The sequence below is a fragment of the Dama dama genome, chromosome 5 (genome assembly GCF_033118175.1).
Source record: "Dama dama isolate Ldn47 chromosome 5, ASM3311817v1, whole genome shotgun sequence".
In the NCBI taxonomy this organism is placed as follows: domain Eukaryota; kingdom Metazoa; phylum Chordata; class Mammalia; order Artiodactyla; family Cervidae; genus Dama; species Dama dama.
In genome coordinates this window covers 103999955-104135885 of record NC_083685.1, presented here as the reverse complement: position 1 = coordinate 104135885, position 135931 = coordinate 103999955, and the positions used below count along the sequence as shown (strand labels likewise).

The 135931-nt window shown below is 54.6% G+C and overlaps 8 protein-coding genes and 1 non-coding gene across 18 annotated transcripts in view; 6 read left to right on the top strand and 3 right to left on the bottom strand.

Annotated features, from left to right (window-relative positions):
* ALKBH5 (alkB homolog 5, RNA demethylase) overlaps positions 1–12636 on the top strand; it is a 17418-nt gene extending 4782 nt beyond the window's left edge. The window contains exons 2-4 of the mRNA XM_061143653.1: positions 3414–3494; positions 10117–10272; positions 11001–12636. Coding sequence (XP_060999636.1) covers positions 3414–3494; positions 10117–10272; positions 11001–11178 — 415 coding nt within the window. The 3' untranslated portion in view covers positions 11179–12636. The remainder of the gene's footprint in view (positions 1–3413; positions 3495–10116; positions 10273–11000) is intronic.
* Positions 12637–21244: 8608 nt separating this feature from the next.
* LLGL1 (LLGL scribble cell polarity complex component 1) lies at positions 21245–36174 on the top strand. 6 transcript variants are annotated; one of them, XM_061143650.1, is made up of 23 exons: positions 21245–21385; positions 24554–24651; positions 26457–26538; positions 26629–26759; positions 27796–27951; positions 28052–28214; positions 28292–28427; positions 28717–28771; positions 28862–29016; positions 29098–29321; positions 29481–29548; positions 30504–30657; positions 30740–30844; positions 31220–31512; positions 31650–31794; positions 31870–32023; positions 33358–33653; positions 34057–34321; positions 34403–34517; positions 34727–34830; positions 35020–35140; positions 35286–35372; positions 35607–36174. In XM_061143650.1, the coding sequence occupies exons 1-22, from the start codon at positions 21305–21307 to the stop codon at positions 35362–35364; spliced, it is 3180 nt and encodes a 1059-aa protein (XP_060999633.1). In that variant the 5' UTR covers positions 21245–21304; the 3' UTR covers positions 35365–35372; positions 35607–36174. The 6 variants fall into 6 exon arrangements, with proteins under 6 accessions (XP_060999633.1, XP_060999629.1, XP_060999631.1 ...); XM_061143646.1 differs by having other exon boundaries at positions 34721–34830; XM_061143648.1 differs by having other exon boundaries at positions 27793–27951; positions 28295–28427; positions 34721–34830.
* Positions 36122–48031, bottom strand: FLII (FLII actin remodeling protein). Of its 2 annotated transcripts, none has more exons than XM_061143642.1 (30): positions 47886–48031; positions 46297–46407; positions 45885–45956; positions 44723–44803; positions 44320–44405; positions 44076–44237; positions 43819–43922; positions 43404–43579; positions 43161–43318; positions 42520–42604; positions 42030–42177; positions 41741–41877; positions 41382–41594; positions 41067–41246; positions 40384–40466; positions 40216–40290; positions 39918–40001; positions 39642–39813; positions 39044–39148; positions 38764–38955; positions 38309–38497; positions 38093–38232; positions 37779–38010; positions 37502–37656; positions 37348–37408; positions 37141–37269; positions 36919–37025; positions 36720–36825; positions 36560–36625; positions 36122–36477 (listed from the first exon to the last, which is right to left on the bottom strand). In XM_061143642.1, exons 1-30 carry the CDS (start codon positions 47946–47948, stop codon positions 36343–36345), a joined length of 3807 nt encoding a protein of 1268 aa, XP_060999625.1. In that variant the 5' UTR covers positions 47949–48031; the 3' UTR covers positions 36122–36342. The 2 variants fall into 2 exon arrangements, with proteins under 2 accessions (XP_060999625.1, XP_060999626.1); XM_061143643.1 differs by lacking the exon at positions 47886–48031 and adding an exon at positions 47497–47517.
* Positions 48032–48378: 347 nt separating this feature from the next.
* MIEF2 (mitochondrial elongation factor 2) lies at positions 48379–52861 on the top strand. The gene is made up of 4 exons (XM_061143652.1): positions 48379–48750; positions 50279–50436; positions 50596–50776; positions 51166–52861. Exons 2-4 carry the CDS (start codon positions 50290–50292, stop codon positions 52218–52220), a joined length of 1383 nt encoding a protein of 460 aa, XP_060999635.1. The 5' UTR covers positions 48379–48750; positions 50279–50289; the 3' UTR covers positions 52221–52861.
* Positions 52862–55348: 2487 nt separating this feature from the next.
* TOP3A (DNA topoisomerase III alpha) lies at positions 55349–75107 on the bottom strand. Its single transcript, XM_061143651.1, has 19 exons — positions 74798–75107; positions 69049–69108; positions 67951–68024; positions 67049–67124; positions 66235–66343; positions 65584–65727; positions 65312–65482; positions 65055–65155; positions 64577–64651; positions 63410–63492; positions 62680–62887; positions 61648–61833; positions 61438–61567; positions 60389–60502; positions 60142–60307; positions 59367–59507; positions 58659–58781; positions 57423–58111; positions 55349–56385 (listed from the first exon to the last, which is right to left on the bottom strand). Exons 1-19 carry the CDS (start codon positions 74975–74977, stop codon positions 56207–56209), a joined length of 3009 nt encoding a protein of 1002 aa, XP_060999634.1. The 5' UTR covers positions 74978–75107; the 3' UTR covers positions 55349–56206.
* Positions 75108–75250: 143 nt separating this feature from the next.
* On the top strand, positions 75251–84199 carry SMCR8 (SMCR8-C9orf72 complex subunit). The gene is made up of 2 exons (XM_061143640.1): positions 75251–78090; positions 80352–84199. Exons 1-2 carry the CDS (start codon positions 75731–75733, stop codon positions 80803–80805), a joined length of 2814 nt encoding a protein of 937 aa, XP_060999623.1. The 5' UTR covers positions 75251–75730; the 3' UTR covers positions 80806–84199.
* On the bottom strand, positions 84100–98883 carry SHMT1 (serine hydroxymethyltransferase 1). The gene is made up of 12 exons (XM_061143641.1): positions 98727–98883; positions 92940–93054; positions 91930–92075; positions 90310–90425; positions 89844–90004; positions 89380–89461; positions 88770–88982; positions 87685–87801; positions 86738–86860; positions 85755–85871; positions 85179–85289; positions 84100–84968 (listed from the first exon to the last, which is right to left on the bottom strand). The coding sequence occupies exons 2-12, from the start codon at positions 93033–93035 to the stop codon at positions 84796–84798; spliced, it is 1455 nt and encodes a 484-aa protein (XP_060999624.1). The 5' UTR covers positions 93036–93054; positions 98727–98883; the 3' UTR covers positions 84100–84795.
* A 24055-nt stretch (positions 98884–122938) lies between these two features.
* LOC133058018 (U6 spliceosomal RNA) lies at positions 122939–123045 on the top strand. The gene has a single exon (XR_009693144.1). It is a non-coding gene; the product is annotated as a U6 spliceosomal RNA (small nuclear RNA).
* Positions 123046–135119: 12074 nt separating this feature from the next.
* PRPSAP2 (phosphoribosyl pyrophosphate synthetase associated protein 2) overlaps positions 135120–135931 on the top strand; it is a 20367-nt gene continuing 19555 nt past the window's right edge. The window contains exon 1 of one of the 4 annotated variants that reach the window (XM_061143639.1): positions 135120–135266. The gene's annotated coding sequence lies outside the window, so the exon portion shown is untranslated. The remainder of the gene's footprint in view (positions 135267–135931) is intronic. The other 3 variants (XM_061143637.1, XM_061143635.1, XM_061143636.1) reach the window with 3 other exon arrangements.

The window sequence follows — 135931 nt, the reverse complement described above, 5'->3', positions numbered from 1 at the left end:
TTGACATCCTAGAGCTGTTATGGAAGATTGACTCTCTTTCACACCACTGAAGCTTGAGGTTTTGGTGGAGTGTCTGAAGATGAGCTGCTTCTGTGCTCAGCTATGTTCTATTTATACCTTGATGTGTACAGAATTGGGACTTGGAGCGGGTTGACTGCTTTCGTTCTGGGTTCAGAAAGCCCCAGGACTGCTTCATCGTACTGGCTGTGTGTCTTCTAGGGGGTTCACATGTGGTTATAACTTGAGCATGAGCTCACAGGTCTGCTCCTGTGCCCAGGAGGCCGGCCTGCTGCCCATCCCTTCCCCCTGCCCCAAGCCTCAGGGGGTTCTTCTAGACGTCTCACAGGTGAGGCAGGTTCATGAGGACTGCCAAAACAGCTAGCCCCCATTGGAGGGAGGCTGTCATCAGGCAGTCCCTCCATCTCTGGTTCTGTCTGCCCTGGGCAAAACACATAGGAGATGGGGAATGGCAGCCTCCTTGGAACTGTGCCTTAATAATTCTGTGTGCAGGGCTGTTCCCTTGAGGAGAGGTATGCAGTCCTGCACAGTCTTCCAGACTCCTCCTTTGACCTGCACCTAATCCTCTGAGGACGGACTGACTTACCGCAGTCTCTGAGTCTCCAAAGCAATAGAAACGTTGAGCTCAACACAGATATCATTTAGAATCTGCTGCATGTAGAGATGTGGAAGGCCTTTGCAGAGCTTTGTCTTGTAGGGAAGACAGTTGCCACAGGCTGAACAGTAGTAGTCAAGAGATTTGGGTGAGCGGTTTGGGGAAACCCAGCCTAGAGAGTTGAGCAGAGCTTCCCAAGGGAGGAGAGGCTCTTGAAGAATCACTCTAAGGTGCAGCGTGGTGGGTGGCAGCCAGGCTCTGGCTCTGTGTGCTGGCGTGCACTGGTCACTGCTGCGTAGAGAGGGCCGTGAGGGGCCCTGTCCAGGCGCATACCATCCCGAGGTGCTTTCTCCTCTCCCTTGCCCGTGAAAACAAAAGGGCGGGAGGTGCCAGCACTTTTCTTCATGCCAAGGGTAGGACTGGACCCAGGGCATATTAAATTTCAAGTTGGCGGAATGGGACTTTCAAACAGTTTCTCTTGTAGCAGATAGGTTCCTTGGCAGTGAATAACCTTCTGTGGTCTCTGCTGAAATTCAGACTGAAGAGCTTCCATAGATCAGGACTTTGAGCCTCCCACTTCCAGTGCAGCCTGATACTGAGGAGGGGTCAGTAGGTTGTGTCATAGCTGCCAGAAGTTCTGAAAAACCACTGCTAGTGAGCTGTTGAGGTGGAGTCTGTGCAGTCCCACCTCTGTCGTAGTTCTGAGGTTGGGCTGGGTGGCAGGAACCTGGCCTGGCTTGCTCTTCTTTCTGAAGCCTTTGGGAGGTGGGGACAGGTAAAATTTGATCAGCTTCTGTGTTATGGAATGCAATTCCTTGTTGAAAATGAGAAGTCGGGGCCCTTGGCAGCTCCTGTAGCCAAGTCAGACAGGTTAGTAACACTAACCTGTTAACACAGGTTAGGTCTTCCTGTTAGCACAAGGAAGGTTGCCTGCAGCCTGTACTGCAGATCTTGGCCATAGAGATGTGCCTTGGATTGCTTTTGGGAAAGTCCTGGATTTACATGGGACTGTCTCACAGACTGTACCTGTGCTTCCGCAAAGTGGAGTGACAGGAGAGTACAGGATGAGGTCTAGAGCTCCCAGCTCTGGGAGTGGGCCCAGGAGGCCTCTGCTGCAGGCAGAGCCTGGATCTAGGTGGTCCAGGGTCCCTGGCTTGTGTCAGCTGTTTGGTAAATGTGGGCGCCAGACACCCCACATTGTCTAACTGAATTCTCACAGTCATCCTGCTGGTGGGCCTCCCACTACTCCTCTCCAGGGTGCCAACCAGGAATACCTAGGACATAATTCTGCTGGATGAGAGGAGGCACTGACCTCTTTTTAAAATCTTATCATGAGTCACCACTAAGGAGTCATAAGTCACAGAACACAACCACACCAGCACCTGAGAACCTACTGCTGTCCCTGCACATAGAGGCACTGAGGGTTCAACCCAGCATGCAGCTCAACTGAGGTGACAGAGCTCAGGTTCTTCTTGGGTCTCTTCAGCTTCTCCATCCTGTGTGGCATTTCTCTCTGGGCCTCCAGATATTAATAGGTGTTATTTGAGAGAATGTTCTTTGGTCAGTGCTCAGTTAAACGAAGTCAGCAGATTCTTTTTGTGGTAGTAATTCTCAGATCCTTTAACGTACCAATGCTTTTTTAAACTCATCAGTGTTTTCAGATTGATTTGACTGTGGATACTTGTCTGTAGTTTCTTGTGGGACTGTTATTTACAGAGAAAATTGAAAAACTGGCTGAGGAGCAGCTCAGAGGGGAAAATTCCTGACATAAGGGTCCTTTCCTCTGCCTTCCATATGGCTTCATATCAGATCTTCGTATCAGGCGTGGTTATTTCTTGGACTTCATTTGCTCTTGCATCCAGTTCTTGCCCAAGTGGGAGTAACCTGGCCATTTTCAGAAGTCCTTCAGAGGCCTGCTGTGTTTCTGACAGCTGAGAAGGAACTGACTGGCTGCTGAACACAGGATGGTGGGGGGCAGCCAGGGGCCCCTGAGTAGGAGGAGGCGGCCTGGGGCTGGGTGTCTTTCTGGGTGTGGCGCTCCCTGTGCCACACCAACCTCCCAGTTGGGTAACTCGGGGTGGGGGTGCCTTTTGGCTGCTAGGCCCCCAGTGAGGGCCTGTGCTCAGGGAGCCGAGTTTGCTTCTAGAGTTCCAAGTTGGAGAGACATTAGCTGTGAAGAGGACAGCCATCTACCCACACTCACTGGTCTGAGCAGTTTTTAAAAATCATGTAGCTTGATGAAAATAAATAGATACTTGAGTGTGATGGGAATTCTTAAAACATTCCAAACACAGCTGTCATCAAGATTTTGGATCCCCTAAAAAGAAGGCTATGGAAAGCTTTTTTTCCAAGTAGACAAATTCTCTTTTTGCCGTAGTTCTCTCTGGTGACTCAGTGCTGTCAGCGTCTGTTTTGGTCTCCTCTGCCAGCCCAGGGGTAGGGTGGGGGGAGGGGATGTGGTTCTTCTCCCCATGGTCTAGCCTGAGTCACTCTGCCTGCCTCCAAAGCCACTCAAGGTGTGCCCTCTTGGGGGCCCTTTGAAAGGTCTTCTTGCTTGTGCAAGGAGATGTTCTTCTGGGCTTCTGCCTCAAGACCTACCTTTACCTCATCCCAGGTTTCCCCTTAATGATTTCTGGGTAGAAATATCATGAAACTTAACACGTTATATCCTTCCATGTAGATCTTTGGACCTCTTAAGTAAGGGGGCGGAGGGTGGCCTTAAGACCAGGACCCTATTTCTGCCCCCTCACCCCTGGGATCTTTGGTTGTCCATCCATGCTCACGTGCTGTTTCTTTTCAGTGGATATGCTGCTGATGAAATCACCCACTGCATCCGGCCTCAGGACATCAAGGAGCGCAGAGCGGTCATCATCCTCAGGAAGTGAGTGCCCTGTTGTCTGGCTCCCTCTCTCGTTAGCCTTCAGTGTGAGGGCTGAGCAAAAGCACACACTCCCAGGGTTTCTGACCTGGATCTTGAGACAGGGTTTGGGAGTATTCCTCCAGACCCGGCCTCTCCCACCTCTTCCTTTCCCTTCATCATTGTTCCGATCTGTTGCGTGTGCGTCTCACTGAATATTTTTAGGTGTGCCTCAGCAGCTTGCTGTAAAGTTGCCTGGGTTTTCACTTCTGTGAGGAGCAGGGAGTGAGAGGTGGGGATGAAGGTAAGTGGCTGGCCGTGTGTTCAGCAGGTGCGTGCCTTGTGGCTGTCCCTCCTCTTTGGCCGGGGGTCAGGGAAGCAATGACCAATGTGGCCAATCCTGGCATTTCCAGCACTTTTATGTGTGTGTGCTCAAGCGGTGCTTGGACTGAGCCGTGCAGACACTGGGTCAAGACAGTCCTCCCTGGATGGAGGATTGGTGGTGTCTTGAGAGGCTGGCTGATTGCTCAAGTTGTGTGGAAATCAATGAGCAGGGCGGGGCCAGTGCCTAGACCCAGGCTGGAACAGAATGTCCTATAACTTGCCTTATTTTTTAGAACAGATTTAGATTTACAGAGCCATGCAGACAGCAGAGCGCACCCTATCCCCTCCTGGTAATGTCTCACGTCAGTGTGGCACGTTTATCACGGTCGGGAGACCAGTAATGACCTGGACGATTAACTCAGGTGCATCCTTTATTCACATGTCCCGGTTCCTTCTCACGTCCTCTTCTGTCCCAGAAGGACATTTGGTGGTCATGTCACTTCTGTGTCACGCCTGCTGTGATACCTTTTCAGACTTGGCCTTACTCGTAATAACACTGACCTTATTCGTGGTAACACTGACCGGCCAGGTATATGGCAGAAGGCCCTCAGCTGGGGAGTATGCAATGTTGCCTCATGGTCACGCTAGTTGTGGGTTTGGTGAGGAGGCCACAGAGGGGCAGTGCCCTTCTTGTCACATTACGTCCCGGGCACAGGGCCTTCCATTGTCCACACTGACCTCAAGCACCTGGCTAAGGTGGCGTTGTCGGGTTTCTGCCTCTAGAGTCACTGCTGCCCCCTGTCCATGCTGTCCTCTCAGCAAAGACGTTGCTATGGGTGGCCCACACGTGAGGAGTAGGGGGTGAGTGCCACCTCCTTGAAGGCCATTTGGGATCTTCTGCGGGAGATTGTTCTGTTCCCTTTGTTTACTTCTTTGTTCTTTTGTTTCATGACGACAGCATGGACTTGTGGTATCTATTCTATGCTCAACTTGTTTCTGCTTTGGCCATTGGGAGCTCTTTCTTTTTTAAAGTACATCCTCACTTTCTGGCCTACCATCTTTCTGACTTCAGTTTATAACTTCACTGTCTTGGCCCTTTGGGTCCAGAACTCCAGAGTATTGTGATGGTGACGTCTTTTTGGCATGGCTCTGCCACTTTGCCAAATCAGAACATTGAGTCTATCATCTGTAGAATGGAGTTGTGGACAGTTCTGTGGTGCAGGCAGAGCACTGGGGGCACCAAGGGGAGCACCAGACAGCGGCCAGCATGGCAGCCTCTCTCCTCTGGCCTAAGGATATTCCCAGAATCCATCGGAAGAAGGTTTTTCATCTGTCTTTATGCTTGCGTTTCCTGTGGTTCCCAGCATATTCCAGAATCCATGACCTGAAAGTGAGGCAGCTGAATGTCGCTCCTCTCTGGCTTTCCTCCCAGTGATTTCTTGTCAGATGTGCCTGGGACCTCCAAGAGCAGCTGGAGATAGGTTTGGCCTGGGAACCGGGGGTGGAGGGGAATAGAACCAACATGATGCCTCCTGTTGTCCCTCCCAGCTCCACATGATAAGCCTGTCCAGGGAGATCTTCACTGGAGGTGCAGGTGAAAATGGCCAGAGTCCGAGTCATCCTTCCTCGTGTGGTGGCCCCCGTACCTGGCTGCCCAAGCTGTGTGCTCCTTGGTGGACTAGGAATCTGCACTCTTTGACCAGCTGAGCCCTTGCCAGTGTTCTGACCTTGGAGAATGGCTGTTGTGGGTTGACCTTCTGACCTGAGTGGGCCCAGGAGCCAGCCAGGGACTGGGCTGGAGGACAGAAGCACAGACCTTGGAAAGGGGGTGGAAAGGGGTGGTGGATGTGCGGGGCTGCTGAGGTGTGCAATGCCCAGCTGTAAGCATCCACCCTGGGGAGCAGAGAAGAGGCAGGGCCGCACTGTCCCCTGCTGAGTGAGTCAGCTCCTCTCGGTGTCTTCCCTGTTGTCTGCTCCTCGTTGCCATTAAAGGACCGGCAGCTCCAAGGATGGCCTGTGAGCTGATGTCCCAGGCTCTTGGAGCAGTGACCACTGTTGGGAATACTTTCTCTTCGAACATGTTCACCTTCTGATCCACAGCCACCCCACTCCCCACCCAAATGACCCGTGTCTACACACTGAAAGTTGGTTACTCTAGCTGTCCTTCAGGACTCAAAGGTCAGCCATTTTGATACTGGGAAAGCAAAGGAGGCTGGGAGAGCCCTGGTCATCTGGGCCCTGGCACTGAGGTGGTCCAGAGGAGGACAGCTCTGGCCAGTGAGGAGCAGCACCAGGTGGAAAAGTACAAGCTGGCGACCTGATGGAGAGGGGAGCATCCTGGCTTAGGCACTGCCAGGGGTCACAGATGTGGCCTTGGTGGATGTCCTTGAGTGAGGCCCCCTTGGGTGGGCTCAGCCCCACCCTGTTCCCTGTAGGTAGGTGGGGGAACCAGCCCTGCCTTCTCTTGGGTTCGGATAAAGATCACATAAGCTGCTGAGAGTTGGCCTGAGGGCTCTGTCACCACTTCAGGCTGGTCAGCACTGGGGTAGTCTTTCTAAAGGCCTCATGGGGGAGATGGGCAGGCGGTGGCCAGGTGCTTTCTGGTTCAGCAAAACACAGCTCCTTTGCAGGTGAGTGATGCTGAGTCTTCACATAGGACGTGTTGTCGTAGTTTCTTGCCTGGAGGCCGGAACTGACCTTAGGAGAGCCTCCCTGAGTGCGTTCCTCAGGCTGCAGTTCAGTGTTGTAATGTGTTGGGATCACAACCAGTAAATAGCTGAGTTCGGCCTTGGACCCTGGTTTCCTGGTGCTGACTCTTGTGGCCGGCGGTGGTTTGCACAGTGGAGCACCCTGAGCCCCACCCTGGGGTGGGTGCTGTGAGTCGAGAGCCCCGAGCCTCACATAGAGAAGGGCTTTCTTGCCTCTGTTGTACCAGTAGAGAACTGGGAGCTGAGAGTATTTTAAGTGGCAAGGGGACTACCCTCCAGGATGTGGGGTGAGGTCGCAGCTGCGGGTCAGTCAGCCCCTCAGTGCCCCCAGCCTCCTGGCATGTTGCTGTCTCCTGGCCTGCCCAGTGCAGGTCTCCCAACTGATGGGTTGGGGTTGTGGTAAGGACGCTGTGCTCAAGTCAGGTGCAGCGGGAGGAGGAAGAGCCCAGGTGCGGGGAGGCCTGTGTCTTGAGGGAGGGGGGCAGGAAGCCCTTAACAGGGCTTCAGCTGGGGGATCCCTGCGCGCGCATCATCTGGGCCCTGTGGTGTGGCTGGGCTCTGTGGAGCCCTGCCTCCTGGGCCTCTGGCTTAAGCTCGTGTGGTGTGGCGTGGTGGTAGCCAGGCTGCATGACTGGAGGAAGCTGCCCTCAGGGCCCGGTGGTTCTGTAGGCTTGGGTCTGGGGGGCAGTCTGCTGGAAGCCCAGGACCATGTATGTGCTTGGGCTGCCTCTCTCTTTGGGGAACTGCTTAGGTATTCTTCTGGCCCCCTGACCACAGTAGGCTGCTGCACCTGTCTGAGGACTGCTGGTGGTCCTGCTAGGGGAGGGACAGGGCATGGACTAAATCTGATGCTTAGAGCGGCCAGGGCACTTGAAGAGGAGGAGTACTCAGACGCACCTGCCTCGCTACCCCAGTCTCCTTGCTCCCTTGAAAAGGCCAGGCTTTGTGGCACAGGGGCGCTTGGTGGGGGTGGGGCCAGAAGTCACAGGTGGTTGGCAGTGGGGCCTGAAGAGCAGGCTGCTTCCCCGTCTCTAAGAAGTGGTGATCCGCCTCCAGGGACTGCTCTCAGCTCTGCCACAGTGAGGAGGGCCCACCTGGGCCTCAGGGGGCACCAGGGATAGCAGCTGTGGACTGAGTCCACACTGGGTCTCTGATTTTGCATTCTTCCCTAATCTGAGGGCAGTGCCTGGGACAGTCAGCCCTCTCCCTTCCTCTCAGGTCGTGTGTTAACATATTCTATTAATGTTTGGCCATACTCCCTTGGTTGTGGCTTCCCCCGTACCTACACCCAATTTATGCTTTGTCCTGGGAACTCTCCTGACGTACCTGGGGTGCCTTGCTGTGACCCCTGGACATTGACTCAGATCTTTAAGGAGGGTCTTTGTTTCTGCTACCACTGGAGGAGACCAGACCCTAGACCAGACTGCTAGAACCGGGCTTCCTGCCTCCAAGCTTGTGGCTCTGTCCACTGGACCCCGGCCTGTGCCCTGACCTTGGCTGCCCTTTAAGGGGGTGGGCTCTGAAGGTGCACTGCTGGTGGGTTCTGGGCTGGGGGTCTGGCTCTAGCCTGGCTTCCTGCAGCGTGGTGGATGTTCCTCCATCGGTTGTGAGATGTATTTGTCATAGCCCCTAGGGAGTGTCAGGAGCCCTTCAGGGCCCCAAGCTCATAGATCCCCAGAGTGGGTAGGGAGACTGACTCCTGGTAGAGCCGCCTCTGATCACCCCCTCCCCATGGGCTGATGTGACGGTGGTGGAGTGCGGGTGTAGGAAGCTGCGCTTTTCTCTTCTCCTTCACTCAGGCAGCTAGAGAGAGACAGAGCTGGCCTGTGGCCCTGACTGGTGTCCACTCAGCTGGTCCCACCTATCTCCCCACAGCCCCAGTGGTCGTGGGCCCATGGTGACGGCCCCCCACTGTTCAGGCCGCCACCGTAGTCACAGCAGCTCAGGGAGGGTGGGGTCCACAGGCTCAGTGAGCGCCAGCCCTGCCTGCGTGGCGGGGTGTGCCTTCTAGCCCCAGAGGTGTGGGCCAGACTCTTCTCTGGCCGTCCGCGCTCACCTGACGAAACTACCCTGTGGTCCTGGGCCCTCAGTCCTGCCCACACAGGCTTTCCTGCCCGCGTGTGTGCTCCCAGCTCCAGCGTGGCAGTGTAGGGGCACGTGTCTTAGAGTTAGCGGTGATTCTGGTTCCCACCCTCAGGTCAGGGGTGCCCAGCACCACTTCTTCCCAGTGCCCCTGACCTTGAAGGAGGTGGCTTGTCTTGGGTCTCTGGACCCTGAGAACTGAGAGAAGCCTTTGCTCAGAAGGGGTGGGATGTGCCTAGCTTGACTCTGAGGGCAGCCTCAGGGCTGCATCTTTCTCTTGCTACCAGGTCCTGTCGCCCGAGGGTCCCCAGAGGGGAGGCTGAGACTGGTGGGCCAGTCAGTGCAGCCAGGCCCCTCTAGCTTCTCCATCTAAGAGGCCAGAGCAAAGGGACGGGGACACGGGCCCTGCCTGCCTTTCCACCAGTTTGGGTCTGATGATATCAGAATACTGGTGCCCTGCTGCAAAGGCGTCCCCTGCTGGCCGCCAGAGAGTTACCCCAGCCCAGGTTTGGAGCCCTGTGGCTCCTGCTTGTCAGTCCTGGAGTCTCACCTAGACTAGCACTCTCTCAGGACTTCTAGGACACATGACTTCCTTCCTCACTGACCCAGTTTTTTGTGAGGACTGGATGCAGTTGTTCCAAGAACCCAAGGCAGCTCTCACGTTCCCCTCTGCTCTCTTCCCCCAGTGTTCTCAGGAGGCTGTCCTTTGAGCCCTGCCTGGCCACAGCACCTTCTTCTTCAGGACCCAGTTGTCTTTTGTGTCCAGCAGCCCATGGCAAAGGTGCCTTCAGGGCCTCCTGCCAGCTGCGCCCCTGGCTTCTCTTGCCACCTGATTTGCTGGCTGTCTCTGATCACGCAAAAGACCTCGGGCTTCTCGGAGGCTTCCCACACCAGCTTCCTCCTGGCCTGGCATCATAAAGAACTCTGATCGCTGTCCTAGGCTACCCCCTACCCACCTTCTCCATCCTTTCTTCTGCGTCCTTGACTAGGCACTGTGTTCCAGGGCTCCGTGGGGGCTTTGCCTTCAGAAGCCCTCTGGCCTTGGCTTGGCGAGTGTTCAGGAACCAGCAGAGGCTACCAGGTGGCTGTGGTGGGACCAGAGCCAAGCGTGAATGTGGAGGTGGGCCTGGGCCTCCTTGGGCTCTGCTTCTGTTCCCCTCCAGCCCTTCCACACGCTGGACCTGGGGACCTTCCTTTCGGGTCTCCAGGCAGGGGTAGGCATGTCTGGGAGTGTGGAGCCCACCAGTGGGGCCCTCAGTCCTCTGGCAGGTGCAGCTCACGTCCCCAGAGGGTCTCTAGGTCTGAGGGGGGTGAGGTGGGGCCGCCCCGTCTGGCTGAGAGAGCCTTGGGGTCCTTCCCCTGGGGCAGCAGGGTCTTTGCAAGTCAGCCGGACCAGTCGCTAGTTGACCCACAAGGAGACCGGAGCACAGAACAAAGAGTGCTGGCCTCACCTAGCCTGGCCAGAGTTGGTCTGATGGGGCCATGCCCTCCCCAGAGGCCCGCGGGTGACCCCATGTGTGTTTCCTTTGCAGGACAAGATTAGATGCACCCCGATTGGAAACCAAGTCCCTGAGCAGCTCCGTGCTGCCACCCAGCTATGCCTCAGATCGTCTGTCGGGAAACAACAGGGACCCTGCTCCGAAACCCAAGCGGTCCCACCGCAAGGCAGACCCCGATGCTGCCCACAGGTACTCAGCTGTGGTCCCTCAATGCAGGCCAGCAGAGCGGTGCCACCGCCTGACTGCAGAGTGAGATGGGTGGGCGGTCGGGTAGGTGGTTTGGAGCCTGCCATCGCCCACTTTTTCAGAGCCTTCTGTCTGCTTTGCTGCAGTTGATGGCGTTTTCAGCTAAGCCCTGACTACCTTCCTGTGGGGGTGCTGCAGGCCTCCCCTTGCTCAGGACACACTGAGGTGCTCCTGTGGGTTCTTTGGGAGTTCAAGGGGAAGTGAGGGACTTGGAAGTTTGCAGAGTAGGGTTCTGAGGAAGCTGTTCACGCCGAGACTGGAGGATGGGATGGTATGTGGGAAGGGCAGTTTGGTCAGAAGGTGTCATGTAGGCTGAAATCCCAAGACAGGAAGAGCTTGGTAGCTCTTCGGGTAGTGGGGCTGGTGAGCAGAGAGGGAGAGTGGGCGTTGAGAAGGACTGAGAAGCCAGGGAGGCAGCAGGACCGGGCAGGGTCTCAAGGCTGCGATAGGAAGGCCACCTTGTGTCTGGCGACCTTGGCAATGTCCTGGGGTACAGACTCAGAACCCAGCAGACCTCACAGGGTGATTGGGGAATGTCTCAGAAACCGGGTTTGGGGGCACCGGCACCTCGTGGGACCAGGACATGGGGCAGTGCTTCTGCCAGTGCTCCCCCCACAGAGAACCAGCCAGCTGGGGTGGCTGGGTAATGCCTCCCCCACACTTCCCCACAGGCCTCGGATTCTGGAGATGGATAAGGAGGAGAACCGGCGGTCTGTGCTGTTGCCCGCACACCGGCGGGGGGGCCGCTTCAGCTCCGAGAACTACCGGCGCAAGTCCTACGAGCCTGGGGAGGACTGCTCGGAGGCGGCGGGCAGCCCCGCCCGCAAGGTGAAGATGCGGCGGCACTAAAGCCAGCGCCTCCGGACTCCGTGACCCTCACTAGCTGCCCCTCCTTCTGTTCTGTTCTGAGGGTTTTTTCCTCCCCCCACCCCCACTTTTTTTTTTTTTTGATTCTATTTTTTTCCCCTTGGTTTGTTGCCTGTTAAGGCTGAAGAATGGGATTGGCCAGGACCTGGTTCTCTTGTTCTGGGTTTCCTCCTGGATGGAAAGGCTGCTGGCATCTGTAGGCACAGAAGCGCACACTGGAGGGGCCAGTAGAGGTGTGGAGGGCTGTGTCATGCTGGGTTATTTAAAAGCAGCGAAATGTTTTGGTTAAGAAAATTCTTGTTTTGCTTTAAATGTAAATCTTCTCAGTGTTGTAAATGAAGTTCAGTCTCCTCCCCCTCCTCCCACCTATGTCTGCACTGGGGTGAGGTCCTGCTGGTTCTGCAGGGGGCCTGCTGCCCTCCCACCGCTCACCTGCTCTCCAGGCCCAGCAGCTCAGGTGGATACCCCTCCTGCAGTGGGGGGATGACAAGCAGAAGCCTGGACGGTGTCAGCCCCTGCTGCCCTAGAGCTGTTACTGGCTGAAACCTCGGGCTTCCTGCACGCCCTCTGGCCTGCTCTGCCCACAGGTTCCTGGCTGCCAAGGAAGCGGCTGCAGTGGTCTTGACCTCTTGCTGGGAGCCCACCTCTTTGCTGGTCGCTCCTTTCAAGCATATGCGTGCGACTGTATGGAATAGTTATAGACTTGCCATGTTGGGCAGTTTTAGGAGTTGTTTCTAGCTGGAGGGATTGGTGTCCTTCCAGGTCTAGCATTTGGGGTATGGAAAATTGTTGTGGTGTGTGGTAGGGTTTTGTTTTCTTTTGTTCTGAGTTTTCATTTTTTTCCTTTGGCCTCCTGGCTTTTTCCTTTCCTTTTCTTTTCTCATCCGTCGACCAGCGTGGGCCTTCTCCCTGTGTCATCCCTGTAGGAAGGGCCCTCCTGCAGCATGCATCCAGGGCCAGAGGTTGGGCCTGCAGATGGAGCGGGAGCCTCCTCCACCTCGGGCATCAGACCTGGGGAAGGGGCTTTTAAAAAATAATAACAAAAGGGGAAAATGAAGTTTTTGGCAGTTTCCACCCACTCATCTTTGAGGGCTTCAAGGTTTTGCTGATCGCGGTTCCTTAGGAATGTCTCCTTGCCAGCAGGCCTAAGACCCAGGCCTACTGAGAGCAGAGCCCCTCCCAGTCCCCAGGCTGCCCCATCCAGGGGCTGGTCCAAGAGGAGGCTGCAGAGAGCTGGGCAGCCACCATCAAGATGCCCCTTTTGGGGCCAGAACTCCTTTGCCAGCGTGGATTCCTCAAGTTGGGACTTCGTAACTAAAGCAGTTGCAGTTTTATTTTTTTTACAGCTTTTTTCCCAAAAATGATTTGTAGTTGTGTGTGCAGCACTTTGCCCTGATATGTGTGCTCTACAATAAAAACCAAATCTAATATATTTTGAAACAGTTGTCTGATGCTGTTGTAAGAGAGGATTTGCCTTTCTTCTTTAATCCCTTTGTTCTGCCCTGAAGTGGGTGGGAGGGCAGAGTCCCTTGCCCACCAGGGCTCCAGAGGAGGTGAGCAGTTGCTGACCCAGGGCTGAGGACCGGCTCACCCACTGTCTTTCTCGAATTGCAGTGAGGATGGACTTTGTAACCCATGTGTCCAGATGCCTGTCGTGGGCACCATGGGCCCACAGGAGCCAGCATCCTGCACTGCTGAGTTGCAGATGCCTGTCTTTTGGAGTGATCAGAGAGACTGCAGGCCAGTGGAGGAGGAATAGCATGAGCACAGGCAGGGAGAGCCTGGCCTTTGTAGCAAACGCTCTAGTAGTTTTGAGCGCTCACTGTGGCCCCATGGTGAGCACAGCCCTTCAAGCCCCTGCTTTCAGGGTGAGCGTGTAGAGCTGAGGATGCAGATGCTGGGGCCCAGGGACTTCTAGTCCCTTCAGATCCTGGACCTGGTTTCCAGGTTCTGGCCAGGGCTTTGGTCTAGTCTCCCTCACTCACTCGCAGTGCCCAGAGTCACTCTGCTTGGCTGAATTCTTGCTGTGAAAACCTGGCAAGCCACTTAGTTCCTCATTTAACAGGGAGAGGAGAGTCTATAGGGAGTGAGTGAGTGGCCAGGGCTCAGGCCTGCAGATTGGTGACAGGATGTGAAGTGAAGGTGGGGTCAGCAGTGCTTCCTTGTGGTCTGTGGCCAGTTGAGCCTGCAGGGGTAGCCACTGGGCTGGGCAGATGGGCCCTGGCCGCCCCTGAAAGGAACTCTGGAGCTGAGAGGAAAGGTCATCCAGCCCACCTGGTAGGGGCGGCTCCCCGACTCTGCCCAGGCCTGACTGGGGTCACAGGATGGGTGCTTGTGTGGAGGACTGCGAGGGACTCCCCACTGCCACTGCAACAAAGCCAGACCGGGGTCCTTCCCAGTCCCTGAGTAGTGAGGCCCTTTGCCTTGCAGGACTGAGGGATGAGGCCGGAGAATGGGGTGTCCCGCCCTGCTGTGTCTCTGGCTCTGGTTTCTGTCCGTGTGCAGTGGTTCCATGGCACGCCGTCTCTGAGACTCCCCAGGCAGGTGTGGGGGCGTATATCCGATTCCCTGAATCGGGCTGTCCCTAGCCCTCTGCTGGCGCACCAGTGTCTGGGCCACGTGCCAATTCCCATCTCTGCCCCTGCCCAACCCTGCATACAGTAGGTGCTCTGACAACATCTGACTCCAGCCCCTCCCATCTGGGCAGCCCATCCCATTCCCACAATCCTGTTGTGTGGTGGGGGAAACTGAGGCCTGAAGTCACATCCAGTCACTCAGAAAACATCTGCGTGTCTGACTGCTTGAGGGTATGAGATCATCTGGTGTGTGTCACATACATGTGAGGTTTCTGTAGGTCATGCCGATAGGTGTGTAGCACCTACATTACCAATAATAGAGTACACAGCACTCGTAAGCTGTTGAACCAGTTTTTCACAGGATGCTTGTATTTGCTGTTGCAGAATTCTTACATTTGGAGCTCACCCATGGTAATTCAGCCACAATATGGTGAATGGAGTTGTACCCTATTTGCCTGCATTGCTTTCCTGTGGCTGCAGGAACAAACGGCCACAAACCTGGTGGCTTAAAACAACAGACATTGATTTCCTCACAGTTTGGAGGTCAGAAACCCAAAATCACTACCCCTGGACTAGACTCTGCGCATTCAGATTCAGCTGTTTATGCCTCCGTGGCCACATGGCCACCTCCTCTTCTGTGTCCCACACCTCTTCTGCCTCTGCCTCTCCCTCAGAGCCCATCTGAATAACCAAAAATAATCTCCCCATGTAAAGAGCTGTAATCACATCTGCAAAGTTAAAAGAAATGTAATACAATTTGCATTCTGGGGATTAAGGTCTGATAACCTTATGGGGGCCATTGTTCAGCCTGCTACACCTCTCTTCCCAATAAGTATGTCACTAAATTTGAAACATGATCTATGACCTCTCATCATTGAACAAACTTATTTGGGTTGAAATGTTTCAGTCTCAACACTACTTTCCAATTTAATCTGCATCAGTACCTTCTTCATTTAAGTCTTAAGCTTAAATTTGTGCTGTTTAACATGGCAGCCACTGGACAGCCCGGCTGAAATGTGGCTAGTTTGAACTGAGAGGAACTTGAAATGTCACATATACACCAGAATCTGAAGAGTTGGTGCAAAAAAAGGATGTAAAAAAATCATTAGTTACTTTCTACTGATTACATTGAAATGATAGTATTTTGGACTCACCTGGGTTAAATAAAATATGCTATTTAATTTTAACCTGTTACTGTTTTAAGTCTGGCTGCTAGGGAATTTAAAATTACATATGTGGCTTGCATTGTGTTTCTATTGAATGGCACTGGTCTAGACAAGGAAAACCAGCCTGACTGGTGGTGGTCTGTTTCTGTGGTGTAACAGTGAAAGTCCCTCAGCCATGTCTTTGCAACCCCATGGACTATACAGTCCACGGAATCCTCCAGGCCAGAATACTGGAGTGGGTAGCCTATCCCTTCTCCAGGAGATCTTCCCGACCCAGGAATCGAACCCAGGTCTCCTACATTGCAGGTGGATTCAAACCAGTTGAGCCACCAGGGGGGTGCTCAAGAAGAGTGGGTAGACTATCCCTTCTCCGGGGGATCTTCCCAACCCAGGAATCTTCCAGGAATCTCCCAGGGTCTCCTGCATGGCAGGGGGAATCTGCCAGCTGAGCCACCAGTACTCCCTTCTAGCGGACTTCCAGCTGTCAACGGGGTGGCTGTGCACATTACTACAGTGTTCCCATCACACAGATGCGGTTAGTGAAGGAAGGGCAGCAGAGGAGGAAAATTAAGTAAGAAAGGAAGCACTTGGTTCTGATCTTTACCTTTGTTTTTAACTTTTAAGTAACAGCTTTGTTTGACAACTGACTCACAAAAATTCCCAAAACGTAACAATAGGCTGTTGGGAGCAGCTTCCCATGGGAGGGTTTTGAGCAGAGGAGCACTTGGGCAGATACAGGGTCCTGCGGGCTGCAGGGCTGAGTGGTAAGTAGCAGGCGCGGATTAAGAGATTTCAGAGTCTGGGGCCCTCCAACTGGGTGCCCCCAGGCGCACTTCCCCTGGTGCCCACAGAGTGGCAGCAGAGCCCCAGTGTTGGTGCCTCAAGTGGGTGGGGGGGGGGGGGAGGGGCAGCCCTCCCTTGGTGTAGAAGGGGAGCTGAGGCCCCAAGGGAAGGACAAGGGCTCCCTGCTGCTGCTCCCTGGCTCAGCCAAGGTCCCAGGGGGTGGGTATGCAGAGTGGCCCAAGGGCTTGTGGGTCAGGGCTATGCCAGCTCCATGGACCTCCAGAGAGTTCTGTGTGACCCAGTGCTGCCACTCCAGGCTGGGACCCAGACCCAACTCCCTAACTCCCACCCTCTCTAGACTCATTGTGATTGAGTCCCTTTATGATCTACCTCATTTATTTCTCATCTCAACCTCTGATATATCTCACTTGGGGCCCAGGCTCAAATCCTGACATTGCCATGTACTAGCTGTGTGACTCTGGGCAGAGTACTTAACCTCTCTGATCTTGGCTTCTTTCTATGTAAAACAGGCATAGGATGAAAAGAATGACTATGGTGCCTGACACAGATCAAGTGTTCAGTGTTAATAAATGGTAGCAGTTAACATTGGCCCCCATCTTGCAGATGAGTAAACTGAGGCCCAGAAAGATGAAGTGGCAGAGCAGGATTAGAACTTGGAGCCACAGAGACAAAGCACAGAACTCCACCTTCCAACAGGTCTGTGACAGGCCCCTGGAACCTCAAACCTGACACTCCTATAGGGAGAGGGCAGGTACACCCAAATCCCCCAGGTCCTATGACCCAGCTGAGCCGACAAAAGCACAGGGCAGACCTGGCTCAGGGCCAGTGTCAGGGCTGGAGGGAGCCCTGGGCTGGAGGTCCGAAGACCCTTGTGTGGTCCCCTACATGACCTTGGGGGGGTCACTCCCCTGTAAAAGGAGGACAGGCTGGGTCTGCCCCCACCTCCCCTGCCAGGCCTTCCTTCCCTGGGGCCCCCGCACACTGCTCACCCTCTGTGGGCTGACGGGCCCAGAGCCGCTGCTCCTCCCCTATCCGGGCTCAAACCCACCATAAAGGATGAGGGCTACCCCAGCTTGGGCTCCCAGCACTCTCAGTCAGCCCTCCAACCCCGATAGAACCCTCATCATCTACCTCCGGCCCCGCCTGCCCGCCCCACCCCCAGCCCAGATTCCACTCCTGGAATCCTGGGGCCTGGCAGGCCCCTGGGGGAGCCGCCAGGAAGAAGCTGCTTGTGTGGTTTGGGCAGCGGAGGAGGGTCGCGGCCTCAGCTGGGATCTGGGCCAGCTCCTGGAAGGCAGCCCGCCTCCCGCAGCCAGGCTCTCCAGACCTTCCTCCCATCCTGGGCCGCCCCTGTTCGGCCTCCCTGGGGGGCTTTCTCACCACCCCTTCTCCCTGCCGTCCCTCAGCAGGTGGCCTTGGACCTTAGCTTCCATTTCCTGTCTGTAAAGAGGGTTGTCCTTGTGCCTACCTCCAGTGTCACCGCAAAGATCCGAGCAGATAAAGCACAAATGCAGAATCTATTGGGGTGCCTGCTTCTGAGGACATCCTGGATGCACGCCAGCCTGGCTCTGGGACACCCCTACTCTCCCCACATCCATCAACCACCAAGTCCTATGACCTTTGACTCCCAGTGTGGGTTATTATTATTTGCATTTTATCTTTTTAATGCAACATTTCAACCACACTGAAAAATACTTAAGAGAAGCCACATTACCACCCACATGTGTTAACAGTTTTGTCATACTTGCTTTCTGACATTCTAAGATTAATTCATATATTATTTTTTAAATGTGTTGAGTATCTGCTGCGTGCCAGGCACTGTTCTAGGCACTGGGGACACAGCTTCAAAACCAAGCCCTCATGGAGCTTATTCTTAAACTAGGAGACAAATAATATATATAGACTGTGGGTAAGAAGAGGCAGGCAGAGAGGAACAGGCTGGGGAAGCATTGGAAATCTAGAGGCCTTGGTGGCGTGAGGCAGGGAGTGGGTTCCTTGAACAAGTGTCATCAAGTCAGGACTGAGAGGAGAAAAGTAAAGTGAAAGTCACTCAGTCATGTCCAACTCTTTGCAGCCCCATGGACTGTAGTCTGCCTGGTTTCTCTGTCCATGGAATTCTCCAGGCAAGAATACTGGAGTGAGTTGCCATTCCCTTCTGGGGATCTTCCCAATGCAGGACTAGAACCCAAGTGTCTTACACTGCAGGCATGTTCTTTACCATCTGAGCCACCAGGGAAGACTAAAAGGAGGGGAGGGATTTGGCAAAGCATCTCAGGCAAGGAAACAGCAAGTGCAGGGCCCCTGAGGAAGAAGCGTGCCTGGTACCTGTGAAGACTGGAGAGGCGGCCAGTTCTGAGCTGGCTCACCAGGGACAGATCCTGCCCAGCCTTGGGCTCCACTCCTGCTTAAATCATCTCATTGAGTCCTTAATGCATTTTACAGATGGGGAAACTGATGGCCATGTAAGATGGCTTACCAGAGGGTACTCAGTGAGCAAGGGTATGTCTTGGGATCTGAAGTCAGACCTGGGTCCCACCTCAGAGCTGGGCGGGGCCCTGGGATGGCCGAGGAGGAGGAGGAGGATGTAGGGAGAGGCCACCCCACCCAGGAAATGCCGGGAAGTCCCAGCCCATCCCTGGCCTGAGGCTGACCTGAGGCTGGGAGGCTGCAGGGCAGACCAGCTTTCCCTTCCGGTGCTGACTCAGGCACCCTCCTGCTCCCCCACCTCCAGAACAGGTATGGGGGTCATCCGAGGTCAAGAAGACCCTGTGTGCATGCCCTTGCCTGGGCTCCCCTGAGTCTGCTTCCTGCTCTGAGCAGGCTTGGCCCTGCTGCCCCAGGGCAACCGTGGTGATCACAGGCTGGGCCCAGGCTCTTGGGGTAGGGGAGGCACAAGCAGTCCTTGGTGCCCAGACCTGCCCTGTGCCTCTCCTAACCCTGCCCCATGTCTCACTTTACCCATTTTAACCTCTTTCAACCTGATCGGATGGGGCCAAGCTGGGGCCTCAGAGTCATCTGGTAAAGGGCTATTTTAAAGTCCAGACTCGGGCACTACTCCACAGGCATTCACACAGGTGTCGGGGAGCTCTGGCACTCTGGGAACCCCTGCTTGCCTGGGGCCCTCCTCTCTCTCCCTCCTGCCTTCTCTACTGTTGAACTGCCCCTCTCCAGGACACCTACCCCGGGTCAGATGCCTTTTCTGGCCTCCCAACACCCCCAGGCATCCCCAATATAGCACAGCAAACTCCAGGTTGCTGTGGTCTCCAGTCAGTTCTGTGTCCCTCTAGACTGTGTGAAGGGGGAGGCATGGCTGCCCTTTCAAAGACAGAAATGGAGACTGAGAAAGGGCAAGGACCAGGGTGACAGAGGGGCGGAGCTCAAACAGCAATTACCAAGAACTCTAATGACAGCTGACTCCCACATGACACTTCCTGTCTGCTTGGCACAGTCTGGTCTCAGGGCTTTACAAATACTAATTCACTTCTTGTTCATAATGACCCTCTAAGGCAGGTAGAGGCTGAGCACCACAGAATTGATGCTTTTGAACTGTGGTGTTGGAGAAGACTTGACAGTCCCTTGGACTGCAAGGAGATCAAACCAGTCAATCCTAAAGGAAATCAACCCTGAATATTCATTGGAAGGACTGATGCTGAAGCTCCAATCCTTTGGCCACTTGATGTGAAGAGCTGTCTCATTAGAAAAGACCCTGATGCTAGGAAAGATTGAAGGCAGGCGAAGAAGAGGACGACAGAATACGAGAAGGTTGGACGACATTACCAACTCAATGGACATGAGTTTGAGCAGCAGGCTCCAGGAGACGGTGAAGGACAGGGCAGCCTGGCATGCTGCAGTCCATGGGGTTGCAAAAAGTCGGACAAGACTGAGCCACTGAACAACAAAAACAAAGGCAGGTACTAGGATTACCCACGTTTTTTACAAACGAGGAAACCTGAGACACAGAGCTTAAATGTCTTTCTCTAGGTCGCACAGGTTCTAAAGGCGACTAAGGATGTGAATTAACACCTTCCTAACACTTCCCTGTGTGAGGCCTTCACTTTGCAGAAGAGGCCACTTAGGGCTCAGGCAGTCAAAATCAGCCACGGTTGGGAGGGCAGGTGCCAGAACCCAGCCTCAGAGCACCCGAGTTGAGTGCGGGCAGTGGCCGGAGAGGCCTGATGCTTCTCAGTGCTTGCCCCTTTGCCTGTGACCATCTGTCTTAGCTTCCTCATCTAGAACACTGGGCTTTCCTCCCTCCCAGGACTGTTGAGGGCACTTAATCAGCTGAAACCAGGAGAGGGTTGTGAACAGTGCTTGCCACACCTGCAGACACTCAAGCCTTGTTCTTATCATCTCTCCTCTCACCTCCCTGCTCTCCAGCTCACCCTTTTTCCAGATCCAACCCCAAGGAAGGGCTGAGCACTGCTGACATGGGTGGGGTGTGGGGGCTGGGCCTGTGGCTTGGCAGCTGCCTGGGGTCACAAGTCAGGCGTGCCTCCCTTGACACAGCTGGTGGGGTCTGGGCCAAGTCCGTCAGCCCCACCTAAGCTTCTCGGACCCTGAGCCCAGAGCAGCCTATTCTCCGCCTTGGAAGGAAAGGTTCAGCCTTCAGGCCATTGTCCAGATGAGAAAAGGAAGCCTGGGAGGTGGGTGGGGATAGGCCATCCTCTCTCAGAGTGGAGAGGGTGCAGCTTTGTTTATACACAGTTCTCTGCGCAGGGAGGCCCTCCCTCCATCTCGGAGACGGCCGGATCCAATCTCAGGACAAAATGCCAGCTCCCGATGAAAGGTCTCTTCTCCCAAATGGGTCTCTGTCGTTCTCTTCAGCTCGTGGCGCGCCTAAGAATCCCCCTTGAGGCCACCAGAGCTTCTTTTTTTTTTTCCCCCCCATTTATTTTTACCACCAGAGCTTCTTAATGTAGGATCCTCGAGGTGCAGGAGTTCCCCAGGGGCTGGGGGTGGAGGAGGCCATTCCCGACCGACCACCCAGCTGGGACAGGAGCGTGGCGTGGGCGGTACTCTGGCCCGCTGGGGTATGGTCCACTTGGGGTCCCGGGAAAGCCGTCAAACATAATACAACTGAGCAATCACCGGGCCAATAGCGCAGATGGGGAAACTGAGGCTGGGGGCTAGGGAGTCGCCCGGGTCAGAGCTTTCCTGGCTTTCGGGACAGGGCTGCCTCATAACCTGGGTGTGCTCATCGCTAGTTCCTGGCAGGAAGGGAAAAACCTCCTCCGCGTTGGGGAACGCGCGCTGCCGCTCAAAAACCAGTCCCCAGCAGTCCACGCCGAAGCCCCGCTTTGCGGACTACAAGTCCCGGCAGGCCCCGCGCCGCGGCGCACGCGCGGCGGGGCGTGCCCTCGGGCGCCCACTGAGTGCCAGGCAGGGGCGGGGGCGGGCGGCGTGAGGGTCGTCCATTGGCCGAGCGGCGCGTCCGTCGGACGGCCCCGCCCCGTGCAGGCCCCGCCCCGCCGCGCCCGCGCCTGGCTCCCGCCCGCCCGCGCCTCAGGACCGGCGGGGCCGCGCGGCGCATCCTGCGGGCGGCGGCGGGCGGCCGGGCGCAAGATGATGAAGTTTCGGTTCCGCAGGCAGGGCGCAGACCCGCAGCGCGAGAAGCTCAAGCAGGAGCTCTTCGCCTTCCATAAGGTGCGGCGGCGGGCCGGGGGCAGCTGGCTGGGGGCGGGGGCGGGGGCCTGGCCGGAGCCACGTCGGGCCGGGGGAGGGGGCGCACGCCGGGCCGGGCCGCCAAGCTCAGCTCTGCCGGAGCCGCGCGCCTGCATCCCTGCCCTCCGCTCCTCTGCTCCTGTCTCCGCGCCTCGGAGTTCGCTGCCGTCTCCCCGAGGGGCCTTTCCGCCTCCGTGCGGCTCTCAACTCTCGCTCTGGCTCCACTCGCTGCCTCTTTATCTCTTTCTTGGGGACCTCGGCGCCCCTGCGCAGCCCTAGGGCCCGATTTGTTTTGCTTTCGTACCCAGGCCGGTGGAGAGGAGTGCTGAGTGGGGGAAGATGTTGGGGGGTGGGGCTGGGAAATCCCTTCCCGGTTCCTCTCCTCCCTTCCCCCTCTGCCTGGGACTCCCGCCTGAGCTGTGCCCGGCCTGCCCGGGGCTCCAGGGGGGATGCCTGGCCGTGTAGCCAACTGCGCTTCGAATCCTGGGGTCTCAGTTTCCCTTGCGATGAAATGGGGCCACTGTCTTCCCTGCTGCGGACTCTGTCGCGGGGGGCAGCAGACCCACCGCTTCTGGAGCCTTGGCGGAGGTGGGGGCGGAGGGCTGCTCCTTCCTTTCTTTCCTAGGGCCAGAGGGGCCACGGGAAAGGGGCTGCCTTCAGCCCCGCCTCCCTGCGCTGGTGTGTGCTTGAGAGAGGCCCGGCCTGCCCCCTGCTAACTACCCCCAGGGGTGTCACTTCTGGCCTCAGTTTTACACCCAAGCCCTCTGATCCCATGCCCCCTTGCTGCTCTTGGGGCTTCGAGTCGTTATGCTCACATGCGGGTGAGAAAACTGAGGTTCAGCTCTGCTGAGCTGGCCAGAGACAGAGTGAGCGGGCACTTGGTCTCTGTGTACCCTTGTCAGTGGGATTTGACCTCAGCCTTGAGAAGCCAGGGCCCCTTGGAGGGGCTGCTGTAGGTCCCGAGCGGCAGCCAGGAGACCCTGGTTCAGGGAGACACTCTTTGGGCGCTGCTCCTGCACTGGCCCAGGCCGGGACATTTCTCAGGGCAGGCAGGGTTTCCCAGGTGCCAATAGAGGGTGCCAGGATCCTCGGGCTTGGTGGCCAAGGGGCCCAGAGGGGAGGCTAGTGCCCAGGGGTTCCCAGGTGGCCCCTTCCTATGCTGAGTGACTGAGGGTGAGCCCCTCGAGGTGAGAGGACAGCGTTGTGGGGCAGGTGTCGTGCTAAGGTGTCACTTCCTCAGCCAGGGAGTCGAGGTGTGAAGCGGGGGCCCCAGAAAGGTGGAGGGGAGGTGCTCCCCCATCTGGCCTCTGGTGGCAGAAGCTGGGCTCCCTGCTAAGGCGGGCAAGGCCGCATTCTGAGTGGGCAGCAGTGGTAGGAGGAGGGTGGACTTAGGCAGAGGGTCACTAGAGGGACTGGCAGGTGATCACTAGAAAATAGGTCCCAGGGATTTCCCTGGTGGTCCAGTGGTGAAGACTGTGCTTCCACTTCCTAGGGCTCGGGTTCGATCCCTGGTCCAGGAACTAAGATCCCACATGCCGTGTGGCAACACCAACAAGCAAAAACAAAAAGCCTCAGATTCCCAAGTGGCCGGGGGTGGAGGGTGGTCAGGGTGAGTGAGGACTTTGGGCTGTCTTGGGTCCAAATCCCATCCCTGCCCCTCGTTGCCTGTTGTGTGTCCACTCTGTGTCATCTTCACACACACTGCCTTGCAGGGCCAGTGTCCTAGCTGGGGAGACAGTGAGAAGACAAAACAGGGAGTAGGGTGTGCAGCTGGCAGTAGCTGGGCTGGTGATCAGTGCTGTGGAGGAAGGCAGGCAGGTGAGGGTGTAGAGGGGCAGCTGCTGAGCCAGCGGTTGTCTCCTGAGCTGGGGGAAGGCTTCACAGTGGGGAGGACACATGCCAGGTAGAGGGACTGTGGTGGGTGTGCAGGTCCTGAGGCAGGAAGCTTCCATGGTGGACTGGAGGAGAGCAGAAGGCCAGCAGCCAGGGGTCCATGGAAGGGAGGTTAGAGGGCCAGATGGTAAGGACTAGGCTTTGACTTGGAGTGAGCTGGGGGTCCCCAAGGGTCCTGAACAGAGGAGCAGGCCCCAGGACCTTGTCAGGTCCAGTGTGGGCACAGCGGTGCCAGTGTTTGCCATCCCCCCCAGTCCAGTGGTCCACTCTGTCCTCAGGTGGGCTCCCCGGTGCCTGGATGGGAAGCTGAGGCTCGGACAGTGCTGTGACTTGCCCAAGGCCGAGCCAGCTGCTCAGACGACTCAGTCCTTGTCTGGATGGGCTGGGGCTGGAGAAAGACACAGGCCTCAGGGGACTACATGTTCTTATAAAACCTGTGTGTTGATGACACAGTGGTCAGGAGGAACTGGCAGCCACATGTGGTATCCCACCTTGGTATTGGGGGCTGGGGGCCCAGGGGTGCAGGCTTCCGGGGAGGGCTCCCAACCAGGCCTCGGGGTTGACTAGGGGCTCCTTGTGTCAGTGAGCGGGTGGGGGAACTAGGGCTTTGCCAGGAGCAGGGGACTCGGTGGGAACTGTTCCACTGACACCCTCAGTGTGTAGCACCGCCTACTACCCTGACCAGGGATGGGTGGGAACCATGTCCCCCAGTTTCCAGGTCGGAACCTGAGTCTGGGAGGTGCATGACACCTTCAGGGACTGGGCAGGAAGCACCCTCTGTCTGGGCCCCCCTCTTCCTGTCTCTGGCTGGGAGTAGGGAGCAGCCCTAGTTAGGGGGAGTCAAGAGCCTTTGCCTAGCCAACCTTGGGTGTTGGTCTCTGACCGCCATGCGGAACCTGTGTGTGGGGGGTACCACGGACTGCACCCTGCTTCAGTCTGCCTGGGTGAGTGGGGTGCGGAGCCCACCCCATGGGGCAGCTGGGGTTTGCATCTGTGCCCATGCATCCTCCCTTGTGAGCCCCGTTCTGTTTGTTGTCATGGACCCAAGTGTCAAGTGGGACGGGCCTTGACTGGGAAGGCCTCTGGTGGGGCCAGGGCTCAGGCCCTTCCTCACCCGCTGGAGGTGTGATCATCCATCTCGCAGCTGAGGACGTTGAGGTCAGGGGGCTGGGCGTGCAGCAGAGACAGAGCTGGAGACTGCCTTGGGTGGGCCTCGGGTGGGAGTTGTGCCTTGTAGATACCCCCGCCTCCCTGCAGACTGTGGAGCATGGCTTCCCCAACCAGCCCAGTGCGCTGGCCTTTGACCCTGAGCTTCGTATCATGGCCATCGGCACCCGGTCTGGGGCCGTCAAGATGTATCCTTTGGGGTCGTGGCTAATGTGCGGGGTGCCTGGGCCGGGCCCCTGGTGGCGGCTGTGCAGCTGCTGCCCTGAGGCAGAGCCTCAGAGACGAAGGGGTCCACAGCTGCCTATCGCTGCAGCCAGTTACCTCGGCAACCCTCCCGTTGTCCCAGCAGCTGTGACTGGGGAGGTGGGCCAGGACTGGCAGCACACGGTCCCTAGCAAGGGTGGCGGGAGGACCAGGGTCACAGCAGACCTTGCCCTGGGAACCGGGTGCACACACGTGTGCCGGCCTAAAGACATGTGTGTCCAGCCGAGGGTTGGGGGCAGTGCCAGGCTCGGCGTGGCGAGCGTGGCGCGGCCCCCACCTGGATGCTGGCCCCGCACAATGGGCCTGTGAGCCGCACAAAGGGCCATTTTCCTGAGAGCTCTGGCTGGGGGGGGGTGGGGGGCGGGGGGGCGGGGGGAGGCTGGCAGCTGGATGCCTCCTTCCTGCTGTGGAGCAGCCCACCCCCACTGCATGAGGTGAGCCCCCCAGGTGGGGCCCAGGTGCAGGGTCTGGCTGGCCATCACAGGGGCGGATGGGGTCTCCCCATCCAGGACTCAGGGCACTGGCCGGGCAATTTTGAGTTTGCCAGTGCCAGGGACCAGGGAGAGGGGCTGGGTCTAGGTGCCCCCTCCTCTTCCGTGGACCCTGAGGCATCGGTGAGACAGAGAGGGGCTGGTGCCCTGGTCGTCTGCCTCAGGCTGCTGCCTGCCCAGGAGTCCCCTCCCTGCCTGCTCCTCCTGCCTCTGGCTGCCTGTGGGAGCTGTGGTCCCATGGCCCCTTCTCCCCGGCACAGTGTCTCTGCCGGTGGCAGAGTCTTTCTTGTACACAAGCCCCTCATGCTGACAAAGGATGGGTAGCCAGACGGCCTCAGAGGAGGACGAGCCCCCCGCCCCCCAGACCACTCCTACCCATGCCCTGGTCTAGGAAACTGAGGCTGGCCACAGGGGCCATCCCACCCCCCAGTCTGGCCTGTCTCCCTGGCGACCTGGTTCCCGCCCAGCACTCCTGCCCCTCTTTTGTCCCCTCGTCTGTGTTCTCCCGGCTCCAGCTCCAGGCAACGGCTCCTGCCTTGTCTCCCAGCAACGTTGCTGACCCCAGCCTAGTCCTCCCCCCTGGGGCCCCTCAGCCTGCTGTCCACGGTGAAGCCTGAGGTTGCTGGGACGCTGGCACTCACACCAGGCACTTGTAGCCAGGCATCCACCTCTCCAAGCCCCTGGGGCCTCTCCCCACTCAGTGGGGGCTGCCAGCCCCACAAGGACATGGGTTTCCTGGCCTTCGGCTGGCAGCAGCCTGTGGTTCTGGAGAGGCAGCCTGGACTCTGCTCTGCCCCGGGCTTCCTGAGCCTGGTCTGGCATCTCTGCCCATGATGCCGATGTGCCGGGCCAGCTCTTGCGCCCACAGACCTGTGAGCCTGACATAGAGCCATGAACTGGGCCTGGGCTGGGTGTGCCGGGACAGCTTGCATTCTTGGGTGTCCTGTGTCTGCCTCAGGAGGCAGGCAAGCAAGTCACTGGCTGGTTTTACAGATGAGGAAGGGAAGGCCACACGGAGCACTGACTTGCAGGACCGAATGGGTCTGCATCCTAAGTACAGTGCTTCTTCCGAAGACGAGTCCCCAGACCTGTGAGGGCCCCTGGACAGGGCTAGGTGACACCCCTCCCCGTGTCACCAGGGGCCTGATGCAGTGGTCCTGGGGAGGAGGGGCTAGGTGATCTCTGGTGTTGGTGTCTTGGCCTGTGCCTGCTTTCCACCCTTGACTCGTCACCCTCAGTTACGGTGCCCCTGGTGTGGAGTTCACGGGCCTGCACCGAGATGCAGCCACTGTCACCCAGATGCATTTCCTGCCTGGTCAGGTGAGCCTCGGCCCCGCTGCCGGCCCCCAGAAACCCCCTGCCCCGCCCCCGACCCCAGTCAGCTCAGTCCTGGTCTTACTCACCCGCCAGGGTCGAGTCCTGACCCTGCTGGATGATGACAGCCTCCACCTGTGGGAGATCGTCCACCATGACGGCTGCGCCCACCTGGAGGAAGCCCTACGATTCCAGGCACCCAGTCGGCCTGGCTTTGACGGTGCCAGGTACCGAGGGGCTTGGCCGGCTGTGGCTGCCAGATGTAGTGGGGGCCTGTGAAGGTGCAGTGGGGACGGAAGCTACCCCAGGGCTGGGACTCGGGGCGGGGTGGTGCACGTCGGGCTGGGCCTGGGTCCAGAGAGCTGCTCTGTGGACTTTGTGGGTGTCAGACGGGAGTCCCAGGTGAGCCCAGGGTCAGCAGGGAGGGTCTGTGCCCTGGCAGTGCCGGGACCCGGGAGGCCCGGGGTGGGGAGGGTGTGTCCCAGAGCCTGGAGAGTGGCCCTGTGCCCCTGCAGCGAGGGGGGCATCTGGAGCAGGAACTGACCTCAGCACCAGTCCTCCAGACCCTTGAACAGGGGCGGGACGATAAGCCCTACTGTGCGGGGAGGAGAGGGCAGGTCAGAACAAGGAGGGTCTCCCTGGGCTGTGAGGTGCTGGCAGGACACCCCAGGGGCAACAGCATGGGCTTCAGCCCTCAGGGGGAGAGTAAGGGGCCTTGCGGTTCCTGGCCCGCAAGCCCTTGTTGGAATGGCTGTGGCAAGTCTGACCAAGTCACAAGACGTCCATCCAGCTCAGAAACAGGCTTGTCCCGCTTGGGCTTGGACGCAGCGTGGATCCAGGGTGTTCGAGATCCTGTCGGGGAGTGATTGGGGGCCCCCTTCAGGGTCAGGGAGATGTCTTAAGGCATGGGGCTTCCTGGTGGGGTTCAGAGGCAGAGTCCTGGAGCTTGTGGTCCCTGCCCAGTCGGAGCCTGGTTCCTGCCGCCATCCCCTCTGGGTGGGGGGAGGAGCTCCAGGGCCTGTCTCCAAGACCTGGGGACCTATTTTTATCCCTCTCCCCACCGGCATCTGGTGAATAATTGAGTGAGCTGGTTACGGTGTCTGTAGCCACCACCGTGGCCTTCCGGGGCGCCAGCCCCCTTCATGACCAGGGCCCAGCAAGACCAGAGGGGCTGTAGTGAGCTGACACTCTTGGGCCCCCGTGCCCCCCCTGGCAGGTGTGTGGGCTCCCCCCTTCACCTGCTTCCCCTCGGGCCCACAGCAGCCTGCCCAGCCTCTCCCACATCACAGTGGTCCTGCTGGTAGCTGCGGGTGACATGGCTGCCCTGGGCACGGAGGGCGGAAGCATCTTCTTCCTGGATGTTCCCACCCTGACACTGCTTGAGGGGCAGACCCTGGGCCCAGACGAGGTTCTGCGAAGGTGAGAGGCCACCCGGCTTCCCTGTGCCCCCTCCACCAGCCCCCCGCCCCCGCCCACGCCACCAGCCACCCCGCCCGCTTTCTCCTTCTGCTGTCCGCAGCGTGCCTGATGACTACCGGTGTGGGAAGGCGCTGGGCCCTGTGGAGTCACTCCAGGGACACCTGCGGGACCCCACCAAGATCCTCATCGGCTACAGCCGGGGCCTGCTGGTCATCTGGAACCAGGCCGCTCGCTGTGCCGAGCGCATCTTCCTGGGGAACCAGGTGTGTGGGTGCAGCTGGTGGCCACCCGGGGCCTCTGCTCACAGCCTCCAAGCTCACGCCTGTCCCCCGCCCCACAGCAGCTGGAGAGTGTGTGCTGGGAGCGCAGTGGCCACACGGTGGTCAGCTCGCACAGCGATGGCAGCTACGCCATCTGGGCCGCGGACACCGGCGACTCCCCAACGGCGCAGCCCACGGTGGCCACCACGCCCTATGGTGAGTGTGGGGGACCTGTGTAAGGTTGGCTGTGACCCCAAACTCAGACTGGCCTCGGTGGGGGAACTTCACGGGGGATGTGTGGAAGGTGGCAGGGCCAGGCCAAAGGTGAGACCACCCCCCTGCCCCACATTGGGTAGCATGCCTTCCCCTTGGGATGCAGGCAACAGCCGCCCAGTGGGGACGATGGAGGCAGGAGGGGGATGGGGCAGTGGCGAGAAATGCGATCCAGGGCCCTCAGGTCCCTGCCTGAGAGCCTGCAAGTGAGGCCAACACTGTCCCCCCGCAGGACCCTTCCCCTGCAAAGCCATCAACAAGGTCCTGTGGCGAAGCTGTGCGTCTGGGTAGGTGGGGCCTGCCCGGGGGCAGGGTTGTGGGGGGAGGCTCTCCTGGAGCCCCACCAGCTGCTCACGCGGCTTCCTCACCCTGAGCAGCAAGCACTTCGTCATCTTCAGCGGTGGCATGCCCCGCGCCAGCTATGGTGACCGCCACTGCGTGAGCGTGCTCCAGGCCGAAACCCTGGTGACACTGGACTTCACCTCCCGTGTCATCGACTTCTTCACAGTGCATAGCATGCGGCCCGAGGATGGTGCGTTTCCGCCGTGCCCCCATCGCCCCCTGACCTGGCCCCCGCGCGTCTCTGGCTGCACTCACCCACCCCATCCCACAGAGTTCGACGAGCCGCAGGCCCTTGCAGTGCTGCTCGAAGAGGAGCTGGTGGTGCTGGACCTGCAGACCCCCGGCTGGCCAGCTGTACCCGCCCCGTACCTGGCCCCCCTGCACTCGTCTGCCATCACCTGCTCGGCCCACGTCGCCAATGTCCCTGCCAAGCTGTGGGCCCGCATCCTGAGCGCCGGCGAGCAGCAGAGCCCCCAGCCAGCCTCCGGGGCAGCGGTGTGTGCCAGGGGCAGAGGAGGTGGTCCCCCGGGGGTACACTACAGGCTGTGCCCAAGGAGGGGACATGGCAGGTGTGGGTGGGACACCTGCAGGGCCTTTGCATCCTGCACATGGCGCCTGATGTGGCTTCTGCTTACACCCCTCTCCATCCCCCAGAGCTGGCCCATCACTGGGGGCCGGAACCTGGCTCAGGAGCCATCCCAGCGAGGCCTGCTACTGACCGGGTAGGTGACACCTCTTCAGCCCAGTTGTGATGGGCGTGTGAGCATGTGTGTGTGTGGGCGAGCAGGGTCTGGTGCCACCTGCGCAGGTGCGAGAAGGGCTGTCCTGGGCCTGGCGGGTGCTGACCTGCCCACTGACTCAGGCCTGGCCCCTGGTGGGACCAGGTCACCTTCTTCCACCGGGTGCACCAGGTAAAGCCTCCCTAGACTCTGCTTTAAGGCCCAGCCCTCCTTCTTGATGAAACTGAGCTCCACCTACTCAGCCTGCCCCGGGACCGGAAAATCTGGGCCAGCCCACGCCGAGCTGCCCAGGGCAGGTGCCGGAGAGCCCGGCCTGGGCCTGGCGGGCGCCGACGTGCCCGGTGACTCAGGCCCCACTTTCTTGCCCAGCCCCTGCCGTCTGCCTGTGCCGGGACCCTCAGGCCTCTGGAGGTGTCCCAACCAGCCTGCAGATTCTCAGCTTCTCCCGCCCTGGCTCTGGGCTGCCACTGCCGCCCAGGGGCCCTGACCTGGGCTCTGTAGCTGTGTCCTGGGCTGCACCCCAGATTCATCTGCTCCCCCTCTCTGCTTCCTCCTGGCCTCCCCAGGTTTCCTGCTCCTGCCCCAGCACGCCCCTCTGTTCTGGGGGCATCTCTGATCACGTGTTCTGGAGGCCCCCGGGGGTAGAATCCCTGTGGTCCTCTGTCCCCTGTCACTGTTCCACACCTCTTCTCATTTCCGGTGATATCCCTGCACCTTGTCATCCTCCCCAGGGAAGGGCCCGGGTCCGGTGCCCTGGCATACAGTAAGGTGCTCAGTACTTGCTTGCCCTATATAGTTGATGCTTCCTGTTTGCTGTATGCAGTAGGAGTCCAGTCAGTGTTTGGCTTAGGTGCTGGGTGCCCAGTGAGTGGTTGCTGGCTGAAAGGATGTGGAGGGGTTGGGTGGGGGCCTGGGGCCTGATGTTGCCTCTCCGCAGCCACGAGGATGGCACGGTGCGCTTCTGGGATGCCTCTGGCGTGGCCCTGCGACCGCTCTACAAGCTGAGCACCGCTGGCCTCTTCCAGACGGACTGTGAGCATGCCGACAGCCTGGCCCAGGCTGCCGAGGACGACTGGCCGCCCTTCCGCAAGGTGCGAGCCCCCCACCCCTTCCCGGCCCAAGGATCCTGGTCTGGGATCTGCCCTGTGACCAGTTCCTCTCCCACCCCCTCAGGTGGGCTGCTTTGACCCCTACAGTGATGACCCGCGGCTCGGCGTGCAGAAGGTGGCGCTCTGCAAGTACACGGCCCAGATGGTGGTGGCCGGCACCGCCGGTCAGGTGGGGCCGAGGTGTCACCAGGGCTGCGGGGCTCAAGGGCTTCTGGCGGGTCCAGTAGGGTGCTAGAGGGGTCGGCCCAGCAGAAACCCACAGATGGGAATGGGGGAGGCCAGCTGGGGCCTTGGGGACCCTCACAGGGTTGGGGCCCTGGGCGGGAGCACCCATGTTACGTGGACCCTGGGAGGGCGGGGCCTGCGTGTCTTGGTTGCCACGGTGTTGCTCACTGAGGGCCCTGGTATACAGTGGGCACCAGTCAGTGCTTATTCAGAGGATGCTCTCCAGATCCTCCTAGAAGCACCTTGGCAGAGGTGTCACTGGCTCAGGTGGGGTGGGGGCGCCCTGTCCGCCAAGCTGACTGCCCACCCACCCCCCCAGGTGCTGGTGCTGGAGTTGAGTGATGCGCCGGCGGAGCAGGCGGTGGGCGTGGCCAGCCTGGACCTGCTGCAGGACCGCGAGGGCTTCACCTGGAAAGGCCACGAGCGGCTGAGCCCGCGCCTGGGACCGCTGCCCTGGCCAGCCGGCTTCCAGCCCCGCACGCTCATCCAGTGCCTGCCACCAGCCGCTGTTACGGCCGTCACGCTCCACGCTGAGTGGGGCCTCGTGGCCTTCGGGACCAGTCACGGCTTTGGCCTCTTTGACTACCTGCGAAGGAGCCCCGTGCTGGCCAGGTGGGTGTGAGCGAGCCCCTCCCGAGGTTCATGGGGTGCAGGTGGGGGCACTGCCGGCCTCGCAGGACCCCGCTGGGGAAAGTCTGCCCCTTGGCCGCTGGACCTGTGCTTCCCTGATGGCTGGCCTGCGTCCCCAGGTGCACCCTGCACCCCAGCGACTCCCTGGCCATGGAGGGACCACTGTCCCGCGTGAAGTCGCTCAAGAAGTCGCTGCGCCAGTCCTTCCGGCGCATCCGCAAGAGCCGTGCATCGGGCAAGAAGCGCACGGTTGCCGGCAGCAAGGTGGGGCGGCAGGCAAGGCGGGCAGGGTGATGGGGGCGGGGGGCAGGATGGTGGCCCGACCTTGCGCCCCTCCAGTTGCAGGAGGCCAACGCGCAGCTGGCGGAGCAGGCTGGTCCCCAGGATGTGGAGGTGACGCCCGTGCAGCGCCGCATCGAGCCCCGCTCGGCCGACGACTCCCTCTCGGGTGTTGTGCGCTGTCTCTACTTTGCAGACACCTTCCTTAGAGATGGTGAGACTGGGCGGGGTGGGCAGCCAGGGCCGGTGTGTCCTTGGTCTTCTGGGAAATGGGTGATAGGGTGGACCCGTGCCTTCTGGAAGGCTGGAAAGCACTGTGTGCCTACGGAGTGCCAGCCTGTGCTGGCACCAGGGTGCCCTGGCCCCCAGCAGCTTCTGGAACAACCCGATGGTGAGGCTCGGTGAGTGGGTGGGGCAGGCCTTAGACCTGGGCAGAGAAGGGAGCCCAGGATCTTGGGGAAGTACAGACCACAGTGCCAAGGCCTAGACGGACGTGAGTCGCCCGGGCAGTGTGACTGGAACAGAGGGCAGGCCTGGGAGGAGCCGGTTTTGACCCCAAGTGGGCAGAGCCCTAGCAGGTACTGCCCAGGGCAGTGGCGTGTTGGGGTTTATGGATGGAACCGCTGATCAATTTAACTTGGTAATGGGGCATTTCAGCCCTTCACTGACTCCCCAGCTGTTCTCCATACATCGTGTATCTTTTAAACACGATTTAAACACAATTTGAAACAAAGGTCACTGGGCAGCTTGGGTGTCTGGTGGACGTCACTTCTGGCACAGGGCCTGTGTCAAAACCCGGAATGTGGATACTGATGGCTGGGGTTCCCTGTCACCCTTGGCCCACAGGTGACCCCATTCATCTCAGAAATGTCTTCTCAAGAGTTGGGGTGGGGTCAGCGTCCAGCTCATGTGCACGTGGTATCTCTGCGTCTTTCCTTCTTTATCTGGGAGGGGAGCCCCCTACTTCTGATGTCATTTGTTGAGGGTCCCTTTGTCTGGGGGATCTTCCCACTGTCTGCATCTGGCAGCCCGGGGGGGCTGGGCATGACCTGGTTCCACTGTCTCCATGAGAAGCGTGGCTTCTTGTTGCTCACTTGTTTGTTGCTCGGTTATCCCCTCCCCCCCCCCCAACTAAAATTGTTACTGAGGTCACCAGGCCATTGAGGGCGCACAGTATGACCACCCAATCCATCCACACCCCAGTGTTTTTTAGCTCACTGTCGACTCAAGGGCCTTCCCCTTCCTAAGGGAGTCGGACTGTGTGGTGTGCATCCCGGATGAGCCCGGGACTTGGTGCCTGGGTGCCCTGCGGGTGGGGCCTGAGTCCAAGTCTTTGTTGGGACTGGTGATGGGCCGAGTCACTGGGATGCTGGGAGAGGTCTGAGAGGTCAGGGTCCAGTTTGATGTGCCTGTGGAGGGACCCTAGAGGTCACTCCTGTGCCTGCAGGGGTCTCCAGGGGATGTAGGAGGAGAGACCCAGTCCAGGGTCCCAGGGCACCAGAGGGGAGGGATGGCACACACCCTCCTCACCATCCTGTCTCCCCGCAGCGGCCCACCACGGCCCCACCATGTGGGCAGGCACCAACTCGGGCTCTGTGTTCGCCTATGCACTGGAGGTGCCAGCGGCAGCAGCGGGCGGTGAGAAGCGGCCAGAGCGGGCGGTGGAGGCCGTGCTGGGCAAGGAGGTGCAGCTGATGCACCGTGCCCCCGTGGTGGCCATTGCGGTGCTGGATGGGCGCGGCCGTCCCCTGCCGGAGCCCTACGAGGCCTCGCGAGACCTGGCGCAGGCGCCCGACATGCAGGGCGGCCACGCCGTGCTCATCGCATCTGAGGAGCAGTTCAAGGTGAGCAGTCTCTGAGACCCCTTGGAGCTCTTGCCTCCTGGATGCCATTGGACCCTTGGCCTGCATCCATCCCTGCTCACTGGGACCTCCTGAGTGCCTCCAGCCGTCACAGAGGCACCTTGGGGAACCCTGGTGCCCCTCAGGACCCTTGAGCGCTCCCTTGGGTGGTCTGCAGGAGCTTGTGGTATGGGGTACTGGCTTCCAACTTGACCACCCAGTGTAACTGGCTTTGCCACAGGTGGAGGGGCCTTGGAGGTTTCTGGGCTGTGGAGCTGTGGTCAGGGTGGCGGCTCAGGGTGGGTGGTGCTGGGTGGAGGAGGTGGTGGGGCCGGGCTAGACTGGGGGCACTGGGGTGTGGACTGGCCCAGGCTCCGCTTAGCACCCACTCCCAACCCACCTCTAGGTGTTCACGCTACCCAAAGTGAGCGCCAAGACCAAGTTCAAGCTGACAGCCCACGAGGGCTGCCGCGTGCGCAAGGTGGCCCTGGCTACCTTTGCCAGTGTTGCCTGCGAGGACTACGCGGAGACCTGCCTGGCCTGCCTCACTAACCTGGGTGACGTGCACGTGTTCTCGGTGCCGGGCCTGCGGCCCCAGGTGCACTATGCCTGCATCCGCAAGGAGGACATCAGCGGCATCGCCTCCTGCGTGTTCACGCGGCACGGCCAGGGTGAGGCGGGCCGGCGGCTGCAGTCAGGGCTTCTGGGAGGTGGGGATGTGGCCCCTTACTGTGCTTCCCGCCCCCTCCTAGGGTTTTACCTGATTTCCCCCTCGGAGTTTGAGCGCTTCTCCTTGAGCGCCCGAAACATCACCGAGCCACTCTGCTGTCTGGACATCCGTTGGCCCCGAGATGCCACACGTGTCAGGTGCATAAAGGGGTAGCCCCTGGCCAGGGGTTGCAGCACTGGGACCAAGGCTGGGCTCATTCCATTCCCCAACTCAGCAAGGAGCAGGGTGGCCCTCTCTGGTCATCCCTCTGGACCCAGGGCTCTGGAATGGCAGGGCGGGGGTCTGGCCCTCGAGCCATGAGATGCCTGCCCACGGTCTGCAGCACAGCCCATCTCTGCAGCCACAGGTCCCGAGAGTCGCCCAAGCTGAACCAGGCTAACGGGTCCCCGGGCATCATCCTGGCCCCACAGAGTTGTGATGGAAGCCCCGATCCCATCTGCAAGGGGGCTGGTGAGGAGGCCGCATTAGCTGGGCAGCTCGTCTTGTGGTGGTGGGGGTGCTCCGCAGGAGGCAGCTGCCCAGAGGGTCTGGGGAGGGGTTGGTCGGTGCCATGGTCCACCGTGGGCTGGTGTGGGACCAGGTCAAGTGTGGACGGGGCCTCGGAGCCCTAGAAGGACCCTGTTCACTTCCTCCCTGCAGACACCCCAGAGCCAGCTGAGGCCATGCTCTCACCTATGTCCATTGACTCGGCCACCAGTGCTGACACCACACTGGACACAACAGGGGACATGACGGTGGAGGATGTAAAGGATTTCCTGGGGTGAGGAGCCAGCTGGGTCCACAGGAGGGTCTGGTCACTCCCAACTTCCCTCCCTGACCCTTCTGCCAACCTCATACCCCAGCTGGGCACGAAGGACCAAGGAGGGCCTGACCCCAGATCTGCTGACCGCTGCCCCTCCCTGTAGCTCCTCAGAGGAATCTGAGAAGAACCTGCGGAACCTGTCAGAAGAGGAGGCTCGAGCCTGCGCCATCCTGATCAAATGAGGCTGCAGGTGTGTGGCCTGGTGTCCTTGAGTCAGTACCTCCCCCAACCTCTCCCAACAAAGATGCTGTGGCTCCTTCTGTTGCTGGGGGTCACTCCTGCCCCCTCCCTAGCTTCGGGGTTCAGGCTGTCACTGCAGGACTCTAGCCCCCCATCCTGGAGACTGAGTGGTGGCACACGTGGCCAGGCCGCCTGCCCCGTTGGACCTCCCTGGCCTTCTGCTGATCTTGTTTCTCTCTGCTAGGGAGGCCAGAACTGCCAGGTCACCCCCACCCTGCTTGGAGCTGGAGCCAGGGGCCCAGTCCACCATGTAGACCTGCACCTGCTAACTTCAGGCTCCTGTGGGGCCTGCCGGCCTGGCCCTGAGCCTCAGGGACTCCACCGGGCCCAGCCTGCAGGCAGAGGTCACTCGGGAGGTCAGGCGCCACAGGGGAGGCCGCAGGGCCCACGGCTACCACCTCCCAGGCCATGTGCCATCCTCCCCCTCTCCTTTTGCAAAGAGTATTTTTCTAACGCCTGTGCCGGGCACCACAGTCATTTCTAAAACTATTTTGGTACTTGCTTCTGGGCCAGCACCCCCTTAACCCCCCTGCTGTGTGCGAGTGTGTGTGTAAGAGCTCCACTCGGCAACCAGGACTGAGGCCTGGCTGTGTGTGCGTGTGTATGTGTGTGTGTGGGGGGGGTCAGGATGGGTTTCCTGTAGATTGTACTCTAGGGGACTTTTTTTCTGTCATTTTTGTTAAAATTAGTGTTTTAAAATTAAAAATACTGATTTTTAATATTGAAAATAAAAGCATTTAATATCTCTTAAAGGGCAGCCACACCTGCTTTATCCCTGGCAGAAGAGGGGGAGTCACACGTGAGCTCAGAGTGAAGGGAGACTGCTTTGCCAGACCCCTGGAGACAGTGGTCAGGATCACCCCACTGGTGGTGCAGGAGCACTTATCTTTCCATAGGGGTGGAGTGCAGTGGCGGTGGCCTTAGGCCAGGGCCTGGCGGAAGGTGCTCCAGGCGTGGAAGCAGCGGGTGAAGGCGTGCTGCTCGTTGCCCTTGCGCACGAGGCGCAGGCGGCGGGGCCGCTCGTGCTCCTTGGAGCGCATGTGCTGGATGTACACCTGGGGGCGGGCAGGGGGTTGGTGAGGGCGGCCCCAGCCTCGACCCCTCCCCCAGGCCCAGCCCCGGCCCCTCCCTGCTCACCTGGCAGGCCTTCAGGCTCAGCTTGATCTCCACCTGGCTGGTCTGGGACCCCACCCACATGTAGACCTGTGGGGGCAGCAGGGGACATGGTCTCCCAGCCTCAGAATGCCTCTTGAGGGACAGTTGGGATCCCAGCGTGGGCAGGGTTGGGGGGTCTCACCTCTTGGCCGTTGTCTAAGAGCATGATGTCGTCATCTGCCAGGTCATCTTGGCAGAAGTCAGAGCACTTCTCAGTCACCGCGAAGTAACCCTTCTCATTGGAGCATCTGGGGGAGGTCAAGGGTCAGGGAGAGGCTGAGGGTCATGGCAGCAGGGCCAGGATGAAGGAGGGCCAGGGAGCGGTGGCGGGGTGACCTCACCGGAAGAGCCGCGTGTGCTTCATGTACTCAGCGTCGTCGTCATAGGGCTTTTGTGCACCGATGCCCACCCAGAAGAAGTTCTCGGGCTCCTCGCCCTCGTTGATGACCTGGGGGTAGAAGACTGGTCAGCTCAGGGCCCACTGCTTGCCCCCACCTGGTCACCACCCCCTGCCTGGCCCCCCGAGCCCCTGTCACCTGACCACCCGCCCCAACCCTGGTCACCTGCTTGCTGTAGGAGGCCTCGAACATGCTGTTTAGGATGTCCTCTGCCAGCTTGGCCTCTTCGGGGTCCGACGCCCGGCCCACCCACGCGTACACAATTCCCTGGTTGTCCTCACTCTCAAAGGGAACCTGGGTGTGTCAGGAGGTCAGGTCAGGCCCACCCTGCTCCCCACCCTGGCCCTCGGTCCCAGCCACACGAGACCCCACCTTGAGGATGAAGCAGAACTCCGAGTTGAGAAGGCTGGAGTCAGTGTTGATTTGGATGCACCTGGGAGAGGGGAAGGGAAAGTGAGGGAGGGGTCAGCAGGGAGCAGCCAGGCCCACCCCCTGCGCACGTGCGCCCTGCCCCACAGCCAGGCACCGGGTGCAGAGGGCGCTGCCGTTGGTGCGGATCTGGTACAGGCTGGGCTGCAGGGCGCCCTGGGCAGCCTTCCTCTTGCCCCGGTGGATAATGAACTTCCTCTTGAAATGGGACAGGAACTTGGGGTTCTCCTGCTGCTGTGTCATGCGCACCACCTGCAGGTGTGGAAGCGTCAGGGGCAGCTCCATGGACCCCCCCACCCTGCTCCCAATGGGGCAAGCCTCCCCAGGAACACCACCCCCAACCCTGCTACAGCTCTGGGGCAGGGCCCCCACACCTCCAGCTTGCCAGGGAAGAGGCTCTCAAACTTCTTCTGCAGGCTGAAGGTGAAGGTCAGCCAGCCCATGTTGGAGGCCTCGCGGCCCTGCCAGAAGTACACGATGCACTGGAAGTCCTCCTCAGGCTGCTTCTCCTCTGCCTCGGCTGCTGCCTCCTCACCCTCCTTGTCCTCGGCCCCCACCTTCTCCTCCTTCTTCTCCTCCTCCTCGTACTCCACGGGGACCCAGTACCTGCAAGGTCATAAGGCGGTGGGCAGGGCTGAACCGAGGCCCCAGCACCGGGGGAGGGCCGGGTAAGGGGGGTGCAGGGCACCTGCAGAGGAAGACGTAGCAATCCTGCGTGTAGAAGTGGCCAAACTCCTCCTCTGGCAGCCGAGCGAACTTCTTGCCCTCGAGCACGAAGCCCTCCATGCCGTCCAGGTCCTCATTCCACTCCTCCATCAGCTGCTCGGCCTGCGTACGACCCCGCCCGTCACGGTGGGACCGCACAGCCGGCCCTCCCGCCCTGCGGCCCGGGGCTCGCGCCCACCTCGGCCAGAGCCATGGGCGGCTGCCGCGGCAGGAAGAGGGCTGTGAGGTCTGCCTTCATCTGATCCTTCTTCTCGGCGTCACGCTTCACCTTCCCCGCGAGCCCTGGGCCCTGCAGCATGGCCTCTGCGTTGCGCGTGTAGTCTACACTCAACACGTCGTCCCAGTTCTTGAACTTGGCCTTGAACACCTGAGAAATCACAGCCGGAGGAGGTGGGGTCTGCGAAGCAGGGCGGGGCCTGGGAGCTGGAACGGGGCGGGACCGGGAGGGGCGGGCTGGAGGGGTGTGGCCTAGGAGTGGGAGGGGCGGGTAGGAACAGGGCTGGGCTGGCAGCAGTCCTGGAAGCTGTGCAGGGTTGTATGTAGTCTGTAACCCGTTCACGGGGCGTCAGGGCAAGAACACGGTTGCAGGACCTCCGGGAGGAAGCCTCCAAGGGCGGCTGCATTCATCCGCACCTGCGCCTCGGTGCCCTCGAGGCTCCGGCTGACCATGGCGTGGCGTGGTCGGTGGAGCATCCCGCACAGTTCCTGGCCCAGCTTGAGGGCTGCAGCACGCACCAGGCGTGGGGACTTGCGGCCAAGCCAGATGAACACGTCGGACCAACAGTCCAGGATGTACACGCAGCGAGTGTCCAGCAGGCTCTGCAGCTGCGGGGCCCCAGAGGCTGGAGGTCAAGGCCAGGGTCAGCCAGCAGGGAGGGATCTTGGCTCAGGGGCCCTCCTCCCTGTGTCTCACCAGTCGCATCCGAGGCATCAGTTCCACTTTGGGCCGCTTCTTATGTTCCACGGAGAGCTTGTAGTTGATCTGTGGCAGCTCCAGGTAGCCCAGGCCCAGGCCCACCTGGAGCAAGAGGTGGGTTTAACTAGGGTGGGTCTGGGGAACACAAGACCAACCCACAGCAGCCCCTGGTCAGGCTGGCCACTGCGTTCAAGTCCACAGCCTACTCCTCTCCAGACTAGTCTCCCTGTACCCCAACCTCCTTTCCAGGAAATCCTACCGGCAGAAAGGTTGTTAAACCTGCCTTCCCTCTCTGGGTCCTTACGGATTTTCTAACTGGTCCTTTTCCCACCCACAACACCCCCATCTTCCTGTCACCCACAGAGTCAAGACCAGGTCCTCAGGCCAGGCACCCATGTGCTTCTCGGCCTTCCTCTCCAGCCCCACCTTCCTGGAACCACAGAGCCTGATGCTAGTTTCCAAGGCCCCACTCAGACCCTGGCATTTCCTGCCCAGGAGGTGGCACCCTCTCCCACCAAAGTCCAGAATGAGACTACAGCCACCACAGTGGTGCCAAGGCCCGCCCATATCCTGACCGACCACTGGTGAAGCTCACCTTATACAGTTTGGGCTGGGGTGGCCAAAAGTCATCAGGCACGTGCTTCTTGATCTCAGAGGGCTCCCCACCCAGTGCCTCCCAGAACTCTGGGGGCTCCTGGCCCTGTACCAGCAGCAAGATCTCTGCCTTCCCTTTTCGCTCATTCTTGTTAATTTTCTCCGCAAAGAGCCTGAGAGCAGATGCAAAGACTTAGTGAGGCCCATACCTCCTCAGGTGACCATATTCCTTTGCACGAAGCACCCAGGATGTCTGGGCAGGGTGCAGTCCTCTTACCTGGCCTTGGTAGTGCTGCTCAGCGTGGCCTGGGCCCCTCGCCACACGTAGATGTTCAGCCCTCTGTCCAGCAGGAAAACAAACCTGGACAGAAGGGGTGGGAGGGGCTGCAATGGGCCACATGCAGTAACTCCCCCAGTGCCTCTGACCTCACCCCAAATCCCTCCTTGCTGGTCTCCTGCCAAGCAATGTGGGACAAGGGCTGGGCGGCCTCTTGTCTAGAGCCCAGCTCTGTCCCCCCACACTGGTGGGGAGAAGGTACTGGGTCAAGCACGCCACCTCACATCATGGGGCTCACCTTGGGTCCAGGGAGGCCCCCTTGAGAGGCACCGGCTCCAGCTTGATGTTCTTCTTCCCATACACACGGTACATCCTAGGGGCCAGAGCAAGGGCAGATTTACCCCAATGCCCTCCCCCTTCCTTCCTGACTAAGTCCAGGTCGGTGCTGCTCACACACAAGCCTCACCTGGTCACGTAGTGCGTGTCCTCCACAGTGTAGAAGCCACTGGCTGTTCCACCCTCAATGTAGGAGATGTCGTTGTCAAATACCTGTGAGAGGGTGTATGACCTTTCACTGAGCTGCCCCCCTACCCCCACCAAATGCCACCTGTCATGAGAAGCAGAGTTGTGTACAGATGGATCAGATGCTATGAATCCATGCCAATGTTAAAAAATATAAGATCTATGCCTGCAGACAAAAACACACTTGGGGTGTAAGTATACACACAACCATGAACCTGTCTGCTCCCATGCAAGACACAGCATCGTAAGATACAAGTGTACCAGGGGACAGGACAAAGCAGGTTTACAGAACAAGGCAAACTTAGGTAAAAGTACCCAAAATCTTGTGTAGGTGTCTGCATGTAACCAGTTGGTGGCAGGCCAGCATCTCTCACTGACCCAGGTCGCTGGATGACTCTGGCCCTGCCCTTGGCCCCACCTCCTTGGTATCCAGTCCCTTTGCAACTCTTACTTCAACTTCCTGTCTCTCCTGGCTACACCCCCACCAAGCAGACTTCCAAACTAGCCTGGCCCCCTCATCTTCACCTGACCCAGCTCCCAACCGGTGGTCTCATGTCGCTCCTCTGACCTCACCCCATCTGTCCCTGCACTGGACACATCCCTGTCAGCCCCGCCCGGGCCCCGCACCTGCAGGAACTCCTCGCTCTCGTCGCCCATCTCCTCGCGCACCGTGCGGCACTCGGCACCCAGGTAGTTGCGCAGGTTGACGGCATGGATGGCAGAGCAAGCCTTCTTGTCGAGTGTGGCCTCCCCGCCGATCCAGTAGTAGATCTCCCAGTTCAGGGAACCGCTGTCATCCAGAAAGGTCTGGAGGCCGGGGCAGTGTCTGGGTCAGCCCCTGGCCAGGGGCACCGCCACGCCCTGCAGAGCTCTCCCCTCCCACCCCATGCAGAGCGATCCAGGAAACGGCCCCACGGCCCCTGGTAGCATCCAGACTCGCACCTTGAGCACAATGTAGCAGTCTGCCTCATAGAACTTGCCATGGAGGTCCTCCTCCACCAGCACAGGCACGAAGTTCTCGATCTGCCAGATGGTCAGGCCAGGCAGCTGGCCCACGTCCTCGGTGAAGAACTCCGAGTAGTCAAGGCGCGGCTTCTCCAGGCCCTGGTCCCAGCGCCGCACCTTGCCCCCAGGCGCTCCAGCCTCTGTGCTTTCCTGGTGAGGGCAGGCACAACGTGGGCTTGACTCTGCCCATGCCCAGCTCTGGTGGAGCGGAGCCGTTCTACCCTGTCCCTTGTCCCCTCTCCCACTGGGCCTAGGTCGCTGCCAAGAAGAGCCGAGCCCTGGTCCAGCCGGATTACCTCTTGCTTTCTGTTTTTCTCCTGGGCCACGTCTGACATGCCCTTCAGCACCTGCTTGGCCTGGTCATCCTGGGCCGAGTCCTTGCGCCTCCGAAGCCGCATCTTGCGAGCCAGGGGGTCCTTGGGCCCACTCCCTGCTGAGGGGAGGGGCACACGGCTGGCTTCGACCCCTTCATCCCCGGGGTATCCAGCCAACCAGGGGCCAACCCCACACCCCCTATCCAGAGAGAACATCCCACCCAGTTTACAGATGAGTAAGTTGAGGCCCAGAGAGGCATCCCATGCTCACCAGCGGCCGCCGCGGCCACTGTGGCAGGGGAGGCACCCGCCAGCCGCAGCTGGTTCTGCAGTGAGAAGTCGATGTTGTACCACTCAGCGGCACGGTCCACAGGCTTGGGGGGCATGACCAGGCTGGGGTTCTCCCGCACGTCCAGGACCTGCCTCGTGGGTAAGCAGAGCCAGCACTGAGCCCTGGTTCTCCCTCAGTGCCCCCAAACCCCATCTCTACCTCTGCACCACCAGGGCCAAAGGGCCCAGGTCCCAACCCTGCCACCCTCGTGGGCCTGGCTTCCCCACCTGCAAAGAGTGGCCTCACAGGCTGGCTGTGAGGCTTAAGTGACAAGGCTGAGTGTGATGTGGATACCAGATGTGGGTCACCCCCTCCCCACCCTGGCACTGGCCACCCCTCCAGAAGCCCCTGCTGCCCTCTCCCCAGGACCCCATTGCTCGGTCTTTCCTGGGGGTCTGTCACCACCCCCAGCACCAGCTGCCCACCCAACCTCAATCTCCGTCAGGAAGTGGATGGCCTCCGGGAGGGTCACCAGGCGGTTCTTGTTCAGGACCAGCTTCCTCAGCTTTGTGCACCTGTGAGGACATAGTCAGGCCTCAGGAGTGGGCAGACGGGGGGCCTTCCAGTCATGGCTTGGGGAGGCAGGTAGGACCAGAGGACCTGAGCAACCCGGCCAGTTAAGAAACCACCTGGCTCCAAAGCACCCAGAAGGGTGGGGGTAGGGCGAGTTTCCTTGTGGCTGAGTGACTGGAGGCCCTTTCTGTGGCTCCTACAGGGCAGCATCCTCCACTATGGCCTTCCGAGAACCAGAGACCCCTGGACATGAGCAAAAGGGCATAAAAAACCACACTCTGCCCTCAAATTAGCTCAGAAGCTGCTGGGGGTCCTCTGTTCTCAGTGCTGGCGACCATGCTAGTGGATGCTGTGACCTCGGGGAGCAAAGGCAGCACAGCGTCCCAAAGGAGGCAGCAGCGCAGTCCCTCTGGCCTTGCCCCTTGTCCCTGAAGGGCGCTCGGGGAACCCACTGGCATGAGCCCGGGGTCTTTATCCACAAACTCAACTCAACCCCTCGTGTTCTGTACAATGCACAGAGACCACGGGGGCGGGGGAGGCCCCGCCTCAGCCCAGTACCTGCAGAGGCTCTCGGGGATCAGCTCCAGCTTGTTGTTGGCAGCCATGAACTCCTCCAGGTTGGACAGCTTGCCGATGCCTGAGGGTAGCCCGTCAAAGTCCAGCATGTTGGAGTTCAGGTACAGCCTCTTCAGCTTGGTCAGTTTGCAGATGGCTGACTGCAGGGGACACAGCAGATGCGGGGTCAGAGGTGGGCGCCAACATGGCCTGTGGCTGCCCCACCCTCCCCAGACCCGCACACACGGGCAGCGAGGTCAGCTGGTTCCGAGACAGGTTCAAGGTCTCCAGGTGCACCCACTGGTCAATGCACAGGGATAGCTCCGTGATCTGGTTGCTGCTGAGGTTGAGGCGCCGTAAGCCGGGCAGGGCGTACAGGCACTCGGGCACCCGCGACAGGTCGTTGCAGGACAGGTCCACATCTGGGCACAGGAGAGCATGTCAGCCGGGGCCCCTAGCGAGCTCCAAGGCAGCACACTATGTGTAGCCTAGCTATCCCTCCAGGCTCTGTGGCCTCAGGCACGTGATGGAACAGGGTCACGTCAGAACCACACCCCTCCTCCTGAGGGCACCCCTCCCCCTAGAGGCTTTTAGGGAAGCAGTGTCCAGCTGCCTCCTCCATGAGGAAGGAAGGGGCTGAGGGCTCCCGGGAACCGCCCACCTGCGAGGTGGCTCAGGCCCTCCAGGCTGGTGGGAAGGTTGCTCTGGGTGCGCTGTGTGTTCCGCAGGTGCAAGGTCTGCAAGGCAGTCAGTGCCGGGAGCTGCCTGTGGGGGGACGCGGGGAGACACTGCCTCAGGCCAGGGGCAGGGCCTGAGGGTGGGTGTGGGCGGGGCAGGCGGGATGCCTGGTGTCGCCCAGCGAGGCAGGTGGGTGTTGACCCAACTAGGCCAGGCCTGGTGGGGAGGGTGGGCACCCACCGGAGCTGGGCATGCAGCAACGGGTTCCCGTTGAGCACGAGCGTCTGCAGGTGCACGAGCCGGCGCATCTGCGGGGGCAGGCTCTCCAGGCGGTTCTCGCTGAGGTCCAGGTACAGCAGGTCAGTGAGGTTGATGAAGAGCTGGTTGGGGATGGTGTCGATGCTGTGGGCAGAGGGCCGGCAGTCAGGGCTGTGCTCCACTTCTGGGGTCAGCCACCTCCCCGGCCCAGCCCAGCACGCGGCACCTGTTGTGGCTGAGGTTCAGCACCAGCATGTTCTTGGCGTTCTCCAGCTCCCGCGGGCACTCCGTCAGCTGGTTGTAGCTCAAGTCCTGGGGAGGGGGTGAGGCCAGGTCAGGGGTGGCAGGGCTGGCCCCACCCTGCCAGGCCTGCACCATGCTCAAGGGTTGGAATGGGTGCTGAGAGGGCAGCAGAGGAGGAGGTTTCCACGCCAAAGGGAGCCAGTGGGACCCTGGGAGGAAGGGGCCTAAGTCAGGGAACTGAGCACCCTTGGGCAAGGCATTGTCCATTGGATGTCTCCAGTTACTTCATTTGTACAACAGGAAAACCACGGCCCCAGGGACCAGGGCAGTGGGGGGAGGGTCACTGAATAGTAGGGTTCACTACCACGTGGTGGGTGACCACTGACCAGGACTGAGAGATCATCCAGCTTGAAGATATCATCAGGGACTCCTGAGTTCTTCAGACTGTTGGCTCGAGCCACAATGGCCTGGGGATAAACCACGAGAGTCCATGAGTCCTGGCTTCCACTCCAAGAAGAAGCAGAGGTCAGGGAAGGATACCTTCTCCATAAGCCCACGGGAGGCCAGTCCTGAGTGCTCTCCCACTCTGGCCTTTGCTTGTGGTCCCTCTACTTGGCAAGCCCTTCCTACTCTGCCAGTGAACTCCTATTCACACTTCAAAGCCCAACTCAAATGTGCCCCACAGCCCAGCACACAGAAACACAGGGACTTTTTCTGATGGAATAACCCCTCTTCCTCCCAGTTCCGTAGGGCAAGATAGGGATGGAGCTCTGAGTCAGAGTTTCTGGCACAGATGGAAGAAGGTTGGACCAAAAGCATCAGCGTATAGACTCACAGCAAGCCTGTTTTCTGTGCCCTTAGGGCTGAAACCTGCTCAGGCTCTCATGGTGCAGGACATCAGTGTAGGATGGCCACGGGGGAGGGAACGGACCAGGGGATGGCACCATGACCACAAGAGACAGAAGGAGAAACAGGAGCCACCACTGCGGCTCCCTCTGCCCAACGTCTGCGTGGTGACACCCTGCCATTTCAAGGTGGTCACTGACGGGCCATCTCGGAAAGTGCAGAACTCAGGTTTAACCCGAGTCCAGAGGTGTGCCCTTTGCATCTCAGGGCTCCAACCTTAAATGGGAATGACCATTGGAATGGCCTGAAGATCTGGGACAGGAGGTTCCATGGAGAACAGCAGGGGGACTGACCCACCCAGAGGACCTCCCCTGCCCTGCCCCAGCTTTATCACTGGGGATAAACCACAGGCAAGTGACCTGCCTCCGTGCTCAGTATCCTCATCTGTGAACTTGGTGGATGTTGGGATCACATGAGAGACCATTGAGAAATAGCTAGAGTGCTGCTTGGCCAGGATCAGCTATCATAGCAGTTCAAAATGGATCAGACTTAGGTTTTTTCACCTTTTCTCCTATGCGTTACTCAACTCAGGTCATTACTGCATGCTCTCTCCCCCCAACCCCCCTGACACCGGGGTGTACAGAGGGGCTGGCCTGGCCCCCAGGCCCCACCCTGAGTTCTGCAGTCTTGGGCGGCACTCACCCGCAGCGATGGCAGGCTGGACAGCTCCCCATGCAGTGTGGTTAGGTTGTTGTGGCTCACCGACAGGTGTTCCTGGGCCGGCACAAGGTGCAGAGGCTCAGCTGGGTGGGCTAGGCGTCCTCAGAGCCCCCACTGGCACCACAGCCTTCCCCTGTCTAGGGACCCTCCCACAGAGCCCCCAAACACCACCACAGCCTTGCCCCACCCAGGCACCCTCAGCAACCCAGGTCCAGTCCACTCTTGCACCTTTCCTCCTTCACAGACCTAGCCTCTTCTTGTATACCTCCCAGGATAGGGTGCTCATCCCCTCCCCACCAGTTCTGCTTGTGACAGGCAATGTCCTGCACAGGCTCTGCCCACCTGGCCAGCCCCATCCACCAGGACCCTCCCCTGCCTGCCCAAAGCCTCTTACCAGCTTCTGCAAGGATGCCAACTCCTCTGGCAGGTAGCAAAGGCCGGTGCGGTTTAGCTTCAGCCATCGCAGGCTAGTCATGGCCTTGACGTTCTCAGGGAAGTAGCCACCCTGGGGGTAATGTCACAGTGAGGCTGGTCTGGGTCATGGTACCCTTGCTCTGCCACCCTGTGGCCCCCACTGCCCGTGGGAGCCTTTGGGGGGCAATAGTCACCTCTAGTTGGTGTGACCCCAGACACATCACTTAGCCACTCTGTCTCAGTTTTCTCACCCATAGAATGGAGCTGATGAAAGCCCCCTGATGACAAAAGCGTCCTGAGAACCCACTGGTGATCAGGATGGCTGCTGACCTAAGACCTGCCTCTCCTGCTGGATTCTCGGCCCAGAAAGGCTTATTCTAGGTGCCACCCCACAGTCGGCTGTGCGGTTGGACCAACTCAATGTCTTTGCCTTGCATCCAAGCCCTGCCTGTGCAATCTGTCAAACTGCATGCACCCTGTGCCTCTGCCAAGGTCCCACCTGTGCCCTGCCAGCCACCCCCTGCATGAGGCCCCAGCTCCCCACCCTCTCCTACACAGGCATAACTTATTCATTAGTTCACTCACCCATTTGTCCCCCAGACTCCAATGCCCACCTCAGGACCCCAGCCCTGTGGCCAGAAGCCTGGGGAGGCTGGTGCCCCTTCTCCCTAGGGCCACATTCCCTGCTGGTGACTCACTCTCCTAGACTGGAGAGGACACTTGGGGACTCCAGGTGAGGACGGTGGGGATAGAGGCAGAGGAGTGTGCATGGCGTCAAGTGTAAGTACATACAAGAAGAAAGGGCCTGTCTCCTCTGCCCTGACCCCAGCCACTGCCTGGACCACTGGACCCTGCAGACCCAGGCTGGGGTCGGCCCACTCATTCTACCTGCAGCCCTGAGGATCCTCCTGGAACCAGGCCATCTCTCAGGGCCTTCTCTCTGGTCACCAGCCCTGCAGCCTCATTCTCAGTTCTCAAGAACCACTGCCCCGCCCCGAGGCTGGGCTGGTGTACCCAGCGGCCCTGGTCCAGCAGTTTGGCAGCTGCTCAGACAACTGGCACCCAGGGCCTCGCATACCTGCCCAACACGCCCTCCACAACTAATCCCTGCCTCCAGGGGTTTCAATGTAAGCCCCTCCACCGGACGAAAAAACAAGGCTCCGAGAGGGAAGTGACTTGCCTAAGACCACACAGGATGCGGGTGGCGGGTGCCGGTAGCGCAGAGCCGGCGGCGCAACCATGAGTCAGGGCCCGGCTTGGGCTGTGACCTCACAGGGGCGGGGAGGGCTGGGGAGGCGCGAGCTCGAGCTCCGACCAGGACCCCCGGCCGGCCTGCCCGGGCCAGGCGCCAGGACCGGGCCCGGTGGGCAGACCCCGCGCGCCCCGGCGCAGCTCCGGGACCCTGCGCGCGCCCGCCCGCCCCGCCCGGCCTGGGCTGTCTACGCGGGCGCCGGGCGGAGGCCTGGGACTTCGGCCCGGGGCGGGGTCTGGGCAAGGCCGTCCACGGTCCCGGACGCGCAGGAAGCGGAGGGGCGGGCTGGGGGTCCCGGCCGCCGCCCCAAGGCTCACCTTGAAGTCGTTGCCGCTGAGATCCACGCCGCGAACGAACGGCAGCACCCCGGTGCCCTCCATGGCGGCGCTGGGCTAAGGGGAGCGGACCGCGGGCGGGGCCTGGCGCTCGGGGCGGGGACCGTGGAGCCGGCGGGGCGGGGAGCGCGCCGGCCCCGCCCCTCAGCCCGGGCCGCTCCGGACGCGCCCCGGGCCAGCCCGGGGCCCCAGTGGCCCGAAGGGCCTTCTTGGCCCGCGGCTGTCCCTGCGCTGGTCAACGCCGGGGACCCGGGTGGTTCAGGCGGCAGTGGTAGTAGGACGCCCGGGTTCTCGTCCGGAGCCACGAGCCTCTCTCCGAGAGACGCTCCGGGGCCAGTACCCACACTCCTAGGCTTCCCGGCTCGGAGGAGAGCCCGGGTGCGCGGTTACGTGCCCGCTTGCCCCTCGAGGGAGGCGTCCCTGGGCCGGCACATGACGGTCCCAGTAGGTGACAGGACCAGTATCCCCTTCACGGGAGAGGCGGCCGCAGACTACAGTGACCAGGAGCTCCACCTGATGCTTCCTTAGCTGGGAAGGAGCTCGCGTTCCCACCGGCGGAGTCCGGGAGCACGGCCCTGCGCCTTTAAGGCGGTGCTCGCCGAGGAGCCCCGCCCCCAAGGGCGCTCGGCCGCCATTGGCCGAGGCCGCCACAGAACGGCACGTGGGCACGGGCCTTGAGCGCTCTGATTGGACCCGGGGCCTGTCCGTCTGCGAGCGGGGCCCGCGCCCGCCCCAGGCTTCGGCGTTCGACTCCCGGGTCCTGCACGTTCTATTCCCAGGCGGCCCCGGGACGCGGCCCGAGCGGCCCCCTGCGTCCCCGGGCCGGGGCGCCGAAGCCGCGACGCAGGTACGGCCGGGGCACGGGGCGTGGCCTCCACCGGCCGCGCGGATACGGCCGGGAGTGAGTCGGATCGGGTCGATCTCTGGTCGCTTCTTGGGCCCATCGCGGCGTTCCCCCAGCCTCGGTGTCCTCGCGGCCGGGACTTGGAGGAGGCTAGGGGAGGCCTGGTCTTTCCCTCTCCCTTCCCTGGTTAGGGTCTGCGCGCCCTGGGTCAGACAGGCGGGGGCTTTGAGCACTTTACAGTTTGGAGGCGGTTGTCAGTCCTGATGAAGGAAGCCGCCGCGGAGCCACGCTGGGTCAACCCTCTCCGTTGTCTTTCCTATTTTTAGCTTGGGAAAGGGGGGCGGGTGCGGGGCTGCAGGCCCCACCTGGCAACCGGGCTCCGGCACCCGCTGGGAGCAGGGCGAGCAGAAGTCCTTGGGGCTGAGTTGGCTCTGAGCTCAGGGTCATCTCTTCAGGCATCCTCAGGGTAACAGTTCTGCCTGGCCATCTGACTGGTCCCCTGGGCTTGTCCCTTGGTCACACACCCCGTCAGTGCTCAGGACCTGAGGGCTGGGGCTCAGCCTGCCAGGACTGGAGAGATGCCTGAGGTCCCAGCCACTGGTACTTCTGGGTTCCGCATGTCTAACGGTTTCTCATGGCACCTGCTCCATCTTACAGACGAGCTAAGAGTATCTGGCACACTCAGGCCCTCAACTCACCTGCTGTGGCCTGGGCTCTCAGCAGCTGAGACCCCTCCCCACCCACTGTTGCCCCTAGCCTCAGAGGCCCTTGCCAGGGCACTGGACCGGCCTTGTTGTGGTCTTTAGAGGCCCCTTACACCCTGTCCCCACAGCGGGGCCTTCAGCCTTGTCTGACACATACCTGTTGACAGCCAGCCCTTGCCCCCTGGGGTGTCCTGGGCCATCTCACCTGTCCTGTTCTCTGATTTGGTGGCCCTGCCTCTGGTGGCTGCCCTGCTGAGATTTGGGGGTAACTGTGGCCCCCTGAATTTCACTGAGGTTCCCTCAAAGGCCTGAGAGGCTGTCCAGTGCAGGTTGCCTGGGTCCCCAAGCCATGGTCTTCTCTGGGCCTTAGTTTTCTCCTCCAGGGCCTGGTTAGGAACCAGGATAAGGCTGCTCCTGGGACCTGGTCATGGGGGGGTCCGAGTCCCCACCACTCACTTTGTGGTCAGCAACCTATTTCTTTGTAAATGGGGATGGTGCTAATAAGACTGACCTCATGATCTTTGGCAACATCAGGGGGCCTGGAAGGTGGGATCGGGGAGATTGTCTCCCTTCTCTGACCTGCCCTGGGCCTTAGGGTCTTTCTCTGTGAGCCCCTTGTCATACAGATGGGTTGTTTGCAGGTTTTGGTGGAGGGAAGTCTCTGGGCCAGCTCCTAGTCTCCTCCCAAGAAAACCTGCAGGCAGCCCCTTTCTCATCAGAAATTCTCTGGAAGCCCCCTTGTGACCCCAACTCTGACCATAGGGCACCTGCCTGGATGCCAGGCCGGCCCCTCACTGAGTGGCCCCTGCACCCTGGCTCCCTTACAGGCAGACTCACCATGGCGGAATTCTCCCAGAATCGGAGCAAGCGGCGTGACGGCGAGGTGCTGGGCGGCGCTGTAGACTTCCTCCTGGCCAATGCCCGCCTGGTCCTGGGAGTGGGTGGGGCTGCGGTGCTGGGCATTGCCACCCTGGCCGTGAAGCGGGTAAGGCTGGGCTGGCCCGCTGACATGGACTTCACAGCAGGGCTGGGGAGGTGGGACTGCCTGAGACCGCACCTGCCTCTGCCTCTGCCCCTCACCTGGTTGACTCTGCCATGGCCGCCCAGGCCTCAGATGCCCTCACCTGTGTCCCTCTGCCTGCAGCTCATCGACAGGGCCACCAGCCCCCGGGACGAGGACGACGCCAAGGGGGATGCCCCATGCCTGGAGGACAGCTGGCAGGACCTGAGCCTGCTCAAGGCCACGCCACGCCTCCAGTCCCGGCCCCCGCCCGCTGCCCTCAGCCAGCCGGTGCCGCCTCCGGCCCCCTCACTCTCTGCCCCAGGTGAGCGGTGCCCCTTACTCTCTGACCTGGGTGGATCCTGTTTCGGTGGTCACATTCGGGAGATGTAGCCCAGGCCCTGCCCTGGTGACCGTGTGACCTGCTCGGGTCCCTGCTCCCTGTGGGTTCCCTTGTGCGTTGGATGCCTTCTCCCTCCTACGTGGTGCTGAGGCTCCAGCCCCCAGGACGTGAGACCATGGGGGCTGGCCCCAGAGCGAGGTGGCAGCGTTGTGATGGTGGGGGCTCTCACCTGGGGAACCGAGACCTGGGGTTTCAGCCTCAGGGTGTTGGGAGGGGCCTCAGATGGTGAGAATTCATCACTGAGCTCAGAACCATCTCAGGTAGTCCCATTACAACCCCTCTGACCAGCCCCCGGTCCCTTCCCTCTTCAGAAGGGCCCGCTGACACAGGGCCCCAGACATCACCTCAGCTTAGCTCGCCGGCACCGCCGCTGTGTCTGACGTTCCAGGAGAAGCTGCTGGCTTTTGAGCGGGACCACGTGACCATGCCAGGGGCTCACATGTCTCTGGCCAAGCAGTTGGCAGGTGACATTGCCCTGGAACTACAGGCCTACCTGCGGAACAAGTTCCCAGACCTGCCCTTTGGGGCGCTCGTGCCTGGCGGGCCGCTCTATGAGGGGCTGCAGGCGGGGGCTGCCGACCCTGTGCGGCTCCTGGTGCCCCTGGCACTGGAGCCAGGCCTGTGGAACCTGGTGGCCGGCTTGGACACTGTAGCCCAAGACCCTCGCTGCTGGGCTGTGCGTAGGACTCAGCTGGAGTTCCGTCCCCGTGGGAGCAGCCCCTGGGACCGCTTTCTGGTGGGCGGCTACCTCTCCTCCCGGGTCCTGCTGGAGCTGCTCCGCAAGGCCCTGACCGCCTCCGTCAACTGGCCAGCCATCGGCAGCCTCCTCGGGTGTTTGATCCGGCCACGTGTGGCCTCGGATGAGCTGCTGCTGGAGGTGCAGCACGAGTGCCTGGAGCTCACCGTGGCTGTGCTGCTGACTGTGGCCGGAGCCCAGGATGGAGACCTCTTGCTGGCCTGGCCCCTGGAGGGGCTGGCCGGGAACCTCTGGCTGCAGGACTGGTACCCAGCTGAGGCTGCCCGGCTGCGGGCCCTGGATGAGCAGGACGCTGGGACCCGCCGTCGGCTGCTGCTGCTGCTCTGCACTGTCTGCCGTGGTCACCCAGCTCTGTGGCGGCTGGGCCGGGACCGCCTGGCTCAGGTGGTTCTGCACCTGGGTGAGCAGGAGGCTGACTGGGCTGAGGAGGCCCTGGGGGAGCACTTCCTGCAGGCCCTGGAGCTGCTGCTCGGCAGTGTGGAGCGGGCCAGCCTGCCCAGCCACTTCAACCGTGGCGTGAACCTCCTGGATGGCCTGCGGGAGGAAGAGATCGACGACCTGGGCTTTGCGCTGTACCGTGGCCTACAGGCCCCCGAGGGACTGCTCTAGAGGGTGGACGCAGCTGGGCAACACCTGACACCGCTGCTTTTAGCTGGAACGAGGGGGTGTGGGCGGCCCTCTTGGCCTGCAGGAGCTGCCGTGAGTCCCAGGCAGGGATGAGGCCACCGTCTTTTTCTGTCCTTAGGGTGAGTCATGCTTCCCTCGGGTGCGGGCATCTCCAGGCTGCTGGTGCTTGGTGGTGGACAGTGTTTGGTCCCCCTGGGGCTGGAGTCACCTGGGACCCTCAGAACATAGCTTTTGGCTGACCCTCAGGCCTGTGTTTTCCGTGCTGTGTGCCTGGTTTGCTCTCTAGCCTGGATTAGCGGGGGCTAACCTGGGGGAAGGCCCTTCCCCTCTAGCCACGGAGGCCCTGGGAGGGCTCTGTCCTCACTGGGGGAGCCAAGGCTCTCTGTGCTGCTCACCTGGCTCAGAGTCTAGGGTACCCCTGGCTGCTGCCAGCCTGGCCCCCACTGTGCCAACACCAGCTGTCCTAGCTGACCCTGTGCTCTCCCTGGAGCTGGTGGGGGCTGGGGCGGGGGGTGTTGTCTGCCTCCCCTCCCAGGCATCTCTCCTGTCTCTGGTATCCTTCCTGCCGGAGTAAAGCTATGCCGCAAAGACTGTGGATGAGAATAAAAAAAACTCAAATGTCAGTGAGACGCATGTTGGGCTCTTACATGCAACCATTTGAAGTTCTGTGAGCTTGGCCAGAGGGGCTTGGGCTCACCCTGGAAGCAGGAAACTGACCTGGAGTGGCATCTAGCTTTAGTAACGGGCACCTACTGGTCAGGGTTTCCTTTCTTCCAAAAAGCGTGACCCCTGGAGCCCTGTAATCTGGACGGGCGGGGCTGCCAGGGGGCCCTCTGGCCAGCAGTGGTCCACATGCAGAGTCATGGACCCTGAAGTGGAGGACAGGCTCCCTGCTTGGTACAGACAGGGATGCAGGCGTGTTTAGGTGTCCCCGTGGGAGCTGTGGCTCCCATGTAACCCCATGTGGCAGACGAGCCAGGGAGGGCTTGGGGCCATGTGGGCTTGGGGTGAGGCCCCCACAGCTGTATCAGGCCCCTCCTTCCTGTCCCATGTGTCCTGAGGCGACCCCCTCCCAGCTGGGATGTGGGGACAAGGCTGGAGGAGGTGCTCTTGAGCACTGGTTGCAGGGCCAGTGGCCTCTGCAGATCAGGAGGGGCTTGCCTCCCAGGTGTTCCCATGGGCTCAGTGGCTCTGCAGAGGGGCAGAGGGCCGGAGACTGGCTTCCCCAAGGGCTGTTAGGTCACCTGGTTGGGGAGCTGTCTGGCCTGAGTGCCCTCGGTGGTGAGCAGCTGTGATGGTAGCAAGGGGACAGGCTGGAGGTGGGGCAGCCTTGGCCTCCTCCCTGCAAGATGAGGGTTCCAGAATACCTACTTCACAGGTGGGGGTGGGGTGTTAACCCAGTGCTGGCACAGAGCAAGGTGCCCCTGAACCAGTGACCCAGACAGACGGTCCAGCATCTGCCAAAGTTGGGGTCCTCTGGAAAGGCTGTCCAGACGAGACAAGTCCTTTAATGGATTCACTCATGAGCAGGACCCCTCAGGACAGTGCATCACATCCAGAGCTGACCCAGCCAGTGGTTTCAGGCCGTGCTATTATTAAACAGAAAAAGGCCCAATTAAAGTCTGCCTGGGAGCTCTCTCGCTGAGGCTGCAGACTGGGGGCCTGCTGGGCACACCCACACTCAGGTACCTGGGGATCTCACCAAGCCTCCTGACGGGGTTGTAGTTAAGGTCCAAGGGCCCTGACGGGCAGGGCTGGAGTGGGATGGGAGAGGGAAGCCCTCGGCTCTAATCCAGGACCAATGCTGCCCCCAGCCTGGTCCCCCCTCCAGGATGAGCAGCCTTCAGCTTGTTTTAAGTCACATACATCTGACGCATTTGCATTTTTTAAGCGTATTCTTTTACAATGAGGATAGTCTTTTAAATACTCTACAAATTAAAAAAAATTAAAAAGTTGAAACCCCAGTAACATGACCGTTTGGTGGCACTCCGTTCACTGAGGACAGAGACCAAAGGTGGTGTCGACAGCGCAGTGCTCCCAAGGTCAGCATGGGGCCTGAGTGTTCTCAGCAAAGCCAACCACTTCCTGAGCCAGCAGTTCAGCTTGTGGGCCTCAGGCTCGCCCCCCTGTATGACCTCAGGGAAATTTCCAGGCTGACCCTGCACCCCTGCCCAGCATGAATATTGGTGGAGACAGGGCAGTACACCCCTGCCCTGCAGAGCAAGCCCCTCCCACCTGTGAGCTGAACACAGACGCAGCTCAGGAACCCCAAACGGAGGTCCGGGGGGAAAGGTGGTCGATGCACCACCAGGGCAGCGGGGCCTCCGCCTAGCATCCTGGGAAGCCTGTGTGGAAAGCTCCCTCACAGTGTCCACCCATCTATGTGCAATGGTCTCACCACCTTGGCTGACAGCAACCCTGCCCCCAGAACTCCCACCAGGCCCTGTGAAGGCCCAGCCCAGGGAGCCAAGCAAGTGGTTGTCGGCAGGACCCCTAGTCCCACCTGGCAATTCTGATCTTGGTGGGCACGGGGGCTCCCTGTGGAGAGACTGCAACCCACAGATGAGTTGAAGGTAGCATCCTTCAATTCAACAGCAAGAGCACAAACAATCCCACTGAAAAACGGGCAAAGGTCTTGAAAAGACCTTTCATTTCTCCAAAGAAACATGAAAGGCGTATGAGCAGTGAAAGCATGCCCAACTTCAGTGGTCACTGGGAATATGCAAGTCAAAGCCACGAGATACCACCTCAGGCCCACGAGGACAGCAATACGGGCAAGGACACGTTGGCAAGGACGTGGAGAAAGGGGAACTCTCTGGTGAGAAGGTAAGATGCAGCTGCTTTGGAGAGTTTAGTGCATAGAATTAAATGACTGAACAAACCCACTCCTAGGTGTGGATCCATAAAAATACAGTTGTTCAAATAACTTGCACACCGAAGCTTACAGCTATACTGCTCCCAACAGCCAGGGGGTGGAAACACTCCCGTGCCCAGCAACTGATGACAAGTGAACACGGCGGACTAGCTCAGTCAGAAAAACACACAAAGCGCTAATGAGTGACCATGAGGGCCACCCCAGGAGACAAGGCACTCAGAGAGCAGAGGCGGGCCACGGCTGTGCAGCTGTTTATGCGAGATGCTCAGCACAGGTAAAAACCAAAGGGACAAAGTGGACTGGGCCACTGGGCTAAGACCAACACCCACTGACCAGATGCTGCAAGAGCAATTCTGGGCAGCCTGCTGTCCAGTCCAGGTGCAAAGGCTGGTCTGAGGGAAGGGTTTGGGCCCAGGAGTCCCAGAACAGTTCGCTTCTTCACCAGCCATGCAACTCAGTCACAACCAGCCTACTCCTGCTCGTCATCTGAGCTGCAGAGCGAAGTCCACTGATTCCCACTCGGCTCCTCTTGGGAGGCCAGCACAGCAGTATCTGCACCAGTTCTTCTTTGCCCCAAAGGACAACGGTGGGGCTGGGGGAGGCCAGGCAGGTCAGCACTGCCCAGTGTCCTGCCAAACTTCCCCAGGCGCTACACCATCACCTGCCAGGGTCAGGGAGCTGTATTCTTTACTGAGGCACCTGAGCTGTGGGGCGTCCTGGCTGCAGCTTAATAAAGAGGCAAAAACCTTCCGCGGACACAACCTCCAAACAGGAGCCTCTCCCTGGCATCCCATCCTTTTTCAGACCATCTGTGGATGGAAGCCCCTTGCAGATAGGGCCAATCTCCACTAAGGCGCTGACAGCACAGGCCCTGTGAATCGCAGAAGGCAGCCTCTGTGGCTTCTCAGCCATGGACATGGCTGTTCCTGGTCCTGCACACAGGGCCACTGTCCAGCAGAGAGAAAGATCTGGACCCGGACTCAACACACAGGCCAAACCCCGAGAGCTGCTGGTGGCCCCTGAGAAACAACTTGCTTCCTAAGACATGAGGGCAGGGAAGAAGGGCAGGTGGTCCCCTCAGCCCAATGCTGCCTCATCTGTTCTGAGGACAGAAGGGACGGGTATGTCCAGGCTGGTGGCAAAGGCTGCACTTCCGGGGTTTCTTGGCTGCAGACCCCATGTCTGAGGAGCTGGCCCGAGCCCTCTTGCTTCTGGCCTCCAATCCCTGGGTTCCTCCTCTACTTCCTGGCCAGAGGGTGCCTCCGAAGGTCCCTGTGGGGAGAATGGGAGGTTGCTGAGTGCAGACGGGAATGCCCTCCAAGAGCCCTGCCACGATGGCCTGGGTCAGGAGCCCATGTCACCTCATATGCAGAGTCGGGGACCTATTAGGCAAGCTGCCTGATCGCGTGTGGATGTGACAAAGACAAGCCGGCTGTGACCAACACTCGCTCCCACCTGCCGTGTGAGAAGCCCGAGCTCTGGACATTCCCCGTCCCTCAGGAGCCTCACAGCATGAACCGCCCCATCACCCAGGACCAAAGACACCACCTCCTCCCAACAGGAAACCCTGACTCCCGCCATGCAGGAGGTGGTCCAGCCCTGATGCCTCCCACAGACTGCCTCCCTCCTACAAGGCAGACGTGGTCCCTTGGGGCAGTGGTGTCTCTGACCCCTGGCCTGCACCCAGGCTCTGGGCTCTTCCTGTGTGTGCAGACCTGTCACGTGTGTGTCAGGATCACAGCTGCAGATTAACAGGAACAAGAGAAAGGGAGGAGGTGCCCCATCTTACTAAGGAAACAGGCTGAGAAACCACACCAAATGGTTTAAGGACATATAGCCAGACCCACCACAAGGCCATTCGGTCTCTCTCAGATACATGATCAGGTATCTGCTGTGTCCCAAGATGGCCAGGTACCTTCAGGTACCTCATCTACCTTGACCCCACATCCGGGCAGGAGTTCTCCCCACACCCATCTGCAGGGGGCCACCCAAACCGCGTCACCCAGGGCAGGTTCCAAACATCAGGGCCAGTGCTCCCGTCTTACTACACGAGGCCCCAACACAGACCCTGCCAGCTTCACAAAGGTGAGAGGGGCTCCCACGTTAGGCCCGGCTGTGGGGATCCAAACAGGCCACGTGGCCAGTGTGGGCCTTACGGTCCCCGTCTGGGAGGCATGATCACAACCACCACCCAAGAGAGACAAGAGCAGCTGTACATGGAGTATTGCGCAGTGCCAGGGGCAGAGCAGAGTGCCCATGACCTGGGGGTGTGAAGTGACCAGGCAGGGAGGGCAGCCCCGCTGCCTCACCTGGGGCCACGTTCTCGTCCACCCACTGGAAGAAGCCGCACTGCTGCTCACGGGGCTGGGCGCACGTGTGGAACTGGCGCCCCTGGTTGGGCCCATCCTTCTGCACGGTGCGTGTGACGGCCGGCTGGCCACACAGGCAGGATGCGCCACCGCTGCCACCGTTGCCGGGCCTGCCGGACCCGCCCGGAAGAGTCCCTGAGCCTGGAGGGTGTCCCAGGGGGCCGCCCGGGGGTCTGGATGCTGAGGAGGGAGGCCCGGCTCCTGGGTGGCCGCTGTCAGCCCACAAAAAGAAGCTGCAGCCGCCACCGCCGCACTTGTAGAACTGGCGGCCCTGGTTGGGCCCCTCCTTCCGGACGGTGAGCAGCAAGGCCTCCTGGCCACAGTTGCAGGTCACCGAGTTGCCCTCACTCTCAACAGCGGGTGGAGGCAGAGTCCTGGTCAAAGCCTTCGAGGGCTTGGTGACGGGGGGCCGGGGCTGGCCCTGCTGGCCACTGTCCATTCTATTCAGGGACTGGCTAGCCTGCAGGTGGCCGGAGGTCTGGCTGGCGGGCTGGCCGACTCGGGGGGCGCCCCGTGAGAACCTGAGGGCCAGGATCTCCCTCAGGGTCTCGTCACACCCGCCGATGCAGCCGACAAATTCTAGGGGCATGGTTGGGGGCAAGCTGCCTCGTTTAAACTTGAACTTCAACCTGTGAGGACAGAAGATGACAAGACACTCAACCCTTGGGTGAAGAGTCTTCTCCTGGGTCCACACAGGGCTCTCCCGCCACCCCCACCCCAGGGAAGCCACACAACGCACAGCTACCTGGCCCTCCAGTCGTCACAAGAGGGAGGAGGGAGCTGGGCGGGGTGAGCTCTAGGACCCAGGTAACCGCCCACACCCAGGTGCCTCTGCAAAGTGCCTGTCCTCGGGCCCCAGTGCAGCAAGGTCCAGGGCCCCTTGGTGTGTGGCTTGGTAATGGCGCCCAGTAGCAAGGCAGGCTCTGCTCTACTGTTAAGCCAGATGTTACACTGGCAACACTGCAACACAACCTGTTCTCATTTTTTTGCTTTGAAAATAAACTTTATCCTAAAGACCTACTGTTAGGATGTAATTGTTACAAACTAACAAGCATTTAAAAACCTGCTTTCACTTTGAGAATGCGGTAAATCCTCATAAACATAAGTTCTCTGAGATCCTTGTGATTTCTGATATGTGACCAAAGGTCCAAGGACCATCCTGGGCGTCCAGCTCACCTGTAAACAGGGTGTGGCTGGCACACTGGACACACGCTCTCATCCCTGCTGGCCTCTAGCACGCTGTCCGGGAACCAGACGGCTGACCGACACTCGGGGAAGCCCGTGCAACTGAGGTAAAACCTGGGGAGCAAGGCTGGGTCAGAAGGGCGTCCCCGACCCTGGGGCGGTGGCACCGGTGGAGACACTTCTGTCTGATCACAGGTGATACTCGAGCTTCTGGAGACACGGTCCGTGACACCAAGTGACGAGAGCCCCAGCCTGCACTTGTGTCCCTGAAACCCCCTCAATCACTGGTGATGCTGTCTCCTGATGAGAAACCACCAAGCCGCCACCAGCGCCCAGACTGAAGTGGGGCCCGGCTGCCCTCTGAGCCCCCAGCTGGACACGCCTCAGGAAACACAGGCCTCACCCTCCTGCAGCTCTGTGAGGAGCAGACGGGCTCAGTGCGTCACTGATCAGGAGGCCTGCGCCACCGTCCACACATGGAACATTGTCCATCCCCAGGGGACAAGCCCTGCCCCCACCAGCCCTCAATTCCCACGAGGCCTCACACCCCTGAGGCCACCACTTCAGCACCAACACCCAGTCCGGGAACTGGTGAAGCAGGCCTGCTTTTAAACAGGACACAGAAGCAGAGGACGGGCCTGCACAGCAGTGCTGGGTCTCAGGGGTGTGGGTGGGGGTGGGGCACAGCCAGATACCGACCCGCCGCTCTTCCTGGTCTTGAGAACCATGTCCTGGCCACACTGCGGACACTTCCTGATGGGCTCGGGCACAGCTGGGAGGGCTTCCTGTGGGGCCACCTCTGCAGCCGCCCCGAAGTACTGGGACAAGGCCTCGTCCAACCTGAGGAAATGGAGAGCGTTCACAGCATTCTCAAGTCAGGCGCCCACCCTGCACGTGTGACTCACACAGCATTCTCCCACAAACTGGGCCGTGTGGGCCACGCGGCCTGCTCCCAAGGTGGCCACTCCCGGGAGTGATCCAGCTGCAGGCAGGTGCCCCTGCCTTACCACCTGCCCCACAGCAAGCAGACCTTAGGCCACACACACACTCGAGTTGGTCTGGAATCAAGTCTAAATGGCTCGTGCATTTCTTTTCAAAATTTGCACGGGGTAAAAAAATGTGTTATTTCCAACAGAATACATAGACATGCTACCGGCTATGGTCACCCCCAAAAGCCCAAGAAAACAACGGGGCACATGCCGACACACTGTGAACCCACAGGCACACACTGCCGCCTGCTAACTCAGGATGGGATGGAAATGGTGTTTCTAAAGCCCAGAATGACTGGACCAGACCCTCCTGGTTACGGCTGCTAGGCTGACAAGGCTCTGGGATGAGGAGCCAAACAAACAGGGGAGGAGAGAGGAGAGACTGCAGGCAGGGGTGAGGTGCCCGGCAAGGCCACAGTGCACGAAGCAGCCATCCTCAGGGCCTAGCGGGCTGCCCAGCAGTGCCTGCTTAGCCAGGCACTCACTTCCTGGCTTTGGCCACGGCTTCGATGAACACCTGCTTGTACTTCTGCACCTGCTGATGCAGGACCACCAGCTTGTCCTTCTTCCCCTCGCAGATGAGCTTCAGGTCAGCCTCCAGCTCGGCCCGCAGGTCAGGCTTGGACATCTCGTAACCCATGGAGTCATAGCCTGTGGACAACAGTGGCGTCGTGTGGCCTGGATACACTGTGGGGTTCATGACCACCACCCCCAAAGCCCCCAGCTCCTCACCTTCCACGAGCCCCATGCCCAGGTGTCCAGGGAGAAAGCGCTTGTCTGGCGTGAGCCCAACGTACATCCGGGCCTTGATGGTCTCGATGTGCTCAGCATGCGTGGCGTCCGTACCTGCAGGCCACTCCCATCACTCAGGCTCATCCTTAGCCCCCAGCCCCACAGGCCCCTTCCTCTGCCTAGACTTCCTACTCCAGGGGACACACCACTTAGCCAGTCGTGCAGAGGCCTCGTCAGCAACCGCACCTCTCCCTCACACCCACTCACTCCAGTGGTCACGTCCAGCTGTAAATCCTTCTGTAAGCTCCTCCCCCCACCTCCCTCTGCAGTGAGGGCTGGGGCCCTGCCCCTGCTCCACCCACTCCCCATCCTCCAACCCCTTGTGGCGCTGGTCACCCTGGACTTGGCTGCCCTTAGAGCTCTGGTGAAAACTGAGGGGCAGCAGGTAAATCACAAGGGACCTACCTGTAAAGCCAGGGCCACAAGACTAATGGGAAAAAGTATTGGGGCCCAGTTTCTTTTAAAAAAAAAAAAAAAAATTTCTGATTCTTAAACAACTATGGGAAATGCTTTAACAGAAGCTAAGCACGTGGTCATCCATGGAGAACCCGAGAGGCAGACTCAGATCGCACAGGGACCCTGCATGTGCTGAGCAGGTGAACAAAGCCAAGCGTGAGTGCCAGAAAACAACCACCACTCTCGGCTGCCAAGCTGCTAATCCCTGATGCTCCTAAAGAGGAAGGTACCCATTTTTACATGGGTCTCGCCAGTTTCAAATGTTGGTACCTTGCTAAATATAAAACAAAAACAACAAATCCCTGTGAGGGCCAAGAACACTGGTCAGTATGGCCCAGGGGAGCCTGAACGATGGGTAGCACCTGTGTCCACATGCGGATGCACAGGGCCACGGCCAAGGGTGCCAACTGCGGTGTCACCTAGACCCAGGGGTTCACAGTTCACACAGTCTGTGCCCTGAGGCGAGTTCTTCACTGCTCCTGAGCCTCCCTTCAGCCAAGAAGTACCAGTTACCATGACGACCAGCTACTGACCGATGCCGTGCTTCTCCATGAGGGCAATGAGGTCGGCCTCAGTGAGCAGCTGCGGGGGACTGGTCTCCCCATCCACCATCTCCACAGTGCTGGGCTGAAAGCAGGTGCCTTGCTCATAGACGGGGAGGGTCTACAGGGGCAGAGACACAGCAGTCAGCCCACCTGGCCCCTGGGCGGGAAACAGGACGGCCCCCCAACCCAAAGTGTCACCTTGTCGCTCCAGCGATCATACGGGTACACATCCAGATAGTTCCGGGCCAGGATCATGAGGCCTTGGGCCACAAAGCGCTCCTGTGCAATGTCAATCTCCACGGTGGTCTCCTGGCCCTGGGCGTCCTGCGAGCAGCAGGCCAGGAAGTGGCGGACGATGAGCTCGTACAGCCGCTGCTCATCTCCCTGCGGGCAGAAGAGGAGCCTGAGCGCCTCCAGACGCTGTCTGGCCAGTGCTGCCTCCCAGCCCAGAGCTCCGCACCCATGTGCAGGGCAGGCAAATCCCTGATACTTGTGGGTTCAGGCCCATAAACTTCACAAGTGGAGTCCCCTTCCCTCAAGACTGGAAAGCAACTCCTCTGACGTAAAGCCAGTCTGAGCAGGAAAAAAGGTGAAAGCAAGTTTCCAAGAGGGCCCATGTATGCACGACATGCAGAGTGAAGACACTCAAGCAGCCTCAGACCTACCACAAACACAGGGTTCACGGCAACCTCTCCCCTTTCAGTAACTAGGGACACTGTAAGGCCCCCTGGCAGGAGCCTGTAAGACGTTCACACTCAGATCCCAAATCCTCCTCTAAGAATGTCTACAAGGGAGACGTGACATCCACACACACAGCCACTGTGCAAACAATATCGAATACAATCCTTCAAAGCCAGACCCAGCAAATATAGCACAAGCACACAACCGTTAGACGTCATGCTGCATGAAAAGCCCGGTCTCGGGAGAAGGTGCGGGCTGTGTGAGGGCTCGGCGAAGGGGCCGCTCAGTCTGCGGGAGGGTCAGGGGAGCAGTGGAGGGAGGGGACAGCGTGGGGCGGGGCCTGGGCAGGGCACAGCCCCTGTGGGATCCGTCGGGGAAGCCAAGCGCAGACTGTGGGAGGCGAATGTTGACGTGACATCTCTTCCCCGCAATGGAAGAGAAATTTTCAGTCACATTGTTCCTGAAGTCAGAGCCCACAGAGCAGATTCATCCCAGGCCTGAGCCCTGACCTCCTTGTGGGTCCTCAGCAGCGCAGCCAGGAATACCCACCTGCAGGCTGTCAGTGTATTTGGTGGGGTGGATGGGAGGGTGTGCTTGGTCAGACTTATTTCCATTGCGTGGGGTGGGGCCACCGCGCTCTAGAATGTTTCGAGCAAAGGCCCCCCAGCGTGGATCCGGGGTCTGCAGTTCCACCAGCGCCGCCAGGTCTAGATCTTTGGGGAAAATGTTCGTTTCAGTTCGAGGATAGCTGATGTACCTAAACAAGGCCAAACACACAGAGTGAAAAATGGCTGAAGTGGTTGAGAAACGACTGAACTGACCTAGGAACACTGGTAACCCCAGTAGCAGCCCGTCTGATCCAGGACACTGTGGTCCCCAACGCTGGGGAAATCCCGAGACGAGACCCCAGGGGGAGGAGCAGCAGGCACTCCTGTGGGTCACTCCCAGGGGCCAGAGTTGGTTCCAGGCCACCCACCCTAGCCCTGCCCTCCCCCAGGCACACAAGTGCCAAAGGTGACGCCTGCCCCTGCCAGGGTCCCCACGCCCTGCCTGTGAGAGGTCAACAGTGGGATCTGAGTGTACTCTGTGGGTTCCTGTTTTAGGTTGTAAGTGACTCTGACATGCCTTTTCCATCAGAAAAGGAGTCAAGGCCAAAATCTCTCCATGGGGAGCTGGTGACATCTAGACAGCCTGGTATCCCCATGAGCTCAAGTTCTAAGATGCTTCACCCTTATTTAGACGCATCAAACTCTCTTCCCAAATAAGAACTCAGGCTTACCCTTGGGTATACAGCCTTTCTGCAATCCTCATGGTTTCTTTAGCATTTATCCTCAACTTCCGAGATGCCAGCTTCTCCAGCTCCTGTTGGACGTGTGACGGAGCATGAGTCAGAGAACACAACATCCACACCCTCTTCTTCAGCACCCCTTGACCATCACCCTGGCTGCATCACACACGTGTAAAAGGCTGGGCAGGGGAAGGATTCTGGGCCTGTCGGGAAGTCAGGCCACAGCCCAGGGAGTGTCAGATTCTGAGTGCAGAGGCCAGAATGAGTGGGGACAGGAGTGGACACACTCCTGGGCACAGGCACTAGGGGATCTGACGAGGAGAGCTGGACAGGGGCGGGGCCAGGAACTGCATTTCTAACAAGGGTCTAAACAACTTTTTCCAGTGCCGGCAGTCTGAGACCTGCACTCTGGGGCTACCAGCCAGACCTCGGGGCATCCCCTGGTGACAAACATCTGTGCAGGCATTCAGGGGGTCACCAGCTACCCCTTCCCTTGGTGGGGGTGGGGGGAGGCCTCTGAAAATGCTGCTGGCTACACGTCTGAACATGTCAACCAGCAAGGGATGATTCACTTAGGTCCACTGCACACAGCCTGTAACCCCCACTACCCTGGCCGTCCCACAGGCTCCACCTTCAGAGTGAACACACCCTGAACTCTCCTGAAGAGTAGGGACTGGGAAGCGGCACCCTACGGTGTCCTGCTGGGTGGCTTTTCCTGGGGTCACAAAATTTGAGAAGCCCTATTCGGGGCAGGTTCATAAACTGGGTATGCAAAATGAGATTTACACAGATTATGCAGAAACAAAGAAAATGCTTTCCACTTCGGTGGGAAAAACTAGCTACTCCAATAACAACGCCGTTAAGAATGACAGGGAAAACAGAAAACGACACCAAAACTGCAGCAGCAACCACCTAAGGATGGGAAGTGTCGGTGACTTCTCTCCCTGCTCGTGTCCCACACCCCGCATGGAGCAGTTATGTCATGTTTATTAGCTGCTCGAGCAGGTCCTGCTCTGGGGTCTGTTTTCCTTCCTGCGTGGCACCGGGAAGACAGATGCCCCTGGGCACCTTCTGCAGCAGAAGCCAGTGCCCCCTACGGACACCAGGGCTCCTTGGGGCTGGCACAACTCCCCCCACCAACTCCCATCCAGAACATACCACAGTGTCCAGAGCTTGAGGCCTCCACTTGCTCTTGGCTTTGGACCTGACCTCCACCACCGTCGCCCTGGGATCCTGGGAAGACAGGGAAAGCTGAGGTCACCGTGACCAGCCAAGCATCTTCCCAGCTATCAGGGCCTGCAGAAGACCTGCTTCTACCCAGTTCCCCAGCTTTCAGCTCCAGGATCTGCGGTTCCTGGCTGCCCCAGCGGGTCCTTATCTGCCTCTGACGAGAGTGCACTGTTTTGGGACAGATTTTAGCTACACATTTATTAACACTCCTGGTTTCACCTGAAAGTTCTATAAGTCTTTCCTTCCACAGTCAAAACTGTTTTGATGTGGTCTTACTGGTGCCAAAAGCTGATGTCCTGAGATGCATGCTGAAAACTGCAGTCCCATGGGCCATGCAACAGAGAGGGGCAGCTTGGGAAGTCCCAGGACAGTCTTCCCAGATCACCACCTTCTGAGACTTTCTCACCTCCATGCACAGCTGATAGAGGACAAGACATGCCGTGTGGTTGAAGAGACGATGCCTTTTCCAGCTGAACTCCACCACACCATCGATGTGGTCATGAGTCACTGTTAGGGACACAGGAAGGCTGTGACTCAGGGAAAGAGGCCCATCACAGGGAGAGCAAGAGCCACCTCGGACACATGACGAGGGGGCGAGGACAGCAGGGCACAAACCACCCCTTGGACCAGCACCTGGGCTGCCCCACAGGCACCGGCACACACCTCGGATCTTGTGGAAGACTTCCGGCACAAATGCCTGAATGGCTTTGAACCTCTCCACCACGAACCCCAGTGTGGGGAACTGGCAGCTGCCGTAGCTAATAAGCTGCTCCGCCAGCACCTCAGGGAAGATCTTCTGCAGCCGCAGCGTCTGGAACCTGGTGAAGGCCGCCCCTGGCAGAGAGGACGGATGGAAGGAGACACCACAGATGGCAAGGTCACGGCTGGATGCGCGCCCAAGCCCCGGCCCCCCACCCCCACAGCCCCCTCCTCACCAATCCGCAGGTCCAACTCCTGCCTCACATCCACGGCATCGCTCACTCTCTGGTCGGGCTCCGTCAGGTTTTCACATGCCGTCCGGACGGCGCGGGCAGTGATCTCGGAGAAACGGGCTCGCAGCACCTGCAGGCTGGGCTTCACTGTGCAAGAGAGGAGGCACGGGGCAGGGCTGGTCACACGGGCTCACTGCTCCCAAACCACCCTGAACCCTGGGGGGTGAACCAGTCCAAGAGGCTGTGAGGCATCCAGCTTCACTGGTTCAGTTAAATTAGCCACGTGCTGCCTAAGAGGGAAGCCTCGTGGTGGCAGGCTGAGAACTGTCAGAAACAGGGGCTGAATGCATCTCAGCCACCCGCCGAAGCAGCCTGGTAAGCCTCGTGAGAACGCCTATGTCCCTCGCTGTCTTGGGCCTTTAGGGAAAAGCACCCCCACTCCCTGAAGCCCAACAATGGCCTTCAAGTCACCCTCTCACTTACCTGAAATCATTCAGCAGACGCCAATAGTTATTTAAAGTCTAGGCATTGTACAGCTTGGATCAAACAGGCAACAAGCCCTGGGCTGTGGGGGCCGAGCCCCTGACACACGGCTGGTGAGTCTGGTAGGGAGACCTGGGCTGAGCACCGCCCACTATGGCCTCAGATACTCACCAGCCTTGCACACGTGGATGACCTCAAACCCGATGTTTTCACCCTCTCTGTCACAGTCGGTCCAGATCACCAGAGCCTGGCATTGCCGGGCCTCTCGCTCCAGAGTTTTCTGAAACGCCCAGTTGGGATAAGAGGGTAAGAGCAGGACCTGCAGAGCAACCACCCGACAGCTCTGCACTGGACCTGCCCAGTGCTGGCGAGGCTCCTTGAGACGTCAGCTCGGTGAGGCCTGTCCCCACCGGGTGCACTGAGGAGGCTAGGTCACCAGAGCAGCCAGCCTGCCCGGGAGCTCCTAGAAGATGGGGTTTATACCATGACACCCACGCGAGGAGCCCTAAAACTTGGCTCTAACACACACTTTCAGCTTTAGGAGTTCTGACCATGTCCTGGGTTTAAAAAAAAAAAAAAAAAAAAATCAACCCTGAATTGAGATTCATCCCAAGAAGGGCCCCCAGTCAGCAGTGAACCAAGGACAGGGGCCCCAACAGCCTGAGAATCCAGAGCTCAGGGCCAGACGGCCACTCATAGGCTGCAGGCTCTCCCTCCAGTGAGGGCAGCGGAAGCTGCTCTGACAACAAAAGCGCTTATTCCCAAGATCTCCTCAGGCGGCCACAGTTCATAAACACACTCACCCAGTCCCTCGCCACTTAGCTGAAGTGGCCTCACTTCTACAGAATGGATGGGAATGTTTTAAACCGTGGTGCCTTGTTTAGTGGAAAACCTCAGTTCTAATGCCATCGAAATACAGAAATCTCTCCATTTAATTATGTGGTGGTTGTTCAACTGCAGGGCCACATGTCTCCCAAGATCCTACCTTGATGTCTACAAAATTCTCTGGGCAGTACTTTTCAATTTCCGCTTCAAAGAGGACAAGAGGATTGCAGCTCTGCCTGGAAAAGAAAACACAAAATCCTAACTCAGAGCAGGAGGGAGAACGCCGTCCCAGTGCCCTGGTGGTGCGTCCCCACCAGACACAGGCCCTGAGAAAAACAAAGAGGACACGAGTGAGACTGTGACCTTCCGAGAGGCACTTCCCCTGGGGATTAACAGGAGCTGCTGAGAAGAAATTCTGGAGCCCTTTCCTGCATATCTGCAACAGGGTAAATGCAACCCAATGACTGCAAGCAAAGGTCTAGGTGGGGAGTTCCCTAGTTGTCCAGTGGCTAGGACTTGGCATTTTCACTGTACGGCCCTGGTTCAATCCCTGCTAGGTCAGGGGTCTGGGTTATTTTGGGGAACACACCTGAAAGTGTGTATTTATTCTAAGCATGTGGTGAAAATTCACAGCAAACAAGTTAATCCTAGGTCACTGCCATGGTATCTGCAGTTTGTGTCTTCCTAGATTCACAGGCTGGAATCCCAACAACTGTGGGATGGTGCCAGAAGGTGGGCCTCCTGGAGGCCACTTGAGCTTTTATAAGAGACCCTGGCCGGCTCTCGAGACCATCCAGCACCTGAGACGTCAGCCAGCTACAGACAGGAAGAGGGCCTCCCGGGACCAAGTCGGTGCTCTGACCTCTGGCCTCTGTAAGTGGGAGAAATGCGTTTCTGTCCCGCACAAGACATCCAGCGCCTGTGTTTTGCTACAGTAGCCGGATGGACTCAAGTCATCTTACTGCTGTAAGTTACCTAACACTGACACGCCTCAGACTTCTCGTGATGCTTTACAGGTCACTGTAATAATCAGAATGTTCTGCCCCCAGGGATTGAACTGACCATTTGCGAAACTGCATCCGGAAATCATGGGCCAGCAAGTGTCCTGAGACTGAGGTCATTACCATGGTGACGTTCTGAATGAGAACAAAATTCACGTTAGCCTTGTTTTTCTTTAAACTTCAACCTTTTTTATTTTGTATTGGGGTACAGCCAATTTAACAATGTTGTGACAATTTCAGGTGAATGGGGAAGGGACTCAGCCACACACAGACATGTATCCATTTCCCCCCCAAACCCCCATCCCATCCAGGCTGGCACATAACATTGGGTAGAGTTCTACGTGATACACAATAGGTCTTTGTTGGTAATCCACTTTACATCAGCCTTTTAGCAATTAGATTTTGCCAAGTCAAAGTAGGGAACTTCTATAACTTCTATCAAAGAGAAAAAAAGTGGTTGTCAGGTTGCCAGGGGCTTTGGCGGCAATGAGAATATTCTGCATGGGGTCTTAATAGTGGGTACAGGTACACATTCACGCAAACCCACAGAATGCACAAGATTGGGGTGAACCCTAATGTCAACTTGGGACTCTGGGTAAAGTTGATCTCATGTATCCCATCAGCTATAACAAAGGTACCATCTGAGGGGGCTGTTGCGGGGCTGTGTTGAGGCAGGGTGTGTGTGTGGGAAATCTCTGTACCCTCCTCTCAGTTCTGCTGTGAAGCTAGAAACACACACTCACAAAACCTCCCCAAACCAGCAGATTGAAAAGAAATAAACAAATATAGCTCTTTAAGGCCAAAGCCATAGTGATATTAATACCATTCTAATTCTGGCTCCATGATGCCTTTTATATTTAAACTATGGTATACTAGCTTGTCTCTTGTCATAGACAGCTGACACTGGGACCACATTTTATAAAAAACAGACTTCCTTATGAATTATAAAATGATAACCTGTCACCAGTGATCTTTAGGTCATAGAAACAGTTCTTCTTAAAAGACACTGTATTGTCGACAATGGCCACGCTAATTCTTGATTAAATAATTCTAAAACACAAGCTCTCTTTTCAGCCATCACTAACACCCCAAGGAATGCACAGCAAGATGGATCCAAAAGCACCCTTCAGCCACAGGATAGAAGGCCTACAGCACCTACCTGGCCACACAGATGATAATCAAACTCATAGATCTTGTTGAATCTTGAAAGTCCTTCCCTCTAGAAAGCAAAACAAAAATAGAATAAATATATAAAGCACATAAAAGACAAACTGAGTCCTCATATAAGGATCAAGCAAACTCCTGCAGGATATTAAAAATGTAACAAAACTTCCTACAGATAATACGGGGCAAGATCACTAGGCACATTTGTAAAGTGGCCCCTCCACACTCAGGGAAAAGCAGGGACCTGGTCATGTCCACTGTGGTCAGCGAACATGTTTCTACAGGTGAGACTGGACTTGTGCAAGATCATGTGACAATTACTCCAGAGAGGATTATGACGAGTCTCACCAGTTCTCTGTTCTTCACACACATCTCTACTTCCCAGCCACACAACTGCACCAATAAACTGGGGACCACAGGCAAGTCATTCACCTTTCTGAACTTCACTTTATTCTGAGTAAAGTCATCTATAAGGTCCCTCTGGCTTTGAAATCCAGTGAAGCTGTGAGTCCCGGTCAGACCTGGGAACCAGCCTACACCTGCCTCCTTAGCTGTACTTTTCTGTGAATGAGACCCTCTCAGAGAAGATCCCATCCTTCAAAAAGGTGTTGAAGTAACTACATGTGTGAGTTTCACACCAACACAGCACAGAAGACAAGACACAGGCAAAGTGGGATTCTAGGAACCTGCAAGCACCAAGAAGGATTGTGTCCAGAACATTCTCCCCTAGCCTCACACAAATTTTCTGTGTGGAACAATGAGTGCAGACCCCTTCAAGGCACAATGGCAAACTTAAAGTGGGAATTTATTTTTGTATCTGATACACGAGTTCACTGGGTCTAGTGCTGCTGCTCCTGCTAAGTCGCTTCAGTCGTGTCTGACTCTGTGCGACCCCATGGATGGCAGCCCACCAGGCTCCTCTGTCCCTGGGATTCTCCAGTCAAGAATACTGGAGTGGGTTGCCACTTCCTACAAACTGCAACTGCTGGTTAAGCCCTTTTAGTCCAGAGAAAATAAATAGTTGAATCAGCAGCATTTCTACCTTTTTCTAAGAACGCATTAAAGCTTCTCAGACAAACTCCTGCTCTGATACATACCAAGGCCCAGGCTCTCTGGCTGCCACAGGCTGAGTCCAGCCAACAGCCTTGCCCCAGCCCAGCCGTCGTGGCATGTGTCCATGGTCCCCACCCCCCTGGGAACAGTCTGGAAACTGTGTTCTAATCCTCTTCAGGGGATGACCTGTCTAACAACATGTGTGCACCCCAGGGCAAGGCTCTCCCAGGCAGTCTCTGCCAGTGGACAGTTCTGAGGAACTAAAACATTTTTCTGGCATTTCAAACTTGCCCCCAAGTTCCCAACTGAGGACAGCACTCAATTATGCATGATTCCACTGCCTAGGTGAGGTGCTTGGGAGTGGGCTGCTTAAATTCCAGCAGAGTTCCGGAGCCTAGAGAAAGAAGAAAACCGAGTATACAGACCAAGAAGGTGGCTTCAGTGATCTCTCGGCAGAGCCATCCATGCCGTCAAAATTAGAGAAAACAAACAAACTCCCCCCAGATGCCAGAGCAGTCCCTGCTCCAAGCACTCAGCAGGGAGTGATCATGTTGCTGCCACTGAATTTATAGGACTTCTTCTGAATGTAAAATCCTCAAAGATCTATGAGTTACTAACAGTGGTCACTGTCCGAAGTGGGGCTGCTCTGCTTATATACATCTATGTTCTCTGAACTATCTGCAGTAGTTACTACTGTTTAAGCACTACTGTTAAGGAAAAAAAAGATTTTATCTTAAGTTAATAGTGAACTTCTCTCAAATGTACATATGCTTCTACATATGAGTCTTTTCCATGAGGAGTATCTAATTACCTATCATAACTACAGCTTGATTTTACCCCTCCCCGTTGCCGTTACTTGTTACTTCCATTCTTTTCTATTACTAAGCTGCAAAGGCCATCCCCTGATTCTGAGCTCTGCGTGTGGATGTCTTGGCTCCTCCTTCAGAATTTACGTCCCTGAAAGGCAGGGTAATTATGTCATGGGAAGCAACCCCTGTGTGAGGGCTAAGTAAGTGAACAGACCCATCTCTGTCTTAGAGAGTGACACACATGGGAGAGAGGGACAAGGAGCTGGAGGACGTGACCCATGACAGAGATCCCCAGCACCAAGAGCTGTGAAAACGCATCTGGAAACCGAGACGGAAATGGATGGAGAGGAGCCTGAGGAAAGACTTCACAAAACAGGTTACTTTACATCACACAGAAAAATTGACCCAAAATGGATCAATGACCTGAATATAAGAGCTAAAACTCTTAGAAGAAAACACAGGGGCAAATCTTCACGATCTTCGGTTTGGCAATGGTTTCTTAAACATGATATTAAAAGTATAACCAACAAAAGGAACATTAGATAAACTGGATGTCATCAAAATTAAACTTTTCTGTATCAAGTAACACTATTAAGAGAGAAAACAACCCATAGAATGGATTAGAACATCTGCAAGTCATACATCTAAGGAGGACCTAGTATCCTGAGTATAGTAAGAAGTCACAACTCAATAACAAAAAGACAATTCAAATCTGGGCAAAAGACATGGATAGACATTTCTTCAAAGGCGACACAGTGGCCAACAAACATATGAAAAGATGCTCAGTGTCATCAGTCACTCGGGAAGCACAAACTAAAACCACAATGTATTTCACACCCACTAGTATGGTAATGGTTTTGACTATGCCAAAGCCTTTGACTGTGTGGATCACAACAAACTGTGGAAAATTCAAGAGATGGCAATATCAGACCACCTGACCTGCTTCCTGAGAAATCTGTATGCAGGACAAGAAGCAACAGTTAGAACTGGACATGGAACAACAGACTGGATCAGGAAAGGAGTACGTCAAGGCTGTATATTGTCACCCTGCTTATTTAACTTATACACAGAGTACATCATGAGAAATGCTGGACTGGATGAAGCACAAGCTAGAATTAAGATTGCCAGCAGAAATCAATAACCTCAGATATGCAGATTACACCACCCTTATGGCAGAAAGCGAAGAAGAACTAAAGAGCCTCTTGATGAAAGTGAAATAGGAGAGTGAAAAAGTTGGCTTAAAACTCAACATTCAGAAAACTAAGATCATGGCATCTGGTCCCATCACTTCATGGCGAATAGATGGGGAAACAGGGGAAACAGTGACAGACTTTATATTTTGGGGCTCCAAAATCACACTGAAGATGACTGCAGCCATGAAATCAAAAGACGCTTGCTCCTTGGAAGAAAAGTTATGGCCAACCTAGACAGCACATTAAAAAGCAGAAATGTTACTTTGCCAACAAAGGTCCATCTAGTCAAAGCTATTGTTTTTCCAATAGTCATGTATGGACTGAGAGTTCGCCTACAAAGAAGCTGAGTACCGCCCCTTGGACAGCAAGGAGATCCAACCAGTCCATCCTAAAGAAAATCAGTCCTGAATATTCATTCGAAGGACTGATGCTGAAGCCGAAACTCCAATCCTCTGGCCACCTGATGCGACGAACTGACTCACTTGTAAAGACCATGATGCTGGGAAAGATTGAAGGTGGGAGGAGAAGGGGATGACAGAGGATGCCGATTCAATGGAAATGAGTTTGAGTAAACTCTGGGAGTTGGTGATGGACACAGAGGCCTGGTGTGCTGCAGTCCATGGGGTCGCAAAGAGTCGGACACGACTGAGTGACTGGACTGACTGAGGGTGGTGATAACTGGGCTTCCCAGGTGGTGCCAGTGGTAAAGAACCCGCCTACCAATGCAAGAAACTTAAGAGAAGGAGTTCAAACCCTGTGTTGGGAAGAACCTCTGGAAGAGAGCACAGCAACCCACTCCAGTATTCTTGCCAGGAGAATCCCATGGACAGAGGAGCCTGGAGGGCTCCGGTTCAAGGACCTGCAAAGACTCAGACACAACACAACTGAAGCAACTTAGCATGCATACAGAATAGTGATAATTAAAAAAAGAAAAAGTGTTGACATAATATGAAAAAACTAGACCATCAATGAAGAAACTATGTTTCAGCCACTGTGGAAAATAGTTTGGCAGTTCCTCAAACAGTTGAAGATAGAATTAACTTATGACCCAGCAATACCACTGCTAGGAATTTACCTCAAAGAACTGAAAACCGGATATTCAAATGAAAATTTGTGTGTGAGTGAACGTTTACAGCAGCTCTATTCCCAAGAGCCAAAAGGTGGAAGCAAACCAAATGCCCACCAACTGATGAAAGGATAAACAAAATATGATCTGTCTATACAATGGGATATTATTCAGCTGTAAAAAGGGATGCAGTGCTAACACACGCTACAATGTGAAGCTTCCAAAAACGCTAAGTAGAAAAAGCCTGACACAAAAGGCCACATATCACGTGAATCTCTTCGTATGACATATCCAGAACAGACACATATTTGGGGACACAAGGTAGATTAGTGGCTCCCAGCGGCTGGGAAGAGTGGGGAAAGGAGGGTGACTGCTTAATGGCTACGGCATTTCCTCTTGGTGTGATAAAACCTGGAACCAAATAGAGGACAACATTGGGGATGTAGTGAACACTGATGAACTGTACCTTCAAGACAGTTGATACTCACCCATGAAACACGTGGCTCTCTCATCCTCTCTTGCTATGCCCACTGGCTCCTTCCCCCAGCACCCCACACTCTCAACTTTCCAATTTTGAACTTGCCAAGCTGTTTTAAGCCAGCGGGTTGCCCTTTCTACATGTGGTTCTCACTGCCTGGTGAAACTTCAAGACTGAGGTCAAACGTGCACCCAGAAGTGCTGTACTCCACACACATATTGGGTACGAGGGATACAGCAGGGGACCCAACAGCCACAGCTCTTTCCTTCGGAGCTGAGGGTCCATGGAAGGGCAGCAGGGACTCAGATGAGATGAGCAACTTGCACAGCACATTATGGAACTGTAACCAGGAGGTGCCTTCCAAGTAGAAAGGGACACAGTGACAGTTTATCACACTGCACCCTGACCCCTCAGGGCAAGAGAAACGTGAGGAAAAGGTTCCTGGAAAAAGAGACACTTAAACGAAGGCCAAAGGATACAGCAGTTAGCTGTGTAGACAGGCCAGTCTCAAGGAGCCTGGAGCCCTAGGAGTGGGCATAGCCTGGGGCTGGTCACCAGGACGCTCAGCTCTGGGAAAAGGTGATACTGTCAGCCAGCACCCGTACAACCTCTGCTCCAGTTCCCACCACCTATAGGCGGGAAGCAGAGGCCTGAGGGAGGACCCTGAGATGTGAAAGGAAAGAGAGCAGGGGACTTCCACCCGCGCACTGAGAAATGTCCAGAAAACCATTTCGGGGCCCACTTTTGTAACTGAGAGAGTCTTGAGCAACTTGTAAGGCCTCCGGTCACCCCCTTCCCAAACCTTTTCACTGTCTCTCTCCTCTGCGCCTCCTGTAGTCCAGAACAGACCCGATCTCCACCTAGCCCGGCGGGACAGGGGCTTGGGCGGGTCGCCCCGTCGGATGCACCCAGACTGACGACCCCGCAGGTTCCAGAGCAAGCTGGGGGAGTTCGGCCGGCGGTTCCGCGTCTCAGACCGGCTTGGCACCCGCCGCCTCGCAAGGTCTCCAAACAGAGACACTAACTCCGTTTCTAAACGCCCGTCGGTCGCAGCAGGCGCCCGGACGCCCTGCCCGACAGCAGGGAACGCCCGGAGGGAGCAGCGGCCGCTCATCCCCGTCCCGCCCGCCCGGGGACCTCCTCACCCGCCGCATGCGGCCGCCGGACAGCAGGTCGGCTATGCCCTTGGCCGCGTCGTTCTTCTCGGCCACGCAAAGGATTTTCCGGACGCCTCGCAGCGCCACCTCCATGGCGGCGCGAGTCAGGGCCCGAGCACCGGGCCGCGGCAGCCACCGGAGAGCGCAGCTGGCGGCCGGAAAGATCATACCCGGGCCCAGCGCATCTGCAGTGCCCGCCCCGGGAACAGGGAATCTCCAGCTGGTCCGCGATCCCGCGCACAGCCTGCTTCCGCCCGCCTTCCAGCCGCTTCCGCCAGCGATAGCAGCACAGCCCCGTGAACTACAACTCCCAGGCCGTCCCGCGCGGCCCCCTCACTTCCCTGCCTACCCGCTCCGCTCTCGGGAGACGCCGCTCTCCGGTTCGGAAGTTGACGCGGACGCTTCCGGGTCACGCGGCACGACAGCTCGAGTCATGTGATACCAAGATGGCGGCGCCGCGGTAGCTGGATCCGGGTTGTGGCGTCCGAGGAGCCGCGACGGTTTCTGCCTTCGGGGCGTGGGAGTCGCCACGCTTGGCTGGTCCGTGCTGCAGCCCGTAGCCCCGCACTGGGCACCCGTCCAGAGGTGGGGCTGTTGCCGTGGCGGTGTGCTCTGGGGAGCGCCGGTGACCTCGCTGCGGGTGCCCTGCGCCCGCCGCGGTCGCGGGAGGAGGCGAAGGGCAACCAGTCTCCTGGGTCTTCCTGACCTGCGGAGTTCCTGAGGCCTCCGGAAGCCTTGAAGGAGCCACACCTTTGAGGGGCTGCGGGAGCTTGAACCTCCGGTTTGTGACTCGCAGCCTCGGACCCCCTGAGGGCGCAAAGAAGACTGCCCCGCAGGGAGTCTGCTTCCTCCTCCAGAGGCCTGGTTCCCTCCGCAGTGTGTCCTACTTCTTCTCAATGTTCTTCCCATATACCTGGAAATATGATCAGCGCCCCTGACGTGGTGGCCTTCACCAAAGAGGACGAGTACGAGGAGGAGCCTTACAATGAACCGGCACTGCCCGAGGAGTACTCGGTGCCGCTCTTCCCCTTCGCCAGCCAAGGAGCCAATCCATGGTCCAAACTGTCCGGGGCCAAGTTCTCTCGGGACTTCATCCTTATTTCCGAATTCTCTGAGCAGGTGGGACCCCAGCCCTTACTGACCATCCCCAATGACACCAAAGTTTTCGGTACTTTTGATCTTAATTACTTCTCTTTGCGGATCATGTCTGTGGATTATCAGGCCTCCTTCGTGGGGCATCCTCCTGGCTCTGCCTACCCCAAACTGAACTTCGTGGAGGACTCCAAGGTGGTGCTGGGAGACTCCAAGGAAGGGGCCTTTGCCTACGTGCACCATCTTACCCTGTACGACCTGGAGGCCCGAGGCTTCGTGAGGCCCTTTTGTATGGCTTATATCTCGGCAGACCAGCACAAAATCATGCAGCAGTTCCAGGAGCTCTCAGCTGAATTTTCCAAAGCATCAGAGTGCTTGAAGACAGGCAACAGGAAGGCTTTTGCCGGGGAACTTGAAAAAAAACTGAAAGATTTGGATTACACCAGGACAGTGCTACACACGGAGACAGAGATCCAGAAGAAAGCCAACGACAAAGGCTTTTACTCATCTCAGGCTATCGAGAAGGCCAATGAGCTGGCCAGCGTGGAGAAGTCCATCATCGAACATCAAGACCTTCTGAGGCAGATCCGCTCATACCCTCATCGCAAGTTGAGAGGGTCCAATTTGTGTCCTAGGGAATTGGAACACACCCAGGATCCGCCCAGCCAGGCAGCCGCTACCTCTGACCTTGAAGAGTCTGCTGACACCGACCATTACGCCTGCAGACCCTCCTACACCCCGAAACTCATCAAAGCAAAGTCCACCAAGTGTTTCGACAAGAAGCTCAAGACCTTGGAGGAGCTCTGTGACACCGAGTACTTCACCCAGACCCTGGCGCAGCTCCGCCACGTTGAGCACATGTTCAGAGGGGACCTTTGTTACCTCCTGACCAGTCAGATTGACAGAGCACTCCTGAAGCAGCAGCACGTCACCAGCTTCCTTTTTGAAGATTTGGTGGAGGTTGGCGACAGACCGGCGGAGAAACAGGAGAGCACAGTCTCTAAGCCCCATCACTATGGGCCACCTTCTGAGTCTCCAGAAGACTGTTTGGTTCCTCAAGTGTTAATCAGCGTGGGCTCCTACAAATCCAGCGTGGAGTCCGTGCTCATCAAGATGGAGCAGGACCTTGGGGATGAGGCATCAAGGGAAGCGGCAGTGACGGAATCAAGCAGTTTTGACCCCCAGGAGAACTTGGACTACCTGGAGTTGGACATGAAAGGGAGCGTTAGTAGTGGAGAGAGCATCGAGGTTCTGGGCACAGAGAAACCCACCTCTGTGCTGTCGAAGTCTGAGAGCCAGTCCAGCCTCACGGTGCCCTTGAGCCCCCAGGTGGTCCGGAGCAAGGCGGTCAGCCACAGGACCATCAGCGGGGACAGCATCGAAGTCCTCAGCACCTGCCCCTCTGAGGCCCTCATTCCGGACGACTTCAAGGCCAGCTATCCAAGTGCCATTAATGAGGAGGAGTCCTACGCAGAGGGCGGCCAGGGGGCCATCCTCTTCCAGGCAGGCATCAGCCCTCTGGAGTTGGGGGAGGCTGAGGAGGGCAGCTCGGGCCTTGCTTCGCTACAGACAGACGCTTCCTGCTGCATCGGGAGGGAAGCTGGTGCTCTGCTGGTGCCGCTCTCCACCCCAGGCCACACAGTCTCTGATGAGGACGGGGTCGTGAGCGTTCCCCCACAGCGCTACCGGCAGAAGGACCAAGGGTTCCACGTGGACTTCTCGGTGGAAAATGCCAGTCCTTCCCGAGACAACAGTTGTGAAGGCTTCCCTGCTTACGAGCTAGACCCGAGCCACCTGCTGACCAGCCGAGATGGCAGTAAGACCAGCCTGGATGATCACTCCGACGCCACCAGCTATGGGAGCAGCATAGCCTCCACCAGCTCTGACAGGACTCCCTCCTCTGTGCCTCCTGCTGGCCCCTTTTCCGAGAGGCACAAGAAGAGGGCGGGCCAGAACGCCTTAAAGTTCATCCGCCAGTACCCGTTTGCCCACCCAGCCATCTACTCCCTGCTCAGCGGGAGGACGCTGGTGGTCCTGGGGGAAGAGGAGGCCATGGTCAGGAAGCTGGTGACTGCACTCTCCATCTTTGTCCCTGGCTATGGCCGCCATGGCAAACCCGTGAAGCACTGGCTCTCCTCCCCTTTGCACATCACGGACTTCCAGAAGTGGAAGCTTATTGGCCTGCAGAGGTAACTGGTTATGGGGTGGGACGGGCCCTGGCCGTGAGAGATGAGGTGTTGGGTGGTGGGGTGAGGTTCACGGGTCCTGTGGGGGGCCCCACACCAACTCACTGTGTCACTTTTAGCAGATCCTTTCCAAAGGGAGTTCAGTTCCGAAGTGTTTCCCAACCCTGGTCTGTACCTTGTATTAGAATTGTTTGGGAGCATTTTCTAGAATCACTTGCTCCTGGCCCCACCTGCAGAGATTCTGATCAGGTTGGCTTGGTGGGATGAAGTGGAGTCACGTGGTTTGCGGCAAGGTTTGGGAATGACTGGACTTCTGGATCTCAGGTCCCTGCTGAGTCTCTAGTTCACACTGTAGTGTAGATGACTGAGGTGAGGTCTGGGTCTGAGGAGGGTAGCGGTACTGGAAGAGGCAGCCTTCCTGGCTCCCCCCTCCACTGTCCTGTCGGCTGCGGGAGCCTATTCCTCCACCTCTTGAAAGCTTTCTGTCTCCACTTTCCTCCCTTGTGCTTTAGCAGTTCCTTTTGGGGTTTTCCACTCTGTTTGTCTGGCTTGAGGGACTCCTGCCCTTGAGTGTGCTCTGGGCTCAGCCTCCTCGCTCCTGTCCCCACACCTACATGCGGGCGTCGAGGAGGGCAATAGCTGGAGTCCAGTCCTGGGACCACAGAGAAGGGCATGCTTGAGTTGCTCTCCTGCAGTGGGCACCCAGGCAGGGCCCTCCTCCCTTCTGGGGAAATAGGAGGGTTGCGTCACTAAGCAGTCATTTACCAGATGTTTACTGAGGCTGTTAAGTGGCAGCTGCTGTGCCCAAGGCTGGATTATAGATGTGTCCGCAGTGGGGCATCCCTGTGACAGGCTGCCCTGCTCCTGCCCCGGCTGTGACCTCTCTGTGGGCTGGGTGTTGGGCCAATTGTGTCTGATCCCCATCTGCTGCTCTCATGTCCCCACGGGGTGACGACTTGCCCTGAGGTAGGCAGGCTGGGCAGCAGGAGCGGAGCCAGGCCCTGGGCCCTGGCCTTGGAGCCATGGAGGGTCCCTCCGGGAAAGTGGGAGGCCCGTCAGCAGTGACAGCTGAGACCTTGGAGATTGTCTGATGACTCGTGCCATGAGTCCTCCCTCCCAAAGCTCCTGAGTGCACAGGCGTTAAGAATTGGGACATGTGCCCCCAGAGGGTCCTGCTTGGGGGTGAGCCACAGTGGACAGGCTGGGGCCCTTGCCCTCCAGGGCACCTGTCGCTGGAGGGTTGACCCAAAGACCAGGAGGAGAGTAGGGACCGGCCTTGCTGCAGCTTCTCTGAAGGTGTCCCGGGCAGTGAGCCGCGACAAGGTGAGGGGCACTCTGAGGGGATGAACCAAGGATAGGGCAGGGGTCCTGCAGCTGCCCTTCGGAGCAGGAAGGGGCTGCCTCCTGAGATGCACGTTGAACCTGGGCCCCAGGGGTGCTCAGAGCTGAGGTGGGTGGTGAGCCAACCCGGCAGGCAGGTCGGACACTGAGACGGGAGGCAGATCAAGGCCCCTGAGGGTCAGTGCTAGAGGGTCCAAGCAGAGGGTGCCTCTATGTGTCCACGGGGCCTGGTCCCATGTGCTAAGTTGGTCTGGAATCTGAGCTGGACCCAGGACAGTCCCTGCCCCCCTCCCCTGGCACTCCTTCCCTCGCTGAGCGTATCCGACCCGCCTTCCTGCCTCTGACATGCAGGGTACCGCATGGGTTACAGATCCAAGTGTGCAGAAGCTCCTGGCACCATACTGGTCAGCACCAGGCTGGGGGTGAGGGCCAGGTGCTGTCCTGAGCACCCCGGACTCGGCCTTTGTGGTGACCCAGTAGCTAGGACCAGCGTCTGTCTTACAGACAAGACAAGGCTCAGAAGTGAAGGAACTTGACTAAGTCACAGAGGAAGAAATGATGGTGCACACAGGGGTCAGGGAGGCTGGGTGAGATTTGAGTTGGCATAAGCCAGGCACAGCAGAGAGGACCTGGTGTTCAGGCAGAGCAGAACCTGCCCCCCACTGGAAAGCTTGGCATGGCTTCAGGGGAGTCCCCAGGGAAGTAACAGCTGGGCCTCAGAGACCAGCAGAAAGCGGGTCATCAGGGCTTCATGGGCCACACTAGGATTTGACTTCCATTGTGAGGGCTGAGGAGCCGTGAAGATCGTCATGACCACATTTGCCTTCCAAAGAGCATTAGCGAGTGGGGCTGGCTGGGGCTGGCCTCTTGAGAGGGGGCCCCACCCCAGCTTCTACCCCTTGACCTTGATCTGTGTATTTCAGGGTGGCGTCCCCCGCCAGTGCCGGTGCCCTGCACGCCCTGAGCCGTTATAGCCGCTACACGAGCATCCTTGACCTGGACCGGAAGACCTTGCGCTGCCCGCTCTACAGGGGCACCTTGGTGCCACGGCTGGCGGACCACCGCACACACATCCGGCGGGGCAGCACCTACTTCCTGCACGTGCAGAGCATGCTTGCGCAGCTGTGTGCCAAGGCCTTCCTCTATACCTTCTGCCACCACCTGCACCTGCCCGCGCATGGCAGCGAGGCCCCGGAGCTGGCTTCCAGTCGCCAGGCCAGCTTCCTGCAGCTGACGCTGGGTCTAGTGCACGAGGACGTCAAGGTGGTGCGGTACCTGGCGGAGCTGCTGCGGCTGCACTACACGCAGGAGCTGCGCGGGACCAGCCAGCCTGCCCTCAGGTTCGACTACGTGCCCAGCTTTCTGTACAAGATCTGAGTCCAGCCTGGCCTCGGTGACTGAGAACTGTGACCCAGGGTTGGGGAGGGGTTGGCATGACTGGGCGGTCATCTGAGCTGTTCAGACTCTTGCTGTTGTCAGCGGGAAGGACAGCAAGGCAGCAGGCATGGTTCCCAGGTGTCTCTGGGCAAGGGTGGAGGGCCTGGCCCTCTGGCAGTGTTCCTTGGAGGAAAGTGGTTGGGGTCGGGCCCAGAGGCTGGGACAGAAGAAAGTCTCTGTGGTGGATGAGGGCAGCGGGGCAGAGCCCATGTGGAGGACCACACTGGTCTCGGGCAGCTTCTCTGGACACTCAGACAAGCAAGGTCAGGGGGGCAGCTGTTGCCTGGAGGACATGGTGGGAAGCAGGACGAGGCCCTTCATTCGGCCTCGTGGAGCCGCCCTCTCAGGGAGGCCCATGAAGGCACTGCCCAGTCCTCACTTCCTGACCAGGCATGGAGGCACCTGTCGCTGGGCTCCCCAGCTCAGCAGGAATGTGCGGAATCACTGGCACCCCATTTTCAGATCTGTTCTCGGGGGTGGAGAGTCCTGGAGACAAGGCCACGGGGTTCCTCGAGGAAGAGCCAACCCTGTCCACCCTTCCCTGGCCGGGTGATTCTACTCTGTCCTTTGAAAGGGTCTGCCGACAGGCTGGAACTCAGTTGGCAGAGGTCACCCCAGTCCTCACACCCACAGCAAAGCTTCGCAACCACTTCACTACCTCGTGGGGTGTCGCGGGCCTGGTGGCCACTGGGTCATATTCAGCTAACTGCCAGGCTGGGGTCTCCAGGAAGGCTGTGTGGCAGTCTCAGTGATCTGCCTCAGGGGCTGTGCCGGCCTGGAGCATGGGCACCTTACGGCAGCTTGCTCTGCTGCACCGCCCTGCCCCCGAGTCCCCCACACCTTCACCTACCAGGACCCCCGAGGCTCTGACAGTTACCCTTGATGTATATAGATGGATGGTTTTTGCAACCTTGAGACTTTCGTACCTTTTTTTCCTTATGCTGTTAGAACTCTTGGTGTTACTGCTTTACGTTTCCCCAAATTGTGATAAACACACCTGAACCAGCCACAGTGGTTGCTCCTGAGCACGTGTGTGCAAGTCTGCTGGGGCCGCATTCCGTGTTGTTGTTGGCTCCGTGTCACCTCAGTCTGGTGGCTTCTCCCTGCCTGGGCTTCTGCTCAGGGTCTCCATTTCCACTGGAGGGCTGATCCTGCTCCAGAGTCTATGACTAAGGCCCCTTGGGGGCATTGTGTCGCCTTGTTTTCTCAGCTCTGTGTACCTGTGCTGTCACCTGTGTTCCCCCAGAGGCGTCTCTGGGGATGGCCCGGCAGCTTTTAAATGTGCATTGTGGGCACCGGGCAGGAAGGCTGCCCTCCTGTTACTCCCCACTCCCCCTCCTCGTGTTCTGAGGCTGCTTGGAGGTAGGTGGCTGATTGTGTCTACTTGGGCCTCCTGGGACATGAGCTTTTGTGACACCTTATGTCCAGGGAAGATCGGCAGGCCATGGGGCCCCAGTGACCAGATACAAGGTGACCACTGGCCCACCTGTTTTGTTCCTGGGCCATCAGCATGGACTCAGCAGTTCATACCTCTTACTTGGGAAGCTGGGAGGGGCAGCAGGTCAGTCACACTGGCCTCCTTGAAGCAAAAGTCCAATTCTGGAGAGTTATTTGTGCAGAAGCTACACCTTAAGTGGTCAGGAGACCCGCAGGGTGTGGAGGGCAAGCCTGGCTGGTGTGAGCAGGCCTGGCCACGAGGCAGCCACAGAGTGGGCACCCAGGAGCCAGTCCTTTGAGCTGTGTCTTCACTGAGAAGTAGCCTTTGCTAACTAGTGGTTGAACTCCAGCATTTAAATTTTGGTTAAAATCCAGCTCTGCAGTGTGGCTGTTTCACAGGCTTGCTTGATGGCAAGTATGTTTCTCTTCAGAGGATCTTGAAGGGGAACCAGGCCACAGTTCCGGAACCTGAAGTGTCAGACGTACCCACAGTCTGAGCAGTGGTGGCCTGTGCAGCAGCCTGTCTTGTTTTCCCTGTAATATTAAGTGTTCAAACACCAAGACACTTAAGAAATCGGGATGTCAGCGCCCCTAGGACTTCTTCAGTCCTAGTGTCACCTTGGAGGCCCAGGCACTGAAACCTTGAGGTTGGTTTCAGCTTCACTTCCAGTCTGTTACGTGCACTGCACCCCCGCCCCCCTTTTAAAGCAGTCCAGGTTATGAAGAACCTACTCAAGCTGACAGTTAAGAGATTTCCAGAAGCTCCACACCCGCTGAACCCTTTTACAGCCCCTGGGGGTCTTGCTCCTTCAGTAGAATCTGATCCTGGGTCATTTCCCAGTTGGTTCTTTAACATCTTGTTTTAGGTCAGTTACCACGTGCAGAGATTGTAAATTTCACCCCCAAACTAGTGACAAGTTGCAGGAAGGCTGGTAGATTCTCCCCCAAGTGCCAGGGCTTCTGCAGCTCGTGACCCGTCCCCGGAAGCCTAGCAGTCCAGACGACCCTGCACGCAGCTTGCTGCCCCCTCCCCAGCCTGATGTCACCTTCCCGGCCAGCTGCTCCCCTCAGCCCATGATGCTGCTGCTGCCACGTGGTCTCCACACAGACAGGGGCCCTCGGCTAGTGGACAGCCTTTCCCACCTCCCTAGAGGCTTGAGAAAGTGCCTTGGCTTGTGCTGTGAAGCAAACTCACTGGCTTTCTGGCTTTTCCCCAGTGTTGTGATAGAAACTGCTAAAACTGGAATTTTTAAGAGAGAAACGGCATTAACAGACTGCAAAAAGGAAAAGCATCAAATCTCTACTTCTGCCCAAAAGGAAAACCAGCTTCAGCTAGGGTTTGAGCACACTGGCCCTAACTGAGGAGGTTTGGTTACCACTGCTGTGGGGAGGAGGGAGCAGGCTGTGGGGTGGGCGTGCGGCAGCCTGGGGACGCCCCTTTGTCTCAGGCTGGGCAGTGTGACGACCCCACAGCCTCCAGAGGTGGTGGCTGCCCTGCCCACTGCGCTGGAGCCCCCACCCACAGCTGCATTCAGGCCACAGTGAGAAGCATAGGGCGTGACAAAGTCGTATTTGTCACTTTTTTAAAGGCTATTTTATTATTGCATGTTCTTTGTTGTGTGTGAGCGTGGGTCCCCCGGGTGAGCTGGGCACTGCAGGGCGAGAGCACGCACATGCATGTGCCCGCAGCTCTCGGTGTGGCTGCACCAGTTTAACCAGTCATGCCAAACAAATAGTATGAGAAGTGTACTTTTTAAGAAATTAATTTATTTGAGTTGAGATATTTTTGAAATATAAAAATTGGTTGTATTTTTTAAAACTATAATTCTTGTAGACATCCTGTGGTTAAAAATTTGACTGTGCTTATTAAAAATGGTCATCTATGTTTTGCACTTGAGATTTGTGGAAAATAAAGTTTCTCTGGGAAGGTGACCTCTGGTTTCCTGATCAGGGGAGGGAGATGGTTGTCTGGACCTTGGTGGCTCCAGACTGGGAGAGGAAACCACACACGTCCAGCCAGACTCCCACCTAGCTAGGTGGCACCCGAACAAAATCATCTAACTTGGGATTCTGGGTGAAAGCACAGGCCAGGACGCTCCCTCCTCGCCCACGACATCAGGGCTGAGCCCTTGTCTGGCGTCACAGCAGCTTCTCCCAGCTGCAGCTCAGTGCTTCTGTTTGTCACAGTGTCGGTGGGGAAGCCCAGGGGATGAAGAGGGGGTAAAGGTCGCAGTCTTCCCAGCAGCTGTGCCCATACTCGTCTGGATAATTAAGGTGGAATCGCTAAATTGTATTCCATTTTCCCATGATAACTGTATTTGCAGCTGCAAGAAGGTGAGGTTCAGATTTACACTCCTTCATAACTTGTCCCTGAAGCTTTAAATGTTGATTTGTAAAGAAGGTAAAAAAGGTAGCAAATTCTGAAAAGAGGCCTCTGGGAGGACCTGTGTGGGGCCCCCAGGGCGCTGGGTCCCTGGGTGGGCGGGCGCTCCTCTAGAAGCCAGGCAGGCCAGGCAGCGGGAATAGGGTGGCGAAGCTCTCCACCTCTGCCCTGAGGGCCGCCACGGCCTGCTGGTGCTCCTTGGCCCCTGCCAGCTTCTCCATGAACTCCTTCAGGGTGGCCTTCACCCCTACAGCATCCTGGATCTGCAGGGTCAGCTCTATGCCTGTGCCAGCGAGAGACACCACTGCCCATGTGCCCAGTGGCCGGCCAACCGCTCTGCCATCCAGGCCCCAGTGTGCCTCCCACCCATGCCCGCCACCCTCTCTGCCCACGTATTCTGGGCGAGGCCCCTGGCCCATCATCAGCCCTGACGAAGAGCAGTCTTTCCCTCATCCCACAGCCTGGCGTGGCCAGCAGCCATGCCTCCCCTCACCTCTGTGAATGAAATGGGCGACCTTTTGGAAATCTTCTTCCAAGAGCCCTCGGGAGGTCAGTGCTGGGGTCCCCAGGCGCAGCCCACTGGGCCGTAGCGCGCTTTTGTCACCTTCAAGATAAACAGGCTCTATCCCCCAGTGATCCCCCTGAACCGAAAAGGGATGCATGGGCAAAAGAAATGGGCCTGAAGATACCAGCTCGAGGGGGCACAGCCCGAGCGGGCCAGAGCGGAAGGCAGAAGCCAGGAGGTGGAGCCAGGTGTCAGCTGCACTACTTTAAATTCGAGGAAGTGGCCTCCTGGACATGATCCTTGCTCCTGACACCAGGCGTTCATGTCTGCATTTGAGATGCATCTCCCACATCTTATTCATGAGCCGCTGAGAAATCCAGTTTTCCAGAGGGCCCCCACCTCCCACACCCTCTCCTGCTCTGTCCTGGGCAGGGTCAAGTGTCTCATCAGGGGGCAGGCAGTGGGGAAAAGCCTGGCTCCTGTCCCACACAGCACATCTTGTCCCCAGAGCAAGTCACCATCAGCCCCAAGAGGTCCAGACAGGAGAGGACCAAGGATGCTCACCTGGGCAGGTATTCTTGTTGCAGGCGATGGAGCAGGCTTCCAGCACCTTCTCTGCCCTGCCGCCATCCGTGCCTTTGGAGCTGAGGTCCACGAGGATCAAGTGGTTGTCAGAACCCCCTGGAAATCAGGTGGGAGACATGGAAGGTGATCCTCTGCTGAGCACAGGGATCCCTCTTCCAAAGAACTGGCAGGGTGCAAGGGGGCTACAGCAGGTGAGGTCAGGAAGGTGACCCCACCATGTGTCCTGTGTGTCCTTCATCACCTGCTGAAGACCCAGGGCCTCAGGGTTTGAGATGATGCACAGAGTAGTTTAGAAAGGGAACCTGAGAATGCAGAGGGGGCTGAGGGCATATGGCCAGCCCAGAAGGCCCATGGCTGCATCCCAACCCACCAGCTCCCAGAAGCCTGTCGGGGTGACGACCCCCCTTGGGAACTTCCCACTTGTCTCTAGATCCATCTTCAAGGCTCCCTCTAAGGGGCCTCAGGGCAGTGGGCAGGGGGCGATGGAGGTGCCAGGGTAACTGGCATGTTACCCCTAATCCTGCCAAGGTGACTGTATCTTCCAAGTGGTGCAGGTGAGGATATGGAAGAACTTTCTGAAACAGCCCCTGGCCTCCCAGGCATCTCTCAAGCACCTGATCTTCCTGTGAATGAACCCTGCTTAATCCCCAGACATTGACTTCAAAGATGCTCATGGCCTAAGCTGACCCTTGGCCCTCGACCCATCCTCCCAACCCTACCCTCACTGTCCCCAACTCCAGTAGTCATGTGGCTTTAGGAACCTCAGATGCCCATTTGTAAAATAAGACCAGTGATTCGCAAGGCTGTTTCAAGGTTCGAATCCAGAGGTCATGTGTCCAGAGCTGGGAATCCTGAGTCACTCCAGAGCTGTGGCCACCTGCGCAGGCCACCACCTACTGCCACACCCTGACGGAGATGGGACGAGGAGCAGGGCCACCCCATGAGCTCACTTCCTGCTGTACCTGTGACCACTCTGTAGCCCAGTCCCATCAAGGCCTCGGCCAGAGCCCTGCAGTTGGCCACCACCTGGTGCTGGTAGGCTCTGAACTCCGGAGTCATGGCCTGCTTCAGAGCAACCGCGACCCCTGGCAGGAGATGAAAGGCAGACCATGAGTCCAAGAAACACCTGTCTCCACTCGGGCATCCAAGCTTCTCAGTGTCATCAAGGCAGGGTTACATCTCCTCCTAAATGATCCCATTTTAACCTGGCCATTCCCTGGCTGGCCCTCCAGACCTCTCTGAGCAAGAGTTTTTCAGGCAGCCCCTGTTCAGCATGAAGTTCTGGGCTAAGATCGCCACGGGAGAGCTGCTCCCTGTCCCCAGCAAGGTGGACGTGGGACATGCTTCACTTAGCTGCCACTGCTTTGATGCAAAGTGAGGCAGTTTTCAGAGCTGAGGAGAGGAGTGGCCAATCCACCAGTTCATCCAGGCTCCTCTGTATTTATTCCATCCCAAGGGCTGCTTAAAGGGGCACCAAAGATGGAGGAGGATGCAAGCTACTTGCCTGAGTCCTGGCATAGGAGCCTCCAGTCAGCATGTGCAAAGGGCTGGAGTGGCCAGTGGATGGGCACCCCACCATCGCAGAGCTAGAGCACCTGGGCGCTGAGCTGGGGCTGTAAAGGGAGCCACCCCGCCCAGCCCAAAACCTAAAACTCACGCTTCACTGCTTCCTCCACATCCCTCCTTGGCAAACACCAGTTGAAAGGGAAGTGACACCTTGACCCCGGCTCTTCCACCAACTGCCTTTCTCCAAAGATGGAGAAGTAACTCTGAGATCATCACAGACTCTCTAAGGCTTGTGTACCACCAGAGAACTGCTTCTGCCTGGGGTGGGGTGGGATCGCGAGCAAGGTGGGGATCGGGCTGCCGGGGGGTAACAGCAGGGAAGCCATGGGGCAGGGTGCGTTACCAGCAATGGCATGGTTGTGGGGTCCCCCTTGCAGGCCTGGGAACACAGCAGAGTTGATGAGCGACTCCAGGTTGTAGCGAGTCTCTTTGCCTGTCTTGGGGTCCACACTGCGCACTCCTGGATGAAGGACAACATGGGACATGGGACAGGCTTCCCTTCTGTCTTCTCCCTGCCTGGACACAGACCTGGCCCGGCTCCCACTCCTGGAGCTGACACTGCGGACCAGGGAGGGTGCTTGCTCCCGAGGGATTAGGGGAGGGGGAACCACGCTTTAGAGATGAAAGGAAGGATGAAAATGTCCCTCCAGCAAGACAGGAACAAGGAGTATGTATGCCTTGGGCAGTTTCTCAAAGAGCCGTCCAAGATGATGCCTCTGGAGGAGATGGGGCTCACTGGGCCAGAAACGGGAAAGAAGCTTCCTTTCTGAGAAAAGTTAAGGATCAGGGATGACAGCTGCCAGCATCTCCACAGAGCTTCTTGTGAGCCGGGAACTGCTCTGAGCAGTTTCCCTAAATTCATTCATTTAATCCTCACAACAGCAATCTCAAGGGACAGGTGCTATTGTGATGATCTGGAGGTAAGGAAACAAGGCACAGAGGAGCTGCACAACTAGCCCAAGATCACACAGCGTTTCTGTGGCAGAGCCAGGCCTTGTTCTGTGACTGGGTCACTCAAATAGGACCAACATAGAGCAGGGAAAACAAACGTCTCCCAGGTGGGTGGGAAAGGCTGCTGGCCTTGGAAAGCTTAAAGCAGCTGGGGAGGGGCCTCCAAGGAGAAGCAGGGCCCTGGAGGCCCAGTGGGTGTTGGTATGTCCAGCCCTAGCCAGGGGCTGGGCAAGGGGGTCTTGCAGGGGTCAAAGAGACTTGGTCCCCAGAGGGGGTTGTTTCCGTTGACAGAGCTTAGTCACCGGTACCACGGCTGAAGGACCGTGGGACCCTCATCTGGCTTCTCTGGAAAGGAAACCCCAAACAAGGGCTCCATCATCCAGACCCCTCCCTACCCTCCTGCCCCATGACCTGGACTGCTGTGCTCTCACCCCCTGCTCTTCACGGGACCCTGACACCCCCCAGGGATAAGCACACCCTTCCTGTAGAAGATCATGCCGGCGCGGCAGCCCCGCAGGGTCTTGTGGGTGGTGGTGGACACCACGTGGCAGTGCTCGAAGGGGGAAGGCACCACGCCAGCCGCCACCAGCCCGCTGACATGTGCCATGTCGGCCATGAGGTACGCCCCGTTGTCATCAGCGATCTTGCGCAGCCGGGCGTAGTCCAGGTTCCGGGAGTAGCAGCTAGTCCCTGAGATGGCAAGGGTGATGTGGAGTCAGAGACCCTGGCCGGCAGTCAGCTCCAGTGCAGAGCAGAGCCCCCGCCCCGCCCACCCGGTGTGCCTGCCTGAAAGCCAGGGCTGCTCCCTCTAAGGTTCGAGAAATTCCATCTGTACCAAAGGCAACCCCTGCCCTCTGCCCCTGTGCCACAGGGTCGGGGGGACAGGTTCCCCACTGGTACCACCCCAGCTTCACAGGGGCCAATGTGTCCAGATGCTTCTGGAGAGCAGGGCAGGTCTAACAGTCCCGAGAGAGACAGAGATACTCAGACTGGAGCAGCTCGGCTGTGCAGCAGAGCCGCGGGGACCAGCACGCGCTGGAAGAGCAAACCTCCCGTGTGGGGGGCTGGGGCCCTGCCCGGCTCTCACCTGCGATGATCAGCTTTGGGTGGAAGAGGCGGGCGTTCTCCTCCAGCTGGTCGTAGTTGATGTAGCCGGTATCGGGATTCACCTGAGGATGTCACGGAGACCAGGCTCACGCTGCTCCCTCCAGCCACACGGGCCGCTCCGCCGGAGCACGCCCAGCTGATGAGGGTAAGAGGACTTCCTCCCCTTGCCTAGACCCCTCTGCTGCCCTCGCCCCTGACCAGGACTTGAGGGCAAGACAGGCACAAGTGTTTAAGACAGTCAGGTATTGTCACTCTTGGACAGGATGCCCTGCGGGGTCCCAGCGAGCCGTGAACACCCGAGGGTCCCCAGAGCAGGGAGATGAGAGACAGTGATGGCGGGACTTCCTGAGGTCACTTGGAGATGAAGCTCCTTATTCCTACAGGCACAGCCCGTGAGGAAGCTTTGAGAAACAAGCCACAGAACGGAGAGACACACGCCCGTACCTTGTAGGGCATAGATTCAAAAAAGATGGACGTAGCAGAAATCTTCTTCTTGTCGGTCATGAACCCATGGGTCAGGTGGCCCCCATCTGGCAGGTCCAGGCCCATGATGCGGCCATGGGGCTCCACCAGGGCCGTGTACACTGCGAAGTTTGCTGGGGAGCCTGGAGGGGACAGACCGGGAGGCACAATTACTCCTGCCCACAAGGCCATCGATCACAAGTGGCTGCAACAGCCTGGCTGCTGCCGTGCCCTCTCCTGGACCCTGGTGTCCCTGAGTAAGTGGCAGGGACATTCAGAATAGGGGTGGGGTGCCCAGGAGGCATGTGTGCAGTAGGCAGTTGAGGGGGATGGGGGTGAGACCTCATCTCCATCTGGCAGGGTGTGCTGCTTATACTCTCCCTTTCAGGGAGCCCCAGGAGGCTGGCAGGAAGGGGGCCACCCAGGCCTGTCTGGACCTGGCCATTACCTGAGTAAGGCTGGACATTGACCCCCCAGCACTGGGGGTCCAGGCCATAGACCTGCAGCGCTCGCTTCTGACAGAGGACCTCTAGCTCGTCGATGAACTCTGTCCCACCGTAGTACCTGCGAAGGAAGGTGGGAGGTATGGGCCCACTGGTGCCACCTCTGCGTGCAGGACAGAGGCCAGGCTCCTGGTGGGATGAAGGAGCAAGGGTGAGAACACGCACCCTGAACCCACGAGATGGCTTCCACCAGGCCCAGGTGGCCGTGTCTCGCCATCCGTGGGGAGGTCTGACCCCGTATCTCGGATGAACCCTGAGGACACTGTCACAGCCATGTGATGGCCTGTGCCAGCTGCCCAGGGGTCAGTTCATAGCATGTGGAGCAGGACAGTGATTGCCAGAAGCTGGGAGAGGGAGTTACTGGCTTGGGGGGATTTACTTTGCATTTCTAATAAAATTTTATTTCTTATTTAATAATTGCATATCACAATGTATCATGCATTTATGTTTTTTTATTATTTGTGACTAGTTTTGGCCTGGGATGGAAGCCATGCTCTTCAAGTTGACTGCCAGAGAATGGGTGCCCCTCTCTCCTGCCGTTGTCATGGGAACAGAGCTGGGGGCAGGGGTGGTGTGCCATGGTCACCATGCCCTCAGTCCCAGCAAGAAGCAGCAGGGCTGCAGCACCACATCTCTGAACAGAGGCACCAAAGTATCTCCTCCAAGGTCAACTAGAAACACTGGGACCCCGGGAAGCCTGGGGTTTGAACACAAGCTGGGTGTCCCACAATTCCACTTGGTTCCCATACTGACCACCCAGAGTCAGTGCGGACCCACATGCTGAGGGCTCAGGACCCCCAAGACCGCCCCCCACTTCAGATGCCAAAGGCAAGTCCCTGGTCACTGGGCCACCAGCACTGCTACCCCAGTTGGCTACAAATGATCCCCTCAGTTTCAGTAATTCACTTGAAAAACTCAAGACTCAGGAAAGCGCCTCACTCGTGATCCCTGGTCTATTGTGAAGGACTCAATTTGTGAACAGGACAAGGTTCAGGAGGGCATGTGACCCTACAACCCCCTTCCAGGGGAATGGGTGTGGGGGTCCAAAAATTATGACCCTCTAATCAGTGTAGAACGGCAGGTGACCCTCCCTTTTCCATGTCCTCTGGGACACAAGTGAGCAATTTTGCAAAAACCACATGTTAAACTCTGTCACCACCATCTCTGCCTGATGACAACTATAAAAAACACAAATGAATATGACTCCTGGTTCTCAGGAGGAGGAGCTGACCGAAGTCTCTTGTAGGTAAACCCAGCATTTAAAACGCTGACCCGGCTTCCAGTGTGTCAGGTCAGCCTCACCTTGGGGTCCCTGCTCGCACAACCTTCCCCTGGAGGCTCAGCCACAGCCAGCAGCTGCTCCTTCGGGCCTGGCTGTTATTCTAGGAAGGCCCAGGGGGACTGTGCAAGTGACCCCAAGTATCTTGCCCCCAGAACATGGGTGCCACCACCCGCTAGGAATCACAAGAGAGGAGGGGACAGGAGGCCCTGCCATTGAGAACCTGGTTGTTTTCTGAAATGTCCACTCCCTTTCTGGAAGGCAGGCCTGGATGACACTCACATACCTCTGGCCTGGGTACCCCTCAGAGTACTTGTTGTTCAGGCAAGAGCCTAGGGCCTCCAGAACAGCCCGGCTGGCGAAGTTCTCAGAGGCGATCAGCTCCAGTCCAACCCTCTGCCGGTTACTCTCCTTCTTAATGATGTTGTAAACCTGACAAAAGAAAACAGGAATGGGGACACTGCAGTTTAACATCTGCTCTGATCCGAGCAATAACCGAGTAAAGAGAAGAGACACTTATACTTTCATATTTTGCCCTCAGAAGCCAAGTGTAACCAGACTAAGATGACTCCCACAGCACCTAAGGAACAGAGGAAATCCTCCTCAAAGCTTTTAGCACATGGGAAGGAATTAATAGAAAGTGAATTAAGGAGAACAAAACAATGGAAGAGAAGATGATCCTTAAAACATCCCACAAAATTTTAAAATTCTGCGCCATCTTGTTATTTTCCCTCCTGAACCTTGTTCCTTATTCCTTTCCTTAAAATAACAGATACCTAGATGAATCCACAGAGACAGAAAATAGACCAGTGGTTGCCGAGGGTTGGGAATCTGGGGGATGGGGGGCAATTGCTAATGGGTTTGAGGTTTCTTTTGGGGGGATTAAAATGTTCTAAAAGCGATCATGAATACACTAAAAATCACTGAATTGTGTACTTTAAATGGGCAACTTGTATGTTAAGTGCATTCACTTATCTCATGTGTAAAGCTGTTGTGAAAATACATAAATAAAAGATGTTTCTAGAAATGCTCCCCTGAACTGTAAGGAGACGGTCAAGTCTCAGTCACCCCACCCCTTCCCCTTTCCTCAGCAGCAGCCAGCACACTGCTCTTCACAGAAACTCAGATTTAAATGCACCCTCAAAGGACTTTCAGCCACTTTGCAGCCACTGCCTATAAACCTGTCCTGTATCCAAACCACAAGGCTGTCCCAAACACAGCTCATTTCTGGTGAGAATCAGAGGCCTGAACAAGGACTTCCAATAGCCGAACTTGCGAGAACACCCACAGCCTCACCTCGACATCGCTGTCCTTCAGGGGCTGTGCCAGCATCTTCTCATGCGAGGACCACAAATCGGCATCCCTGGGTGCCCTGTTGACTTGAGCTGCCATTGTGCTGGTTCAGAGGAGCCTAAAAATGGAAAAACTTCAAATGTTAAACTCAGTCACAGCTCATAGCCACCTGTCAGTTCCCAAGTTGCTGAAGTACTGACACACGTGTGGGCCTTGTCCCAGAACCGCCTGGAGAGCATGAGGACTCTGCTGCAGATCCACCGCGTGGGACCACCTGTGGATCCCTGCAGGTCACTGGCTCTGCAGGAGACCCACCCTCCTTGCCTCGAGGCTGCTCCAGCCTCGGGGAGCCCAGCACCCCCTCTTCCTACCTGAACTTCTCCTGGTTGTGGCTTAGCTTTCCAACTAAGCCAGCTTCCTGAAGGCAAGGGCTGGTGGTTACTTTTTTAAAAATTTCCCACAGTACCCGGCACAGCCATATGAGAGTAATATTTGCCAAATGAACAAGTAAATTGCTGACTTATGTATTACTTTTTCTATTTCTCAAGTAATGAAAATGAGACTCAGAAAAGTATCTTAGTGGAGAGCTGCACAGCCCACTGGCCTTGGAGGAGAGCCTCAAACCACGCACAGGCTCCACCACCTGGTGTCCCGTGGCTGGGGCTGCAGGTAAACTGCATGCTCTGGGTTGACCCTGGGCCTCTGGTAAGGACCACGGGCAGAGGTACACGCCTGGACTCAGCATCATCACAATACAGCAGGCTCGTGTCTCCACATACGTGCCCACAAAGAACAAGAGTCTGAGCTCAGTGGTATCTCAGCTAAAGGGACAGCGTAAATGTTTACAGGAACTGACCTTCTTTAACCAATGGTTGGCAACTTTTCAGTACTTTCTATTAATTAGATAAGCTTTCACTTCAAATTCATTCCCTTAACAGTTACTTATCGAGGCCCTTCCCTTCAGCAGCCACAGATCGGGACTGGGAACACAGTGGGACCCAAACAGACCAAACCTTCATGGAGCTTCCTGGGGGAAGGTGAGCAGGAAACAGCGAGCACACTAAATGCAGACAGATAACCAGGCCCACAGGGACAAGCGCTGGGGGCAGGTCGACTTGGAGGGTGGTGACTAGAGGAGAGGACACTAGGCTGAGAAGGGGCCCATCAGACGCAGTCTCCTGAGAGCACTGTGAGAATATAAATAATTATACACACACACAGGTCCCTGCGATTTCCTAGTGACAGGAGCATCTCTTGTTCCAATGATGCAACTCAGGGTGGGAGGCTCCCAAGTTGGGGCTGTTCCCAGAAAGACCAGGCCATGATGAGAAGCATTTTCAGCCCCCTCAACTCCTCCAGAGAGGGAAGGGGGCTGGAAATGGAGTTAATGACTCCCTCACAGGGTTCAGGAAGCTTCCGGGTGGTGCACCCCAACCCCACAGGAACCCTCCCAGCCCTTTCCCTGAACATCTCTCTCTTCCTCTGGCTGCTTATCTGTGTCCTTTGTCATATCCTTTAATGAACTGGTGAACATAAGTTAGTGTCTGCCTGGGTTCTGAGAGCTCTTCTAGAACATGTTCGAGTCCAAGGAGGGTCCTGGGAGCCAAGTCTGACAGGAGCTGTGGGTCTCCTGGGGACCTGATACTTGTAGCTGGCATCTGCAGTGGGGAGGGGCAGCTGTCTGGTGAGACTAACCTGTGGGGTCTGTGCTCACTCTGGCTCACGTCAGAACTGAGCTGAAATGAGCAACACCACCTGGTGGGGCAGAACTGCTGGGTGAGGGAAAGCCACCTGGTCGTCTGGTGTCACAGGTGCCATCAACAGCAGTTGGGAGAGTGAAGAGCAGACACAGCAGGAAAAGCATGGTTCTCCTGCACAAGTGCACATGCAGTATCACTTGTTAGACACATATACCCGCTAAATAAACGAGCCACACAATCCCCAGTCACAGTATCCTCCTTACTCTCTGGAGAAGCAAATATCTACCAGCAGGAAGCTTTAACCAGGAAATCCCAAACTGGGGTTTTTAAAGCAGCCATTATTTTAACATGAGCACAATGGAATCAGAAACACAGCCACTCCCACAAAACCAGCAGTGAGTGCAGGACTTAGGCCACAAATGCATCTGAGGCAGAAGTGGCCCCAACCCCGGTGCCAGGGCCTCCGCCACACTCCCCCAGAGGTGCAGGGAGACGAGGTGGTCTGGGCACCTGGCTGATGGCTCCTCTGAACTCAATGGCTGCTTCCCACATGCCCTCAGCAGGTGGTGGCAAACCCACAGAAAACCAGAGACCAAACGGGTACATTCATCCTACAGTCTTTTCAAAGAGAAAAGTTTCTTTGAAATTCCAACTGCTCAGTGTTAAAAAGGATTTGAGAAACACAGAGCAAGTATTTCTCAACCACCAAATAAATAACTAAAGTCCCTTTGGAATGCCTTCTCCCCCCTCTCCCAGGAAAGTTAGATCTGCATCAGCTCCTAGAGGCACTCAGATCCGCTCTGCTCTACCTCCACCTGTGGTCTCAGCATCTCCTATAGCATTGCCACCCACAGCCCTTTGCCCTCATAGCAAACTCTTTCTTTTATGATCGCACCACAAAACATGTGGGATCTTTCGGGATCAATCCTGTGCCCCTGCTTTGGGAGCACAGAGTTTTAACCACTGGACCACCCGGGAAGTGCCAACAAACCCTCCTCTCATCTAAGATGCGAACTCAGAGTCCCAGTTCCTTCTCAACCCCTAGGTGAGGGCTGTCTGTGTGGTCAGCCCCCCTCCAAGGCTAGCAGGGCCGCCCTGCTCCTGCTGCCGCTCTCTGGGGGTGTTTCCCACCCTGCATGCTGTTACCACTCAGGTCAAGTCACCCCCACCCCCCAAATGGAGTGCTCAGTTCACACTCTTATTAAATCCACCCAAGTTGAGTTCTCTTTAAAGTTCTTAAAAAAAAAAAAGTCAAAGAAGTCTGAATTCTTTACTAAAACAATAACTTCTGGATTCTTTGTCTTGTTCCAGTTAAATCTGTAATAGCTATTACAGTATAATGTATATCTTGTTGCATTCTAAATTACAGTAAGAAAGGCAGAGATCCTGAATGTGATGGTTAGCTCACACATCAACCTGCCAGGGCCTGCGGGGGACGCCCTGACAGCTGGCAAAGAAGTGAGACAAAGATCCCTAGACTGTCCTCTTTTATATCAGAGGGAAGACCGGAAGATACACTGAACATCTATCTATCCTTCAGGTCTGGATGTTGGCTGAGAAACAGGACACCTTGCACTTTTCTCCACTTTTTTTTTGAACTGTGACAGAAGTGCACAGCTCAGTGACATTAAAAACATCCACACTGTCATGCAGCTCCACCACCATCATCTTCAGAATGCTCTACCTTCCTAAACTGAAACTGTGTCCCCATTTAACATGCTCTATTCCCTTCCCTTCCAGCGTAGGGTAGCAACTATGCTAGTTTCTATCTCTATAAATTTGACTATTTCAGGGACCTCCGGTAAATGAGGTCACACAATATTTGTCCTTTTGTAGCTGGCTTATTTCACACAGCACAATGGCACCAAAGTTCAACTGTGTTGGCACACATGTCAGAGTTCCCTTCCTTTTAAAGGCTGGATAATAGTCCACTGTTTGGAGAGACTACCTCTTGTTTATCCATCCTGCTACTCCCACCTCCTGGCTATTGCAAAGAATGCTGCCGTGAACACAGGTGCACAAATATCCAGTCCCTACTGTCAATTCTTTTGTGTTTATACCCAGAAGTGGAATTCCCGGGTCATATAGTAATTCTACATTTAATGAGAAATAAGCTTTTGATATTTAGGAGCTTTACTTCACTATCATTAACCTACAATGGATTCATTCGTTCCTTTCACAAATATTTATTAAGTGACACCTGTGTCCGAGGCACTGAGTTAGGAGCTCAGAATACAAGGGTCAACAAGACAGAGGCCCTGTCATTATGAAAAGCAGGATCTAAAAAAGTAAATAAGTTCATGAGAGATAACATCAGGGAGTGATGACTGTTAGAAGGGCAATAAACAGTCAGAGGGCTTGTTCAGACCTGCCATGGAAGGCGCCTGAGCTAAGGTGGGAACCGTGGAAAGGAGCCAAGCTTGTGAGCCGTGGGGCAACAGCAAACACCAGTCCAAAGGCCCAACAATGGGAAGAGGTTTCAGTTGTCAAGGGTCAGAAATGAGGAACACAACAAAGACGAGATGAGATTCGAGGGCCTAAAGGCCAGTGCAGGGATGAGAAGATCCTCACCTTGGCAGAATAGAGCTCACAGGTTTCAAACTGTGCTCAAGGACCTAGGTCTCATGTCATTTCCCAATGTACCTGTTTGAGAAATACCTGTCTGAAACTAACAACTAGAGAAACCTGACTGGAGAAGATCAAGGTCCCTTTTGTGAGAGCAGTGGACGTTCCACGGGTTCGACCCCTGCCATGCCCCACTTCCCATCAGTGAAAGCCACATCCAAGGGAGCTGTGCTGAACTCACTGCAGAGCCAGCCTGCAGAGTTTGACTCCGACTCTCCACTTCCCCCTGGCTGCTGACACCTGTTTCTCAGTCTCCTTGTGCATGACACAGGGATGATGACAGTCCTGAGCTGGTTGGAGTTAAATAAGGTGTAAGACACAGAGCACTCAGACAGGACCAGGCAGAGTGACTACTCAACAATCAGCAGCTACGGGACGTCACCAGTGGTCCAGTGGTTAAGACTCCGTGCTTCTACTGCAGGGGCCACGAGTCCCATCCCTGGTTGGGGAACTAAGATCCCACATGCCATGTGGTGTGGTCAAGAGATTTAAAAAGAGAGAGAGAGAGAGAGCAGCTATTATTATTATTAAAGAGACATAGGTACCTCAGGGCCATCTTTACTACCTCTAAGCACCCCGGGAAACACAACCCACTGCAGCTGTCACTGTGTCATGCTGTTGGTGTTTCTGTTGGAGAAACGTCACCTATGACACTGTCCATGATCATCACCTCAAGCCCAGGGAAACAATCCGAATAAGTGAATTCACTTCCCAGGGTTACCATCCTTCCCATACCCCCAGATCTTTCCTGGGTCTTTGTCACACAATGGGATCAGCCCCTTGTTGGTGCTGAGGAAATTACTGTCTGTGTGTGTGCCCTACTTTACAAAGGAGCAAACAGGCTCAGAAGTTAGGTGGCATATAATAGTGACAGAAGGAATCTGAACTCTTCCCTGACTCGGTGCTAAACAAAACCATAATCGCCCACATCCACTTCCCGTTCCGTCAAGTAAAAAGATTATGAGCCCATAAGAATATGAACTGGTGTTTCCAGTCCGCCAGCTCTGCCAGATTGAATCGCATGTTTGTGCTGGCCTCAGCTGACCAAGGGTCGCTTAACTTCCTGGACCTCGACACTCAGCGCCCCGGGCCGCGAACCCCACAGGGCAGCGCTTGTCTCTTAGGCCGGGGTGAGGGTTGGGGAGGCCAGGCTCGCCGCCCCCCACCACCCCAGGGTGGCCGCAAGTGCAGTGGGAACGCGCGGGCTCCGTCGGGCCCCCTCTCTGAGCCTCCCCTTCCCCGTCTGCGAAAGGGGCTACAGGGAAGCACTTGGATGCAGCCGCGCCGGGAAGATACTGGGACGAGGTGACGCGCTGCACTGAAATTTAGAGTTCCATGAGGAAAGCGGCCGCCGGTACCTGCACCGAGCCTTCGAGGTGCGGTCAACCCAACCGCACGGGTCTTGACCTGCGGCCGCGCGCGCCGGCCCCTCAGCCCAGGCGCCAGTAAGGCGCTCCTCACTCACCCGATCCCGCTTCTCGGAGCCGCGGGGGAAGCACAGTCAGAAACACCAAGCTCCCAGCTGCTGCTAACACCACCAGAGTTGGGACCCGCGCGCTAGCCTCCACGTGATCGGCGCGCGAGACCCGCTCCCAAACCTGGCGCGCACCGCCCCGCCCCGGCCCCGCCCCAGAGACACCCAATCAGAGCGCGCATCCCGGAGAGCTCCGCCCCCCGAGTAGCCCAATCAAGACGCGGAGACAGGAGAGCTCCGCCCCCAGAGGAGCCCGCGCTATTGGCTACCTCGGGTCGGGCCTCGCCCAGTACAACGGGATGTGCCTTTGCTCACCTGGCCAGGGAGCATGGAGCCACCCCCTGGGACTGCAGGCCAGGGGCTGGGGGTTTCCGGGAAGACAAGAGGTTTAGAGGTGAATTCTGTTGCTTATATCTGTCTTTTGCATTGTCCTACTTACAGGTTAGCACAGTGGACATTTAAATAGGACAAAGGGGGGTTCCAACTCCGACGCTGTTACTCTGCACATATGGAACCCTAGACCAGTCGCTTCGCTTTTTGAGTTTCATATTCTCATCTTTGAGTTGGAGATAACTATATCTTCCTGACAGGGCTGTGGGGAGGTTTTGTAGATATATCTAAAACACTTGACATTGTGCCTGACACACAGCAAGGGCTCAATAAATAAAAAACGTTGTTGTTATTCAGTCGCCAAGTCGTGTCCGACTTTCTGCTACCCCTTGAACTGCAGCAGGCCTGGAAGGCTTCCCTGTTCTTCACTATCTCCTGGAGTTTGTTAAGACGTTAACATCTTAACATTAAACCATTGTTAAGAATACAAAACCAAGGGCCTGCACAATATAGGGAACAAGCTGACGAAGATTCTCTAACTGAAGGAAGGCTGACTTTTGGACTTTCCTGTTTGTCTCTGTGTTGTCAGATTTCAGCAAGAATTCTGCTAAGTCCGTTTAAACAGAACAGCCCGCCCCCACTTCTCCACATCTGATTGGATTCCTCATCTTCTACCAGGGTTGGTGATGTCTGATCACCCAGGCCTAGTCAGCTTGGCCAGAATTCCCTGTCCCCTGATGTTTCCCTTAGTAATTTTCCATCCACCCACCTCACCCTGCTCCTTGCTATAAATTCCCACTGCCCCTGCTGTATTCAGAGTTGAGCATAACCTCTCTCCCAAACTGCAAGGTTCTATGCCAGTGGTCCCTACACCAATTGAAATCATGTGCCCACCCTGCCCCCACCGAATAAGGTCTGTCTTACTGTCACTGATTCTTTACTGTGTCACTGTTTCTTTAACAGCTCAGGATTTTTCAGTACTCAGCGTACCCACAACACTTTACCTCTTACCATGTCAAACAATTTCCAAAATATTGTAACAAATGTGGCTAAAATGTGACAGTGAATGGATTCAAAATTGCTTCAGAAAAGTCTAGGGAAAGACAGTGAGAGAGTAAGGATCCATAAGAAAGTCAAGGACATTTAGTTCCTTTTCAAGGGCTCTAGATAAAATCCTGAGCCATATCCTTGAGCTGTGGTGCAGATACTGAAACCCCCACAAGGTGGAAGAAGTTAACAGCATGCTGACCACCAACATGTAGATACCACACTGGTTAAAGCCAAAAAATTGATAACTGAGATTCCCAAAACGCCACCCTGTTACCACCAACAACTAAAAAGAATGATCACGAGCTGATCACACACCCTTGAACCCTCACCCCTAATGTTGTCTTTGAAAACCTTCCCAAAAGCCACTGGGGAGTGGGGTCTTTTGAGCATGAGCTGCAGTAAACTTGGCCCTGTGGTATAGGTTGTATTTTCCTTCAGTACCACTTGGTGCCAGGAGGTTGACTTTGCTGTGCATCAGGTGAACTGATGTAGGCTTGGTTTGGTAATGTCTGTTGTCGTTGCTATTCAGTCTCTTAGTCATGTCTAACTCTTTGCGACCCCATGGACTGCAGCATGCCAGGATCCCCTGTCCTTCACTATCTTCCAGAGTTTGCTCAAATTCATGTCCATTGAGCCAATGATGCTATAGATAGATATTAATAACATCTCTTTGGAACATATATAAATCCTTTTGAAGACTAGATAGGCCTTTTGTCAAGTTGATGACCCAGGAATGTCTTTGTCAAGAACCTGGGAGCCATCACTTTGAAACATAAATGTGAAAAATCCAGCAGCCATATCTCCAAGTGTCTGTCACTGGGTAAGAACCTCCTTCTAAGATGCAGAACTACTTCCTGTCATAAAGATAGGAGAAGATTGTTATTCCTCTTGAGACAGGTAGGAAGGGGAAGGGCACAACCATTAAAAGCAGTTCATGGGGTAACAGGGTCGGACATGACTTAGCAACTGAACAACAACAACAACAGACTTTGAGGATACAACAAAAGCTAGTTGGGACCAATCAGGTCCAAAATAGTGGAAGAGTCGACTTCCAGCAGACCCTGAGCCTCAGTCTATGCTCAATGTAATGCATTAGCATCTAAATGACACACACAGGCAGCATGACAGTTTTGAGGCTGACCATAAGAGGACAAAAAGTGGGCAGTGGCCCAGTTCCTAGAAATTCCTGCCCCTTCTCCAACCACTTTACTCTTAAATTCTTTCCTGTGTGAAGCCAAGGACCCTCACTTGGTGACTCGCTAGAGACCTTGTTCACTCCTCCTCACCCTTCTCCTGCAACATCTTTTGTGGCAACCACGAAAGGGACATCAAAGGGCATAACCTGGATCCATCTACTAGGCTGTGGCTGCCTACTGCAGAGGACAGCTGGGACTTAGTCCTGAAGATTTGAGTAGCCCTTAGGTGGCAGCTAATGCTGCCTGGGAGATCTGGTGGAGACCAGCTCTCTGGCCCCGAAGGAGCCCACCAAGCCCAAGGCTCTTCTCTTCATGTTCGTCATTCTCCCCCATCACTCTGTTTCTTTGGACCTGAGAAGATCCACAGAGTCCACCACTTGGACTTCCAAATTAAGACTGTGGCAATTGGCAACCTGACTGGGTTAGTTTCCCCTCTCGGCTCCTCAAGTCTGATTCCCCCTTCCTCCTCGTTCTTAGTCTTGGCCCAGTTCCAGAATGTCAGAACTGCATCGGTGGCCCAAATAAGGAGACATTGGGAGTCTCCCACTACATCTGTGGCCCAGCCCTCTCTGAGTGCCTCTCAGGGCTCACAGCCTCATTGAACCCCTGGTCACATGTGAGGGTCTCAGACTTTATCAACCCCTGAGCAAAGGAAGTGATCAAGCACCCTCCGCAGAGGGCCTGTGAATCTCTGGCTGAGGAAGCGTCCTGGCTGGGCACCTTCTCTCTTCACCTTGGATTTCTCTCATATCCTCCATCTCTCATCCCCTCCTGGTTTCTTAGCCTGTCTACTGGTCCTTGCACCTCCCTGCAAGCTTTCCCAGTGGGTGGGGTGTTATCTATGTGCTGCTCATGTAAAGAAGTGCCCATCCTCAACAGCACAAGGACAACCTCCCAAGGAGGGCTTTGACCTTGTCTTATTACTACCTTCTGGCTTCTGCTCTACCCTGCAGCTCTGTTTGAAAACTGAAAGTGAAGTCGCTCAGTTGTGTCCAAGTCTTTTCCATCCCATGGACTGTAGCCCACCAGGCTCCTCCATCCATGGGATTCTCCAGACAAGAGTACTGGAGTGGGTTGCCATTTCCTTCTCCAGAGGATCTTACCGACCCAGGGATAGAACTTGGGTCTCCCGCATTGTAGGCAGACGCTTTACCGTCTGAACCACCAGGGAAGTCTGTTTGTTTACCTTTTCCTTTCTCCAAAAATGAAGGTAATCTGCTTAGTGACACGGCCTAGGTCTCCTTCCTTTCTCCCAGAAGGGTTTAGGATTTGGGACTCTAGTCACTTTTTCTGGCTCTTGTTCCTCCCCTTGACTAACCCCAGGGGTCTCCTCAGGCTCACCAAACTGATTTTGGGTGCCCTCACTGTTGTCTTTGCAAAACAAACCTTTTCTCATGGTCTGATGGCTACAAGCCCAGTTTTCCCTGCTTAATTAGACACCTCTTCTGCCTCGATCCCCTAACCTAATCAGTTTGTTCAGTAACTCAGTCATGTCCGACTCTTTGCAACACCGTGGCCTGCAGCACGCCAGTCCTGGACAGCACTTCCCTGTCCATCACCAACTCCCAGAGCTTGTTCAAACTCATGTCCACCGAGTCAGTGATGTCATCCAACCATCTCATGCTCTGTTGTCCCTTTTTCCTCCTGCCTTCAATCTTTCCCAGCATCAGGGTCTTTTCCAATGAGTCAGTTCTTCACATCAGGTGGCCAAAGTACTGGAGTTTCAGCTTCAACATCAGTCCTTCCAATGAATATTTAGCACTGATTTCCTTTAGGGCTGACTGGTTCGATCTCCTTGCTATCCAAAGTACTCTCACAAGTCTTCTTCAACACCACAGTTCAAAAGCATCAATTTTTCAGTGCTCAGCTGTCTTTATGGTCCAACTTTAACATACATGACTACTGGAAAAACCATAGCTTTGACTATAAGGACATTTTTTTGGTAAAGTAATGTCTTTGCTTTTTAATATACTATCTAGGTTTGTCATAGCTTTTCTTCCAAGGAGCAAGCGTCTTTTAATTTCATGGCTGTAGTCACCATATGCAGTGATTTTAGAGTCCAAGAAAATAAAGTCTGTCACTGTTTCCATTGTTTCCCATCTATTTGCCAGGAAGTGATGGGACCAGATGCCATGATCTTAGTTTTTTGAATGTTGAGTTTTAAGATAGCTTTTTCACTTTCCTCTTTCACTTTCGTCAAGAGCCTCTTTAATTCCTCTTTGCTTTCTGCCATAAGGGTGGTGTTATCTGCATATCTGAGGTTATTGATATTTCTCCCTGCAATCCTGATTCCACCTAGAGGTTCATCCAGTCCAGCATTTCACATGATGTACTCTGAATATAAGTTAAATAAGGAAGATGACAACATACAGCCTTGACGTATTCCTTTCCCACTTTGGAACCAGTCTGTTGTTTCATGTCCAGTTCTAACTGTTGCTTCTTGACCTGCGTACAGATTTCTCAGGAGACAGGTAAGGTGGTCTGGTATTCCCATCTCTTGAAGAATTTTCCACAGTTTGTTGTGATCCACACAGTCAAAGGCTTTGGTGTAGTCAATGAAGCAAAAGTAGATGTTTTTCTGGAATTCTCTTGCTTTTTCTATGATCCAACAGATTTTGGCAATTTGATCTCTTGTTCCTCTGCCTTTTCTAAATTCAGCTTGAACATCTGGAAGTTCTCTGTTCAAGAACTGTTGAAGCCTAGCTTGGAGAATTTTGAGCATTACTTTGCTTGTGTGTGAGATGAGTGCAATTGTATGGTAGTTTGAACATTCTTTGGCATTGCCTTTCTTTGGGATTGGAATGAAAACTGACCGTTTCCAGTCCTGTGGCCACTGCTGAGTTTTCCAAATTTTCTGGCATATTGAGCGCAGCACTTTCACAGCATCATCTTTTAGGATTAGAAATAGCTCAGCTGGAATTCCATCATCTCCACTAGCTTTATTAGTAGTGATTCTTCCTAAGGCCCACTTGACTTTGCACTCCAGGATGTCTGCTCTAGGTGAGTGATCACACCATTGTGATTATCTGGATCATTAAGATCTTTTTTGTATAGTTCTTCTGTGTATTCTTGCCACCTCGTCTTAATACCTTCTGCTTCTGTTAGGTCCATACCATTGCTGTCCTATATTGTGCCCATCTTTGCATGAAATGTTCCCTTGGTATCTCTAATTTTCTTGAAGATATCTCTAGTCTTTCCCATTCTATTGTTTTCCTCTATTTCTTTGCATTGATCACTTAGGAAGTCTCTCTTATCTCTCCTTGCTATTCTTTGAAACTCTGGGGTCAGGCCAATAAACTGCCTATAGGACTTATCCCTGTGACAATCCCTCGAAGAGCCCCATCCACTAAAGTCCCTGGCAGCACACTCCTTTCTTACATTTTGGGCTATCAGTGAAGAGTAGAAGTGTGTCTGACTCTTTGTGACCCCATGGACTATATAGCTCATCAGGCTCCTCTGTCCATGGCATTCTCCAGGCAAGAATACTGGAGTAGGTAGCCATTCCCTTCTCCAGGGGATCTTCCAGACCCAGGGATCTAACTCAGGTCTCCTGCGTTGCAGGCAGATTCTTTACTGTCTGAGCCACCAGGGAAGTCCTGGTGGGCTATCAGGGAGAAAAATAAACTGCAGCTCCCATGCCTGTATCACCTCACGGCTACATTTCCTTGTGAAAAACTCATGGGAAGGACAGGGTCCAGGAAGCCCGGATTGGAGCCCTGTCCTGTGGAGAAGGGATGTGTGTGAAGTGCAGCCAGAAAGGCCACTGGAAGGATGACTGTCACCCGCGGGGAAGAGGGCCACCAGGACTCTGTCCAAAATATAAACAGGAGGATCACTGGAAGCAGGACTATCTTCAGTCCCGGAGGGGACTCAGGGCTCCCAAACCAATAATGGCTGATAGGACAGAAGACTGACAGGGCCCAGGACCCTCCCTGGCTCCCAGAGGACACCTGGTCACTTTCCAGAGAAGCTGTGGTAGCCCTTGATGTGGCAGGTAGGAAGGTTATTTTCTATTAGGTATGGGGGCAGCCTGCTTTGTGCTGACTGGTTTCCCTGGACAATCTGGTCTGATCCTCAGGATTGATGTATGGCCCCAAACCAAGCGATTCAGAATCCCCTCTTCCCCACGCCATGCAGCTGCTTGTTAGGAATTTTACCTCTGCACATCAGTTTCTGCTCATGCCTGAGTGCCACCCCACCTCATGGATCACTGCCTTCTCATAGCAAAAGGGCTTACATAACTCAATGAAGCTATGAGCCATGCCAAGCAGGGCCACCCAAGATGGACGGGTCATAGTGGAGAGTTCTGACAAAACATGGTCCGCTGGAGGAGGGAATGGCAAACTACTCCAGTATTCTTGCTGTGAGAACCCCATGAACTGTATAAAAAGACAGAAAGATGTGACACCGAAAGATGAGCCCTCTATGTTGGAAGGTGTCCAGTATGCTACTGGGGAAGAGAGGAGGACAATTACTAATAGCTCCAGAAAGAATGAAGCTGCTTGCTGGGAAGGGACCTGCTTACTCTACTCCAAATGATACTACACTCTGGAGACCCTCACAGAGAAGGCACCCAGCCATGGCAACCTGCCTCAGTCCCAACCAGAGGAGGTCTCCATTCCAGCCCACATTATTTCTCAAGTGGACCCCACTGTCTGGGATGCTGAAGTCCCTGGGAAAGCTACTAATCTGCTCCCAGTTTAACAGAGCCTGTTAAACCCAATGCTGATTACCCATGCAAGAGACTCTGATACCTGAGGTCCAACAAGGTATCCAACTTCTAATAACCAAGTTCTTAAAATATGGGCTATGACTCTGCCATTTGGACAATTCATTTGTGTTAGACAAAAGCCCACTCTCGGGCCCTGGAAGGAGTCCCCTTGCCTGCAACAATTCTGCTTATAAGAAACAGTGGAAAATACAGGTTTGTTCAAGTCCTGAGGATGTTACTGAAAGCCCAACCTCTCTGTACACTAGCGCTGAAACTAATCCCAGAGACAGAGTTTTGGATGAAGTAAAAAAGGATAGCTTTATTACCTTGCCAGGCAAAGGGAGGCACACCAGGCTTCTGCCTCAAAAAACCTGTGTGCCTGTACTTCAGAGAACTGGATGAGGGTTTATAACAGTGGGTCAAAGGTGGGGCCTGACAAGACTGGGGATCTCCCAATCTTGATGAGCTTCTCGAGTTCCTTTAATCTTGCCTTAGCTTGTTTCTTGGCTGCTCCTCCCTGAATTAGCAACTGTTCCAATCTGCCTTTTGGAACTCAAAGAAGGTCAGGGAGGCTGAAGTCTTACCTACAAGAAATCGGGGACACAAAGACCTCCATGCCTGGGAGCCCCACAGAGTCCAACTTGGTTTTAAGGGGAGTTAATGAGGCAGTAGTCCCAGTTCACCTGATAGTTCCCTTGTGGAACTCCCCTTGTGGCTCAGCTGGTAAAGAATCCACCTGCAATGTGAGAGACCTGGGTTCAATCCCTGGGTTGGAAAGATTCCCTGGAGAAGGGAAAGGCTACCCACTCCAGTATTCTGGCCTAGAGAATTCCATGGGCTGTACAGTCCATGGGGTCGCAAAGAGTTGGACACAACTGAGTGACTTTCACTTAGTCATTTAGCCACATTTGTCCTGAAGGAAATCAACCCTAAATATTTATTGGAAGGACTGATACTGAAGCAACACCAACTCAATGGACATGAATTTGGGCAAACTCTGGGAGATAGTGAAGGACAGGGAAGCCTGGTGTGCTGCATTGCATGGAGTCAAAAAGAGTCGGATGCGACTTAGCAACTGAACAACAACAATAACAACACCATATTGACTAAGTTCCAGAGACTGTAAACTGATTCCCAGAGCTAGATCTAAAGGATGCTTTCTTTAGGATTCTTCTGCACCCAGACTCCCAACGCCTCTTTGCTTTTGCGTGGACAAATCCAGACAGCCACATAATGCTGTGAATGCTTCCACTCTGTGGCATTGAAGTAGAGGGAAGCCATGCAGTTCTAGGAACTCAGTCAACCACAGCCTTGTCCACTACTACTGCTTCATCGACGTTCAAGGGTCACACGGTGCCCAGCATGGACTAGGCCGGGGGCCTGTGTCCACTTCTACACACATTATGGGCGTCCACAGTGCATTCATGGCCTTAATCCCTGAGGACTACTCTGTGTACCCCATGTGTACCCTCCCACCTCTTTGGCTGTGTAATACCCTGTGCCCTCTCCCCGTGCCCACCCCCTCGGTGCCCCCTGGCTGTGTGTCAGCCCCCTGACTATCTCTACTCCACAGGGTAGACTCAGACCCCTGGGTCTTGCCTCTCCCTGCTCCAGGGCCATCCAAAGCTATCTGGGGTCTCCATTCACCCACTGCCCACACCGGCCTGCCTCACAGCTCAGCGGGGGACAGAACCCTTCGCAGGAGCCTGGTGTGCCCATCTGTTCCCCTCCAGATTGCTTCTCTCTCCAGCCCAGAGAAAGTCCTCTTGTTTTAGAGGCTCGGTGGAATGGAAAATCGTCTGACTCACCAGTGTCTTCCCTACTCTAAATCACAAGGAGAGGAGGCCTTTGTAACCCCAAGGCCTCTTCTCTGCCACTAAACTCTTTTCTTTCAAACCATTTGCTCTGTGAGGAAGTTCCCAAATGACTTGAAACTCAAGAATTAAGACCTTTCTTCTTTCTGCCTGCTCTGCTGGCTCTTCCTGATGCTACAGTGGAACAAGGAGCTGGAGTCTCAGCCAACACTGGGTGACAAGAGTACACATATGTAAGTAGATCAAAATACCACCTTCCAGGGGAGAAGGTCTTACTCAGAGTGGATGCTAGACAATTAGGAGAGGCCACACAGCTCAGTGAGAGTGGACACCTTTGATTTTGCTGCAAAGGCACATGTGCAAAGGCACATCGAGGCATGCAAGGTGAATGTGTTGTGTGGCCTTGAGTAAGATGTTTGACCCCTCTGGGCTTTTATCACGTTCACTTTGGACTCCTCTCTTCCTCTGCTTTCCTCCAGGCTATGGGCCCTCCAGACATGATCTATGGTCTTCATTCTCCCACATTCTCCCAGACCAGCTCATCTACTCCCAGGTGGTGTTGACATCTGAGTCAATGTCACAGGTGTTGGAGGAGAAGGAGGAGAAACTCTAGGGTGGGGGAGGAGCGCAAGGTGGGAGGGGCTGGCAGAGAAGAGACCCACTAACTCTGCCTGTGGCGGGTAAGGAAGCCTGCCCCGAGGAGGGTCTCATCAGACTCACAGGTCTGATTTCTCTGGACAAAAGGAGGTGGAAGGGAGGTAGGCAGGACAGAAGAGCAGGCAGGATGCTGGAGTTCCACCCACTGTTTCCTCCTAGACATCAGGCTGCCTCTGAAACTTTTTCTTTCTCCCTATTCAGCAACACTTAAAACAAAAAGGAACTTAAAACTCCACAGTCATCACTTTCCTGTGTTGCCATGTAAAAGCATTATTCTCAGAAAGTTAAAAATACGTAACAGACTTCCTCCTCCAAGCATGATATAGTAGAAAGGATCGCACTTAACCTTCCTTGATAAACAACTAGGAACTGGGCAAAACCTATCAAAGAGCTCCTTGCAGACACTGAACAACCAGGGGTTGGGGGTTCAGACACTCTGGGAAAAGTGGGGTCTGCCCTAGTTGGGTGTGTGGAGATGATCCTGGATGAGGGGATGGCACAGAAGCTGGTGATCTCGGCGGGTGGAAGGGGTGGAAGTCAGGGCTGGGGAGAATGAGGCATTTCTTTGTGTATAGAATTCCTTTGAGTTTGCTGAGTATGTGACTTGCATGTACAGAGAAAAACTCTTCAAAGAGGTAGAACAGCCAGGGAATTGTGAGCTGACAAATCCCCAGAGTTCACAGGGAAAGATGTTCAAACTCTGAGCAGCCAGAGGAGCTTCCCCAGTGATGGCAGGGGGTATGGGGTGGACACTCTGGAGCCAGCATACCTGAGTAGTAAATCCAAACTACCCCCAGATGGAAGCTACTCTCCTCTCCTCTAGCAAAACTTTGAAACAAGCCTCAGGCAGAAACCAGAGACAATACCTAAGAACCCAAAGCCACCCTCAGCCGGCTCAATCCAACTGACATTTATAGGACATGCCACCTAACAACAGAACAGGAGATTACACATGCTTTCAAGTGACGACAAATACCAAGGTGGACCACATCCTGGGCCATAAAACAAACTTCAAGAAATTTAAAAGAATTGAAATCAAAGTGTGTTCTCTGACAACAATGAAACCAAAATAGAAGTCAATAACAGGAAAATAATAAAATCTCCAACAACCTAAGTGCCCATTGACAGAGGAATGGATGAAGATGTATACATACACAGTGGAATATCACTAGGCCACAAAAAGAATGAAAATTTGCCATTTACAACAACATGAATGGACTTGGAGAGTATCATGCAAAGTGAATTAAGTTAGACAAAGACAAACATTTGTCTTTTGACAATTATGATATCAATTATGTGGGCTTTAAAAAATAAAACTAGTGAAGATAACAACAATAACTAAAACAGACTCACAGATGCAGAGAACAAATTAGTGGTTACCAGTGGGGAGAGGGAAAAGGTGAGGGGCAAGCTATGGGTAGAAGATTAACAGGTTGAAAACTACTACATATGAAATAAATAAGCTACAAGGATATATTGTACAGTGCAAGGAAAATGACCAATATTTTATAATGACTAAGCAGAATATAACCTTTAAAAACTGTGAATCACTATGTTGTACTTCTGAAACTTATATTGTACATCAACTATACCTCAATTTTGAAAAAAAGGAGTCTTTCTTACCGTAGATCTTAGCAGCCTCAGTGTATGATTTCTTTCTCTCCTTATTAAGTTGAGAATTTTCACCTTTTCACTTAAAGGAAGCACTGTAGGGTCTCTTTGGCAGATCTGAGTTGCAGCATCACTACTCTCACACTTTGGGGGCAGTTATTAAGAAAAAAAAGGGTCACTTGAACACAAGGTCTGTGACACTGCGGCAGCTGGTCTGGTAGCTGACACAGTTACTAAGTGACTAACAGGTGGACCAAGCTGGACAAAGGCGTGATTCACGTCCTAGGCAAAACAGCGAGAGATTCCATCACTCTGCTCACAATGGTGTGCGATTTAAAGCTTATGAATTATTCATTTTGGGAATTTTCCTATTCAGTGTCTTAGGACCGTAGAAAGTAAAACCATTATAAAGAAGACAACCACATATGAATTTATACATGTGATAAAATGGCACAAAATTATACATACATTGTATCAACGTAAATTTCCCGACTTTGATACTGTACAACAGACAGTTGTGGAAGAAAACTGGGTGAAGGGTTCAATGGGCCCACTCTGCATGATCTTTGAAATTTCCTTTGAATCCATAATTATTTTGAAATAAACTATTTTTAAAAATCTCAAAGAGATCGAATGCATCACGAGTAATTTAACCGCTTTTCAGAGCAAAGTCCAACACCCTTTAAAGGAAGACACCAAAGTCCAGATACTCAACAAGTAACACCTACAGTGTCCAATGTCCAATAAAAAATTAGGAGGCATGACTGGAAGCAGAAAAAGGCAACCCACAACTAGGAAAAAAAAATTAATGACTAGTAACAGATGCAGAATGACAGAGGTACTGAAGCTAAAAGACAAGGACATTAAGACAGCTTTATTTTAGTTTTGGCTGCACTGTGCAGCATACGGGACTTCCCCAGTCAGTGATGGAACCTGTGCTCCCTGCAGTGGAAACACAGAGACTGAACCACTGGACACCAGGGAAGCTCAGGACAGCTTTTCCTTTTAGTCCATTACTTTAATGAAAACCCAAAAAGATGGGATGGTTCCCATGGGCTTAACACCTTTGTAAAAAAAACTAAAGATAGTCCCAAAGATCAGCTCCATGGAATATGCTTGTCTAAATCTTCCCCATCCTCTAAGACCACCTCTGTGTTTTCCCTTGGGCATGCACAATGACTTTCTAATTTCCTCTGTACTGCAGTTGTTTTTGGATATCATTTTTTTTTTTTAATTACACTGGGTCTTTGTTGCCGTGCATGGGCTTTCTCTAGTTGAGGTGAGTCTTCACTGTGGTGTACAGGCTTCTCAATGTGGTATACAGGCTTCTCTTGTTGCAGAGCACTGACTCGAGGCACACGGGCTTCAGTAGTTGTGGCTGGCAGTCTCTAGAGCACAGGCTCAGTGGTTGTGGCTCACCAGCTTAGTAGCTCCATGCAGCATGAGGGAATCTTCCTGGATCACAGATCAAACCTGTGTCCTCTGCATTGTCAGGTGGTCTCTCATCCACTGAGCCACCAGGGAACTTCTGGATGTCTTATTTTTCAACGTCTGGGTCACAAAATGAGGAAAAGAGAATAAAGGAAGGGAAAAAAGGCCTGGTCCTTTCCATTCCCTGAAAGTCACTTTAGTCAGAGAAGATGTAGCTTTGCAACACTAGGTGGAGGAGCAACAAGAGCCCTGTCTCGAATCTGCACGTCTGTAATCAGAAGCAGCAATCAGTGATTAGGGGACAGATGTGCAGTTTCTGAGGAATGTGGTTCTCCCCTCTGCCTGGCTCCTGCCAATCTCGTACAAGCGACTCTAAACACCCATGCACAGCTGCCTGCCACAGCACTGGGGGTAGGAGGTGGGAACTGCTATTCTGCTAAGAGCTAAAATTGACTCTGATTAGCCACCCTTTTCTGTCCAAACCTTCACGTGGAAGTTACAAGCCTCCAATAGACTCCAGAGTTCCAAACGAGTTACCTGAGACAAAGTATGCCTGGGCAATTCTAGGTGGGGTGACAAATTTCTGGCTCTGCTACCTCTCTAACTTTTCCAAATTCCTGTATTTGATTTTTGACAATTTGAATATAATATGCCTTTTGTGGATCTTTTTGAATTTGTCATACTTTTAGTTCATTGAGGTTTTGAATATGCAAGTTATTATTTCATCAAATTTGGAAGGTGTTTGGCCTTAATATCTTTAAATGTTCTTAACTCTGTGTGTGTGTCTTTCCCTGTCTCTGTGTCTCTCTCTTTCCCTCCTGGGTTCTCATCATGCATCTACTAATACATATGGTGATGTCCCACACACCCCTTAGGCTCTGTTCATTTTTCCTCATGATTTTTTGTCTATGCTCCTCAGACTCAATGATTTCACTTGCTCCATCTTTACATCTGCTGATTCTTGATTCTTTCCTTGGCCTGTTAACATCTGGTTTTGATCCCCAGCGAACTTCTTATTTCAACTATTGTACTATTCAGCTCCAGTATTTCCATAGTGTTGCTTTTCATAATATATACTTTTTAAGTAATATTTTCCATTTGTTCATACATCATTCTCCTGGATTTCTCTAGCTTTTTAAGTACATTTAAGACAACTGATTACAAGTATTTGTCTAGTAAGTTGAATATCTGGGCTCTGCCAGGGACAATTCTTGTTAATTCCTTTTTTCCTGTGAATGGGACATATTTTTTTTTCCTTTGCGTTGCTCATCATTTTTTGTTGTTGTTGAAAACTGGCTATTTTTAGTATTATAATGTAGAAACTCTGAAAATCAGATTCTTCCCTCTCCCCAGAGTTTGTTGTTATTTATTGCTAAGAACTGACATGTTCTGTTTACTTGTTTTTGATGACTTTTCCAAGGTATTTTGTAAAAACTATATTCTTTGCCATGTGTCATGACTGAACTCTCTGTTCTATTATATCAGTGGACAGAGATTTTCATAAATGACTGGAGCCAAGGAAAATAAACAATCCTCCCCCCAATCTGTGCAGATTGGATCTGAGCTGGACGCTTCTACAACCTTGGCCAGGCCTAGGACTCTGCTTCGTCTTCTGCTTCTGCAGAGCCCAAGGGGCTGCTAGATTTGTAAGCCTAGGACTCTGGGAGATCTTTTCTGTGTATGCATCTGGCCCTGGGAGTGATCTTTGTGGTCGAAATACCCTCATACATGCCTCAGTCCTTCAAAGCCTTCTTCCATCCACCATCTTTCTCCTCAGCCCTCTTTCTCCCAGGCCTTTCAGTCCATCTGCTGCCACTGTGTCCACTCACCCTTGCACCAGATGGCTTAGGGGACTCTAGATCTTTAAATGTTTTTGACTGTCTCTTCTTGGAAAATGGATTTAGCCCGAAGGGGGTAAAACCAAGAGACATCTTGGCACCAAGGCCTTAGGGAACTGCCAAACTGGTTAAAACATTCCAGCACAGTGTTTAAGAGCAAAGTCCACCCTGACCCCTTACCCAACAGGCCACACCAGGAACACGGGCTGTGGTTTCCACAGCCACCTGTGGCAGTAAGGAAAGCAAAACACCACAATCCCCTCATACTGAAACTTAACTCCCCCCCCCCTTCATTAAGCACTCCCCTGGTTGCTGTAAGCTCTTGGTTGGATTCCAGAGTTCCAAAATAAGTTAGTTCTATTGGTTTTTGCCTAACGGTTGCTCCATGGAGGGACTGACCCCTTGAACTCCCTACACTTCTATTTTCTGTTGCTGTCATGCTCTCTTCCTTTGCTTTTTCAAGACTTTTTAAATTAGTCACTTGTTTTCTTTCCAATTACTTCCTATCATGAATAGTACTATTAAAAACATCTGCAGAAAAACTGCATATCTTCCCCTTGGGAATCATTTCTTTGGAATATATTCCCAGATGGGGAATTTCCAGGCTAAAGCAAAGAACAGCTGCCCAGCTCTTGTTAAATATTACCAGTTGCTCCAGAAGGATTGGCTCAACTTACCATCCCGCCCACACTTCCAGTTTTTCTTTGTTTTTCTCTACAATCTGTTGGCAACAGTCTTATTTTTATTTTTCTCATACCTACTCTTTACTGTTTAATATGTGCCGAATGCCTTAATCTGCTATCTCTAAACACATCTCCTCAAAGTGAGCATTTTCACTTTTTAATGAAAAAAACTTGGAAAGTTCAAACCACTTGAGGTCACATAGCCAAAAGCAGATGAGGGTTCACTGGCCAGAACATTACTACAGTTTCTATGAGCCCTGTGGCTCCCACACTGGGTGACGACCTGTATCAGGAATGAAAAACTATGCAGATCCAAATTAAAGCCCAGAGGGAAGAGTCCTGGATAATGGTGGCAATGTTAGTGTAGTATTTAAATATCCCCAAATTCCTACATAAAAACTGTTCAACCAGGAAAGCACACCAAAATCTCACAACCTAGATCTACAACCAAGCCAGGTGGCAGGGAAACTGTCATGACGGTACAAGGACTCAAGAGGGCGCAGTGTACCTACGAGCCCTTGTCAAGGGACCCTATCAGAACCTTTTTGGAGGATTAAAAATGGCCCCAAATCTCTTTCTTTATTTATGGCTGCGCTGGGTTTTGTGGCTGCACTCTGACTTTCTCTTGTGGTGAGCAATGGCTTCTCTTGTTGCCGAGCACAGGCTCTAGAGCACGGGCTCAGTAGTTGTGGCACTCGGGCTTAGCTGCTCTGTGGCATGTGGAATCTTCCCTGACCAAGGATGGAACCCGTGTCCTCTGCATTGGTAGGCAGATTCTTATCTGCGGTACCACCAGGGAAGTAAAAAAAAATGCCCCAAATCTCTTTAAAATCCCTCCAACTGAGGAGTTATGTGATCTCTCCTTCAACTCGAGTGGGTCCTGCGACTACTTCAACCATTAGAACACCAAAGAATGATGATAATGTACCCATTTCTAGGCTCAGGAGACAAGAACCCTGAAGTTTCCACTTTCTGTGTCTTGGAACACTTATTCTGGGAAAATCTTTCTGCCATGTCACAGGGCAGATTATTCTACGGAATGTGGAAAAGTAGCCACGTGGAAAGGTTGCATAGAGAGAGGTCAAATCCTGTCTAGTCCCTGGTGGTTGTAGCCAACCCAGCCGGGGCACCAGACAGGTGAACACAGGTGAGCAGCCTTAGGAACATTCCAGCCCCACTCACCATCTGTCTGACTACAACTGCAAGAGAGATCCTCCATGGAAAAACCACCCAGCTGAGCCCAGTCAACTCACAGAACCGTGACATGGAAACAATTCTTTTTCATGGCTCTAGGTTTTGTGAAAGTGACATAGCAGGAGGTAACCAGAACTACCTTGCTACAGCAAGTTTGGTCCTAAGACCAGCAGTGCCAGCATCATCTGAAAGAGCATGAGAAAGTCAGGTTCTCTGAACTATACCCTTAGAATCCAAATCTGCACAGCAGCCTGACTTCCAGTCACATTTACATACCATGTTCCAGGCAGTCCTGCCATTACTTGGAGTGGACACCTGGGCACAGATGCTCTGGCTTCACTTTTTTTGTGGGCAAACAAACTCCATTTGTTTTTGTCTGTTCCTTGCCTCTAAGTACATTCCTATTGCTACATACAGGGTGGTAAGGTTTTTTTCCCCCCAAACTTTAAAGCTTTTATTTTTTATTGAGGTATAGCTGATTAACAATGTTGTGATAGTTTCAGATGAACTGCCATACATATACATGTATCCGTTCTTCCTCAAACTCCCCCTCCCATCCAGACTGCCATATAACATTGAGCAGTTTCACGTGCTATACAATAGGTCCTTGTTGATTATCCATTTTGAATATAGCAGTGTGTACATGACCTTCCCAAACTCCCTAACTATCCTTCCCTACCCCCAGCAACCAATTCATTTTCTAAGTCTGTGAGTCTCTGCTTTGTAAGCAAATTCATTTGTATCACTTCTTTTTAGATTCCACATATAAGGGATGTCATATGATATTTCTCCTCTATCTGACTTATATCACTCAGTACGACACTCTCTAAGTCCATCCATGTTGCTGCAAATGGCATTATTTCAATTTTTTTTAATGGCTGAGCAATACCAGGGTGGTAAAGTTTTTGTTTTTCTTTTTGAAAAAATTGAGAAATAATCTGTATACTGTAAAACTCACTATTCTAAAGCATAAAATGCAGTGGTTTTCAGTAGGTTCACAAGGTTATGCAACCCTTACCACCATTCAATCTCAGAACATTTTCACAATTCCCAAAAGGAGTTAGTAGTTATCTCCACTCCTCGCCCCCTCCTATACCCACAAACCCAACATCTAGCAACCGCTAATCTTCTTTCTATCGCTATGGATTTGCCTATTCTGCACATTTCACTTAAATTAATAAAATATGCTGCTTTTCCTATCTGTCTTCTTTCATGTTACATAATGTTTTCAAGATTAGTGTTCATTTCAATGGTTTAGTAAAACTTTGCTCCTAAACAGCTGCATCCTCCCCCTCCTTCATGCTGTTGTTGTCACAAAGTGCATCTTTGTACATGATATACCCACCTGCATAGATTGCTAGCTATTGCCTGATGTAGTTGTCTTTTCAGAGAATAAAAAGGAGAGGAGTTACAAACCAAAAATGCAAGAATTCACCAGTGTAGCTCCCAGGATGCAGAGTGGTGCAGAGAAGGGTGGGGAGTTCACTGAGCTGCTGGAGGGGGAACAGCTGCATGCAGAGAAGATCCAGGACTGTCTTCCCTGGCTGCGGAAATGTCTTTCCACCCTGGACTGAATGAGGAGGGCTGTCGCCCTGGTGACTGCCGATGGTCAGGGAGGATGTTGACACGAGGGGGTGAGCCTGACACACTACTCCATCACTTGGGCCAGGAAGCCCCTCTCCTTAGGTCTTTGTTGCCTGAGACTGTAAGGACCCCACCGCCTCTGCTCCCCTCCCTCGTCTCACATAGCCATGGCCAACCAACGGCCAAGTCTTTGCACCTGAAATTCTCCTCACTTGGAATGCCCCTCCCCCAAGCCCATCTGGTGCAAACCTAATTATCCCCCAATATACAAACCTCCCAGCTCAATCAGAGGTCCAGGACACTCTGCTGCTATGCCTACACTATGCTGTCAAGACTGGTTCTGGACTGGGGGCTCATACGGGGAAGGGCTGGGCCCTCAAGCCCCAGCACGGAGCTCAGCACAGCGTTCTGCAGGGGTCTTAGCCATGCTGATAAATGCTTCCTTTTCATTACTGTATAAGGTCCCACGACACCAGACCACTAATCTATATTCTCCAAAGTCAGCTGATCATGGATGTCATTTCCATTCTTCAGTTGTAACACATAATGCTGCCCAAAACATTTCTTTCCATGTATTCTTGTCTGTTCACTAGGGTTTCCTCTCAGCACAAAGTAACAGAGATATGAACAACAGTGGCTGGACACTGTCCCCCAAAGACATCAAGTCTTCATCCCTAGAGCCTATAAATATTCCCTTACTTGGTAAAAGGGTCTCAGCAGAAATGATCAAGTCAAGGATATTGAAATGAAGAAATTTTCCTGGATTATGTATGTGGACCCTAAATGTAGTCACATATATCTTTCTGAGTGGGAGCCAGGGGGAGATTACACACATATGCACACAGTTGGCAACATGTTGTTCGGTTGCTAAGTCGTGTCTGACTTTGCAACCCCGTGGACTGCAGCATGCCAGGCTTCTCTGTCCTTCACTATCTCCCTGGGTTTGCTCAAACTCCTGCCCATCGATGCCATCCAACCTTCTCATCCTCCACTGCCCCCTTCTCATCCTCCTCAGTCTTTCCCAGCATCAGGGTCTCCGAGGCAGAGATCAGAGTGATGCGATCACAGTCCAAGAAAGGCTGCTGCCCCCAGATGCTGGCAGCGGCCAGGGACAGATTCTCCCTTAAAGCTTCTGGAGGCAGGGAAGCCCTGCTGATTCCCCGACATGGCCCAGCGATGCTGAGTTCAAACTTCTGGCCTCCAGCACTGTGAAATAATACCCGAATGTGGCTTTAGTCCACCCCTGGCGATCCAGTACACAGCCACAGACAGAAGCTGGTGTGTCTCACACATCTGAGTCCAAGTACGGACTGGCTGTCCTGGCTGCTATGATATCTCCAAAGATAACCACGATTCAGGCTGACTCAGCAGTTTCTGCTCTCTCATCCCCAGGGTGCAACCCTAACTTCATGGTCCAACTTCATGGTTCATGGCACTGCAGCACCACATCTGATTTCTAAGCATCAGTCAAGAAAGGGCAAGGGGCACCCATGAGCTGTCATTTGAGAGAACTTTCTAGAAACTGACATGTAACACTTGCACTGCATCCCACTGGCCAGAACTTAGTCATGTAGCCTCCCTCACCATCTGGGAACTGGGAAGTGTAGCCTCTACTCCAGGTGACAAACTGACTAGTTGAAAATCAGGAGATGTAAGACGGAAATAACAGATCCTGGGGTTGGCAACAGCTCTCTTTTGGGGCTATTTCCTTGCACTTGTTTTCATTTTACAATACCATGCATTATTTGACTATTTAAAAAAAAAAGTTTGAGGTGAAAAATGAAACAAAAAATAAGGTTTAAAAAAGTTTTAAAAACATCACCATGCATTATTTGTAAATGCACAATGAAATGTTTGAAAGAAAAGGAAAATGAAGTTTTTTAAGTTTATAAAAATCACCATGTGTTATTAGTGTACTTTAAAAATGTTTGAAATGAAAAGGCGAGGGGAACTGGGGTGTAGCGACTCTGTGTCCAGGGCCTGGCCCTCCCAAGGGGGGCTGGTCTGGGTGTACCCACAGGAGCTGATTCTAGAAGAAAACAGACTGAACACCCAGGAGATATGATCTAACAGACTTCCTGGACCCCCACCCCAACCCCATCAAGGTGATTTTCATACCAAAGCCAGCAGCAGGCTCCACAGTGAGTGCCAGCTCAGAGTACGAGGAAAGGCAGGCATCTTCCAACAGGCTCTCTGAGCACTGTGTTGGGCTGCATAGTGGCCCCTCCCCAAATTCCTGTTTATCTGAAACCTCACATGTGACTTTATTTGGAAACAGTGTCTTTGTAGGTGTACTTGGTTAAGATTAAGGGGTAGGGGAGCCCTAAATCCAATACGACTGGTTCCTTGGAAGAACAGCAGGAACACAGAGATGCATACACAAAACCTCCCTGTGATGAGAAGGTAGAGACTGGAGTGATGCAGCTACAGGTCAAGGATCACAATGGACTGCTGGTACCATCACAGCTAGAAGAGGCAAGAAAGGACCTCCCTGCCGGCTTCAGAGGGAGAAGAGCCTTGCCCACGCCTTGGCTTCTGACTTTGAGCCTTCAGCACTGTGAGAGAATACATGTCTGTCACCTTAGGCCCCCCAGCTTGGGGCACTTTGAAAGCCTCTAACACACTGCTCGGAGCCTGAGACACATAGTGAAGAAAGTCAAGACCCTGTCCTCACTGCCCTCACTCCAGGAGAGAGGCACACCTGTATCGAAGCCCAGGAGGTTCTGCGGGTAAAGGGCAGAGACTCCCAACCAACTCTGTGGTTGGGAAAATCCCCAAGGTTTGGAAGGATGAGCTCTTCTTTGGAAGGACATTTTCCCAGCTGGTGGTCAAGCTGATGTCCTTCCCTGTTGTCTTACACCTTGACCCTGCTCCCTCCCCACATTTGCAGTTAAAGCGCCAGAAACCCTTGTCACTTTCTGGGTCACTGCACATCCCACGCTACTCTGTACCTCCCCAAGATTACAGCAATTGGGTTATGTCTGACTCTCTCTAGGCTATAAGGACCAGGTTTTCCTGATTTTTCAGTTATTCATATCACCTAGCAAAATGCCTGGCACCAGACAAGTGCCCAAAGACTGCTGAAGAAAATGAGTTTAAAAAACAAACTAAACAGGGCATAAGGGGTCTAGGAATGATGGAAATGTTCTATAATTGATTCACTGTGGTGATTGCACAAGTTTACTAAAAAGCATTTATTTATACACATAAAAACAGGTGAATTTTACAGTATGTCAATTATACCTCAATCAAGCTGTTTTTAAAAAACCTATTGAGGGACTTCCTTGGTGGTCCAGTGCCTCCCAATGCAGTGGGTCCAAGTTCGATTCCTGACCAGGGAACTAGATCCCACATGTCACAAACAAGACCTGATGTGGCCAAATAAATATTACTGCCCCCCGGCAAAGAAAACCCTTTTGCACTTGAATGGCTAACAAGGAAAAGACAGAGAGTACCCAGTGCAACTGGACCCTGAGCGCAAATCCACTCAGCCTTATGGGAAAGGGTGTGGCAATCAGTATCCGCTGACACTAAAAAATGTATACAACTTGTGGCCCAGCAATCCCATTCACAGGTGTATATCCAACAAAAGTGCATATATACGTGTCCACCGAAACATATGTGAAAGGTTCCCAGTGGCATTATTTATTCATAATGGCCCAAACCAGAAATTACCCAGATGCCCATCAACACTAGAGCAGACAAATGAACACGGGGACCACAGAACCTGAGAACAAATGTGTTCACACGGAAACACAACTACACACGACAGCGCAGAGAAAGCTCACAAAGGAGTCCATACTGTAGAGTGGCGCCAGCGTAAGTGACACACTGTGAGTCAGGGGAGCGCGGGCGGCACCGGGGGGCTCCTGAGGCCTCGGTCGCTGGCCTCGCTGATTCGTCCAGTTTGTGAGGACTCATCGACTGCACGAGGCGCTTTTCCATATACAGTTAAAAAACAAAACTCAAAGGACTGACTTGGTGATGCACAGGGAAGCCTGGTGTGCTGCAGTCCACGGGGTCCGGAAAAGACACGACTGAGCACCTGAACTGAACTGAGAGGACTGAATGGAGTCTTGCCTCTCGCCTCTCCATCGTCCCCTGACAGCCTCTCTTGGAAGTACAGCCCCAACTACTACGGCTTCTGACAGGGGGTTGAGCTGAAAGGAAGCGCGTTCACCAGAACTCTCAGGAGAAGACAAATCCAGCCCCTTTGGTGTCCAAAAATCATTCTGGGGACTCACAGGACGAAAAGCCACTCAGAACCAGCGAGCACCCTAATGGCCTCTGAGGTGGGCTGGACCATGTCACCAACCAGGTCCCCCACCCCAACCCCGCCCCCCACCCCCACCATCCACTGCATTTCTGGCCTCATCTCTCACTGATGCCAGAACCCCAGTGCGAGTCACCTGCCTCCCAGAGTCACCTGCTTCCGAGCCTTCGCGGGTCGATGCCATCACTGACTCCTCAGAGCCAGGTGTGGAGCATGTGACCCAGACCCACCAATCAGGGCCAGACATTCCCTGATTGGTGGGCATGTGATAAGCCTGGCCAATGAGAGCAAGCCTTGGGACTGTTGCTGAGCATGCTGGGGCAAAGGCTTCCGAAAGTCCCTCCAGAAGGAAGCCTGCCTAGGAGCTGGGAGGTGCTACCTCGTGTAGTGTCTGCAAAGGGAAGCTACCCCAAGGAGCAACAGCCATGTGATAGGGCCACAGCCACAGGGCCTGACCGCCTGCTTGGAACCCTGGGTCCAAGACTGCCTGACATGGAATCTAGACTGTTTGGTTATGTGGCAGAGTTTCCTTTTTTTCTTTTTCTGTGCCCTGCAACTGAAAGAAGGCAACAGTAAGAGTCCAGAAGAATAAGCACTTGGATTGGAGGGAGGGACGGATCCTATAGTCGGAGTGGGGGAGGGGAGCTACATAAAAGAGGGGAGATTTGTGCTGACTTGAGAGCAGGGAGCTTTAAACAGAAGGAATTTACTCACCGGTAAACCACACAGGAAATGAAAGCAGGTGGTGAACACCTCCATTTTAGATTTTATTTCTTTTGATTTTCTATAATAAAAATTTTCAACCACTGAAGCATAGTTTGATAAACTCATTATCTGGCTTCAACAAGTGTCAGCCGTTTTGTCTTATTTAACTTTTTTGTCCAGTGATTTCGAATGTTGCAGACATCCGTGACTAGAGGGAGAGCTTTCACAGCTGTGAATCCCTCCTCCAGGAGCTGACTTGTAGTCTGAACTCAGATGGCGTTCCTGTAGGACCTGTGTGTGCTCTTCAACTGACCTTAGGCTGCCTCTTGGCTTGCTGTTGGTGGCTACTGGTGCAACTTGTAATGTATGGGCCGTAGCTCTGCTGAAGAATGCATGTGACCTCTTACCATCACGTTGCCACCAGACCAGCAAGGAGCCAGAGAGCCAGTGGGTCCTCTTTGCTGAATCCTCTGGGGATAGAACCTAACCCATATGCAGTCATCAGAGCCGTGGAGAGCTGTATGGAATGCTGCTGTACTTCCTTTCTAAGACAGCTAGGTGCTGCGTGAGCAGTTTGTATTGTGAGTTTGGATGTCAGCCCTAAATCAAACCCACTGCTGTGGTCTTGTGTGACTTTTCACCTCTAACTAATTAGGCATGCATCTCTCTCTTTTTTCTTTTGGCTGGGTTTTCGTTGCTGTGCTCAGGCTTTCTCTAGTTGTGGTGATCAGGGCTACTCTTTAGTTGTGGCGTGCAGGCTTGACATGTTGTGGAGCACAGGCTCTAGGCAAGTGGGCTTCAGTAGTTGCACTTCTTGGGCTCTAGAGTGAGGGCTCAGTGGTTGTGGCACATAGGCTTAGTTGCCCTATGGCATATGGGATCTAGTTCCCAGAGCAGGGATTGAACCTGTGTCTGTGCACTGGCAGGCACTTAAACACTGGACCACCAGGGAAGTCTTGGGCATGCATCTCTTAAATGTAAGGATGTCCTACGCAACCAAAGTGTCATTATCACAAGTAGGACAATTTTAAATTCTGGAATACCACCTCACAACCAGTTTATTTTCAAGTTTCCACAACTGTTCCCAAAGTATTCATTATAGCTGCTGTTTAAAAATAAGGATCCAGTGCTCGCTTCGGCAGCACATATACTAAAATTGGAACGATACAGAGAAGATTAGCATGGCCCCTGCGCAAGGATGACACGCAAATTCGTGAAGCGTTCCATATTTTTAGCCAGGACATGGAAGCAACCTAGATGCCCATCAGCAGATGAATGGATAAGGAAGCTGTGGTACATATACACCATGGAATATTACTCAGCCATTAAAAAGAATTCATTTGAACCAGTCCTAATGAGATGGATGAAGCTGGAGCCCCTTATACAGAGTGAAGTAAGCCAGAAAGATAAAGAACATTACAGCATACTGACACATGTATATGGAATTTAGAAAGGTGATAACGATAACCCTATATGCAGAACAGAAAAAGAGACACAGAAATACAGAACAGACTTTTGAACTTTGTGGGAGAATGTGAGGGTGGGATATTTCAAAAGAACAGCATGTATACTATCTATGGTGAAACAGATCACCAGCCCAGGTGGGATGCACGAGACAAGTGCTCCGGCCTGGTGCACTGGGAAGACCCAGAGGAATCGGGTGGAGAGGGAGGTGGGAGGGGGGATCGGGATTGGGAATACATGTAAATCCATGGCTGATTCATATCAATGTATGACAAAACCCACTGGAAAAAAAAAAAATAAGGATCCAAAGGAATATTGGCAAAGATTCTCTGCTTGACCAAACTTTACTCAGGCTCCTCTGAGTCCTCTTTGGCCCCATCCTTGGGCGTGTCTTCCAAGAGTCTAGTTTTAGCAAGAATCCTGCCAGGTCAGTTTGGCCAGAATTTCCCACCCTTGATCACCCTGGTTATCTGACCAAACTTCTCATTCTCCGCTGAAGTGATGCCTGATCACCCCTGCCTGCCTTCAGCATAAATCTTGTTTAGCCAGAATACTTCTGTATCCCTGATGTTTCCTTAATAATTCTCCATCCACTGGCCCCCACCCTTGTGTTCCCATGACTTCCTCTTCATATTCTGAGTTGAGCCCAGTCTTATGATGAGGCCTCCTTCCCCCTGCTGCAATAGTTCCTGAGGAAAATCTGCTTTTACCACTTTAACTACTGGCAGGCTCTGGTTTTCTTTGATGTTGTGAGATTGGAGCGTTTTATGGACCAAACCCTAAATTGGTGTAAATTACTTCTGCTCACATTCCATTGTCCAGAGTACCGTCACACAGTCCCACTGGAAGGAGACTGGGAAATGTAATTTATCTGAGTGCCCATGAGGACACTTGGGAGGTGTCACTTTTATTGCAGGAAGAACAAATCACAGTGGTGAATATTAATGGTTATTGCTGGTCACTTCCCTAGTACCCATTGTCCCCCACCTAATATTACCCTGCTTTTTGTATCCTGAGGGAAATTGAGCCTGCCTTTGAGTACAGCTGGGAGAAGGAACAAGGTGTTCAGGTTCCACCTGTGAGGTTGGCAGTTAGAAGCCATTACAGGTTCCTATGTAGACAAATGACATAAGTAAATGTCACTTATAAATGATAAATGTGTGAAAGTAATTTAAAAAAAATTTTATTTATCTACTTATTTTTTTGCTATTCTCGGTCTTGGTTGCTGCACAGGCTTCTCGCTAGTTGTAGCCTTTGCCATGGCTTCTCTTGTTGCAGAGGATGGACTCTAGGTGCACAGACTTCAGTAGTTGTGACAGTGATTTTTTTTTAAGGAACTAATCAAGATTCATGCATAAAATGTCTGTTCAATCTGAGGCAGCTTATCTTCATCTCATGCAAACAGGCTACCCCAGAAGAGAGATTTTGTGCCTTCCCCCACCCCGACCCCAGCTGAGTCAGGTGACCTTTCACACCAGCTCGAGGGTCAGGTGTGTGAATCAGAAATGATTCAGTGGATGAAGAGGTTCAAGGAGGGGAGGGAGAAAGTATTTCTGATGACCTCTGGCACATGACTTCCCCTCCCCATCCCCCAAGATGTGGTTGCCTGAGATCTAACAGGCAAGACAGCTGTCTTGGGTAAGACCTGCTTTACAGAGGGTTGTCTTCAAGTTTCTCCGACAGAGGAAAATGGTAAAAGACTGTTACTGTTCACAAGCACCTACTGCTACTTTCTGGAAAACTCTCCTCCCCAGCCCTGTTAACAACCATCTTAGTCACTTGCCTTCCTCTGGCCAATGGATGAGATGAGTTAAAGAAAAAAAGATTCACTCTGACTCTTGTTAAAGAGTGGTAAGGCAGGCTTTATTCAAGAGGGGTTCTCGGGATAAGTGGGGGGTTTGCAATGGGAGAGAGAGGTTGGACTGATTGAGTGGAAAAGTGGACATTTATAACCGAGGAGCAGGGTGGAGTCACTGGATGGAAAATTAATCAAAGGAAACAGGAGTACCGAAGGATTCTGTGTGTGTGTGTGTCCTCAGTTGCTCAGTCATGTCCAACTCTTTGGGACCCCATGGACTGTAGCCCACCAGGCTCCTCTGTCCACGGAATTTTCCAGGCAAGAATACTGGAGTGGGTTGCCATTCCCTACTTCAGGGGACTTTCCCGACCCAGGGATTGAACCCTTATTTCTTGTGTCTCCTGCATTGGCAGTCAGATTCTTTACCACTAGCACTACCTGGGAAGCCCACAGGAGGTTTCTGATTAAACAAGATTTTTGTTGGAGCCAGGTCATGGAGATCGCACATCACCTGGGGTATGGTGGAGGATGAAGAACTTGATTAGATGTGGAGGGTAGTCAGATATGGAGGATGGGGAATTCTGGCTAAACTGACTTACGCAAGATTCTTGCTACAATTGGACAATGCAGAGATGAACATGGAAGTCCAAAAATCAAAACCTAGTAGAAAAAGAACTCAGAGGAATCTGAGCAGAATTTGGTTAAGGGGAGAATCTTTGTCAGATGTGAGCAAATGTGACATGCATCACTTCCCAGCAGAAGCTCTACTGGTTGACACACAACTAGCAACAGTTCTCTCTTTTTCCCTCCACTGTACCAGGGACTGTGCCCCGCACAGGCACTGCTCCTTCAGACTAGGCACTGAGTGTAGGTGATGTAGATCCAGCTCCCAGGTGATTCATGATGGACTCAGAGTGTAGGGAAGGAAGAAATCTTGGTTGGTAGAAACCAACAGTGGTTTGGGGCTTATTTGCTTCTGCAGCAGAGCCCAGCCCTTCCTGACCTAGACAGAAATCTTCATTTCCATCCCAGTGGTGCCTCCTCAACAGGACAAGCCTTCTGTCGACTGCTGTGACCACCTTCCTGAGGCTGAGACAGAACCTGTTTCCCTGCAGTCTCTGCCTTGGCCCCAGCTCCAGCCCTGGCCATGAATAGGGCCCAGCTGTTCCCTCCCATGGGATTGTCCTGCAATGATGTATAGACGAAGGAACCTCTGCATGGTCCACACCCTCTGTCTGCTTTCGGGAAGAGCTCCCACTTCATCTGGCAAGCTCTTCTGGCACACAGTCCAGGACTTAATGACTGTTTCAGAGCTTTTATTTATATTTGATATCTAAAAAAATTAACACATATGAGTTTTTTTAAAAAAACTGCAAAACCAAGATTAATAAATGTTTAATTAAATGCCTATAAAATATAGCATTATTGTCAATTTTCTCGTCATTAAATCTCATATTCATAAAACTTTCAGGACAGTGAAAAACATGTGGCTTAGATTTTCTCACATTGCCAGAATTCCTCATAAAGTAAGATGAAAGATGTTTCCTTAGAAATCACAGTCAAAAAAAAAAAAAAAAGAAAGAAAGAAATCACAGTCAGTCATAGGTTGATTGGACCACTTGTGCCAAATGATTTAGGAAGCAAAACCATAAAAATCCTTTCAAATTTTATTTTGCAGCAAAGGGTTATATGTTCTGCAATATGTGGGTGACTTTTACATATTTAATAGCGGATGTGGAGCAAATGTCCAAAGGGAAAGCCTTGAAAGAAAGTCTTTTGTTTGTTTACTGCAGCACTTGTCCTCACAGTAATGTGTTGCTGGACCTCATGTTCTCACACGACTATATAACACCAAAATTTCTTGTCATTTCTTAAGAACTGAGGATTGAGTACAAAAATCTTGCCTAAGTTAAAAGGGTGAATAAGTTTACAGTGGTAAATGAAAACCGTTTTCCAAGTGAAGGAAGGTAACAGTCCATGGTGCCCTGGAGGGAAAAGAGCAGGTGTGAAAGGAAAGCGGGTCCCGAGGCTCAGACCTTCCCGGACATCGTCAGGCCAGCAGGAGAGAAGTAGTGATTGGCTCAGGACTCTTGCCAGCCTCTAGAGAAATCCTGGAATAAGAGGCTTTAGAAAAAAAGAAAGAAGGAAAATTATTTACTTGGTTACACTGGGTCTTTATTGCAGCATGTGGGATCTAGTTCCCCAATCAGGAATCTATCCCAGGCCTCCTGCATTGGGAGCGCAGAGTCTTAGCCACTGGACAACAAAGGAAGTCCCTGGGATCGGCAGTTCTGACATATTAATCCTCTACACAGGTAGAGAGATTTGAGATCTCACAGATTCTCATCCAGCCAACGATATTTCTTCCAGAAACATGTTTTCATTTCAGCCACGAAATGACGGAATCACATGTAACTAGGGGCTTAAACTAAAGATCTACAGAAGGTGTTAAACGTATACCAAGGGGGGCTTCCCTGGTGGCTCACTGGTAAAGAATCCACCTGCCAATGCAAGAGACATGAGTTCGATCCCTCATCCGGGAAGATCCCGCATGCTGCCAAGCAACTAAGCCTGTGGACCACAACTACTAAGCCTGTGGTCCAGAGCCTGTGGGCTGCAACTACTGAAGCCTGAGAAGCCTAGAGCCAGTGCTCCACAACAAGAGAAGCCACTGCAGTGAGAAGCCTGAGCACCAAAACTGGAGAGCAGCCTCCTCTTGCCACAACTAGAAAAAAGCCTGCGTGCAGCAACAAAGACCCAGCCCAGCCAAAAACAAACAAACAAAAGATATACCAGGGGAAGTGTTGAATACAACGTCAAAATCAGCAGTAAGTTCTACAGTCTCAGATACAAGTTTCAAGGACAAATTTATTTTCGAAGACTTATTCCAGTTTCAGGAGCCTGGCAAAGGTGTGTGGCAAATTTATCCTGAATGAACTTACACAGCAAGTGCTATGCATCTGCTCACAGTCTATTTAGAAACGTTTGTGGAGAGGCCAGTCCTGCTGGTCCACCCACATCTGCTGGAAGATGGATTGTGAGGCTGGGGTGCAGCCCACTCCCCACCACATACTTGTGTCCGGAGGAGTGAGGGTCGTGATCTCCATCGTGCCTGGGGCCAGGGCCCTGATCTCCCTCTGCATCCAGTCCATGATGCCGATGTACACGGTGGTCCCACCAGACAGCTCAGTGCAGGCAGATAGGTCCTTCTAGACTTGTATGTTACCCTTAGTGATGGAGCTGAAGGCATCCTGTGGATGCCACAGGACACCACACTCAGGAGGGAGGGCTGGGAGAGCGCCTCTGGACACAAACCTGCTCCTCGTGAGCACCTGACTGTCGGGTAGCTTGCAGCTTTTCTGGGGAGGAGGACAGGATGCTTACTGCCCTGTCCCTCTATGCGCCTGGCTCTGGGTCCCTTGTAGCCCAGCCTCTCCTCAGCTAAGGCCTCCCTCTCCTGCCCCATCCACTGACTCACCGTGGTGGCCTGGCTGGCAGGTTATGCCTCTAAGTGCCCGGAGCGAAGTGAAAGTCACATGACAGGGAAGTCATGTGGGCTGAGGAAGCACTGAAGACCTGGTTTTGCAGTGGGGGTGGGTTCAGTCTCTCAGTCAGGAAGACCCCCTGGAGAGCAGAGCAGGGAGGGGATGAGCATGAACAAGAATAGCAGAGGGAAAGCCACAGAGGCCATGGAAGCCAGTGGTGGAGGGGTGGGGTGTATGTGTGGAAGGAACAGGCAGGAAATGTGTGGGGACAAGTGCACTGGGACTAGCATGTAGGACAGAGGGTCTGCCTTTGGGGCCAGCAGGTTTCTATAGATACACTTTGTGGAGGCATACTCTACTGATGCTGAAGCTGATAATTTGGCCATACAATGCAAAGAGCTGACTCATTGGAAAAGACCCTGATGCTGGACAAGACTGAATGCAGGAGGAGAAGGATGAGATGGTTGGATGACATCACCAACTGAATGGACATGAGTTTGAGCAAATTCAGGGTGATTGTGAATGACAAGGAAGTCTGGCATGCTGTAATCCATCGGGTCACAAAGAGTCAGACTTGACTTGGCGACTGAAGAGCAACAACTACTCTACATAAAGGCTTCCCTGGTGGCCCAGTGGTTAAAAAAAAAAAAAAAAAAAACCTGCCTGCCAATTCAGGAGCCACAAGAGACTCGGGTTCCATCAGTGGGTTGGGAAGACATCCTGGAGAAGGAAATGGCAACCCACTCCAGTATTCCTGCCTGGGAAATTCCATGGACAGAGGAGCCTAGAGGGCTACAGTCCATGGGGTTGCAAAGAGTCCAACATGACTGACCGACTAAACCACAGCAAACAATAACTCTACGTAAAATACAGTATTACCATTGTGTGGACTGCTGTCATGCTATATGATGTGATAGAACTTTTGCATCTTTGTGAAAAATTCCTTCTTGTCCCTTTGCAGGCCTCCCTGACCTGCCTCCTGTCACCATGGATTAGTTTTCCAGGGAATCCCCACAAAGGGAATCACACAGTCTGTAGTCTCCTTCTCTCTTCTGGCTGCACCTCATGGCTTGTAGGATTTTAATTCCCTGACCAGGGATCGTTAAGGGGAAAAGGGAGGTTAAAAAAAAGTCAAGTGCTTATCTCTCCATGATGAGATAATGACAAAGATCTGTTTAATTTTTTCTTCTGGTTTGTATGAATTGTTTATAATATGTAAATATTAATCATCATGAAAGATAATGAAGCCTTTTTTTTTCCCCCCATGGGGGGCTGCGTATTAAAAAGGAGAAAATCCAGAGGATGAAGGAAAGGACACAAAGATGGAAACTTCCAAGTTTCCCTTATCTAGTAACCAGGCCCCTGGCCTCTGCAGCCTCCCCCGGCTGAACAAGCTGCCATCCTCCTCCACTTGCGGAAAAACTGAAGCTTTGTTTGTTCATTCCTGATAGCCAGAGATATGAGGGTGGGGAGACAGCTGCACAACAGCTTCCTCTGGTGGCCTTTCCACTCTCTGACTCCATGGAAAAGTCATCCTCCACCTGGAATCCATGTGGCTGCTAATCTTAGCGCCCATTTTTCAGATGAGGAAACTTTAGCTGAGAGAGGAGCCTTCAGCTCTCTGGCTGAGGTCATTTCTGTGGAGGAAGCTAGGTACAGACCCTGGTCAAAATGACTGACAGTCAAGTCCCTCTGTTTTTGTTTCAATAGTCATTTGAAGAAGTCTGTGTTTTCTAGTTTACCACCCTGCTGAAAACCTTCTATAAAACTTGAGCAAAGATGCTTTTCTTTCCTTAAAAAAATGTTGAAGGGCAATGTCTTAGGATTGAGTGTCTTGATTCATATTCTCTGTGCCCTTGAATGTGGTCAGTGACATGATGCAGGCAAACTGAGCATCCATCATGTGCAGGCTCTGCAAGCTATTATCAAGCTCAGAAATAGACTAACCAAAACTTCATTAGAGTAAAACTGACCATAACCTTTAGATTCTGGTTCTGCTCCTTTCTTGCTCATTACCCATAGATGTGTGTCAAGACATTGAGAGAAAAAAAAAAAAAGACACACACACACAAAAAGACACCACCAAACACAGCAACTTAATACACAGTTTTATTATTATCTCTCAATTTTTTTGTGGCTTGAGTTTGCTCAGCTGATTGGTTCTCATTTGGGGTCTCTCATATAGTTGAAGTCAGGTCGTGACTGGGGCTGCAGTCACTAGTGGGTCATCTGGGCTGGATGTCCATCGTGGCTCTCTCCCATGGCCTAAACCCCAAGGATAAAGAAGGAGGGGGAAATAAGGCATCAGCCTATGAGGGATTTCAAAAGAGCTTGGAGAATGGAAAGTGGATGGATAAGTGGTATCTGATATAACAGAGCAAAGGAAACTGAAAACTACGTGCCTGCAATGAGGAGAAACTGATGAGAAACTGGCAATTTCATTGCCAAATCCTGGAAGCACTATATATGGGAGCTAGCTCATACTGACTCAGCAGAGACAATTTTTAAATTATCAGGAATATTGTCCCTGTGTGGTGCTATTGCCCACCTCCTTTCCATCAGCGGTGGAGGTAATTCTGAGGTCACCCTCAGACATTCCTCGAGTACCACACTTGTGCCAGACACTGTGCTGGGTACTGGGAAACAGTGATCAACAGAAGAGACAAGAACTTGCCTGCAGGGTCTGGGATGGGAATATTTATAAAATGACCATACACACAAATACACAATTAGCAATCATGATAAGCCTGAGGACGGAAAAGTGCATGAATTTTTTTTCTTTGAGAAGATGAGTGGTTTAGGAAAGGCTTAAAAATGACAATTGCACTGAGATGTAGTTTAAATAGGAGTTGATGGAGGAGAGGGCAGCAGGAGGGAACCTGTCCCCAGAGGCAGAAACAGCATATGCAAAGGCCCTGTATTTCAGGGATAGGGGAACAGGCTGGTGGGAAAGAACAATAAGAAGTAAGCAGGGGAGAACACCCAGGCCCCTGTGATGATGGAAACCCAGTCCACACTGACTTCAGGGATGGAGGGAAGGAATTCAGTGTTACATATTCAGGATCCTCTAGTTATTCTTACTGCATCAACTGGAGAGGTAGCCCACTGCGGCTCGAGCATCTTCCGCGCTCCCATTGGCTCAGATGCAGAAGACACCAACCTTATGGCATGCAGATAACATATAGTATGCAGATGACACCACCCTTATGGCAGAAAGTGAAGAACTAAAGAGCCTCCTGATGAAAGTGAAAGAGGAGAGTAAAAAAGTTGGCTTAAAACTCAACATTCAGAAAACTAAGATCATGGCATCTGGTCCCATCACTTCATGGCAAATAGATGGGGAAACAGGCAGAAACAGTAGAAACAGTAACAGCCTTTATTTTGGGGGGCTCCAAAATCACTGCAGATGGTGACTGCAGCCATGAAATTAAAAGACGCTTGCTCCTTGGAAGAAAAACTATGACCAACCTAGACAGCATATTAAAAAGCAAAGACATTACTTTGCCAACAAAGGTCCATCTAGTCAAAGCTATAGTTTTTCCAGTAGTCGTGTATGGATGTGAGAGCTGGATTAGAAAGAAAACTGAGCGCCGAAGAATTGATTCTTTTGAACTGTGGTGTTGGAGAAGATTCTTGAGAGTCCTTTGGACTGCAAGGAGATCCAACCAGTCCATCCTAAAGGAGATCAGTCCTAGGTGTTCATTGAAATGACTGATGCTGAAGCTGAAACTCCAATACTTTGGCCACCTGATGCGAAGAACTGACTCCTTGGATAAGACCCTGATGCTGGGAAAGATTGAGGGCAGGAGGAGAAGGGGACAACAGAGGATGAGATGGTTGGATGGCATCACCAACTCCATGGACAAGAGTTTGAGCAGACTCTGGGAGTTGGGGATGGACAGGGAAGCCTGGCGTGCTGCAGTCCACGGGGTTGCAAAGAGTCGGATATGACTGAGCCACTGAACTGAACTGAATTGATTGGCTCAAAGGCCTGCCCTTGGAGAGAGAATCATGGATCTAAGAGGGATGAGTGGCCCTGATTGGTCAGATCCAGTCACTTGGACCGTGGAATGCTGGGTGGAGCCAATGCAGACCCAAACCAGGAGGTGAGATGCGTCAGAGTTTGGTCAGTGCAGAGGCAGTGGGCGAACCCAAAGCACCCTAGAAGGGGATTCAGTTTTGTATGCGAATATGTCTGTGGGCTCACCAGCCTTGTTGCTCACAGAGGTAAGACCCTGTAAAGCTGTCAGGCAAAGGAAATGACTCCATATCAGAAAGCATTTTATACTTAATTTATAGTTCATAAATAGAGATGCTTGTATTCCACACTGTAAATTAGGAGGTTGGACTGTGAGGACCGGCTGCTTCTAGCTGGCTGTGCTGCCTCTCGTGAGCGATTTCAAGCCTCACACTAGTTAAAAAGTCAAAGCAGAACTGGAGCTAGGGCATGGTATAGGGCCTGACTTAGTGCAGACCATGCTGCCAGGCCACCTGGATTGAAGTTTTTGTTCAGATTGTTTGTTATTTTGTTGTTTAGTCGCTCAGTTGTGTCCTTCTTTTGAGAATCCATGGACTCTAGCCCACTAGGCTCCGCTGTCCACGGGATTTCCCAGGCAAGAATACAGGAGTGGGCAGCCATTTCCTTCACCAGGGGACCTTCCAGACCCAGGGATCGAACCTGTGTCTCCTGCATTGCAGGAGGATTCTTTACGGCTGAGCCACCAGGGAAGCCCTTGTCATTAGGCAATTTGTTTAATGTCAGTGTTTCAGTTCCCACAATTATTAAAATGAAGATAATAAGATCATCTCATACTTCCGTGAGGGTTAAATAAATTACAGTAAGTTATAGTGTTTAATATGTGGTAAGCACTTCACCTGACACACTCCATATGTGTTTGCAATTATTACGTTTTATACATATATAAAACATACTCAAATTATAAGGAACTCAGGCAAGCACCAATTCCTTACTTTATGATAAAAGAAGAAAGGACAACAAAGCAAATAACTGTAATTAACCACAATAGAGGGTTTACTATTCGCCAGGAACTGTGCTGGAAACTCAGCAGGTGTTATTTTACTTACTCCTCCCAACAATCCCTAAGATGGGTGCTACTAACATCTCCACTTTTCAGCTGCGGAAAGTGAGGCACAAAGAGGTGAAGTGAGTTTGCCCAAGGTTCAGTTCAGTTGCTCAGTCATGTCTGACTCTTTGCGACCCCATGAATCACAGCACACCAGGCCTCCCTGTCTATCACCAGGGAGTTTACTCAAACTCATGTCCATCGAGTCGGTGATGCCATCCAGCCATCTCATCCTCTGTCGTCTCCTTCTCCTGCTGCCTCCAATCCCTCCCAGCATCAGGGTCTTTTCAAATGAGTCAACTCTTCGCATCAGGTGGCCAAAGTATTGGAGTTTCAGCTTCAGCATCAATCCTTCCAATGAACACCCAGGACTGATCTCCTTTAGGATGGACTGGTTGGATCTCCTTGCAGTCCAAGGGACTCTCAAGAGTCTTCTCCAACACCACAGTTCAAAAGAATCAATTTTTCAGTGCTCAGCTTTCTTCACAGTCCAATTCTCACAGCCATACATGACCACTGGAAAAACCATAGCCTTGACTAGACGGACATTTGTTGGCAAAGTAACATCTCTGCTTTTTAATATACTATCTAGGTTGGTCATAACTTTCCTTCCAAGGAGTAAGTGTCTTTTAATTTCATGGCTGTAATCACCATCTGCAGTGATTTTGGAGCCCAAAAAAATAAAGTCTGACACTGTTTCCACTGTTTCCCCATCTATTTGCCATGAAGTGATGGGACCAGATGCCAGGATCTTAGTTTTCTGAATGTTGAGCTTTAAGCCAACTTTTTCACTCTCCTCTTTCACTTTCATCAAGAGGTTCTTTAGTTCTTCACTTTCTGCCAAAAGGCTGGTGTCATCTGCATATCTGAGGTTATTGATATTTCTCCTGGAAATCTTGATTCCAGCTTGTGCTTCGTCCAGCCCAACGTTTCTCATGATGTACTCTGCATATAAGTTAAATAAGCAGGGCGACAATATACAGCCTTGACGTACTCCTTTTCCTATTTGGAACCAGTCTGTTGTTCCATGTCCAGTTCTAACTGTTGCTTCCTGACCTGCATATAGGTTTCTCAAGAGGCAGGTCAGGTGGTCTGGTATTCCCATCTCTTTCAGAATTTTCCACAGTTTATTGTGATCCACACAGTCAAAGGCTTTGGCATAGTCGATAAAGCAGAAATAGATGCCCAAGGTTACAGGCCAATAAAGACTTGAACCCAGATATTTGTAATTCCAAACAGCAAAGTCCGCACTCGCTTTCACCTGTCGGTGATGATCGCCTTCCTCTGGTACTGGAGGCTCTGCCCCGCCCCTCGCCTAACCCGGCCCCACCCCTCCAGTCGGCCCCGCCCCTCTCACTACCTCGCCCCGCCCCCTTGTCCGGCCTAGCACCTTCCTGCTGGACTCGAAGGCCCCGCCCCTCCCCTCTGTGGGCCCCGCCCCCGCAGAGGGTCTCTCCTGAGGCCCCGCCCACGTGGCCCCGCCCCCAGGCCTCGCTGTCGCCGCGGACGCCGTTCTCGGGCTCCGAGTCGCCATTTTGCTCCTGGACAGGCTGCCTGGTGACCGGCGCTCTCCTCCTTCGGCAGCGGAAGCTGCGGCGGGGCCGGGGCTGGGGTCGGGGCCAGGTAGGCGGGCGGGAGCCGGCGACGGTGGTGGCGCGGCCGGCGGGCCGGGCCTGTGAGGCGCAGGTACAGGGGCGGGGGGCTCGGTGGGGGCCGGCCGCGTGCCGCCCACAGCGCGGTCCGATCTGTCGGGGTCCGCGGGCCTGGCGCGAGGCCGGTCCGGCTGGTCTGGGACCTGCGGCCGCGGGCGGAAGCGCGGTACCGGGCCGGCCTCTGTCGCCCGGAAAGATGCTTTCTTCCTCGGCCGGCCCTCAGAGCCCGAGGGCGGCGGGGATGTGGCTGCGAGGCAGGCTTCTGCTGTTCAGGGCCCCTCACCCCCACCCCGACTGCACAGTGATGGTGCGGATTTTTCCCCCTTTTATTGACACTGCCGCGGTTTGGGTGTGTAGCTTTTGCAAGGAGTAGGAAATTCGGGATGGAGATTTGGAGTGAGAAAGTGTGATTTCTCATGTGTGAAGATGTTCCGTACACAAGTATAAGTGATTCGCCCACGTTATTGAACCCCACAAAATCCTGCCCGTCTCCTCCCTATTCCTGTCCCGACTTGGTCCATTGCTCTTATCACCCAGTTCCGCTTGTACCCGCTTAACACGCACTTTCACACAGTCTGGGATATTTACTGGGATATTTTTTATTATGTTGAATGTATATTCAGAGTTTTACTTAAT

What these genes read in the sequence shown, in the direction of transcription:
- LLGL1 (XM_061143644.1), top strand. Translation starts at nt 21,305, where the DNA reads ATGATGAAGTTTCGGTTCCGCAGGCAGGGCGCAGACCCGCAGCGCGAG. An exon ending in CGGTCTGGGGCCGTCAAGAT is followed by an intron (nt 24,652 to 26,456) that starts GTATCCTTTGGG and finishes CGTCACCCTCAG; the next exon opens with TTACGGTGCCCCTGGTGTGG. An exon ending in AGACACCTTCCTTAGAGATG is followed by an intron (nt 32,024 to 33,357) that starts GTGAGACTGGGC and finishes GTCTCCCCGCAG; the next exon opens with CGGCCCACCACGGCCCCACC.
- FLII (XM_061143642.1), bottom strand. Translation starts at nt 47,948, where the DNA reads ATGGAGGGCACCGGGGTGCTGCCGTTCGTTCGCGGCGTGGATCTCAGC. An exon ending in AGAGCGAGGAGTTCCTGCAG is followed by an intron (nt 40,467 to 41,066) that starts GTGCGGGGCCCG and finishes ACCCTCTCACAG; the next exon opens with GTATTTGACAACGACATCTC. An exon ending in GACACGCACTACGTGACCAG is followed by an intron (nt 40,291 to 40,383) that starts GTGAGGCTTGTG and finishes TCTGGCCCCTAG; the next exon opens with GATGTACCGTGTGTATGGGA.
- MIEF2 (XM_061143652.1), top strand. Translation starts at nt 50,290, where the DNA reads ATGGCGGAATTCTCCCAGAATCGGAGCAAGCGGCGTGACGGCGAGGTG. An exon ending in CCACCCTGGCCGTGAAGCGG is followed by an intron (nt 50,437 to 50,595) that starts GTAAGGCTGGGC and finishes CTCTGCCTGCAG; the next exon opens with CTCATCGACAGGGCCACCAG. An exon ending in CCCCTCACTCTCTGCCCCAG is followed by an intron (nt 50,777 to 51,165) that starts GTGAGCGGTGCC and finishes TTCCCTCTTCAG; the next exon opens with AAGGGCCCGCTGACACAGGG.
- TOP3A (XM_061143651.1), bottom strand. Translation starts at nt 74,977, where the DNA reads ATGATCTTTCCGGCCGCCAGCTGCGCTCTCCGGTGGCTGCCGCGGCCC. An exon ending in CCGGCGGCCGCATGCGGCGG is followed by an intron (nt 69,109 to 74,797) that starts GTGAGGAGGTCC and finishes TTTGCTTTCTAG; the next exon opens with AGGGAAGGACTTTCAAGATT. An exon ending in CAGCCACACCCTGTTTACAG is followed by an intron (nt 58,112 to 58,658) that starts GTGAGCTGGACG and finishes CTGTCCTCACAG; the next exon opens with GTTGAAGTTCAAGTTTAAAC.
- SMCR8 (XM_061143640.1), top strand. Translation starts at nt 75,731, where the DNA reads ATGATCAGCGCCCCTGACGTGGTGGCCTTCACCAAAGAGGACGAGTAC. An exon ending in AAGCTTATTGGCCTGCAGAG is followed by an intron (nt 78,091 to 80,351) that starts GTAACTGGTTAT and finishes TGTGTATTTCAG; the next exon opens with GGTGGCGTCCCCCGCCAGTG.
- SHMT1 (XM_061143641.1), bottom strand. Translation starts at nt 93,035, where the DNA reads ATGGCAGCTCAAGTCAACAGGGCACCCAGGGATGCCGATTTGTGGTCC. An exon ending in CATGATCTTCTACAGGAAGG is followed by an intron (nt 87,802 to 88,769) that starts GTGTGCTTATCC and finishes TCCTTCATCCAG; the next exon opens with GAGTGCGCAGTGTGGACCCC. An exon ending in CAACAAGAATACCTGCCCAG is followed by an intron (nt 85,290 to 85,754) that starts GTGAGCATCCTT and finishes TTTATCTTGAAG; the next exon opens with GTGACAAAAGCGCGCTACGG.